The 144,179-nt window shown below is 39.3% G+C and overlaps 6 protein-coding genes across 12 annotated transcripts in view; 2 read left to right on the top strand and 4 right to left on the bottom strand.

Moving 5' to 3' along the window:
• pde3a (phosphodiesterase 3A, cGMP-inhibited) overlaps positions 1 to 40,239 on the top strand; it is a 48,853-nt gene extending 8,614 nt beyond the window's left edge. The window contains exons 1-15 of one of the 4 annotated variants that reach the window (XM_068710113.1): positions 14,082 to 14,171; positions 22,052 to 22,294; positions 25,093 to 25,238; positions 25,326 to 25,441; positions 25,696 to 25,939; positions 26,179 to 26,255; positions 26,490 to 26,686; positions 27,034 to 27,171; positions 27,564 to 27,675; positions 28,196 to 28,303; positions 29,174 to 29,376; positions 29,601 to 29,804; positions 30,032 to 30,193; positions 32,283 to 32,544; positions 33,372 to 40,239. In XM_068710113.1, the coding sequence (XP_068566214.1) occupies positions 14,124 to 14,171; positions 22,052 to 22,294; positions 25,093 to 25,238; positions 25,326 to 25,441; positions 25,696 to 25,939; positions 26,179 to 26,255; positions 26,490 to 26,686; positions 27,034 to 27,171; positions 27,564 to 27,675; positions 28,196 to 28,303; positions 29,174 to 29,376; positions 29,601 to 29,804; positions 30,032 to 30,193; positions 32,283 to 32,544; positions 33,372 to 33,688 (2,577 nt within the window). In that variant the 5' untranslated portion in view covers positions 14,082 to 14,123 and the 3' untranslated portion in view covers positions 33,689 to 40,239. Of the gene's footprint in view, positions 1 to 14,081; positions 14,172 to 22,051; positions 22,295 to 25,092; positions 25,239 to 25,325; positions 25,442 to 25,695; positions 25,940 to 26,178; positions 26,256 to 26,489; positions 26,687 to 27,033; positions 27,172 to 27,563; positions 27,676 to 28,195; positions 28,304 to 29,173; positions 29,377 to 29,600; positions 29,805 to 30,031; positions 30,194 to 32,282; positions 32,545 to 33,371 lie in introns of those variants that run through there. The other 3 variants (XM_068710098.1, XM_068710106.1, XM_068710089.1) reach the window with 3 other exon arrangements.
• Positions 40,240 to 44,785: 4,546 nt separating this feature from the next.
• Positions 44,786 to 69,693, top strand: LOC137871948 (solute carrier organic anion transporter family member 1C1-like). Its single transcript, XM_068710077.1, has 15 exons — positions 44,786 to 45,151; positions 49,013 to 49,183; positions 54,852 to 54,993; positions 58,056 to 58,188; positions 58,740 to 58,861; positions 58,934 to 59,080; positions 60,190 to 60,288; positions 61,688 to 61,936; positions 62,469 to 62,633; positions 63,405 to 63,600; positions 65,189 to 65,354; positions 65,597 to 65,769; positions 66,559 to 66,623; positions 66,867 to 66,984; positions 67,758 to 69,693. Exons 2-15 carry the CDS (start codon positions 49,088 to 49,090, stop codon positions 67,993 to 67,995), a joined length of 2,109 nt encoding a protein of 702 aa, XP_068566178.1. The 5' UTR covers positions 44,786 to 45,151; positions 49,013 to 49,087; the 3' UTR covers positions 67,996 to 69,693.
• A 66-nt stretch (positions 69,694 to 69,759) lies between these two features.
• Positions 69,760 to 73,919, bottom strand: bcap29 (B cell receptor associated protein 29). The gene is made up of 8 exons (XM_068710064.1): positions 73,802 to 73,919; positions 73,101 to 73,218; positions 72,806 to 72,906; positions 72,423 to 72,570; positions 72,202 to 72,337; positions 71,415 to 71,517; positions 71,151 to 71,251; positions 69,760 to 70,858 (listed from the first exon to the last, which is right to left on the bottom strand). Exons 2-8 carry the CDS (start codon positions 73,190 to 73,192, stop codon positions 70,823 to 70,825), a joined length of 717 nt encoding a protein of 238 aa, XP_068566165.1. The 5' UTR covers positions 73,193 to 73,218; positions 73,802 to 73,919; the 3' UTR covers positions 69,760 to 70,822.
• Positions 73,920 to 74,697: 778 nt separating this feature from the next.
• dus4l (dihydrouridine synthase 4-like (S. cerevisiae)) lies at positions 74,698 to 76,875 on the bottom strand. Its single transcript, XM_068710052.1, has 6 exons — positions 76,541 to 76,875; positions 76,261 to 76,382; positions 75,932 to 76,049; positions 75,620 to 75,742; positions 75,175 to 75,401; positions 74,698 to 75,054 (listed from the first exon to the last, which is right to left on the bottom strand). The coding sequence occupies exons 1-6, from the start codon at positions 76,630 to 76,632 to the stop codon at positions 74,789 to 74,791; spliced, it is 948 nt and encodes a 315-aa protein (XP_068566153.1). The 5' UTR covers positions 76,633 to 76,875; the 3' UTR covers positions 74,698 to 74,788.
• Positions 76,876 to 78,665: 1,790 nt separating this feature from the next.
• rflnb (refilin B) lies at positions 78,666 to 81,607 on the bottom strand. 2 transcript variants are annotated; one of them, XM_068718319.1, is made up of 4 exons: positions 81,178 to 81,607; positions 80,888 to 81,087; positions 80,361 to 80,455; positions 78,666 to 80,103 (listed from the first exon to the last, which is right to left on the bottom strand). In XM_068718319.1, the coding sequence occupies exons 2-4, from the start codon at positions 81,083 to 81,085 to the stop codon at positions 79,785 to 79,787; spliced, it is 612 nt and encodes a 203-aa protein (XP_068574420.1). In that variant the 5' UTR covers positions 81,086 to 81,087; positions 81,178 to 81,607; the 3' UTR covers positions 78,666 to 79,784. The 2 variants fall into 2 exon arrangements, with proteins under 2 accessions (XP_068574420.1, XP_068574334.1); XM_068718233.1 differs by having other exon boundaries at positions 80,888 to 81,607.
• Positions 81,608 to 81,725: 118 nt separating this feature from the next.
• On the bottom strand, positions 81,726 to 105,612 carry vps53 (VPS53 subunit of GARP complex). 3 transcript variants are annotated; one of them, XM_068710019.1, is made up of 22 exons: positions 105,500 to 105,612; positions 104,896 to 104,976; positions 104,276 to 104,325; positions 104,114 to 104,180; positions 99,772 to 99,858; positions 99,189 to 99,304; positions 98,408 to 98,527; positions 96,215 to 96,293; positions 95,950 to 96,093; positions 95,714 to 95,856; positions 95,062 to 95,203; positions 94,265 to 94,363; positions 93,488 to 93,582; positions 92,201 to 92,443; positions 90,230 to 90,377; positions 89,808 to 89,890; positions 89,615 to 89,693; positions 89,272 to 89,420; positions 89,083 to 89,152; positions 88,733 to 88,870; positions 84,198 to 84,302; positions 81,726 to 83,530 (listed from the first exon to the last, which is right to left on the bottom strand). In XM_068710019.1, exons 1-22 carry the CDS (start codon positions 105,584 to 105,586, stop codon positions 83,363 to 83,365), a joined length of 2,493 nt encoding a protein of 830 aa, XP_068566120.1. In that variant the 5' UTR covers positions 105,587 to 105,612; the 3' UTR covers positions 81,726 to 83,362. The 3 variants fall into 3 exon arrangements, with proteins under 3 accessions (XP_068566120.1, XP_068566130.1, XP_068566137.1); XM_068710029.1 differs by having other exon boundaries at positions 94,265 to 94,360; XM_068710036.1 differs by lacking the exons at positions 104,114 to 104,180; positions 104,276 to 104,325; positions 104,896 to 104,976; positions 105,500 to 105,612 and adding an exon at positions 103,106 to 103,183.
• Positions 105,613 to 144,179: the final 38,567 nt, after the last annotated feature.

The following is a 144,179-nucleotide window of genomic DNA, read 5'->3' as shown; positions in this document are numbered from 1 at the left end:
TGAGTTAATTTCTTTAAATAAGTTACCCTATTTTGTCTTGTGTTAGTCCTAAATAGAAAATGTGTGTAATTCTCCTATTGGCCATAGTATATATTTTATGTACTCCACTTAAAGCACCCTCTGTTGGCAAATTAAAGCTAAACCTCTTTCCTTTACTACATCCTATTTGGTGTGTATTCTGCACAGCACAAAGACATGTGCTGACAAAAACTACACACACACACACACACATACACACACACTGAGTCTGGCCTTCGCAAAGCTCCCAGATGTGCTGTGTCCTCGTAAAGCAGGACCTCTATTCAGATTGAGTTGAAGTGTCATTGTGGGTTAGATCACTGACCCAGTCAAGCGATGTCTCTGTCTCTTGCTCACACACACACACACACACACATACACGCATGCACCCAGGCACGCACGCACACAGCACATACTGTCAGCTGTCAGCCTCATATGTATGTTTGTCACAAATGTTACAATACAATCAGCAGCTCGGTTTTCTCAGCTCGCCTCCATAATACACAGCTTCCATGGAAAATCACGCATTCCCTCGGCCTTGCGCATACCTGCAATATAGAGAAGGCTCCCAAATGCAATTTTCTTTTTGGATGTATACAAATCACTGCTGCTTTCATCACAGCCTTTCAGCTTGGCATTCACTATATCTATGCATGGGCACTGCTCAAATACAGGTGTGTGTGTGTGTGTGTGTGTGTGTGTGTATGTGTGAGTGTGCGCGCGCTTCTTAGTGGTTTATGCTCGGTCAACAGTCTGCTGACAGTGTGTTTGCCTTGGACGCCTCCAGCCTGCCTGTAGATTACCCAATCAGATAATCAAGGGTATAATTGCATCACATGCATCTGGGAGTGTTTTTCCCTTCCATTATCCCTCATAATGCATGCATATACGTCACACACACACACACCCACACACACACACACACACACACACACACACACACACGCTGCAGACACAAATTGATGACGTACATACAGCATTTAATTGCCAGAGGTTGTCGTGTTGTGAGACGATAAGTCTATTTGTCGTCATCTGGACATACAAATGCAAGAGCTGCATCTTTACGTGCTGCACTGTTTCGACAGGAGAGTGTCACTAAGAGAGACTCTGGCATACCTGCTCCTTTGAAACTGGGCCCAAAGTTATTATAATGATGGGGAAGTGGACCGTGAAATGATGGATAACAGAATACAATGTTACTTTGCCTCTGATGTTTAAAATAACTCGCAACGGATATTTCAGTATATGAAATGGCCCTCTTTTCTAACGGGTGATGCGATGGACTCATTTAGTTGCGTTGTACCAATGAACAAGGTTTTAGCATTTCAACATTTGGTCCGCCACTGGAAGACATTTATTACTCACGCTATCACATGCATCATTGATTACCAACGCAATGGCATTTTGTGATGTAACGTAATTAAATTAGTAGGGTGTTTGTTTGATATAAGTTACATAAGTGTATTTCATAACTTATCATCAAAACACAGGATTGGAATCTCATTCCCAAATCCGGTCTTTTAATACTGTAACTAACACTGGGTATAGGCTAAGTACAATTGATAGATACATAGATACACATAAAACACTTGTTTGTGTCCTTGAATATTCCACACCACTGCAGTAGATATGCAGACATCACAGTCTCATCCAAAAGGGTGCCTTCATTGTCAAAGGGCAGATATGTCACTTAAAAGTTCTCGGTTCCAGATTGGAACTACGCTCCACCTGGATCTGGGTTGTTCTTATGAAATTCCAAATGAGTACATTGAGTATCAGACCTTTTCTTGTGCATTAGGTTGCTACAAAACCCCAAATGTACCTTATTCTGAGATGCAACTGATTTCGAAAACATCTGAAATTCTGAGCAAAGCTAAGCAGCTATTAGATAAGCCTACATCAGAAGTCCCTACGGTCTAAATTGGGATGCATCTGAACTCCTGTCTTAAAATTAAAAGGAATTGTTTTTCAGTTTTTAAGTCGACATGATGAAAAACTCTGATGAAACATTAATGAGGAGTCATCTTAAATTAGAAATGTGCATTTCCCAAGTCTGTAAATTAATTTCACTTCCCAAGTAGACTTTGTGTCAGAAGAATTGTACACATTTTAATATAATATAATATCCAGACCTTTATTTTCATTGTCTTATAGAGTTCAATATGCAATACTATTATTCATTAATGAAGTGGTTTTAATTTAGTCGCAAATCTATCATTCGTTCTTTATATCTGAGCCCCCTCCCCTTTGATAGACAATACACAAACCTCCCCTGACCTCACCTCAAAATGAGGTCGGGGGAGGTTTGTGTATTGTGTATTGAGTTGTTATATTTGAGTATGAACTTGCTTTAAGCAGTGAAGGGTATTGAAATAATGCATAAAATATAGTTAAGTATAAAAGTACTTTGATGCATTAATTCAAAGTCTCGAGCTGCAGAGCATAGTCAAAGGGGAAAGGCTTTAGCAACTAATGATGAAATAGAAAGCTGAGAAGACATGAAAATGACTGGACTGCAGGATTCATTTGGGTAATATTCTCCCTCAGGGCATTTTGCCTCAGGCCATAGGCATCTGTAGTAAAAAAAAAAGCCTCTCTCCCTTTCTTTGTTTGTATCTCTTTCATTCTCTCAGCATTTCTCTGACGTTCTCTCTCTCCCTCTCCCTCTCTCTCTCTCTCTCTCTCTCTCTCTCTCTCTCTCTCTCTCTCTCTCTGTCTGTTTTCTCTCCCGCTCACCCGATTTCCTCTCTGTTCAACTTTCACAGGACAAATGCCAAAGGCGGTATTATTGTGTCCTCAGCTGCCATCACTCACTGTGTTATGTAAAACACTGTTGATATGCTTGTGTGTGTGTGTGTGTGTGTGTGTGTGTGTGTGTGTGTGTGTGTGTGTGTCTGTCTGTCTGTGCATGTGTGCTTGTGTTATTGCCTGGCTTCATATCTGATATGTCTTCTCTGAATTCACAATCATTCCAGTGTATCCAAACTACGGTCGGGCTTGTTTCAGGACTGAAGACGTAGTCTCTTGTTCTATGGCTACGCTCAGTTTTACATTTATATAAGAGTGAAGGAGTGGGGTGGAGTTAGTAAAGAGATTCATGTTTATCTAAATGATGCAGGTTATAGTACTTCAACACACTGTATTTTAAAGCAGATATTCGATGTCATAAGCAAGTGATGTTTTTTCCCTTATTAGACAAGATGTGTCCAACTAAATAGTTTAGATACGAACTTTGGTATCCATCCAGAATTGCACCTGCTTCGTTAAAAAGCCTAAATATGATTTTAAATTGTTCAAGGAAAACACACAATGTGTTCAAATACAACCCACGAGAGCTGGGTAGCTGGGGAGAGCAGCTACAGTGACAAGGGGTAGCTAGAAGTAAAGCCATCATGATGGAAAGAAAGGGTACTCATTTTTTACATTTCACATCAATGCTTTTCATATTTTTTTTTACTACACTGCATGCTTTGCTATGTGACAATTGCACATGAATACAGTACACATGAAACAACTTTGTTCAGCCCCACTGTAACTGAATTTGTCAATCCAAAAAGAGAACAGGGATGTGACTTTTAAATGGATATTAAGATTGCTTTGTTTAAAGAAATACATCACCTTGTACCAAAGGCATTCAAAACCAGCAGATCATAGACCCGGGGTCATCAACTACATATGTTCAGTGGACAGAATTTTTCTAATCAGGCTAGACTTTTAAATAATAAAAAATACAAATAATATTTAGTCCTAATTAGCCCTCTCTGTTAATATTATTACTTTCTTTACTTGTACTGGCCTATATCAATGTGAACAAACTCTTGCAAAAATCCATAATAATAACTAAAGATTTTCAAATACCATTTTTTCTTCCTAAACTGATTCAGATATCTGAACACGTGTATCGACTAATACCTAGTACTGATCCCATCCAGTTATTGTTTTTAACAGCTCATAACCCTGTATGGATGTGATATGATTGCTATCATTGTTGTATGGTCTGGCTCAGGTATCACATGCACAGTATCGATCAGGGAGGTTGTCCGAATCGGGAAGCGAGTGACACGCATTGTTGTTGTTCCTGTGTAGAGTAAATGAGCTGATAAATCATATAACGTGAAATCGGATAGGTCCATAGACTCACATACTCACGGATTTCCGATCCAGCTGTTTAGGCTGTAATGGAGGCATTTCTGAAACTGGTATCAGTATCAGAAATACGCAACAGCACTTTGACCATATTATGCTTTAAATCTGTTAGACATACAGTATATAGACTATGTTGAGAGCTCAACAGTCTCATCAGCAGTGGTCATGGTGAATTCATAAATATTCTGTGGCCGGGTGGGAAACATTGGCGGGCCGTATGTGGCCAGCGGACCGTCAGTTGACAATAACTGTCATAGACCAGATCTTTCGTTTCTCTAGTGCATTGTGCTAAATTGTAATACATTTCCATGATGTCTCAAACATCTTTCAGGGTATGTTTTTAACCAGGTATGGAGCAGAGAGTCTATTTCAGTTAAATTTTCAATCTTCAGAAATAATTGGATCCCTTCTGTTTTCTCTGCGAGCTGTGGTAAAGCATTATGAAGTGAGAGCTTGGTTCTCATCTGAAGAGCAGAAGAAGGTGTTAGCCTTAAGCTGTGATGTGCATACAGGATGGTACACACGCTGCACATACAGACTCTCTCTCTTACTCTCTTTCTCACTCTGTCTCAATCAAGCCGTCACACATAGAGCTACATATGCACACGCACATTTACTGTATGTGTGAGCAATGCGTTCCCTTCGTTCATTAAGCTTATTTTCACCAACATCTTTCTCTCTCTTCATCCACCTCCCACTTTTTTTCTTTTCTGTTCAATGTCACTCAACAAGGAATTCAATGAGCAAGTCCTTATTGGATGAAGCTGCAATGGTGTGAAACAGGCTGAGTGTCTTTGGTTTAGCCTGAAGACAAGACTACCCAGAAAAGCCGCTTTCTTTCTATGGCTTTGTTCTCCTTCAAGTTTCATATTCGGTGACTTTCTTTTTGTTGTTGGTCTCTCAGACCAGTGTTTACTAAGCATTATCTTTTGTGTACACACACAACACACACACACACACACACACACACACACACACACACACACAAAAAGGTCATAGCTTTTGTATGGACTATATACCAGCCTCTGTATGCATCTCCATGAATCGATATAGAGAAATAATTATAAAAAGTGGTCTGGCTTAGAATGTATGAGCTACAGAGGACTGTAAATGTCATATGTTGTAAAAACAAAATTGCCACATAATATGACCTGGGCTGTGACTTAAACACTTACTTATTTAATTCCGACTTAAATGTGGCTAACCGACATGGCCTCTTTTGAACAATGACAATATTATAAATATGCATACTAGTGTGAATATTTATGGACTTACTTATTTACTGAACTTTTTGCCCCGCTCCCCATGGGCATACAGCCCATGGGTGTATTATAAAATAAAAACGTGATGAAGTTCTGCCAATATCTCCATTATTTCAGCCGCATACAGCTGGTAGGAAGCCGGCAGAACCGGATATGTCATATCAGAATCAGAATCAGAACCGTTTATTGCCATGGTATGTTGAACATATGATGAACTTGACATGATGGGAGGTGCATAACATTTAACAGTCAACAACAAACAACACAGTGCAAAGTAGAAACATATTAAAATGTACAGAGAAATATAAAATAAAGTGAAACATAAGATAAAGTGCAATATAAAATAAAGTGCACAAACAAACAGATAGCAGGACTATAAACAAGTGAGATGTAAGTGTAGTATAAAAGTGTCAAGTGTATTTAAATAACATCTAGAAGTGATGTGCAGGGGAGTGACTGGTAGGAAAATTGTCCTGGGGATGACAGAGTCAGTGGGGGACCCGGGCTCTGTTAATGAGCCCGACTGCAGATGGGAAGAAACTGTTCATGTGCCGTGAGGTCTGGGTCCTGATGGACCTCATCCTCCTGCCAGATGGAAGGGGCATGAACAGTTTATGTCCAGGGTGAGAGGGGTCGGCTACAATCTTTGTTGCTCGCTTCAGGGTCCTTGAGGCGAACAAGTCCTGGAGGGACAGCAGATTGCAGCCGATCACCCTCTTGGCAGAGCGAATGATGCGCTGCAGCCTGCCCTTGTCCTTGGCAGTGGCTGCAGCGTACCAGACCGTGATGGAGGAGCAGAGGATGGACTCAATGATGGCAGTGTAGAAGTGCACCATCATTGACTTTGGCAGGTTGAATTTCTTCAGCTGCCTCAGGAAGTACATCCTCTGCTGAGCCTTCTTTGTGATGGAGCTGGTGTTAAGCTTCCACTTGAGGTCCTGGGTTATGGTGGAGCCCAGGAAGTGGAAGGACTCCACAGCGTCGACGTGGGGAGTCACACCCCCACCTGCCCCCACGATGGGGGCAGGTGGGGCTACGTTCTTCCTGAAATCCACAACCATCTCCACTGTCTTTAGAGCGTTGAGCTCTAGGTTGTTCAGACTGCACCAGGTCACCAGATGGTCAATCTCCCACCTGTAGGCGGACTCATCTCCACCAGAGATGAGTCCAATGAGGGTGGTGTCATTCGCGAACTTCAGTAGCTTGACGGACTGGTGACTGGAGGTGCAGCTGTTTGTGTACAGGGAGAAGAGCAGAAGGGAAAGAACGTGCATGTCGGAAAGGTCGTTCAGTATGCCTTCGAAAATGACGCTATGTCGGCTATTTGTGAACTTTACAACTATTAAGACACGATGTTGTAAATGAGGGCTTTTTAAGTGTTTGTACTGGGAAGGGGAATTGCCTAAATAAAAGGTCCTCTGATTTACAGATATCTTGGCCACATATTCACTGGCGTTTAAAGTCCAAAATGGCAAAAGGATAGCATACAATGCAAATACAGTCAGTTTTCACATAAATCTATATTTACAAACACACATGAATGAATCCGAATGAGGTCTGTAACTACAAGTAGCCTACAGATCGTATCTAACAGGAAGTAACTGTTTCTTTGACTTCCTGTTTATTTTTTGAAGACAGCTGAAAACATTGTACTAAAAAAATTTACCGGTGATCGATTCTAACAACAAACACTCCGCTGGGTCCTAATGCTAACTCTTTATTTTATTTTGCATCATAAATCAGACAGACAAAGCACAATAATTAAGGGATTTGTAAAAGCTGACAGAAAGATGAAATCTGTGTATTGTAGAATAATGATGAAATCTGTTGCTATATGGTCTTGAAGGGTTTCAAAGTGATTATTGTTATCCCTTTTATGATTGCTTTAATGCTATTATGCTGCTACAGTAGCTCTCACACAGGTTATTACAGTACAACAATTGTCAGCATATAGCCTATGTGTTTTTTCACCTATGACTGTCCATAGAACACCTATCAAAATACATGTTCACTAGCATAAAACTGAAATGTTTGCAACACAAATCTGAATCTGAAGTATAACAGAAACAGTATTGTGGCACAAATGTCTATTATGAGTTATCTCCCTTAAAGAGTATCGTCTAGGAGATTTTGGTGAGGGAAACATTAAAAAGAAAAACTTCAAGAAGCACAGACGCAAAGTGGGATGTAAGTCATTATACATGCAGCTCCAAATGGAAGACCAATGTCTGGACGCTCACGTTGTTTTCTCATGGGACTCCTGAAATGCTAACGCCCGGCAACGTCGGTGTCAATCAGCGAGAGCAGAAAGCTGACAGAGAGAAGTAGGTAGTGGGAGCTGTGACGCACTCCCATCTCACAGTAATAGGAGTAGAGAATGACAAGCTGGCGTCAGTAGCCTAACATGGGTACAACAACACGGTGGAAAAGCACTCCACTTAGCCGTGGAGCCTTGGAGGGAGGAGGGGAGGAAGGGAAGGAGGGAGGAGGAAGATGGGAATGAAATGGTGTGTGTATTCAGATGAGTTATGTGAATTCATGAGGGCCCGTTTGCATGTGATTCAGCTTACTCAGTGAAGTAAAGATGACAAGTAGATCGTGCAAGAATATGAATGCACCCTGTTATCATTCTTACTGTTGTGTATGTTTAAATGTATTTCGTAGGCCACATTCTGTACACCATCAAGTCAAAAGATCTTCTTTTACTGCACAAATGTCTCACAAAAAATAAATGATGATTTTTTTTTATTCAACAAGGTTGTGTGATATGAATAAAATCCGTTACTATCTATATCCCTGTATATAATTTTGATACAGTGATATATCGTGAAATAAGTACTGGAAAAAAAAAATTTAATTGCAAGGATTTGAAACATTACAAAATAAAAAATTTTGTTTCAGTGTTCACTTTCTTCACCAGTCCTCAAATGTATCGTACAGTTTGCTCGAGTAAGCTCCTGTGCTAGGAATGCATGGTTTTATATAATGCAGTATTATGATGTTTTTGTTGGTCCAGAAAACCAAAACATTGAACTGAAACTGTCTGAAAGCTTAGCAGAGGTGCAGAGTTGGGTGTTGATTCTCAGTTTTATTGGTAATAGTAACATTGTCATTTGTCAAATATCATTTGATTCAATACTTATTAAAAAGAATAGCATTTAATACATCAAGTGCAGTTTCAGAGCAAGTAAGGACAAATTGGCATCTTAAGAAAAATCTTGAGTGTATTGATTACTGGTTATGCCTTTTAAAAACATACATACGTATATTTGAAGAGTCAGTCAACAAAGACAATTCCTATCTTAGTCATTTAAGGTGTTGAGATTTGGAGCATGTAGTGTAATTACTCAGGGCACAGTTATATTAAGCATTCAACACATCAGCAGATATAAGACATCATGCTAAAGGACATATGATCACACACAGTTGTTTATAAAGTGCTTAAGCATACATGAGAAGGAAATTACAAAAATCTAAATCTAAATATGCTGACAGATGCATGCCTGCATTTACTTGACAGAGCATGCAAAGGCTTAGTCATACAACTCCACTGAGAAACACACACACATACTTGCCTGAGGATGTTGGTGGCTGCTATCAGCACAATTCATTCATATAGGACAAAAGAGGGTAGAGATACAAATATATAAAGATAATATATAATAATTTGCTGTTTTACAACTGAAACACTAATATTGTATCTATATATTAACTTGTTTTCATTTAAACACATATTTGGTACAGTATATGTGCCACAAAGTGAGAGAAAGGCTTTTGAAAACTGTCTTTCCCCTAGCTCTCTAGCCTACTTTTACTTATTCATAGCTACTGTGAACAAGTCATCTTACTGTGACTTCTGGGAATGCAGCAAATTTAGGGGAACTTGCATGGATGGATTGCCATGCAATTGTATACAGACATTCATAGTGCCCAGAATATTACGCCTACTGACTTATGTAATACTTTGTCTCCAGTATAAAGCCACCATGAACATTTGTGTTTTTTAGGGAAATCCATATAGGACGGATTGACGTGAAATTTGGTAGTGACATCCATGTCTCCCAGGAATCCTTAACTTCTCTATCTAGTGCCATAATCAGGTAGATATTTCACTCAGTTCAATACTTTGCTTTTTGACCAAATGTCAACAAACCATATGGCATTCCCATCAGCCTCTATTGCACTTTATGATTAGTGCTAATTAGCATGTTAGCACTAAACTAAGTTGGTGACAATTGTGTTGTATACCCGCTAAACATCTGCATGTTGGCAATGTCATTGTGAGCATGTTAGTATTTATTATTTAAAGTACTGCCTCACATAGTTGCTAGCATGGCTGCAGACGCTTAGTCTTGTTTCAAGAAATAAAACTGTATTCACATGTTTTGTATTGATTATATGGACCTTCCATAGTTTTAAATAGTTGTAGCGTTGGGCACAGTCATCGAGCTCTGATTGATCTTTCAATCGTCTCTCTCACATGTTCTCACAGGCACACAAACGCTTGCTTGACAGAGTGACGTAAGCGTGTAATAAGATCAATAAGCAATCGCTGGTGTGGTCTGGTTCCCCAGTGCATTGACAGGACCCCTGATACGCTGATTGGAAACAATTAGCATCAGCAGCGCTAACATGGTTTTGAGTGATGACGGTGATGAGTGCATGTATGAACTCAAGTTTGTGTGTGTGTGGGTGGGTGAGTCATCATCATCCAGCCCAGGAGGCCCATCTCTCTCCCACTAACACACACACACACACGCTCATATATGAACACACACAGGCAGCTTTGCCAAATCCTTTTGGCAAAGCTAGTTGTGTTGAGTGGGCAGATAGTGACTCTTGGGGTTACTATAAACTAGACGGTATAGAAAACATTATGTGCTGTATCATCATTCAATCTTATGAATCTGCTTTTACCTCATTGTAAGGAATACAAAAAAATTGTGACAAGCCTTTGTCAGCAGCCTTAATGCAACAACACAGAGCATTGATTTAGCGTGATTGTGTTGAAGATGAGATGAGATGAAGGGAGATGTTCCTATAATGATCATTTGACATTATCTTTTCACACCAGATATGGGTAATACTAAATACTAAATATTATTGTATTATTGACTTTTTGGTGAATTGGATTGTGACAATTTAAACATATTATGTTATAATTTATTAAATTTGACTCTTTCCAAGTAAGCTGTAATGAAAAATGTTTCGTTTTGCATGTGCAACACAGCTTTGTCCTATGTAATTCATTACAGTGGAGCACAGTTCAAATGTAATATTTTACACGTTTGCCACATCACTAGATGAAAAGAGGTGGGATGAGGTAATGATACTGTATATCAGCTCAGATACATTATATGCTCTTTGACATCTTTTATTGTTTTCTCTTTAATTATTCAGATTATACAGTAGTTCATCATGGTAATGTATTTATAGAATAACTATTTCTTTATTCTACTGTGCGATCTAGTTCTCTGAATTTTTATTTGCGATTATCACTCTATGTTTCTCTCTATTTTTCTGCTTCGGCTGGGATCTAGTAAGAACAGTTGCTGACCAGTAGGGGTTTTGGTCTGGCTTGCTGGGTTCTTCAGGACTGGAGCGTCTGAGTCGTGACAAACAGAGAGCATGCGTGTGAGTGTGTGTTAATGTGTTTATTTTTGCATGTGTGTGCACTCGTGTCTGCAAGTGTGTTGGAGTGTATGCGTAAAGATAGACTCACATACATTCATCCAGGTAGATCTTTGGTCTCATTGACCCCTGCATGGCTTTGTAATAGTATGCCCTAACATCCACAGATACACACACACTGCTAGTTTAAATAAGAACCCAGGGTTTAAGGATAGTCACACAATGTGTGTCAGTCCTTTAAACAACCCAAAATGATTTCACATTGACAGAATAGATTTCATATAAAGCACATTAAGAGCAATTCAAGAAAAGAAAGTGGTAAGTATTCACAAATTCATCGTATTTCCATATGTAATAATTTTTACAATGCAAAACAAGAATGTTTTCCTTAAGCTACGTGTTATGTGGTTTAGAATGTTGTTATAATATTTAATAATGAATTAGAGATTGATGCACTTCTACATGCCATTTAAAAGAAGATTAACATATATATGATGTGAGTAATAGACCACAGTGTTTCTTGTATTATTTGTTTTCTTTAATTGAGCTTGATAAATAATGTCTCTCTAGGACAAAGCTCCAATTTGTAACAGATGACAGTTCTGTGGCTTGTAGTATGACAAAGTCTGGAACACTGGTACTCTCTGGATGGAGATATAGTGTTTGTTTTTTTTAATTCAAAATACATGCAACTCAGGTGAAAATAAAAATACTAAGGTATAAAGAGTTTTGGTGTGTTAAGATTGATGACCTCACTGTCAAGGTTGCAATACTGCTGTCCGTCCAGTGCTTGATGGAATGGGATCCAGTCCCATTGATCCTTTGAACTTGAACATCTTTTTTTTTTTTTTTTTAATGTGTTAACTTTTGTGAATTGTCAGAGGATTTGAGTTCATTCCGGTCGTTCCTTTAAAAACAAATTGACATAACTGCACAATTATATAGAATCATGGTTGTTTTTAAATGCATCTGAAGTCTTTTTTACCTCAAAGTTTTATGTTCTTGTTAAATGTATGGATTTTATCACATATACAGGAGGCTTGTCCTTGTCAACAGATTTAAGTTCAGCATGCCGCAGAAACACCCCTGAGACCAACAGTGTTCATTTAAACAAAAAGAGTTCTCCCTGCAGACTGCAGTGTGTTCATGCATGTGTTGGTTTTCCCAGCAATGTAACACTGTGTGTGAGAAGATGAACCATCCTTAGTTGCACACGATGTTGACATTTTTTTTTACCTATGCTGATATGAACTATGCATAAATTTGCATGAGAGCAATTAGAAGCAGTCTACTTAAGACTGAATGATGGAGCTGTCAAAGATTATGTGGCTCAGAAGTGCATTAGGCCTCTGTGATTTCCCAGACTAGTATAGACTTGACATGCAAAGTGTATTTGAGCCGTAATGGAGGCCTTCAAGGAACAGCAGAGCACAGAGGAGGATTTAAGAGCCTGGGTAAATGATGGAAGCTGAAATGTGTGTGCAGTTTGTGATAGACAGAAAAGGGGCTCATTTGGTTTTCTCAAGTCTGATTTCTGCTATGATGCAGCACTCTAACTGCCTCATTAATTTAATATGGTACCTTGTCAAATGGCTGGACTCTTAAATAAACATTATCAACAAAAAGGAACTGCACACACAGTATTACGAAATGAGGTATGATTATTTTACATGAGGATGGAGTTCAGTGTGATTCAGCATTACAGTGCAAACAACCTCCCTCCCATCCTGTGGGGCTCATATAAAACATGAATCCACTGTATTAGGCAGATTATCTCATCTGCCATTCAAAATGCAAAGTCATCCCCAGTGGATGACAGTTGCACTGTCAGGTCATCTCACTTTATGCCATTTTATACATAAGCCTACAAACTATGACAGCTAGGGCAGTCCACAGACACAACACACACTCACACACACACACACACACACACACACACACACACACACAGGCACGCACACTACAGTTTGCCTGGGACCAGTTTTTAAAATGATCATTATTATCAAGAATTAAGCAACATCTATCATTGAAATTACCCATTTCTTTTTGCACAACAAACATTCTGCACATTGACCTTATTCAATTAAATGTAAGCCAAAGATAGCATGTGTAAACATAGCCAAAGCTAGCCAAAGCTATGTTTACACATTAAAAGTAAATACAATGTTATGCTCTTAATGAATGACATGAATGCCATAAAGACTTCATGTTTGTTTGAATATTTAACAGTGCTTGTTGTATTTGAATGAAAAGGGTAGTCTTCATTTTATGTCCAGTTGAAATGACAAAATACACTTTTTTTTCAACTTAAAGAGAACTATAATATTGGCTTGATTCATTGTTAATTTACTTAAATATTACATAACTACAATAGCTGTATTGACCTTGTTATTTAGTTTTCTGAATTTATTATTTAAAATCTATAGTGACAGAACATTAGTAACATGTAATGTAGGTCAGAGTACACCTCATGATTTCTTCATTGTCTTGAATTTTCCAAAATCAACAACAATTCAAACAGTTACATCTTGCTGTCATATTGGGTCACTAGTTGTCTATTGCAGCTTTAAATGACCCCTCCTATATTATGGGTGCAGTGCAGAGGTTGGTCTAGGATGAGTATGTTTTAATCTAGCTATGCACAAATACTAGAAACAGGGAGGAAACGGTTAACCTAGCACTGTTAAAGGTGCCGCCCAAAAACTTCAAAGATGTCGTATTTAGGAAAAGCCAATCGGAAACTCATTGTCTGACTGTGAAATTGAATTACAGTTTCCTCTTATTGAACAAAAATGGAAAATCATTGCAGTGAGGGGACAGATAGAGGGTGGTGGGGAGCCGTATGTAGATCACCCCTCTGGCATTACGAGTGATGTGTTCTTTTCTTTTCTTCATCAGCAGCGCCTGCTCTTTTTTATTTTTAGATGGGTTGACGGAGAGAGGGATGAAGGGAGGAGGAAGTAAAGGAGAGAAGTTCTGTGCTTAGATACAGTAGTGCTGTACTGTGTCACAGAGTGGACAGGTCTCTGAAAGTAGCTTCTGTTTGTATGCTTCTAGCTCCAGATTATGTGCCAGCCAGAATGGGACTTCAAGAGAGCTCTGAACAGATCTCAGGTCAGTGCAGCCTTGAGGGACAGGGGAGGAATGGTGTGTGCGTGTGTTTGGTATAACTTTTCTAAGCTTTGTGTAATCGGATAGCACTTGACTCCTTACTTGCATGACATTTTTAAGCAACTTATTTTGATTAATTTGTGAGTTCATAGAGTTCATAGGCTGAATGCCTTGATATGCCTTGCCTTTTTAGTCTCTTTATCTCTCCTAAGGTTTTGGTCAGTATATCCTTCTACTTTCGTTAGTTGATTTGCCTGTAAAGTCTGTACCAAGAACTCTTTTAGTTAAGTAATTAAATTTAGTAATGAAGTAACTTTGCTTTCTCAAATAGATGTTGTGTTTTTAATTATATGGCATTTTTAAATCATGTAGCTTGAGATGATCTTATTTCAGTCTTCAATGTTACCTGGGTTTACGTTGGAATTAGCTGAAAGCCTGGCGCGTCTCATACAGGCACTAAAGAGTGCCTTGCGCATTGTTATCAAGTCCCTGCAGGTCACTGCCCAGTGAGTGAGACTATGCTGGAATTATAGCCAGACCTTTCTTTAGCGCTGACACAACACTTTGGAGAAAGGTCTGGCTATGTGAGACTAGCGAACGGCTTACTTCTTGCGCATCAAGAAAAAACAGAACAATGTTGGCATCCTCTTGGAATCATCTTCATGCCCATCTGTTAATTACAAGTTTGACAATAGCCTTGTTTCCATGGTTTAATTTATGTACTGATGCGGTAAATATCTGGCTCTTTTTGGCTAGCTTAATGTTTGACATTCTTCACATCACATTGTTTTATCTCTATGGCTCTTTCTAGCAGTGATATTTCATTTTTTACTAGTAGCTGGCCAAGGTTTTTTACAAAGGTTTTTTACAAAGTTTATTAATTTTACAAAATAATAAACTAAAAGCTACTGAAATTTAAAGTCAGATGTTGTTCTTCAATTGTGTCAGCAGTGCTGACAACACTTTCACATAACTGGTAGTCAGTTGATTCAATGTCAATATAAAATTACTCAATGTATCACATTAGCTTAGCTCAGCTTAGTGTTAGCTTAGCAATAAGACAACGCTTTCAAGCCAAGACCAAAACCACCCAGGTACAAGATGGACTGAATTTTGACAAAAGAAAAGTAAACCATTGATGCTCATCAAGGACACATATGAACATAAACATAATAATGGACATAATGAAGAAAAATGACTATGATGATATTTAATTTTTTGTTCATTGCTTTGACAGAGTTTGTCAAAGCAACTCATGTCGAAGTTAAAAAAAACAAGAAGTTCATCTTCATGGGATCTTTTTCAGCGTCTCCCCTCTGGCAGAAGCAGGACAGAATGCCTTAACTAGGGTCTCTTCCCAAAAGTTGTGCAGTTGATAAATAAGCTATACAGTCGGCCTAAAAGTAATTGTATGTAAAGTTGTGTACTGTATGTGGGGTTTTTTTGCACTTTAGTCACATCTGTACTAATATTAGTCCAATTCCACTGACTTAGCCGTGTGGTAATGAAAGAAACACAAACTTTCTGGGATTCAAAATGAAGTTTATCCCATTCTTTTAAAGTGTAAAAACAGGTTGTTAATAATGTTGAAACAAGATTAAACGTTGAACTGGTCACATATCTCCCTCTCCGCTAATTGGGCCAGGATACATTTTTTAACTGTCATAAGCATGCTAAGCAAGGTAAATACAGATACTTGGTTAAGAAAGAAAAGTTCATTCATAGACATTTTGCAAAAAAAGTGACATCAATGAATAGTTTTCACCATTTTGCTGGTTTGACTTTTCACACCAAGGCTCCCAGATTTTTAAAGTCAGCATGATCTTTTAGACAAACAATTGAAAACTGTCTTTATATTATACTCTCTCCACCTATTTATGAATACCTATGTATCTAAACATTGGTTTAGATTTCATATTTGAATCATCCATAATCTTCTCTCATACTGGACATGCATATCCAGCTTTAGCCAACAACAAACCTACCATCTTAATAGACTTTTAATGAATCAATATGTACCTCAGCTTCCTGATGCAGAAAGCCCTCTTCTGATAATGCACACTACTTGCTGCTCGGTTGTCATGCATCATCTGCTATCACAGGAAACACTTGACAAGTAGTGGGCGTAGTATAACTGTGGCCAACTGAGCCCCAAACAACAATTTTATGGTCCATAGTCGAGTCACTTTGATCTTTGTCCCGATGTATCCTAGCAACCAGGTATTTTCAATACAACTGATTTCAGTGTACTGCAGGTGCTCTCATCCCTGAACCACCAGTGAACATTTGCAATTGGCAGATGCAGAGGCAGGGGCGGGTGAGAGGACAGAGGGAGGTTCATGAAGCAGCAGAGAAGAGGAGAGCAGAGGAGAGGAGAGGGCGAGGAAGTGTTCGTGGACCACATTATTGAAATGTCAGAGACTCTTACGATTGTGACATTTGAATTAGGGTTTAAGGAAGCAAAGAGAGCATAACGCTTCTGTATCATATCTATAGGAATCTAGATAGCAAGATCAGGGTTGAGCAGTTGTGTTTAAACCAAACGCAAAGGATGCAGAGAAGGCACTCATCAAGTATCATGGGGCGCCATCAGGACAATACACACCTTCCCAAACAGGTGCAGTATTGGTTTAACTGGAGTCTCTCTCCTTTAGTCTGGGTGTATGTGCTCTATGTACATGTGTCTGTGTCTGTGTGTGTGTGTGTGACTGTGTGCGTGTGTGTGTGTGTGTGTGTGTGTGTGTGTGTATGTGTGTGTGTGTGTGTGTGTGTGTGTGTGTGTACACATGTGCAGGAAAAGGAGAGCCATTTAATCAGTGATGATGGGATTGTTTAAATAGGACAACTTGAAGCAATGTCTAAATTAAGCATCTTGAGTTTTTAGGTCAATTACGCATGTGAGAGACTGGTGTTCGTAGGAGAGTGAAGCCACTGTTGAGAGATTCAGTGTCACTCTTGTTCTATTTGTTGAGCAGCATGTCATAGGGGTGGATGTGGATGTGGATGTGTTTATAGATATGTGTTATCTCACACTAACACAAGGGTTTGCATAGTTTCACTATCTTCAACTTAAACTTGAGTTCAGCTCAATTCCATCGATATCTATTGATTTTGCGTTAGCACCGCCTCTGCACATCGTGAAGATGAGAGACAGGTAGATTCATTGCAAATCGACCAACAAATGGTCGTGCCTGGCGTTCATACATCTTGACCAGCTCAGAAAACACTCCTTAGCTAGCCTGTACTCCGTCCAAAACACGTACTTACCACATCATTGTTACCAAATCAATAGATATATTTGTTAATGATTAATAGCCTTGCTACTGCGAGACGCTCCTGTAATCCCGCAACTGTTTGCAATTCTGCAATCATCCTCCGGTTTCCAGAACGTGAACTTGGCCTCTGGCATGTTTTGTTGGCTGCTACTGCTTCAGCATTAATATTAAAGCAGCGAGAGGTGTGAAAGCTTAATCCTTATTTAACTTTTTTTCTGTACGGCTGGTGTAGTAGTACAGAAACAATGGGAAGCTCCCCACTGTCGTGCTGTATTTACAGTTGTTGTAGATATGTCTGTGGAGGAGCTCAGCTGGCCTGCTCGAGTGATCTGTTCTCTTTTTCACTTGACTGGCCATGGCCTGCCAGTGGACTCAGCTTTTCTCTCTCTCTCTCTCTCTCTGTCTGCCCATCACTCTCTTGCTTTATCTCTCTGTCGCTCTTTATCACTCCGTCTCTGCTCTCACCATCTGCCTTTATGCCTGATCTGCCTACATATCTCCTAACAGTTTCTCAGTAGAGAGCTGGGGGATGGGGGTAGAGAGGGAAAACTGAAATAGTGGAAAAAGGGGAAAAGGCAGATATGAGAAAAAGGGAGTGATAGTGTACATCACCATGAAAATAACATAGACAAAGGGAATAGTCCAATAGTGTGTGTGGTTCAGGCATGTTGACTGGAATCAAAACCGAATATTAAATGTGTGAGTTGTCTTCCAGTCACGTTTCCTGTTTTTTGTGCATGTGCGGACTTCTCTATTTGAGTTTCTTGTGGTAGGTTGCCTTTTAAATGATCAAATTTCAAGGTAATTTAATAGAGAAAAAAATAGTATAGTGGTGAATCATTTCATTCACTGCTACTTTCTTACTTTTCTTGGCTTAAAAACAATATAATGCAATCTATTTGGATTAAATAGTTCAGCAATCACTGTTATAAAGCTGTTTATTTAGATGTCGGACATATATTGACTCAATATTGTGGTCGTTCTGTAATGTATATAAACTTTTAAGGCTCACATTTTGTATGTATCCATCTAAATGCACAACCTCTCTCTGAATGAATGTTTGTTTACCTTTTAACATTGATGATGTATTGTGGCTTTGACTAGAGATCCAAATCAGTGGTTCTATTCTTGGCAGCTTGTTGTGCAAAGATCCTGTTTTACGTATCTGTGTTCATCATCATATACCAGTGTTTAATATTGTCTTCTGTTACAGTGCACTGCATTTGTTGAGGGATTATGACCCATCTTTCTGTGCACAGCATGTACTGTATTGCTCTGAAAGCCTGACAGAGTCCCAAGAGGCAATTCTGGTACACGCATGCCTGTGTGTGTGTGTGTGTGTGTGTGTGTGTGTGTGTGTGTGTGTGTGTGTGTGTGTGTGTGTGTGTGTGTGTGTCGACACTCATCTGTTCCCACTGTTGATTTACTCATTGACCATCGCTCCGCCTGCTGTCTCCTGTGGGCCTTTATGCTGGGAGGAATCGATAACCTTCTTCCTCGCCTTGCCTCTCCACTGTGTCTCTACCAGAACGATGCTCTGTAACACTATATCAGCTCAAATGCTTATGCATGTTGCACTGAATGAGCTTGCAAATGTACACACATGCTGTATGTAGGCTTGTTCTTTTTTAAATGCTCAAATATCAGAAATCTAACAGATTGAAGTGTCCTAAGCACACACAGACACACACACACACACACACACACACACACACACACACACACACAGACACACACACACACACACACACACACACACACACACACACACACACACACACAGTCATGCTCCCTCTATCTCACTCTCTCCCTGACATTAGCTGAACAGAGACCATTACTGCCAGGTAATAGGTAAATGTCACAATAGCAGGATGTCATAAAGCTCTGGAGTGGTCTAATGGGTTTTGTTCAGGTTGAGGTGACACATGCACACTCGCACATACAGACACGCGCTCTTCCTGGAAACTGTCTTCCTAGGTGCTTCATGCATTTACTCATCACATCACAGCTCTGAGCTGCGACATGTTTGAAGACCTAATACAATCTGTTTAAGGAAGTATATTATGAGAGTCATCTGTCATTTTGTTATAAAACAGAGGGGTGGTTCTGCTATTGTTACATTTTATGTTTTCCCCTTTACTCCTCCTGCACTTTTTATAACCTTAACCTAGTAATTGCAGAGATCCGTACAGAAAAATAATAGCGTGAGTTAAGTGAGACATAAAAAGTAAAAAGGCACAGATACAAGCAGAGAGCCAAAAGCAGAGGTTGCTGCTAGTCGCCAAGCCTAGTAGCCTGGGGAGGCAGGCAGATGGGAGAGTGAAGGCTTATGGATGGAGTGATCACGTGAGCTTATTTGCTTCATGTGTTGGCACAGTGGGGGAGAGAAGGATGCAGGAGGAGAGCAGGATTGGAAGATGATAAAATATGACGGCTAGTTTGACTGTCTTTATAAACCCACCCTATAGCAATCGGCCATTGTTCCGTGAGCTTTCCTATCATTTCCATTTCAAAACCTTTTCATTTTACATTTAGAGCATTTTATTTTTCTTTGCAATTTGCTTTCCTCAAGCTGTCAAGAGTAGAGACAGTTACATCTATATTATCCAAATACAAGTCCACCTTAAACTTGAAGCATGAAAACATCCTGATTGTTAGGTAGGGCTGGGTATTGAACCAACTCAAATTTGTTTGTAGCGCTGAGGAAAACTGCCATCGAATGTGTAGTCAAATTTGTAATCTTGTTTACATATTTTTTGATCAGATAGTTCCTGGTTTAAAGCTACTGTTGGCAACTTTAATAAGAATAACTTTTTGTCACTTTGTAAAAGACTCCTGAGCTCTCATTGGCTGTTTTTCTTCTGGTGCTGTGGAATCTTGCAAATTCCATTAAAGAGAGGCAGAGAAACATGATTTTTGTACTGTTCTTGTACTGTTGCTTGTCTTGGGACAATATTTATCTTCTGAGAAGTATATTTCTCTATTTTCTTAAATAAAAAATGTCTTAATATGTCTTAATGTAAGTTATCAAAAAAAGTTTCTGTATTGTTTCATCACTTGAATTGACAATCAATATCCACCACTAGTGTTTGGCTGAAGAAAGACGTTGCCAATCACTATAGTAAAACTTTAGCTTTCTGGTCCAGTCACTGCCAGTCATTCCCAAGATTATTTTAAACATTCACAAAGCTTTATGATTGTATCTTGAAGTGTCAACATCACAGGCATAAGTGGGAGAAACACTACTTTGAAAAAATGTTCTAAGAATGGAAAGTAAACAGAAAAACTGTGTGATCAGCCACGAGTTTGACAGTATTGTTTTATAACACAGTTCATCCAGGGTTCAGTGGGGAGCCACAGCTCAGCTGACTCTTACAAAGTTCACTATCCTCCAACTCTTTCTGCAGTGCACTGTCCTCATTGCAGGTGTCTCTTCTATCTTACCAAATGGTGTGTTTTCCTTTAATTGTTTTCACCGATTCCACAGATGTTGCAGCAGAAATGTGAAAAGATTTTTTTTTTTTGTAAATCAATTTCTGTTTTGGTACAGTGAAAGAAGTATTTTTGTTTTGTTTGGGGGCTGGGTTAGGGTTGCCTATCACCGCACCTCAAATCACTAGTTGTGTAGTTTGCTGTATCCAACCTTAATCAGTTTCCCTTTGTGACTTAAAAAAATCTGTGAAGTTGATGAAAATAGGTTGCAATGCAATGGTTTGTAATATATCTTAAAAACACAATTTAAGTCATTGCTGACAACTGTGACACATTAATGTGTCCATTCATTATTACTGATTTTAACATCATCCTTACACTATCAAATACATTAAAGTTTTCCATGATTGCATTTTTGCAAGATGTGTGAGTTACATCCAAAGTCTACAGAATCGACTACTTCTTTTTCATGCGTTCTTTAGCTTTTGCCGCATTCATATGGATTAACTTTGCTAATTACAAATGCTAAATGTTGCATGCATACACTTAAATATACTGTAAACGTATATACATTTGTGTCTGTGGATACATGCGTTTCACAGTGTCTGAAAATTGATTATAAGCTAAAGAGGAGCTGATTAGCAAATTGTGACATTAATGGTGGAATCCATTACTGAAACCTAACATGGTTGACCTTTGACATAGATGAACCTTTGGGCTTATCAGTCAATATGATGAATCAGTGACAGCTAAATGTAGGCAGTGGGGGGTTGGCGTGGGACTGTGTGTTATTCTTTAATGGAATATTGTAGGATGTCTATTATATGATATGTTTAAAACTGTCACTAACCTCTACAACACATGAAGCCATCATGCCACTAGCTTTATTTTCTATCACATTTTAAGACTTTCACATCACGTGACCAAGCAATAGACAAGATGCCATAGTGTGTTCCTTCTGGGACCATAAAATGTTTAATTTATTATAAAGACAGATGCACACACACACACACACACACACACACACAAACACATCCTCTTTCTCGCTCAGGTATGAAGATAAAGACGCTGTGTGCGTCAGTGTAGTGTGACGTGTGTTCATCGTCATTGCATTACACTAGAGAAGATGAACAAAGAATGATTATCTCATTCTCTATCTCTTCCTCTCTTTTCCAGTCGAGCACGAGCGTGGTAGTGGACATCGCGGTGATGGGCGAGGCCCACGGTCTGATCTCAGACCTGCTGGCAGACCCCTCGCTGCCCCCTAACACCTGCAGCTCTCTGAAGGCCGTCAGCAACCTCCTCAGCACCCAGATCAGCCTCCAGCCGCTCCACCGGCTTCGCATCTCTCCAGACACACACACCTGCTCTGACTCTGAAGAGGGGCCAGATAAAGCAGAGAGACTGGCCATTCCAAAGGTAAATGTTTGTCTTCCTTTAAATTTTTTTTTTTTTTCATTTCTGTGTCTTTGGTTAGGTGTTGGAGATAATTTCCAATGGCTGAACCCCAATTTCAAATTTCAATGATGTAAGGATTTTAATTGGAAGTTTACTCACCAGCTAATAAGAATCATTGATTGGCCACCCAGAATGACTAATCGCCCCAAGACTGATTGTAGGAATTACTGTAATTGTGCTCAATCACATCTTGGTCTGTTGTATAAAGCTGATTAATACAGGTTTGAAAATCAACCTGAGGATCAGGACCCCCCAAATGATCCCCAAAGAAATCTGAGGTGTCACAATATGAATAAAAAGATTAGAAAGAAACAAGAAATTATTTAATCTTTTATCTTCTTGTGCAATAACAAATATGCTCTTACCTCCCCAAGCCTCTCTACTATATTTTCTGAGAAGTAGTAATCGGTTTTTAGTTGAGCTGCTTACAATTCATCACAATTAGATATCACTTAATTTGAAAAGAGTACTCCACAGATTTAGTATTGCACCTCAAGGAGATGGTGAGACTCACATTTGGCAAGAAAAATATAAAAATCAATGCAGCACAACCAGAGGTATCTCTTTTTTATTTTACGTATTCTCCTTCCTTGTCAATACCTTGCGCCTACATTACGTGTATAATGCATCTTAGCCGCCGATAGTTCCATTGAAAATTCGGTCTGTTATGCTTGTAGCAGCTAAAGAAGAAATGAGGAGCGAGCTGCAGAGGTCTGGTATGCTCATATCTTTTTAACTCAACACCCCCGGACTCTTGTAGTGTTCAAACCCTTGATCAGATTTCATGCAGCTCCTCCTGGAGCCACAAAAGGCAACCATGTTTCCATATGTTGTAGTACTCCCAATGAATTATAAACAGACCTTGATCTGTAAAATCGTTGGAGTTCCCCTTTAGACTAAAAGAATTTTAACCATCATAAAATATTACAAACAAAAATATCTCTGAATCAGTGAAGCTAGATGTATTACCAGACGTGTGTTCATAGAAACAGACACAGTTGTCTCAAAGTTAAGTTTTGTTGTATGCTGCAGAACAATACATTTGTGCGTATGGTCTGATGTAGCTCTTCCTGCAGTCATCACCTCCATTTCCTCCATCACTGCTGGCGTAGTGTGTGCCTCTAATGTAGCTAACAATGACGCACAGGCTTCCAGAGGGCTTTTTAATGTTTTACAAGGCCAGTGCTTCAAAATGTGTGCGTTCACTTAAGGAGGCAAGGAAACTAAATAAAGCGTGTGATGCAATGCAGGATAGCCCACCAGGAAAGTGACAAGCAGCTTTAAAACTGCCTGGTTGCACTCAAATGCTCGAGCCATGTAGTGAAACTCAATGAGATACTGTCTTGTTTTAGCTCATTGGAGAGTCTGCATAAAGCAATGGTTAAAGTCGGTGATTCAGCTTACTTGTGCTGCCCTGTTGTATAGATCTGAAGGACAGAAATTTTGGAAATGTTGACTGAGGTGCATTTGTTTCTCTCGTTTTGACGTAGCTTAACGGGGCAGCAAAACACACCCCGTTTAAACAAGTTTCATTTCTTATTAAATCCAGGGAACAATTTGGCTTTCACCTAATTTAACTCCAACAGTTCTGGCTATTTGTCAAGTTTATTGCATCTCCTAAAAATGTAACCACACTTCTGGTGCACAGATTTGTCTTTAAAACATCTCATATTACAGCCACACATTTCCCGAAGCACACCATAGTGATTTATATTTGTTTTGCTATAGTACGAAAATTAAGAGGCTTCATGTAAAAATGTACAAGATGACACGCAGCAATCCATCACAGCCAACAACAAGTCTTCTGATTGTCAGCTACATTATTGCATGATAATGCAGAGCAGATGTTTCAGATCTGCACTTAAAGCTTTATTCCCTCAGTTATAAAATTCACAATGGCAAAAGCAGAGATGATGTTCACAGTAATTAAACAACAATTATTTCTTTGACATACTAATAGATGGCTTTGATTAGCTTTTCTTAACTACAGGAGGGAGGTTTACCACAGAGCACTATGAGGTCATGTGTGTGCATGTTTATTTGCCTAAGAAGTGAACAGACAAAGAGGGATGGACATGCTTTCCTTCAGTAGAAGAAGTTAAATCCTCTGCTGCCCTCTATAGTCCTCTGTGTGTGTGTGTGTGTGTGTGTGTGTGTGTGTGTGTGTGTGTGTGTGTGTGTGTGTGTGTGTGTGTGTGTGTGAGAGAGAGACATTGGATATATTGACACCACAGGGGAAACAAGCGCCTCTTTTTTACTTACCATTCAGTCTTCTACATACTTTTAAAAAACAGGAATGGACTAGAAGAACAAATATGGCATCCTTCTAGTTTGATGTCTTTACGTTTCTGTATGAAAATAAAGCTCTCTTTATTGGTTAAAACATGTTCCTGAGGCTGAGATGTCACTTTACGTACTTAGTAGAGCAATATTTGTGAGGTTCTGTATCTGCCTTTCTTTTCCTGATGTTCTAGTTAGTCTCTTGCTGTGCAAATTTAGGGTATTTTTGGCTTTTTTATGGTCATAGAGTAAATGTTACTCTTTGTCAGCCTTGCCTGTCATTTTTAAAACATTCTTGTTTAGAAGATGAAGCAAGATCGGACTTTAATTTATTTATAAATGTTCAACATTAGTTCCACATATCATTACATATATTTTTCATACAAACACACAGACAAGGTCATATCTTTGTAGTTTCCAAAAAGGTGCAAATATTAGTAGCTTCTGATTGCAAACATGTTTTTTTATCTGTATTACAGCGTCTAAGACGGAGTCTGCCCCCAGGGTTGCTTAGGAGAATCTCGTCAACTTGGACCACGACCACCTCAGCTACAGGGCTGCCTACCTTAGAGCCGGGCCCTGTGCGCCGAGACCGCTCAGCCAGCATCAAACACACCACAGACAGGTAATTCTCACTCACTCACGCACTACAATCAACTGGACTACAGTATTTTTTAACTGTAACAGTGCTGGTTTTCTTACATTAAATCAGTGAATCATGGAACAACTCTGTGATGATGACCATCTCAAAGAGTCGCTCCATGTCTGCCTCCTGTGCTCCCTCTGTCACCTCCAACCACCTCTACAGCAAACCACTGGGAAGACCAGGTGTGTGTGTGTGTGTGTGTGTGTGTGTGTGTGTGTGTGTGTGTGGGTGAGCTAATCTACTTAACACACTGAGACATGTTGAGTATGTTACATGGGTATAAGACATCCTTGTTTACACTAGTTTTAAATTGGAAAACATTTTTACCAAAATTCTTTTCAGCTTGACTATTCACTGAGCATACAGTAGTTCAAAGATAGATGACAACTAGTATCAAGAGCAAATTACACAAATACTGAAACGCTCTCTTTTTCAGGGTTCCCCCCCTCCAACGTATCACCTCTGGGCTCACCGTGCCCATCTCCTCCCAACCAGGGCACGCCTGCCTCAAGCCCCACCATCAAAACATGTTCAGTGCAGCTTCCTGAGCCGTCTGGGCCCCTGACAGAGCGAACCCCTGGCTCTGTGGCCCACAAGAGCCACCACAGAGCCTTAACTCACAGTCAGAGCGCCCCGAGCTCCACCACCCCTTACTGGCGGCCTCCATCACTCTGCGGCAGGTAACATACATGCGATCACACACTGGATTCATTCTCCTGTTACACTTTGATGAGCAGTTATAAATATAGACAGTTCAAGTTGTGTATGAGTATTTGCAAGAAAATGAGGGAAATTAGTCAATCATCAGTCTGTGCTGGGGGAACAGGACTTGTTTTGATTATCAGATGAGAGAGAATGATCCGGATTGACTAGCTTATCCTCTGAATGGGTTGGTGTTTCTCTGCTCTCTTTCCATCAGCTGTGGCAGGCCGTTCAACAATCGACTAAACCACAGGGTAGAATCTGTCGACAAAGGGGACAGAATACCCCATCCAGGTAAACGAGTAACAACTACAGCCTATAATAGCAGCCTATGAATGTGATATACAAGAAAATGCTTCCAGAATCTAACCTGGTTGATAAATATAGACTATTCTTCCATCTTATTTTCTGAGTTGATAATTTGATTCACTCAGACTAACATTCTCCACAACTGCTTTCATTGTATCTTTGTTTAACCGTCACATGGTTACATTAAATAGCACATCTAACAATGTAATGTCTCCCCAGATGAGCGTGCCATAGCTTCTTCAGATTATGACAGCACCTACGACAGCACCTATGAGACCAACCACAGTGACAGCAGTGACTTTGCACAGAATGAAGATGAGGGAGAGGGAGGCAAGAAGCTGCCTGAAGCAAGGGAAGGTTGCAGGGAGTATTTGGCAGAGGGCATCGTTCTTCACCCACTCCTGCCATCACCAGAGGTAGGCAATCAGAGAGGCTTAATTTGGTAACGGGGAAAAAAAAGTCTGTTATCGTTTATGTACTTTAATGTGCTTCAAATCCCTCCAGAGACAAGCAGAAATAAAGAAGATTGAGTATATCCTTTGATTAGGATTATTTTTACAATGATTTATCCAATGTTATTAGGTAGAAATACTGCTCAATTAACATCATATATTTTTGAAAATGCTTTTGCAAAATGCTAGAAAACCAAGCAGCAGTGCAGTCTAATAATGTATATCTACATATTGAATCAAGCAATGACCCAAGTCTGTTGTTTTATTTTACTGTACTTGCAAGTATCTTTCTGACCTCTCCTCCCTGATAGGACAAGCCAATCTTGGCCGCAGAGCCTTTAGCATTGCCAGCTCTGGAGCCTCTGATGAGTCAACTCAACAACTGGAACTTTCCCATTTTCAGTCTTGTGGAGAAGACTCATGGCAAGACAGGCTGCATCCTCAGTCAGGTAAACACTAATTAGTGAGGAAATGTTGAAACCCAGGTGACATTTATGTAATGAAAACACATCAATACTGTTTCTATCAAAATGATCTCATATTGATGGAAATTTCCACATGCTTTATGTGGTGATGTCAGCTGTGCAGGCGATGGAAAGACTGGATTTGCATTTGAAGCTTGCAGCCACAACAACGCTAGAAAGTGAAAGCAAAAATCAGACATGCAGTGTTCGCCAAGATGTCATCAATTCCAGAAACAATTTTGTGTTAGCAGATACTAGACCTTTCTATAAGAAAAGGTGTGCTGTGAAATGGGAAGTGACTTGACCCAGCTTTACATCTGAAGCTCTACAAAGATTAGATATGACTCACGGTGTGTTTTCCTCATGTTATGTCCCAGGTTTCCTATAAGCTCTTTGAGGATGCAGGTCTATTTGAGACCTTCAGAATTCCTGTACAAGAGTTCATGAACTACTTCCATGCTTTGGAGAACGGATACAGGGTCATTCCTTGTGAGTAGAAGATCTCCATTTTTATCAAATTCTTCAAGTAAAATATTGATACCCAGCATTACCTTTATCTGCCACAAGGGGGATGCATTGCATTGTCATAGTAATAAAACTACACCAGGCCCACTTTTTGACTTAGTATTATGTCATAATCTGATTGTTCACGGTTGGCAGAAATATCAAGTTTCCAAGAAAGAAGTTTTTGATTGCATGATCTGTACATTTTAAATAAAATATTTGAAATTGTTTATGCTGTAGTTGTATTCAGTTTTATACTTAGCACAGTTTCAGGGGGACATTGTACTTTTTGTAAAAATGTCTGGTTTGCTCTCCCTCAGACAGATGATATACCAAGTAAACAGTCTTTTGTGCTATACATTTACTGTCATTAACAGTTTGATAGTGTTACACTTCAGAATTTAAAGATAGCGGAATGTTTATTACCGCTCCAGCTGGGATTTGAATACAGAGGTCTTACTGCCCTCCACTGGTGTGAATAAATATTTTGTCTTACTCTCCCCAGATCACAACCGGATCCATGCCACTGACGTGCTACATGCTGTTTGGTACCTCACCACTCAGCCTGTACCAGGCCTACCCACCCTGCTGACTGAGAATGGGATACACACTGGTGAGTATGTTTGATACATACAGGTTAAGAAAAAGAAAAACTATGCTTTGTACCAGATTTAGCTACTAGCTAAATTCCATCTGCAGTCCTAGTCCAGTCCCCTTAGACCTACCTGCAAGAATGTTGCCTCCGGGCAGTTGAAATCTCTTTTTTTGTTTCCACTCTAGGAGTGACATTTTGATTGACTGGAGTGATGTCAATCAAGGATGTAATAGTTGTCAATCACTGTTCTCTGTCAATATCAAACAAATCCACTCTCAGTTCACCCCTGTTGTTCAGGAATTAAGATGGTGAACATGAATTACAATGTCCCGGATTTTGTCATCCCTCTCTGTTAACACTCTGATAAAGTCATAAAGTGCCCCCAAAAAGAATTAGATAAAAAGAAAAAGAAATCCAACCTCATGTTGATTTGTCAAATTTGTGCGTTTTCTCTGCCCCTTTTTGTCTTACTGTAATTGAGTGGGGAGGCTCTTGTGTCCCGATAAAACATGTCATTATATTCACACACATTCACAGAGGAAGCTTTAAAAACTAACAAAAAAGTTTAATTGTTCTCATGTTTGTGTTCATTTACAAAGTCACTAGTATAGTGTGATAGCATACCTCTCGGTCATTCTATTCCTACTTTCACTTTTAACACTGTATTTATTTGTATTATTCTCACCTGTTGTGTCATGACATTGTTCTGTCACTTGACTCATTGTATAGTCAACAACATCCTGTTGATCGATAACGTAGATGTAATGAGTCAACATGCTGAAAGTTTTTTCCTGAATAAGTCCAAGTACAGCAGTCAATAAGGTGTCAGTATTTGCGCAAAGAGCACCATCAGTGACTGGGGAGTGTGCTGTGTTTTGTTTTCGCCAGTAGAATCAGAGAATGGCATTAACCCTGGTGCCACAGGCTTCCTTGTGTCCAAGATGAACTCTGTGCAGGAGGACGGCTATGGCTCCCTGGCTAGCCTTATCCCTGGCCTGGAGCTCATGGCCCTGTATGTAGCTGCCGCCATGCACGATTATGACCATCCTGGAAGAACCAACGCCTTTCTAGTAGCTACTAGTGCACCACAGGTAAATGAGTGCAGCAGCATACATCTTTACAATAGGAGCTCAGTTTAGATGATATGAAGAAGAATATTTATATTTTGCAGTGTATGTACCAATAAGCTCCACCTCTACAAGACAGCAATTCACAACCAATACCAAAACTCCTATGGTGAAACACATAGCAGCTTACATCTTGAATGTCAAGACTGAATATTAATTTATTTTTCTCCTCTGTCCTTCCATTGTAGGCTCTTCTGTACAATGATCGTTCAGTCTTGGAAAATCACCATGCAGCTTCAGCCTGGAACCTCTTCATGTCTCGACCTGAGTATAACTTCCTGGCTAACCTTGAACATGTGGAGTTCAAGCGCTTCCGCTTCTTAGTCATTGAAGCCATTCTGGCCACCGACCTCAAAAAGCACTTTGACTTCCTTGCAGAGTTTAATGCAAAGGTAAAAATCTCTATAATAAAATGTAAAACTAAAAAGTCCTTAATCTATCTGCAGTGTTTGTCTGTTCTCAGCTTCTGTTTGTCAATTTGTTCTGTTCCTGTAACAAAATAAAGTATTTTAGATTTTAGTCCGGAAGTACAGCTGACAACCAATCAGTGGGGAATTCTAGACAATCCATAGCTGTGTTTTTCTTTTTTACACAAACTTTCCTGTGCACATCTCCCCAGGTGGGTGATGAAGGGGTGTCTGGTATTGATTGGACCAACGAAAACGACCGATTGCTGGTGTGCCAGATGTGCATCAAGCTGGCTGATGTCAACGGGCCGCTGAAGTGCAAGGAGCTGCACCTGCAGTGGACAGAGGGGATTGTCAACGAGTTCTACGAACAAGTATGCTTATAAATCTCCCTCCAAATCTTACTTTCAAGTTATTGGCATTTAGACAGACTAGTGTGGTGTCCATTGGAGGCATGGCTGCTTTCACGGCTGTCAGGGGGCAACCAATGAAAGCAACAAGCACAAGCCAAGAACAAGGCCGTTTGGAGCATGTGCTGTTCGGAATACAACGATTGCTTGGAAAATCGCATGCATGAGCTAACTTCAAATCACATTCATGAGATAATTTGCCTAACTTCAGATTAGACTTTAGAGGAAATGGTGCATAGCTACGAACTCATTTTACCTCAGGTTGATAGCAGACCACCTCAAGTTTCACTCAGAGAGAACCACGACATTCTGATGTAGCATTTCAAAATTAAGAAAAATCGTGTCTCTAGGACCATATCTTGCCATGATTACACACACACACACACACACACACACACACACACACACACACACACACACGCACACAGTCTCTCCAGCTGAAAACAATTCTAGCATTGTGGCTGGAAAAAACATCTTACGGTTTCTATATCTGCTAAATCATGACTGTGGCTTGATCAGATTTGATTTCCAGTGACCAACAACCCACAAACTGTCATCAGTTTCTGGAAATGTATGAAAATGCTCATAAGGATAGAGATGTAATTGTCATGTTCCATTGCAATTCATCTTTTTGCTCACATCCTCCACAGCGAGGTCAGGGTCAACTGCATAACAGCACCTCTGCAGATGATAGTGATTTACTTACTTTGCTCGCGGACCCCTCAGCAAGTGCTTCTGTGTGCAACTAGATGTTCCCTTTGAACAGAAATAGAATAGTCAGAAGACTTGTCTCCTGGATTGGATTATGATGATTTTGTTAGAGACTACTGCAGACGGGCACCTGCACCACTTTAACATTCAAAGTATTAGCAATTTCTGGTTATGATAAACAATTCCCTCTCTCTCCCCCTACTACTACACACACACACACACACACACGCACACACCTGAACAATTAGTGCAGTCACAATGTATATATATATATATATATATATATATATATATATATATATATATATATACACTACAACACAAACCACAGCCACATGGAGCCATCTTTATTATCAAGAAATCCTAAAATTAAAAGTGATTAAATAAAGATAAAGATACATTTAGTTAAAAAAAATGTATTCATACTAATCCATTTATCATTTATTTTCAGAAACAGTGTATTTTGCTGATGTGTTTTGACAGACTGTAGACATGGCCTCAGTTTGTGGAATGCAGGAATGCAATCAGCAGAATAAATTCAAAAATGAGTTTCCATTGCCAGATTGATAGCTCTGACTTTGACACTTAGCTCCTTATAGCTCCCTCAATACATGCAATTACAAATATCTGGTATAGTGCTTGGTGTCTGACTTGGTTGATTCACCCTGTCTATGCATATTTGGTGGTCAAAGATAATTCATCTGAATATTGATGTGAGTATTTAGATCAGCCATAGAGACTGTACCCAGAGGTTGCAACTTCTCTGAGCTGCTGAGCTGTATATATATATCTTTTTTTTTTTTTAATATACATATACATTAACATTAATTTACAAAAAATAAAGAGGAAAAACAAAATGGCCAGGATGTAACAACAAAGTTGTATCACACATATCTCAAATATATCTCACATATTTGACTAGTAATAGTTCGAAATGTTTTATTTTGTAAACAACAATTTGAATATGCTGCCCAATAACAAAGCAGACAGGAAGGATTATTTTTGTACAATTGTTTTTATGCATTTATTAGGTCTGCAGAGGGTAAAACTCCTGTTTTCTCTACTTTATTCTATTTGAAGATGGTTTGCAAAGTTTGAATTCAAATATTCTGAATTGTTAAGAAGTGATATTCAGTTGATTGAAAAGACTGCAGGATTAACTTCAAGTCTATTGCTTTTTTTGTCTTGGAGCTATAAATATATAGGGCAGTAGAGAAAAGATGTCTCTCTTGAAATCTCATGATTATAAAATATAATAAGTTTGTATGTTCCGTTTTCCAGCACATTGACAGTTTATCATTTCTGTGCTTCTCACATATTTGCCATGTTTTAACCCATCCAGGGTGATGAAGAAGCAAACCTGGGCCTTCCCATCAGCCCGTTCATGGACCGCTCCGCTCCTCAGCTTGCTAAACTACAGGAGTCGTTCATCACTCACATAGTGGGACCTCTGTGCTCATCCTACGACTCTGCTGCTCTTATGCCGGGACGCTGGGTTGACCCACCTGAGGGAGAGATGGAGCCAGAAGACGAGAAGGAGGGACATGATACAGAAGAGGAGGATATGGCAGATGAGGATGCATCTACAAGTTGTGGTACCTCCCGTATGACAACCTCTTAATAATTACTTTTGCTGAAAATATCTCACAGATCTGTCTTTGTCATTTTTAAAAAAAAATAGCAATGATTTACATTTATTGAATGGCAATTATACTACTTGAGCAACTTCATTCAATTGTGTATATACTGAAATAATGCCAACAGAGAGAGAGATTCTAACTATGAAACTGGCAATGATTGTTATACAGCTAACATACTGAATGAGCCATTTGAATGAAATGAATAATTTTACATTTTGGGGAATACACTTATTTGCTTTTTTCCTGAGATTTAGATTCAAAGATTGATACGACTCATATCTGTCTGTGATAGTATAATGCTGAAGCCAGGAGATGGTTAGCTTAGCTTAGTTTAGCATAAAGACAAGAAAACAGAGGGAAACAGCAAACCTAAACCTGTTCAAGGGTTAAAAAGAAAAGCGCAGCTAAAACTCAACAATAAAAATTAATCAAATTTCTTTAATCTGTAAAAAACAAAAACTTCTTGTAATCTTGTTGTCAGTGTGAGGTTGCCAGATAACGATCAGAACATTTAGGTTTTTGCATGTATTAGGCTAACGAGATAGAATTGTTGATTAGAGGGTCTTAATGTGCTGTTGGCTAATTTTGCAAACTTTGGACAGTCAATCAAGCTGTTTCACCTTGTTTGCACTCTTAATGATATGCTGTTAACAGACTCCTAGCTGTAGCTTCATATTTATAGTGCAGACATCAGAGTGTAGAAAATCCGGTCATATAACTCTTGGCAAGAAAGCAACGTCATGGCCATTTTTTCAGAGATTTTGTCTAACTGTTGACTTTGTGTCTGACAGAGCAAAGAGAAACCAAAAAGGTGAGCAGGAGGAAAGTGTTTTGCCAGATAACGCAGCATATTCTGGAAAACCATGAAATGTGGAAAAGAGTCATTGCTGCAGAGGACAAGGAAGAGTCTGAGAGAGGGGACCCGAACTGCATCGGCAGCCCCACCGATCCGATCACAGCCATTCATGAGGAAGAGGAGGAGCAAGCAAGCAAAGAGGAGGAGTTGATTGACGGTCTTGATGAAAGGGAAGAGGTACCGGTTATAGAGGAAGAAGAAATCCTTCCGCAATCAGAGACTTCAGGGGAAAAAGAGGAGGATCCAGAGTGATATTATGAACTTTGAACTCCTCTTATAACCAGGGATCTGAACATTGTCTAAAAATGTTTGTTTCTTTCCTAACTAAACTCTTGATATGGTAGCCAGCACATCACGTCGACACAACACTGTAGAAGATTTTTTGGGTAATACGTGCCTAACAAAAACTGGGAGGACAGGGATGATGCATGCCCAGTTCATCTGATGAGAAGAGAGAGGTGAGATGATAGAAAAAAGAAAAAAAGAGAATGATTGGGACTGTACTTGTTTTTGCTAGAGTATTTGTTTTAGTCTGGATCTGCTGCCCTGCCCTTACCCAGGCTGCCCATCCTGCACTACAGGCTAACCACGCTGATTCACAGATTCACTCCACCAGTGAGTAATACACTGTCACCCTACCTCCCCCCCTTTTCTCCTGTGTTATCAGCACACTGTAGAGCCACCCAGCTGGTTGAGGATGTGTAACAAGTCCTTTCTCCTTTAAGACAATGGGATGAAAGCCAGGGAAAAAGCTGTGTCCGCTGAGGCTCAGCTGTGTGGATTTCAGAAGGAGATGGAAAAAAGGGCCAGTTGTAGTCTATTGTGTATACAAACATACACCCACACAAGCTTCACAGACACATATACACATGCAGCGACTGTAGAAACACATTTCGTACTCATAATAGATAGGAAGCTTAACAAAGAACCCTGTTGCTCTAAAAGCTTTATTCTCGCTCAAGGAAAAACATACAAAACAAGTGTTTCTTGATGTAAAACAATGTTGGTCCACATGTTTTCTCCCTGTCTTTTGTTACTCAAAGTCAGTCCAGCACACCTACACGTTTCCAGGCCACATAACTCAGGAAGGCAGAAACCCGTAGAGAAAATTAAACAAAAGAGGACTTGCAGTTTCCTTCTCCTTTTGCTTGCCACTGGTTCAAGATTTTCTATCTCTGCTATTTGCAGCACTATTAATTCACTTATTTATTTACATGTCTACTGAGACATGCAGTTCCCTTTGCGAATCACAAAGGAACCACATGAGAAACAAGATTATTGATCACATTATACTGTATATTACAATTCATTTTGTCTGCTCTCTGTGTCAGCCTCCTATTGGTCCCTATGCCCCAACACAGCAGATCATACTGTTTATCATGTTTAAAACTAACTTACAAGACTCAACACAGCTAATAATATGGAATGTTGTTTTTCTAAGAAAACAGAATTTGTGTCCACATTTTATGCCATTTCCCAATGTGTGCTTTCTTACTTTTACAGTAACGACAATAATTCTTTCTTCTTTGCAATATCATCTACAGCCTGGTATGTAGGTCAAATGTTTCAGAAAGTAAAGTAATCCCGTAAGCCATAGTGGCCCAGGCCAGAGCTGACTCACACCTCCCAATCACTCAAGAGGATTTACATCAATAAGACATAAAAGAAAATACCCTGTGGAGCCTACTGCCATCCAGGGGGGTGCTGTGTACTCTCAAGAAACTATCTGCAGGTCTCCATCAGATCCAAATCATTCATTTGTTATAATCTCAAATGCTGTTGTCTGTAATCAGGGTTTTCTCTTCCTACACTGAGGAAATCAAAGACAGCAAATAAAAAAGCCAGGATGAGAGATGTATGAATTTTACTTGCAGATAAGGAGAGAAATGTGCTTTGACACAAGCTGTCATTGAAGATGACGTCTGCATTTTGCGTGGTTTCTTTTTAAAGAAGTGCAATAGCGTAAGAAAAAGCTCCATTGAAATCTGATCATAGGTCAGCAGACCTCCGGGGTTTTTCCTTTCATTTGTAGTCCTTACTCATGACGAAGCCGATGGGTTAACAAGTTGTGTCTGTGCTCTCTTTTGATGTCCTCAGATTCAGATTCGTGGTGATGGAGGGAAGTGTGAACAAGGACACAGTAATGAGACTTAGTAATGAAAGAGGAAGGAGGAGAGGGAGAAGCCTTTTAGCTTGACTTGTAGCTGCTTATGAAGGGTCAGGGGGGTCTTAGATCTTTTTCATGGTTCAGTAAATTCCTCGAGATGTAACTCTTTGAAGATGAGCCAGTTCGGTCGGATTCAAAATCATGTGATGATATATACATCTACAAGTCTGCAAATTGTGTTACAGGGATATGCGATGTGATGTGATTTGATTTGACATTGGAAAAGCAACAAGGGAACTCTGGGGATTCAGATCCAGAGATTTAGGAATACTTTGTGTCTTCACTTACTGATCTGTAGCAGGTACTTTGTTTCAAAATTGCAGCGTGAATAAGGGCGCATTTTAATTCAATTGAAAGACTTTCTTGGATTTTGACAGCATTTTTTGGAGCAGCTGAGGGAGTGTGTGGTTATATCTGTAGTGGCACTAGTTGTCGGAAGTTTTTAAGCAGCATTGATCTGTAAATTTAGTCTCAGCTCTGTAGCACGTAGGTTATTTGCAACATTGCAGTTGTAAATCCCTTAACGATTAGCTGAGGTGCAGAGGAGACGACACAAAATGCCAGGAAGTATTGGTATTTCTTACGTCTCTGTAAACATTCTGAAACAAAATAGCAAACGGACAATTTGAAGCCATGTAAGTTGCTGGTGGCTGGTGAGTTGCTGGGTGAGGGCTGATAACTGATCACTACCTGAGATGATGAAACGGAGAAAAAAACATTTCCAGAGAGGAAAAATGTAAACAGCTTGAGATAGAAATACAAACATCTGCTAAGGATACGATATACTTGCAAAGCAACCAGTCCATTAGACATTATTCACATAAACTTGATAAAAACAGACAAAGCAATCAATTTAACAGGCTTGTTTACAGACACAAGTTTTTACTGGCTAAACTTGCCCTACTGTGACCCAATTTCTTAACTCAATTAGAGTTAAGCTAATGTTAATACTGTCTAAATCCTCAGCTGTATCCATTGCACTGTTATCAAAGCATCCATTGTGCAAAGATGGGCTGAACTGTGCAACATAATGCCATTGACTGTTTATTCACTGTACTTACAAAAGGGTGCAGTGGTTGAGCTTGTGTTTACTGCTATGAACAAGAAAGCTTGTGCTAACCAAAGCCTGAGCTTATTGTTTGTGTAGTTGAGAGGAAAGGCAAGGCAAGTTAGCACCTTTCAATAAGGCAATTCAAAGTGCTTCACGTAAGACATGGACGACATTAAGAAAAGAGACACAAGGCAATACAAATAAACATTTAAATAGGAATTAAATTGTGAAATCAAATCAAAGTGGCTAACAGAAAACTCTTAAGTCCTGATTTATAAGAACCGAGAGTTGGAAAACTGGTTTTCTAAGAGTTTGTTCCAGATATGTGATGCAGAAAAACTGAATGCTGCTTCTTCGTATTTAGTTTTGACTTTGGCGACAGTAAGCAGACCTGTCCCAGATGATCGGAGACGTCTGGACGGTTCAGAAATGTATTTTGACCCTAAACCATTCAGTGCTTTAAAAACCAACAGTAGTATTTTAAAGTAAATGATTTGACAGACAGGAACCCAGTGCAAAGATGTGATAACTGTACCGGTCTCTTGTGGTCTTAGTGAGGACTCAGTGTTCTGAACCAGCTGCAGCTGTTTGATCAACTTTTAGAGAGCCTACTGCTGAAGATAAACGAATGGAGATGTTTTTCTAAATTCTGCTGCGACACAAGTATTTAAATTTTTTGATTGATTCTTAAGGTGATAGTTTGCTGATTTAGTAATTGTCATAATGTGGCTCTCAACGTCTGAATCCATGACTACACCAAGATTTCTGGCTTCATTTGTGGTCTAAAAGATCTTACAAACTGTAAGTGAATTTATTAAAAGAAAATTTTACCTCCAGTGTTGAAGTGAATTAGACAGGAACCTCAGACAAAAAGAAAGTCCATAATGTTGCTTGGCAAAGTGATATCTGACACCTGAATGACCTGCAAACACAAAGTGCAGCAGTGTATTTGTAGCTTATGCAGCAAGATGCAGTTGGATTTATCCAAGTCCCCACCTGGACAAAATGTCTTCCAATAGCCTTGCATTGGCTTGTCACTATAAGTCTACCTGTAGCAGTAGAAATGATCTGGAAACACCAGCTGATACTCGACTGATCTACACATCTGTGGGTCATGTGAGGCATCGACTGGGGTCTTTTACTTGAGCATTTTTTAAGCTCTGTACAGCAACATAGTTTTCAATCTTCAGTTATTCTAAAACTAACCAATACTGTAAAAAGCTCTGCAAGCATCCTGCCTCCTGTAAACAGGCACATGAGCCCACATGAATGGGCTTGTGCTCCTGCACTGTAAATAACTGATGCACCATACAGTATATTGATGCTTCACTTGCAGTCTAATGTGCATACTCTTGCTATGAATTTTTTTCTTATATCTTACATTTGTATCATCCCATGCTCCACCTCTATGTTTGGGAATTCGTAGACTTCCTTTCACTCCTTTCACTTTATTTGCTTGAACTCTATGCGTTCAGAGAATTCAAAGCTCACTAGGATTCCAGTTAGTCACAATAGAAGCCTCCCACCTCTGATCCCCCCTGTCAGCCCTGCCTCACTGTGTTCACTACAGTGCAGTAATCAAAGAGACTTAATCAAAGCTGTGGTAGAATTTGGGGGTTGCTATATTTTTCATTGATAATCCAAAGTTGTGTGTTGCCATTTAGGGTTTTTTAAATGAGACACAAGGGAGTGGTCTACTGGTTGTTTCCTTCAATTGTCTAAGAACAGGGTTCAGTTGTTTTTGCAATGAAATGAAAGGATCATACCAGTGTTTTTGCCGGTGTTTGCCACAAATGTATGCTTAACATATTTACATTTTCTAAATGTTTTGTTCCCAGGCCAAGCCATTGTTTTTCATGTATTTCTCAACAGTGTAAAATCCTTTAGCACAGTCCATAACAGTGAACATTTGTTTGAATTAATGATTATTATTATTATAACTTGATTATGCAGTTTAATTTCAAAAGTATGCACTGCATTACTTCAGAACAATAATGCAACTTGCAAAAAGTAATGCAGACTTAATCTTCGTTGGAACAGTTTATCAAATAATCTAAATTTGAACAATGTTGACAAATTGAAACACAGCGGCATTGTTTGCAAAATGGTCACTTGTAATGTCAAGTTTAAGGGATTTAGTAAAAGAGCCTAAAACATGGTCTCAGTTTATAGTAACTCATCAGCAGTCTGAATAGGAGTGTTTCACTGCGACCACACACAGCATCAGTGGTAAGGGATTGTCTTTGTTGCACCTGTAACCACACCCAGCAGTGATGTCACCGTGTACTGACACACCCTGGAGTACACTACTACATCACTGCAGCAATGTGAAAAGTTAAACCACTGGAGGTCAGCAACAACAAGATTTTCAGAGGGTGTTGCTCTTCAATTTCATTTGACTCCCCTCCTTTTGGTCCTTGGTAATATCAACTTCCTGCTGGCTCTCAACATTTGTGTCATTCGTAAATCTCGTTTTGCAACATCTTTGTGTAAAAACTGGGCCAGAAAACAACAAACGTACAGGGTCTACAACAAAATGATATTAGTTTATAAAAGCCAATGTCAGTGGTTTATTTGAAATGACTATGAGAATAAGGGGATTGCTGCACACTGGATTAACTTGTGCAAACCAAAGAAACTTTTTAAACTTTGTGTTTTTTTTGTGATTTGCACAAAATGAGCCCTAAAAGGAGCATTTGTCTTGCATCTTCTTATTTGTCAGTGTTCTCCAAAACATGGGGAGGACGTCTGGATATGCATATATATTTTTTAACAGTTCTCATGTGAAGACAGGGCAGATTAAAGCAACATAATAACCATTTTAGCATTCATAACAGACCAGAGCTATCCTTGCTGTCTGTTGTTATTTCACTGCCGTGTCAATAGGCAGCAGTAGCACTTCAGTGCAGCTGACACTCTGTTCTGACTAAAGCCCTTGTAGTTTATTTTGACGGCTTAACCAAAAACATTCCTTTTTTCTATTGTTTGTTGTTTCACTGGTTTAAAAACGGGGCTATGCTCCTGTGCCATACCATTTTCACATGCATGTATGTATGTCTACATTGTTTGAATGCTACATTCATCAGCTTTCCTTGTCTGTCTCAAGGGAAACCAAAACAAACTTTTTTTCACCACCTTGAAAGCAAGAAAAACAAGACTGGTATGTTTTTATTTTCAATGGCAGGCACTTCACAGATTAAATTCTTTTCTTCTCTCCAGTATCTTGCACTTAACACATGTAGCAATACCTACAGGATGGGGACATTGTGTGATTCACCAGTATTTGTTTAAGTGGAATATGAAATTTTATTTCTAGATATTGTTTGACTTTGTATAAAAATATATACTGTACAGATTCAAAAGTATATTATAACAAAAAACTTTTAGAAAAATATTTATTTTTACTGTTTTGTAATTTAGACACAATACTGTAGCTCCTCTATTGCCAGACTTACTGGAAGTGCCTCTCGATAATGTATTACAAAGTAACTATACAATATATTGGGATTATTAGAACCTGTCACTAGCAGAGCAGTGTTGATGTTGTAATGTGAATATTGTTGAATAATAAGATTTATAAATGCTGTACACGTGTTTGTCTGGTTCTTTAGCCATTTCTCAAAGTTTCAGTTTGACTTTACAACATGTTTCAAATTAAATTAAAAAGTTTAAATTGTAATTAGACACTGTACAATATGAGTTTGACTTCATATAAGGTGCAATTGTTGAAATAAGTGACATGTACTCCATATACTGCTTTATTATGCCTCCGCCGCAGTGACAGCCGTGGCCTTAGGCATTATGTTGTTGTCTGTCCGTCCGTCCGTCCATCCCATGAAAGCAGTATTTCAGGAACGCCTTGAGGGAACGTTTTAAAATTTGGCACAAACGTCCACTCATGGATGAACTGATTTGATTTTGATGGTCAAAGGCAACTGTGACCTCTCAAAACACATTTTAGGCCATAACTCAAGAATTCATACACTAAGATGGAGATTGTGACCATATTTCACATTTGGTCAGATACTGAATGGGTTACAAGGTCCTGTTGGTCCATACCTAATCAACTTGACACACAGTTTAGCCGAGCATAACTAACATAAAGCACAGCTCTTTGCCTTTGGCCTATTTAATTGTGGCTCCGACCGTATGTGCTGATGACTTTGTAATAAATAATGCTGTTAGACTTTAATGTATACATAATTAACCTCACAATATGTGTAGTAGAAGTGCAGCTAAGTGAAATATAGTAACACTGCTCTACACACTATCGAGACAGCAGTCAGTGTCACCGAGAACACCCACAGTATTGCGGCCACCACTGAGCCTTTGTGGTTGTGGCAAAAACAATGTTTTCACAGGTTGAGTTTGGAAAGGAAAGGCAGAGGATGATACACTAACCATCTGATTTCAAGTACATCTAATTGGTAAGTAAGTCACTTTGCAGCACGGCGTAGCCATTACAGCTGAACATTACTCTATCTATTCATTGTTGGTACAGGTATTGCTATTGTCCTTCTGTCTACCTTCAACCCCAGTTCAGTTAGCATTTATGAGTTATACGCATATCCACATTGAAAATTAAGCTGAGCTATTTATCTTTTTAAGTGTACAATTGTGTCTTGCGTCTTCATTACCCACAATGCTGTAGCAATAATATAGCCTCAATCGGAGATGAGATGTGCGATATACTGAATGTTTCTTAAAATCATGATGAAATAATGAATCAATTTAATAATATGAATGTTCTGTAATATACATTAGACCAAATATTGTTTAGAATAAATTAAATTCAAGATGTTTAAAATATGTAACACTTAACTGAGTCTGTATACTTAATTGTGTTAAGAGATTTCCTGCCTGTCAAGTTGCGAGTACAGTATGTTACCTTGTTGTATGCTACTGGTACATTGCAAGTTAAGGCTGCCTAAAAGGAAGAGAGACAAGGTTGTGGGATGTGAGGATGCCAGAAATGTTGTGATGTTCACTAAATGTTTGCATTGGCTGTCTTCTGCATGTTGTTATATATAATTTTGAGTTTTAATGTATGCACAGGCGGACTCCTGGGATTTGGAACTCTTTCTTCATTCCAAACTTACAAAGACTATATCATCAAATAAATCTTTAAGATTTTGTCTTTAGTATTTCCAGGGCAGAGGATTTCATAAATTGACTAAATGTTCTGTCTGATAGAGATTGAAAGTAATCCCTTTTGTAATCTTTTTTTCATTTAAGCTGCCTTCTCTTTGAAGCGGTCCTTGTCTGATCAATTTTCCCTCAGCTTTTGGAATTGTTTTGGGTGTGTTTAAATATCAACATCCACTGGGTACACTAATGCCGCATTTCCACTGCATGGTACAGCACGGCTCCACTCAACTTGACTCGCTGTTTTTTTGGTTTTCCATCACCAAAAGTTGTGGATAGTACCTGGTACCTGGTACCACCTCGGCTGAGGCTGCAAATGAGCTGAGTCGTTTCTAGAAGGTGATGTTAAAACGCTGCAGACCACTGTCAAAGAAAATTTCCACTTTGCACAACACGGGACATCCTGCACAGACATGCCATTTTGAAATAACCATGCTACCAGGAGCAACCACAATGTTTTTATTTGCTCAACCAAGATTTTTTTTAAATGATAGCCTGCAAAACTATGCCTTTCAATTGACAAAGTGAGCCGTTTGGTTGCCGATGAAACGATTCAGTGAGTCATGTTGAAGATGATGTCCCGGCAGTTTCATTCAATTTGGCAATCAGCTGAGAATCTGTTTTGATCCCTGCCTCCCTTTCACCATTCTGTATCCACACAATTCCTCCCCTTCGTTTGTGCTTATCTCCTGATAACCATGAAATGCCCTTCTTAGATCTAACCTTGTGACGTCTGTGGATAATGAGCATGCATAGGAATCAAGCCTTGTGAGACAGGAGGAGGGATCACCACTCACCACCAATCACATCTGCACTTAGATCAACATGACTAGACCATTCACATTACCCTTCTGAAAGGAGAATTATTTTTTGTATGGCTTTTATTGCTCAGACTAAGCATGAATAAAAATCAATGAGATCATCAAAACTTTTTCTTTTTACTTTTAGTATGTACTGCAGCTGCCCTTACACAGTATTTACTGCCACATGCAGTATGCATACAATTGGGACTTCCTACTTCAGTGAACTTTCACCCTCTTGTTCATATATCAAGCAGCCTCTGTTAATGAGCCGTCAATGAGCTGTCATTAGGCTCTGTGCTCTCTTGGCTGCTCAGTCAGCTTGCATACAGCAGATTGTGACCACATAGGAATATATTTTGGCATACTGCATTTGACATACTATGTATTGGCACATTTAAATATTTTTCTGGCATAATTGATTGTATGTTTTTATAATGTGTACCATCCGACAGTTGAGAATGCCAATGCAATCAAATGCAACTTGGCAGGACAGGTGCTACAACAACATGGTGTAAATATGCTTTTCACATGCTTACCTAACATTGATCTGTCCTCCAGCAGTAATCAGATCTGGAGGAGGAGGTTAACATGATACACTGTTGTCAAGCAGAAAAATCTCTCTCCACACAGCACATTTAGATACCCCAAATCTCCAACATTTTGGGAACATGTGCATGCATTTTGAGTTTTCATGTCCTCACTTCCCACAAACCAATAAGATCTATGTGTCAGCCCTGCCCTAGTCTGGAGACCCGTCGACCTGTCCAGGGTGTACCCTAACATTCGCCCAATGTCAGCTGGGATCGGCTATACCCCCCCTAAGGCCCTAAAAAGGATAAGCGGTTCCTTGCAGAATCAGACATAATTAGGCAGGTACACCAGAAAGTCCTTCAACTCAGACTCCAGCAGGGCCTCCAGCAGCCCACTGTAGACAGACCAAGATCCGGCTTGGTCTGTCTCTCCACCTTCGACCTGCAGCAGAGCTTCGCCTCGCTGCTCTGGTGGTTCCCGCTGGGACACCACACTGCCCAGGCCGTATTTTTGGGCCCACTGGAAGGAAGGAGGACGTGTGAGAACCAGAACCAGAAAATAGCTGGACAGACTGTCAGACAGTAAAATTTGTACAAAGGGATTCTGGTGCTCGATAACACTACCGCTTTTGTCAACAAGGATTGCAAAATTCAACACAAAGTGCAAGTTCCTAGTAGTAGCTTTACAGTATGTTTTACACTGCAGATGTTAAGAAACATTTGTCATTTAACTGCATTTAGGCGTGTCATACAAACACCCCTTAAAGAAATATGGTTCTACTGAAACTGGTATTTAGAGGGGGGGTTTTTGTTTTTGTTTGTCAGTGAATGAGAGTTAGAGATCCTACTAGTCCCAAAACGCAGCTCGGATAACTTCAGTGTTTATTGTCAAGTAATAAAATAACAATGTAATAAAGAAACAAACCTGGGAAATTCCTTTAGACTCTGAACTTTAAGATAACTTGGACCACTTCTAGCAAATGCAATTAGTAAGAAAATTGTCTGATCCAGAACTCAATGATAGGCCAATTATAAAAAGTTGAAACGGTAAACAGTAACCAGGACTTTTACAAGACTATGCTGCACAAGAGCAGATGATATTTTTATTTTTTCAGGGCAACATAGAGACAAAATTAATACTTTTTTAAACATGGACTAAGCAGTCATCTTAGAATGAATTAAATCAGGGAAATTGATTACAAAATACAGCCTGACCATGTGACCACGACACTGTTTAAGAGGTAAATACACAGCAGTGATCTAATCTCATAAACAAAATAAAAAATGAAAACACAGCTATCAGACAAATGCTATTTATTACTTTAAATCTTATTTTCCTGACAAGCATGATGCTTTCAAATTCACTGTTTTAATTACATTACAGCCACCTATTAACAAAGCGACTTAGAATTTACAGGGCACGTCACTGTAAATGCTATATAATTCTAATAAAGCTTCGTTAATTCGTTAAATTGTACAGAAATGAGAGAGAGAGAGAGAGAGAGAGAGAGAGAGAGAGAGAGAGAGAGAGAGAGAGAGAGAGAGAGAGAGAGGGGGGAGAGGGGGAGAGAGAGGGGGAGAGAGAGAGAGAGAGAGAGGGCGGGAGGGAGGGAGGCTCATAGGTGGGAGACAGAAAGAAAGAGAGGAGAACGCGAGACAGCTGTTCAACTGAAGCCCATCCATCTGCAGAATCAATTCGAGAAAAAGAGGTAGCAGCGGGGGTCACCTAGTAGCTGCGTTTCACGGATGAACACCAACCAGAAAAATGTTTCAGGAGATAAAAATCCCCATTTGATCTGCGTTAGTCTGCTTGGCAGTTACCGTGAAGTCGGCTGGAAATGAACTCTGGAGATACATGTCGGTGTAAGCGCATTCATGAGAAGAGTCGACGCTTCTCCTCCGCTCCCATCCCCATGATAAGTTTGACCGGAGCTGGTTGAAGAGAGGCTTCCCGTTTCCGATTGGCTGGTAAATCTTTGTAGCTCAAGCAACTGGAAGACTGTTTCACAGGACACTGTGGTAAGTGGTGCGCCCTTCTCATCCTGATTTGTTTGATATCCTAATTGTATGATTTAATAATTTAACTAATGAAAAATGGCAGTCTGACTTCATTGCACTTATATTGCATCCCAGAGGTAGGCTACCACTTTTTGACTTAATGTGTTTAAATAATTAATATCGAATTAAAGGCCAATGATTCCTCCACAAAAAAAACATTTTCAAAAAGAGTATTTCAATGAAAACGTAGGCTTATTTTGATTATTGTATGAACTGTGATACACGTTCATGTAGTGAACAGCATTGGTCAACAGTGAACAGGCTGTAAATGCAGAGGTACCTGCAAAGCATCCTGGTTTAGGGACCTGCAGGTTGCGAACTTTGTGTAAATTCCCTCTAGGTGTCCCTGAGATGTTACCGAGAATGGACCGGACAGTTGGACTGACGCCCCAAAAACGTTATGCCTCCTGCGAGGCAAACAAACTATAACTTTAAGTGTGCAATTGTTGCAAATACATGCCAGTTTTGAAAATGATGCTTTAATTTAACAAAACTATCAGCTTAAAAACAGGGTTTTCTAACCATAACCCTTGGTTATAGTGCCTTAACCTTTAGGCTGTAAACCCTGTGAAATATTTTCATTAAGCAAATTCAAAAGCTTTTCTTGTGCAAATTAGTGATTTGCATGTTTAGTTTTCTCTGAACGTGCATTTTAATTGATGGAATATTGTGTGCAACAACATGGATATCGGAGTTGCCATTGGCTGTTACAGTCCCGCTCTGCACCCTTTACTTCTCAGTAAATTCAGTTGGCTATTCTGACATCATGAATCTATATAACCACAGGTTTATTGCCCTTTAGCAGAATACTAATGATTCAGCAGGGAGCTCAGTCAACACCCCTTGAGATATACATAGCAGTGACATTTTGTATGGAGATGTGTAATAAGGTATATGAGAGAGAAGACATATACCATTTCATGTATATAATTATTAATAAGCAAGAGATGAAGGAGGAGGCTGGGCTGGTGGAGGGAGTCAGCAGCACAAACATCCATTTGCTGTTCATGCTTGGTATGATGATGTTGATTTTTAATTATTGCCATTGTGATATCTATGTTTATGAAGAAAGAGAAGTAATGTGGTGACCACATTTAACTCTCAGGAGGGTGGGCGTCAGTTCATGCTGGCCCCAGTGCTTGACATGGAATGAAATAAGTTACATTTACTCCTACATGTATTTTTTTAAATTTTTAAATAAAGGAAAGATCTGTGAACAACAGCAACCATTCACACATAACGCTTGCCTTATTTAGTATGTATGGCATTTTCTAGCTGCATTCTATCTTAACTGATTACAAGTGGCCTTTAAGGGGCACAACCTTGAAAAACAAAGCCTATGTTACAAGCGAACTGACTAGTGACACTAGATTTGGGTTTTATCTGAGTTTAATTTACTGCAATCAGGGGGCGCTTATATGATACTGTAAAAAAATCAATTAGTTTTTCCTTATTGGTTACATTTGTTGTTGTTGACAGGAACACTAAATGCAAAGCAAAGTGTGCTCTATCATACTAATGAACTGTTTAGTGACTTCACATGTAACAGAATGAGAGACTGACATTGCTTACTGGCTCTCTTTCTTCTTCCTTAGGTACAGTTACTATCACTCTATTTTTAAGAACTCCCTTGTCTTAATAATAACAAATGTGAGGTTGTGATTTGAGCATTTATTTGCATTCCTAACCTTTGAGAACAATATATTGCAAAGATACACTAAGCACAGGGATCCTCTTGCTGGCTACAGAGCTTGAGTTAAAGCTCTGACGCTAGTAATTCAGCTTGTGACTTATTCATATACTATATAATCTTAATATTTCATTATCTATACTGTGGATGGGATGCTCGAACAAGTCACCCTAACCTCATGGTCTAGTGGATGAAATTACCCACTTTCATCCCTGCTGCAGTGACTAAGTTTGAGTCTGAATAAAGAAGTCCAGACATTACATAACAGTGACAGAAAAATGCTGTTTAATATAATACTGTACTGAGTGAGAATGAGAGAAAGAGGTTCAAATTAGAAGAATCATTGGTGGTACACAGGACAAAGCATTGGTCTACTTAAAGCTGCTGTTCTAATTCCTTTGAAAGTAGGTCAAACCTGTTGCTGTGGTCTTCAAGACAGAAACATAATTCAGGGAGAAATCAGAGCGTGTTACATTTGGTACTAGATTCAGTATCATTGACAGAAATGGTGATGGTAATGTGGTTGTGTTCTTTGCTGCATGGCCATCACTAACCCGGTCCCCTTGAGCAATTACATTCACAGTTTCACATCACTACTGGAAATGAAGTGAGGGGGAGGAGAGGGCAATAAGTGAAATAAGAAAGATGAATGTGAAGCGTTAGAAGAAAGTATTCATTGAAAGGGAAAGATAGAGGTCAGTAAGAAAGAGGTAGAGGACGAGGTGAAAGGAGACAAAAGGTATGAAGTATAAAAGCACCACTGGAAGGCTTTTACAGTGAAGCAGCTGCTACCAGAAAGTGTTGATTTTGCATCCACAAATAGGTAAACAGCTTTGCAATGGAGTATTGAACTCTATTGTCTTTGAGGCAAATACAGTAGCGAAAGAGTGGATCAGATCAGAAAACACAGAGGCTTCTTTACAGACTTTACATGGGTTATCAGATTAGGAACCTGAATGTTGAACACAGTTCAAACAACAGCAACTCTTACTTTAGACAGGAGCTATAAACCCACTGAATGATTAGCATATGTGAGTGTTTTTTAGTAATGCCTTTTCTTTGTTCATTGGAGCCTCTCTGTTGACCATGATTCCAATACAGCTCACCTGAGGGTGGTACGATCATGCACCGGTAATACCATGCTAGTTAAATTGGTTCAAGTAAAGTACATTTACATCATTCAGCCATTGTTGCATTTTCGCCATGTACTGCCTACAATACAACCATGTGGCAAACAATGGCACTCTTTCCCTTATTTATATATTTGTTTACGTTACACCTCTAATATGTTATGCAACATACACAAGTCCAACACATGTATTCCACACATGCATACATGCTTGCCAGTTAAAAAAAGATGTTAAAAGATAGTGGCGGTTGCGAAAAAGACGAGCCAAGCTTAATTAAATGGCACTATGTTGGCTCAGCATCATAACTGCGTTTGTTGAACCTGAGCACTCATACTACGTTTTGCATTCCTATAGCATTATTAACAGATGTTGGGGAAAAAAACAAAACATGAATAGTAGCCAGTACGTAATAAGTTATATCCATTTCCCTCCTACCAACTTACATGGCATAGGCAGATCACTGACAATAGAGTGAACATGAGAGCATATATGGAACAGCAGTGCTATCGGTATTGGTGGGATTCGGACACATATTTTCACCCTGTTTACAAAACCTTTCCCCATTGATGGTTAGTAGTTCCTGTCTCAAAAGCAACGGATGTTCACCCTATCAATCTTATAGTAAATCGAATATCCTCTTAAGTTGATTTTAGGTTAATTGTATTACCACACTTCACAACCCGGGTTTTTGCTTCATAGCGTTTGGTCCCATGCTGTCAGTTACCGGACGAACAATACAACAAAGCATGTTGTTCTGATATGTAGGAATGCTATCTCAGAGTTCTGATTCTGTGGCTTAAAATAAAAATGAAAACCTTTTATTCTAAAAGAGTGCACACATCAACTGTGGCATTACAATGTTTAGTTGTGATTTAAGTCTTAAGAGCCCTAGAACACATACAGGGACTATTGTTTGTGTCTCTGTCTCCCCTCTGTTTGCGGATGGCTGTTTGTGTGCAGAGGATGAGAAGTGGGTCACATGCTTGAATTATCCATTCGCAGGGTTGCATGCATCAGTGCCAAGAAACTGCATTACGTGGGGGACTTCTGCAAAGGAGACACAGAGACGTTTGAACGATGGAGGTGGAAGCTGAGCAAGGACGCTCACAGGGGAACGGACGCAGTGACGCCACGGACAGAGAACCGCACTCCTCTCCCTGCAGAAGCCTTAAGGTACACAGGTTAACATGTCAAGGATGAAGGTGTTTCAGTTGACCCCTATTTCACTTGTAGATGCCGTGTGTGTGTGTATGTGTGTTGCGAAGGGGTCACATGCTCTCCTAGCATGTACGCGTGCATGCATCTCTGTGTGTAGAGACCTGTACTAAGTAAGTAACCAAATTACAGCTCAAACTGTCATTTCCACAAGGATGATGTGTGTGTCCCTGAGGGATGCTGTAGCTTTTAACCTGACAGTTCTTAACCTCTCTGTCTTAATAATGCACAGTCATAGGATGCCAGAGGAAATGGATTGTTATTCTATTTGTAAACTGTAGTTGTCTAATACAAGATTTTGCACTTTGCACATCTGGCAGAATGCATCTGGCAAATATACCGGTCACTATGTCTGGGTTTTCAAAGGTCTTGCTGACATTACTAACAGAATGAGTGGCCTTCTGTGCTCTTAACATATATGCTCACATTACATGCTAATGTAATACATATACATGTAATACATAGCTACATTTTGTAAATGCCACGATGAGTGCCACTTAAACATTTAACTCTAAACAGTCATTTCACCGGTTTCCAGCAAATTGCTTTATTTCTAAATAATGAAAATACCCATATACTGTATAAGTTATCATGACTTTGCAAGGAGTATTCCACCACACTGCTGCACAATAGTTTTCCAGGAAACCCGTCTATTGGCACTTATCTTGTTGCCACTTTTATGTAAAGCCTTGCCTTCTTCCAAATTAATTCTGGAAGAAGGCAAGGCTATACAGTGCTGATGCTTCCTTCCTTCCTTTCTGCTCACAAAACAAAACACTACAGATCAACTCTCCTTTTTTGTTCTTTGTGAAAGACATAATCATATCCAAGTTCATTTTTGAGCTTGGAATAGCAGTTGACAAAACAATCTCACGTCAGTCGTATCACAGGATCTTAAACAGCAGATGGAGTTTGCTCAGCTGTTCTTAGTATTTCAAGCATTTTTCATTAATATTGGCTCAAAAGCCGGCTATTGACAAAACAAGGTTCACTTAGAATCTGTTCTGGATCATATCACACGTTCTTCATAATTTTGACTGTGGAAAGTTTAAAATAATTGTTCTTTATCTATCTGTAAAGTGAAGCAGATGGAGAACGTGGCGATTAAGAGTCAGCTGTAACTTGTATGCATTACAGTAGCTTACTGTCATGAACACTTATGAACATAGTTGAACAGAATAATATTGGGCTGCTGCTGTGACAAAATTCAAACTTCAGATGTGATGGGCTGCCTTAAGTCAATGAAAGTAGTGGAAACACATCCTCAGAGTGTGCACTGTCAGGGATTCACTATTTGTTTGGTATATTCATTTATTTGAGCAAGACTATGTACAACTTTTTAAAGAAAGTTTCACTGAGCAGTAGCTTAGGGTGGCTAATGTTAGCTAATGTTTTGTATGTGACATTAGTGCACAACAAACATGGATGAGTCAATTTGCTGACCCCTAGTCCACCAGGATGCCCCATTAGTCTTCTTTTACTTTTGCTACTGATACATCATATTTACACCATTATCCAATAACTGTCACTTGTGACTACAGCAGCAGTTGATTCTGAATACCTACATAGATGATGTACTGATGTATTTTCAACCTTGAGCCTATTTTCCCATGTTTTTGTGTCTAAAGGATGAATGGGGACAACAATTTTTTAACGTGGTACTGTATTGAGCGTGAGCTCTGCAGCCGGCAGACATTACAATGTAATGCTTAAGTGCAATTCAGAGTATAGATTATAGACATTATAGAAACAACACTTGTATTCAGAAATCTTGCGAGAGGTGACTTGTTGCCAGAAGACAACGGTGGAAACGTTAGTTAGAGTTGGAGAGAGGAGTGTCGGCAAGTGTGTTCGAAATACAATTTTCAATGTCATGTCTGAATAATTGTCTGATTTTGACAATGTGGATGCCAATTAAGATTTCAGAACAATACCACTCCTTGAGTGACACTTGATTAGACACAACAACAAACAGACCACATTTTAGTGGACCTACATTAACGGTGCACAATTGCATCAAAGGATTACATTGCAACCTGTTTTGCTGCTGCCTGCTGCAGAGTACTCACTCAATACTGGACTAGTTTGAAAAAAAGCTTTCCACATTTGTCACTTAGACATAAAGCACGGACAAATAGGTCCTGGTTGAAAAAAAGAAAAAACTTTAAGTTTTCCGAATAAAGGTTAACATTTTCCTAACTTTTAAAAAGGCTCTTTCATATAACTCATATGTCTATTGCATTTAGGGAAGAAAATATCTTGCCACAGCCCTTGTATTGTGTATAACTGTGAACAATAAATCAAAAGACCCTTGAATTAAGCAAACTTAAAACTAATGGCTTTCTATTTCAGCAAGAAAATAAGCCAGAACATCAGTGAATATCATATTGTTAAAAATAGACCACCTAAGGCTTTTCTTCTTTCTCTTTTCTTTCTCCACCCTCAAACAACCTTCTCAAAAAAACCAAAAATGTATCAGACAAACTTGTTGCTTTCCCCTACATGAAAGTCATGTGAGACAATGGTGTTCAAGCAGCTTATGATAATACAGACTGCGGTGGCAGGACAAACTTGTATTTCTTCTCAGAATTGTTTGATTCCCTGTCCGGCTGGGTGGGACATGGCATCGACTCTAATCCTGTGCTCTGTTATTTTCTGCTTTTTTGTTAATTCCATCAATAAGACTAGAACTTTGGTGCAACAATGTCCCATTTTCCCCCTAATTTTCTTATCGCATCAAACACAATCTCAACTCCCTAACCACTTTCTAGTCATGTTATACATTGTATAATAAGTTATTTTCTGCTTTTTGACGTCACTCCTGCAAATAACAGAGGTGTGTGTGTGTGTGTGTGTGTGTGTGTGTGTGTGTGTGTGTGTGTGTGTGTGTGTGTGTGTGTGTCAGACTCATGATGTGAGTCTAAGCGTGGTGTGTGACATCAATGAACTAAGAACAATAGCTAATCGCAGGTCAGGAGGAGACTTTGTTTAAATTTTCAAACACACTTACTGTGAATCCGTTTTCAATGACCTTTGATCACAATGAGGCCACTGCTTATTTGGCACTTGCTAAAACCAATTAAAATAACAGATTGAAAATCTCACAATGCATACCATTGTTGCAAATCCCCAAATGAGCAAGATGTTTTTAAGAAAAGGTCATTCATTACTCATGATGTACTCAATAAGGAAAGTAATTACTTTGCCGTCTTTCTGAGAGTTAGATGAGAATATACTGTATACCTGTCCATTAAATGTAAGGCATCAACGAGCAGTCAGTTGGCTTAGCTTAGTTTAGCACAAAGACTGGAAACAGGGTGACACAGCTAGCTTGGCTCTAACAAAAAAAAAATGTTATAATTCTGTCTTTTTTTCCACTCTAAACTGGAAAATATTAAATAACAGCAAAACTATATTACAAATAATTAAAAAAAAAATCAATACAAAAAAAGAGAATAAATGTGAGGGGAATGTGTGTAAGTGACTGACATGCATCAGCCATCTGAATCAGCTTATCTCTTACTTACGTTACATGCGCGCAGAAAGTGAAGCTTCATGTCAACAACACCTCATGTCGTTCTTTAAAAAAAGAGACTCTACGACACTAACAACATGAAAACAAAGTGAAGTGCTAACAGAGCAATATAATGTCAACTTACCTCCATGACAGTAACCTCTACAGTGGAAGTAGATGCCGGGATCCAAATCGAACCCACCAATAGAAACTCCTGGCTCATTCAGCAGCGTATGCCCCGCCCACTACGTCCAAACTCAACTCGTAGCTTTACGTTTTGGTTTTGGTTTTGAAACCGTAGCTTTTCGTTTTGAAACCGTAGCTTTTCGTTTTGAAAGCAAAGGTTTTTGTTTTGCAACCAAAAATTATAGTTTCATAAGCAAAACTAACAAATAATTTATTCTCAGTTTATATATTTTCACTTACAAACTTGATTTTTGATTGCAGTGCGAGACATTTGCTTTCAAAACATATTTTTTTGTTTGCGTAATAAAGACACAAATCTACCTTCATAAAAAGGAGCAAGTACGAAGTGGAATGCGAGTCAATGAGGAGTAAGAGAAACAAGGAAGCATAAGTGAAAGAAAAAGAGTTGTGTGGCCATGTGCACACTGCAAATGCATAAACCTGTACAGGCTGAAGTAACAAATTACCAATATTATTTGTTGTTTACATAAGAGCCTTTAATACAATTCAAAACTTGAATAGTAATTTTACTTTTACAAGGTCACATTTTGTAGATTCCACATAAGCATTGTTTAGAACCCAGTTTTAGACTATAAATGATAAGAACGAGTTGCTTATCTAATATTAGCCTTCATTCACCCAACTAGTACCTAATTGGTGTTATTATTGTCCAGCTACAGTTTGTTAGCCTTGGAAAATACACTGATTAAAACATTTCAACATTTGGGATTGGCATTCCCCAATTTATTTAATGTTATGCAAGGTGGCTCCTGTGTGTCTGTGCTTGTCTGTTATCGGAGCACTTAGTATACATACATAAATGTAAATGTGCTCTTAATTAAGACTTGACTGTGAACTTTTACACATTCATAATCTAAATTATCTCTAGGGACATTTTGCTTCGTTCTTTTTGTTTTATATTTTGAAAATATATACCTAAACAGAAAATTAGCATGATGATTTGAGCTCTATGTGCGTTTGTTCTATGACACAGATGATTATGTATGCTTTACACCAAACATTATCTCTACTTCTTAGGCAAGCAGGGGCAAACGTGACTCTAGATTAAATTAAACTAGTTTATTTCTATTTCTGTGTTAAACTGTGTATTTTGTGTTCTCTTTAAGAACAGTTTTATTAATGATCTACTCACCAAATCGTAAACATCCCAAAACAAATGCAAACGCAACATGCAGCCACAAAACGTACAGAGGATAAAGAAGGAAAGCTGGGGACAATTAAGGCTTTATTCCTTCATATAAGGACTCCACTGTATTTTGTTCTCAAGTAAAGTTAGTAATGTGCATTAAAGGGACATGAATTCATACAGAGGGAGAGCGAGAAGAGGAAAGAAGAGCTCAATGTATCCTAGGATGTCCCCCGGCAGTTTAGGCCTATAGCAGCATATCTAGGGCTGGTCCAAGACAAACCTGAACCAGCCCTAACTATAAGCGTCATCAAAGAGGAAAGCCTACTCTTAAATGTGGTGAGTATGTCTGCTTTGTTGCAGAATTGTTGATCTGATCCCAGTCACTGTTGGAAGTGGCTCACAGCTTTTCAGTCTTATTATAGCACAATTTCAAAACAATCAAGATGAAAAAAATATACATCCATGGGGATTCTTTCTCTGTCTCAGCTATTGGTTGCAAAGTTTGAGCTGCCTGTCATGTGTTGTCACACATGGTTTTGACTTTTTTTATTATGAGGAACTTACATTAAGCCCCACTGCAAATCAGTCCATCCTACATGGATTACTTTCCCTTGTTTATCAATAAATTCATCCTCTTTTTTGTTTGTTCCCAGTGGACAAAACACAAGTGTGAACATCATTCAATCAAGTAGATTATTATTAGTGCATATTAATGTAAATTCCCTTTCTTTGTTTCCCTTTCTCTGTTTTTTCCTCATCTCACTCTCCTCTACCAGATGTTTCTGGTGGCTTTGTCATTTGCCTATTTTGCAAAGGCTCTGTCGGGGAGCTACATGAAGAGCACAATAACTCAGCTGGAGAGGCGCTTTGACATCCCCAGTTACCTAATAGGTGTCATTGATGGGAGCTTCGAGATAGGTGAGTAGACCTGCCAGTCACTGTTGTTATTTTGTTGTTCTGTTCGCAGCCTCTGTTTCATGGGCTCCCCTCCCTTCTCTCTTTCTGTCATTGGGACGGAAATGTGAATGGGTCACTCAGGTGTTAAAGCTGCAGATAAAGGATTCATCAGGCTTCCAAGAAGAGGACAGGGTAGTGTGTGTGTGTACGTGTGTGTATGTGTGTGTGTGTGTGTGTGTGTGTGTGTGTGTGTGTGTGTGTGTGTGTGTGTATAGTGAGTCATGGTGTCGAGCAGGGACAGAGCAGGCTCTTTGCTGTGGACAGTCGGACTCAAGAATTTTTAAGGATTTGTTATGCAATAACTTCTCTATACTATAGTAATATACATGGGAATTCAGCTGACATTTACCAGCTTTAAAAAAAAAGCTTTGTAAATGCAACACAAACTGTTCTGTGCAGATATTTACATAAAATATTGCATTCACCCTTCTCTGTCCCACTCTTTTTTTCCACACTAGTGACAAATTATCTGAGCGACAAATAATCTTTTCAATACAAAATGAGGTAGATGCAAAAAAAGACAACATCACAAAAAATGGATAAAAAGCAATTTTCCTTATCAGAGTATATTGACTGATACTATCAGCCAATTTTTACTCATCTCAGATACTCTATCTGTGTCCATGTATATGTTTGCTCATAAGTAACAAGAAATTGCTTCTCAGAAATACGAAAGATATGTGATTTTGAAACTGTGTCTCAGGGAGCTATGTCAATCCCAGTCCACCTGGAAATTCGCAAAATTATGAAGCAGCTGCTTTTAAAGGTGAACTCAACTGATTTTACACATCAAAGTCTGTTACCAGGTCTTGCGGAGTATTACTACATATGTGGAAAGAAAGTTGTATAAAGCCTTTGGTGGCTCCAGAGGGGGCTGTCTGAAGTCTGCAATGTGTTATTGTCCTCAAGTGATGTCACTGGAGTCAGTGTCAGTTGGAGCTGAAGAATACAAGAAAAAAAAATCTGGGTGTATGAAGTTAGAAAGAGGGGAGATTACCAGACCTCTGCAGCGTGCTCCTCATCTCTGCTTGAGGCTTGCAGCTCAAGGCTACATCAGTCGCTACTAGATAACACACCCAACTCTGGAATCGACTGTTTAGTTGCATTGTGGGAAATGTAGGCGTCAGGTTAAGGAAGACGAATGCGTGGATTATGATTTTTATTTTCCTGTGTCAAGCAATGTGAATTTTTTCAGGTGCCACTTATTATTTACTTGTGTTGAAATACCTGATTCTTAGCTAGTTTGACTTAAATTATTGGACCAAACCACAGGTTTACTTTGTGAATGTACAGCTAGTGAGTAGATCTGGCTTGCATCACTGCTGTATACATACCACAACTTCTTGCACATACTGTATTTACATACAGTATGTGCAAGAAGTTGTGGTTCCTTTTAACCCCGAGAAATTCTTGATAACATTCAGCAAAGTGTGTTACAATATTGTCCCCTGACCAGTTTCTAGGTCAGTTATGTAAGGCTAGTCCATTTAACTAAAGTGTCTTTTGTCGGTTATGAATAATACAAAGCTTGAAGAGCAAGATGAGACCCTGAGACATGATTCATACAACATGAAAATCATAATCCACTGTCAGCCTATTCTATTTCTGTGATTTTGCTGTCAGGGATGCGGTTTTGGCCCATGTTGACACGATAGTAGTGAAGAATAATTAACATTTTTCTTCAGTAATGATGGTGGAGTGTGCAGACTGCTGTTACTCTGATGGAGAGGGAGTGTATATGCTGGACAGAAAAGGTGCAGTCAGAGTTAAATAAACCCGGATCTCTCTCCTTCCGTATCTCTCCATCTCCTGCGAAAGCGACTTCTCTCGCGTGGCCTAGGCAACAAGCTTTTTCTATAAGACCGTTACCAGGGTAACATTGAGGCAGAGCAGCGTGAAGAGGGGAGAAAAAGGGAGGGAGAGAGAGGAAAGTGCAAGAAACAAGAGAGGAGAGGAGAGCAGAGCGGATAGAAGACAAAGAGAGAAATAAAGAATAAAAAAGAAGAGTACAGAGTGCTAACGATTGCTGATTGGCCCCAGCTAAATGTATACACATACATTCTTGTAGATACTGCACGAATAATTCTTAGCATGTACTTACATACTGTACATACAAAAGTTGAGAAATCAAATATATATTTTTTTCCCAAATTGAGTGCCTATTTAACAAAATATGCAAAAGTATTTACAAAAAAGTTTTTTATATCAAATCCAATCAAAATATGACGTGTGCTGTATAAGCTAATAATAAATGAGTCGCTCAACAAAAATACTTTTCAATGCACACACAAATAGTTATCATTATATATAAAAGTAAACAAAATCCACATATGAAATAAATAACATTCACAAGTTTATTTCTGATATATATATATATATATATATATATATATATATATATATATATATATATATACATATTATATAATATATAATATAATATTTCTTGTTTTAAATACATTTAGAAGAAATCCACAAATTATTTGAAAAGGTCATCAGAAACATATTTGGATGTTGTTACATTTATATAAAAACTGTTGAACGTTAATTTACAAACTGCTTGTCATGTATGAACTTCACTGCATGTGTGTGTGGATTTTTTGAGAATCGACAGGGGATTCTCAAAAGACCCCACACAAATGCAGTGAAGTTCACACATGACAATGCAGGTTCAGCAGTGTGTATCTAAATGTAACAACATCCAAATAATGCTATTATTTGTGGATTTCTATAACATTTACTTAAAACAAGAAGTATTTGTGTCTACATCACAAATATATTTGAGTCTTATTTTTTCATTAGTGGATTTTGTGTGTATTGACAAATATTATTTTCGGGAAAGAGTTGTTTATATATAAATCACAAAATGCATGTGTGGACCCTTAGCCACATCTGTATAACTCAAACATAATGAAGCAATGATTGTGTTCCTTCTCAAAATGTCTATTTGCTCAAACTCCTGCCCTTTCTTCATCATGTGGAGATGTACAGTAGCACTAGTTGAATCCTGATATTCCTCACAGGTAACCTGTTGGTGATAGCTTTCGTCAGTTACTTTGGGGCCAAGCTCCATCGGCCAAAGATCATTGCAGTGGGTTGTGTACTGATGTCCATTGGCACCTTCATTATCGCTCTGCCTCACTTCATCATCGGACGGTGAGTTAAAACGCCTGGTTGTTGTATGACTTCAACTAAATACTAAATCTCAGGTACTTGTTTAAGTTAACAAGTAAAGCTTGAGTTTCCAACCCATCAATAAAAGATTCTCAGGAGCTACATAGCACCTTTGTTAATCTGTGGCAATTTTGATTTGTTGTTGATGTGATTTACAGTCTTGTAAAAATCTAATAAAATTATTCTTAACAAGCTGTGCCAAATGTTATTGTACCAAATCAGATCCACAATAAGACTCTTTATACAATATGCTGTATCACTAACCAATTAGATAAAGACTCATTGACACCACATGAACATTTCCATAATATATTGCTGCACCTTGTATAGCACTGTAACTGGGTCAGACTATATCACGTCAAACATATTGCTGTTCCACTGAGTCTTGACTGTTTTCAGCAGGAACGTCCTTACTAACATTTTACTTCCAGTAAGATTCACAGATTGTTTCCTATAACAAAGTAATCGTGATTATTTTGTATTTCTTCTCCTTCCCCTGTATTTTAACAGTTCCTTTCGTGTTTTGTGTACAGCTATGAATTTGAAACATCGGTGCGGTGGGTAGTGAATTCAACACAAAACCCCTCTCCTTGTCCGGTGGGCTCACCAGTAGACCTGACTCAAGATGGTAAACTGCCTCAAGTGCCAGCTACAGGTGAGCACTTTTACACATACACTAGTGGTGACAAGTAAACAGGTCTGAGATTGCACTCGTCTTTTCCTCCAGGTTGTGAGGGGGACTCCAACCTGTCTATGTGGATCTATGTGCTCCTGGGAAACGTCTTGCGGGGGATTGGAGAGACGCCTGTTCAGCCACTTGGGATCTCTTATATCGATGATTTTGCTACTGAGGAGAATGCCGCGCTATATGTTGGTAAGGAAAATCTCACCCAGTGGTAGAGATATACTTAAAAAGTAAACACACTCTATCATTGATGATATTACATGGACATGATCCACAAAAGTAATTTCTAAAAAGTGTTTAAACCTCCACCAAAAAGTATTAGTTCACAGGGGTAGTGTAGAGACTCACCGTGATGTTAGTTAAACACTACTTCAATTTACTTCTTTTATCCAGGACTTTACAACACTGTGGATATATATTTATTCGAAATATATTTATTTGATATATATTTATTTGAAATACAAACCAGAAAAATTATCAAGCTATATACTCTCTGATTTTTTTTTAAAAGGCCTAACTTGGCGTCATAAGAAATTTTACAATAGTTTTATAGGAAAAGCATATTTTCCATGCAGTCATCACCACAGCAGACTGCGGAAACACCCAAGGCAAAATGCATGCCCAGACTAAAGGAGCCCAGAAGTGTGGTATTAGTGTCACATTAGCCGTTTATTGGTCTGAGACAAAGGTCACTATACTTGATCAAATACTACTGCTACTTATTATTATTATTATTATTATTGCCACTACTCAAGTACTAAAAAGCTTTAAAAAGGCAGAATAATGTTTGGAATGCTTGGTAGTCAATAAAACTATGAGCAAACATGCTCTTTGGTAGCAAATCCAAACAGTCAAAGGATGGTCATTCCAGAGTAAAAACCCACTAATAAAGAAATATGCATGTTTCATTCTTATTGCAGCCCTCTTGTGAAGCAGCTAGCACAGCCTTCTTCGGAGCACAATACATTATCTCACAATAATGCCATGCTTGCTGAAAGCTCTGTCATATGCTGTGGTGATTTGCTCAGATATTAGCAATCTGTAAATCCCTTTAGTGTTCTACAATAGCAGATGAGTATTACTGAAGAAGAACATGCTTACTTAGCAAGTCTCTCCAAAACAAATGAGGCATTAAAGCAGGTTTAAAACATGTATATAGTGTAAATCAGTATGTATGTACAATTTGTGGTGAATTGTTTGTGTACTATCTACTGTGTCTCAGTTGTTAATACACATAGCTTGAATCCTAAACAGCTTGTGTGTTGTGTTTCTCTGTGGCTGTGTTTACCATATCCTAGGCTGTGTGCAGACCATTTCAGTGGTTGGACCTGTGTTTGGCTACCTGTTAGGCTCCTTATGTGCCAAGATCTATGTGGACATTGGATTTGTAAAAATGGGTGAGTTTAAACATAAATACATGTCCAAATATTTTAAGGCCAGATCATTATGTGAATTGTTGTCAATAACCCCTCATCCAAGACTCTTAAAGAGCTTGTTTTTTCTTACAACAGCAACCCTTCTTAGGAAGCTTCTTAACACTTGTTTTACAAAGTAATAATTTGGAATATTCTGACAGTATGTATCATAATTACCTATGAAAGACACCGTAATATTAGTGACCACAATAAGTTGGGAAAACCCTTCGTATATTTGTGGTTTCACAAAAGCAACCCATGCCATGACAGCTGGCAATAGTTTTTTAACAGATGTATATTTGAAAAATCCGTATGTGGGTCACGAGTCAGACGTTGTAATACAATAATTTAGATAAGATTTAAGTGTTAGTAGAATTCTTTGAAGGCCAAAAATGTAAAGTAGGTCTTTTTCATGGAATACATTTGTCACAGGATGAAAAGCACAGGTATAAGTAATAAAATGAATGATGGCTGAAGTTGGTTTCAGGGTCCTGGTATATTGCATGCCGTCTCACTGTCATGATTGTCTGGGGCCGAGTCATCGGTAATGTTATTAGTAAAACCTGAACTTTTCAACCATTACAGATCAAAATGTCTGCTATGAACAAAGACCTTTTCATTCATAAAACTGAGGCATGATATTATCAGACATAATTACGGGTGGATCACAGGCAGTATATGTATGGCTCACAGACCCAGAACAGGTGTACAGGATTAGCATCAATTAGCTAATGAACAAGGTACGGTGGGGGATAAGAAGTACAAAGCCCAGTGATACGCTACAATCAAATAGAGTGCAGCAGGCGGAGGAGAACCAAGGCAGACAAATAGAAAAGTAGCAAAAGAAATTAACTTTAGAGCGAAAAGACAGAAAAGAAGATAGAGAAACACAGGACAGGGGGATGTAACCAGCAACAGAAAAAGGGACAAAATAGAAGGAAAAGAAGGAGCATCAGAGAAAAGAATGACAAAACAAGTCTTATGAGAAGACCTGTTAATAAACCAATAAAAATAAAAACATTCCCTGGTGATAAAAATAAGTTTATTAAAAAAAGCTAACCAAGGCTATAAAGGATGACAAATTTCCATGTTGGGCTTTTAATTTCAGAAATTGTAGCTATGAAAAGGCTACAGGTTGTTAGGGCTGTTCTGATGAACTCTGTTATGACTTAGGGTCGAACCTGCCCTCATTGGTCCATCTTTGCATCCTTTCATTTGGGTATCCAGTCAAGTATAGAGAGTTCAGTAAGCTTTAGCAAGTACAAAAAAAAACTGCACATCATATTATTAAATGGTCCCACTAAACGATACAGGATCTGTTTTTATCCATATGTGTATCACTGAGCATTTATTACATGTCATCATCTGTACCCCAACACAGAAACTATCACCATAACCCCAGCAGATTCTCGCTGGGTGGGGGCCTGGTGGCTGGGCTACCTCATAGCTGGGGTCATCACCCTGTTCTCTGCTATCCCATTTTGGTTTCTGCCCCGCTCCCTACCCGTTTCAGGGCCCCAGGGCCCAGAAAAATGCACACCAGAGCAGACAAGTTTCATTAAAGACCCTCCTCTTCTGAAGCACAAGTATCCTACAGACGAAAATACTACATTCATAGAGATGGCCAAAGGTAAGGATGGATATAGAGGTTTGTAGTCATTTAACAATAAGTGTGAAATGTTCCTGTTTGTCATATTTATATCTGTGTTTACTCGCTAGAAATCTTGTTCACTGCCTTTGTTGGCGCATTACCAGGTTTGTTGAAGTGTTACCGTCACCAACTGTCAATCAGCGGAATAGTGTGAAACCAACAGAAGGATGTGAATTGTGACGATCATGTGCTTGAGCGTGCACAATACAAACAAAATGCAGATCCATACGTAAAAACATTGCTCCTAGTGCCCAACAATTCCATGGGCTACCTTTAAATTTACCACATACTGTAGCATAGTGTTTTTATTGAAACTGACATTTTCAAATTCTGCATGTATTGTAATGTCACAAGGCAATACTCCTTCCTAATACGTCATGTGGACGGAAAGGCAAACTTCATATCATAGCAATAATCAGAGATTTTTACAGTCAGTAGTCACTTTTACATAGAGAAATTGCATATTTTTTTGGACAGGTGTGTTTCAACTCAGATTTGTATCCTTCTCCAGACTTTATTCCTACCCTGCGTACTCTGCTGGGACACCCTGTGTATTTGATCTACCTGTGTGTGACAATCATCCAGCTGAACTCTCTCATTGGCATGGTCACCTACAAACCCAAGTTCATTGAGCAGCACTTCAGGCAGTCTGCCTCAAAGGCCAACTTTCTCATGGGTATGGCACATGTGGTCCGTGTCACATAAATTATGTCTATTACAACCTGAAAAATCGGCACATAACAGACCCAGGAAAGGCTTTTCTGCTTGGTTCACATTGTATTTGCCTAGTTATCTCAAATCAATTTTAGTGTCAAGTACGTACTCAACATACACTGTAAAGCTTACATATTTAACATGTTTATAATTTCAAATTCATGCGGTTTTCAGTGTAACTACAAGTCAGTGTTGTGTTCCCAGTTAATTTATGGTATTTTGCATTTGCTGAATGAAGCAAAAAAAAAAACTGATGAAGGGGGGGATATCATTAAAGAAAGGAGAACTGGGTCTGGGTTGTATGTAATTCAGCCTACTAACCGCAACAGCTGCAGAGAAGTGAGCTTAGTGGAAAGTGCTTTGCATATAAAATGAAATATCTAATGAAGCTGATAACACAAGATGAAAGTCTCTGCATGTGGTCTCATCAAAGGAGATGCCTGCACTGAATAGACTGCATATGAAAGAGAATGAAATATTAGTGACCAGAGCAAATGACATGGGTGTAGATAAAAGAGCATGTCTTCAGATTGATGTTAAATGAAGGTATAAGAGGAATTTGTATAGACTTATTTTACCCCTCTCGGTTTTAGCAAGTGGGAAAAATGATAGCCGAGCATCGATAACAAAATCAGATTATATTGTCTGTCTTTTTCCTATCCAGATTAAGCTTTTGAAATAACATTTCATTTCAGATAATGTTGATCTTGTGTTTTGCTGTCGCTCTTAATAGGTGTGATCAATATCCCAGCTGTGGCACTGGGGATGTTTTCTGGAGGTCTACTGATGAAGAGGCTTAAGCTGAACATCATGGGAGCAGCCAGGTTGGCCTTTGGCACATCTCTGATCGGTTACATCCTGTCGCTGTTCTTCTTCGCAATGAGCTGCGAGAATGCCAAGGTAGCTGGTGTGACACTTTCATACAACAGGTGAGTCATAGGAAATCACATTCAGTACTTCACAGTACAATTATTGATCTAACAGACAGGTCATTACTTACTGTACCTTAAATGCACCTCATGAGTTTCTGTTTCTGGGATTGGGGCATTCAAATACATATGGTTGGATGTAACAACAAAATGCATCTTTTTGATTGTTTTCATATCATGAATTACGCCCTCTAAAGATAATGAATTGCATCAGATATTCTGCTATTATTGTACATTGAAGCATGAGCGGCGCCTGCCCCGTTTCAAGGCGGGGAAGTCGTTCGCACCTAACACGGTGGTCACTCCGTCGGCTGTCCCACCTGCTAGGATATACGTTCCTTTTTGAGGTGTTGGAACAAAACCTTCGGTCTTTTATCTCACCCCGTAGCTAAATCGTTAGGATTTCGGATTAATTGTCTTCTTAAAATGATTTTACGGCTAATGCCCTAGGCGTTCTCAATGGGATGCAACCCTAGCACCCTGTATGTAATAGTTATGTACTTTGTCTGTACTTTACTATTGCCTATTGTGAACATTCTCACTATTTTATGACTAACACTGCACAGTTTTCACCCATGGAACTTACCTCAAGCACCGTATGGTAGCTTCTGTCGTCACGTCTGGATCGCACAGTTAACGGACAGGGGAAGAGAGTTAAGACCAGAATACGTTGTTTGGTTTCAGTCTCTTACAAAATGTAAGGCTGGATTTATATTTAGGTTTTTCGCACAACAATCACATACAACAATTTCAAGTCAATGCAACAGTCACTGTGCTACAAGAAATAAGTCTAACACTCCTTCTATACGGAGTTTGCCTCTTTATTAGTTTTCACTGATTTTGCTATGAGGTGTAATACAGTCACTCTCTCTGTACTTCCTCTTCCTCCTCTCTTCTTTCTGCTCTGCTCTGCTGTTTTTATGCTGTTCTAAGGCTGGAACCTCCTTCAGGCTAATGAGTAACTCACACACGAGTCCTCCTTCTTTCAGAACTAACACAGAATGTTACTGGTTTGATTCTGTTCACAAGAGGAAGCACAAGTTTTAGAGTGACTATTCTAATAAAGGCACATATGCAGTTTATATGGTTTATCACATATATCAAAAAGTAAAACAAGTTATAGGTTTAATTACTTGAAAAAAAATTAAAAAGGTTTATAGTTATACTGATTACACATTGATTCAAAAAGGTTACAGGTTATAACGGTTATACTTTTATGCTTTCATACTTTTCTACGATCTCTCAACAACATGTACAACAGAGACAGAATCACATACCAAGTAAGGTGTGTAAAAGTTAAATTAAGAGTGAGAATTTGTGTGAGAAAACAACATTATGATTAAATGAATAATTTTCTCTCAAAGGTACATTCTCTTTTTTTCACCAAATGTATTAAAATATGTAACAGTTTCTGCTAGCTACAGCTTTGGCCATCATTGTTTATCTTAATAATGCATTATGCTAAATTTGCTTTTAAATTATAATTATGTAAAGAGTACTATAACAAATTTGATCATATTCAGGTATGTAATGGCATATTCAATGATTTCCTCTCATGTGTACTTTTCTCTTGCTCTATTCCTTCCAGCATGGATATGATATCTTATGATAAACACTCAGTGTTTGCAGCCTGCAACTCAGACTGTTTTTGTTCAGTGAGTGATTGGGACCCAGTCTGTGGAGAGAATGGCATCACATATGTTTCTCCCTGTCTTGCTGGCTGCACCACCTCTGCTGGCTCAGGGAAAAACACAGTAAGTTGCTATAAAAAAATATTACAAATGGAAAATGTATTTCTGGGATTAGATACTGTAATATTGTCTTTACTGTGCCTGGTTGGCTTTTTAAATAATTCTTATGGATCATTAGCAATTGCAGTAATTTTGTTGAACTGCAGCCACATATATGAGTGTTTGTGAATATACAGTATGTGTATATGTGTGTCTATGTCCTGTTATACATGGTCACGTGTGAGCAACTATGCATGTCTCTCCAGGTCTTCTCTAACTGTAGCTGTGTCGGTGTGGCTGGTAATTTTACGGCCAGTACAGGTCAGTGCCCTCACAAGGATGACTGTGACAGGATGTTCCCGTACTTCCTGGCTCTCTCTGTTGTCACTTCCTTTATCATCTCCCTTGGGGGCACACCAGGCTACATGTTTCTCATCAGGTCAGATTCAAATTGTAATGAAAAAGGACTTTAAAGTTACTACATTACCATGATTCACACTGCTACAAAGCTTTCATGCCATCATGCCCATTATTTCTGCTCATTCTTTCTGTTATGTGCTACTTTGATTCAGTTTCTTTGGACATAAAACAATCTTACATTAATTTACTTTATTTGTGTAGACCCTACGTCTTCTGATCTGCTTATTTCCAGAAATCGGTGGAAGGGAATAATTTTAGCAATTAAAGCATCCTGAGACAATGATTTGGGCCATTCATAGCTCACTTACTGTTATTGGCAATGGCTACATTTTGTGTGTCTGTGTGTATAACTGTAGCTTTGACAAACAAACTGTTTGTAAAATATGGTCTGTTTCATATGATTATCATATGATTTCATAAATCCTTCAAAGCCAATCTCTGATTTAATGCTCATACACACACACACACACACACACACACACACACACACACACACACACACACACACACACACACACACAAGATCTCCTAAAGCCATATCAGCTGATCCTGATCAAATGAAGTGGCCTCACTAGAATTGAATTATTTTTTGCTGTCTTATTGCACAGTACAATACAATGACGTACTCTTTCCTCATGGAATACTTGAACATGCATTGTTTACATTGATGGAGTAGATTGTTTAGAAAGGAACTTGAATTAACCTTGAATCTGTTGTTTTGAGCTGTTTAAAGAGTACAACTGACATTTTCTAACCATGTTTTAAAATGATATTTCCTGAAAAGTGTCTGCAATTTCTCTTCATGAAGGTGCATCAAACCACAGTTAAAATCTTTGGCGTTGGGGTTCCATGCTCTAGCAACACGTACCCTCGGTATGTCTTTTTCAAAACATATCCTTTATCGAGCATGTTGGAGTGGTTCAGGGTTAGGATGCAAACTCTGTAAATGTGTTATCTTGGGTTTAGTTCTATCTTTCTTCCAAACGTTCCTGTTACTTGAACTACCAGATCAAAAATGTCAGTGTTTCAGTCTTACTTGACTGTTTAAAACAGTATAATCTATTGTGTTTCAGTTTTTGGGGATGTGGTTGTGAAAATATGTTTTTGGTCTTACAGCAGGGATCCCAGCACCCATCTACTTTGGAGCAATCATTGACACCACATGCCTAAAATGGGGTCAGAAAAGGTGTGGAGGCATAGGAGCCTGTCGGATCTACAACACCACTTCATACAGGTAGTAAAAATGAGTTTTATGGATCGTTCATTTCTGTATTTGTAAAATAAAGTTAATATCACTGTTTCAAGCAGTCTACTTCAGGCTCAGGCTTTTTATATTTTATGTGGCAATGACCTGCAAAATTTTATTTCAAACTGATTTAAACAAAAATAACAACTGAGCGTCATGATATTGCCACGTTTGACATTTCTGTTAATTTCTCACTGATATATTTGATTGCAATGCAAAGGATAAGTAGTATACCATAAACATTTGGTGGTAAATTTTGAAGTAACACATTCTGTGCTGCAATTGCTGCTGCACATTGTCTGCCATATGTCTTTTGGTTACAGTAGCTTTAACTTTTGTTCACTGTCCCTGTTTGCATTAAATCATGCTCCTTATGACTCCCATAAGGAGCATGATTTAATGCAAACATGCTCCTTATGATTCCCATAAGGAGCATGATTTAATGCAAACAGGGACAGTCAATCAATCAAATCCGAACACACAAACATGATTCAAACTTACACTTAAAGATGTCATTGTCCTTGATGTCATTGTCCCCTTATAAAAAAATCCAGAAATCCACTCAGAAATTCTAGGGAAAAAAAAGAAAGTTCTCCAGAATCATCATATTTATCAACGTAATCCGTTAATAGTTGTCTGTTCATCAATGGGTACATTGTTGTTATTTACAGTTTCCTCAGTGTTTTCTCTCCCTCATTCCATTTCTCCTCCTGTATTGTCAGAAGAAACCTAATCTTTACCGAAACATCTTAACTTCTCAGGATAGCATACCTGGGTCTGACTCTGAGCCTACGGACTGTTTCGTTCATTATTTGCATCCCGGGCTTCATTCTACTCGGTCGACAGCTGAGGAAGGAGGAACGAAATGCCATCCATGGTGATCTGGCCAACGGCGGAACAGAACTGGAGGCACTCAGGAAGGAAGAGTTTGTGACTTCTAATTCTGACCAATCACAACAAACACCAGACAACAGCACAGACAGGGAGACACGGCTGTGACAGATCCAGCAGAACTGACTCACCTCGTCTCTATCTTACACACACACACACACACACACACACACACACACACACACACACACACACACACACAACAGGTGAAAAAATAACAACCATACACAGACATGAAATTTGCAGGGAATCACATGTTGTATCCGATCATCTCATATAAAGCATAAATTCTATATTTGTACTACTGAACCTGTGAAGGCTTTGTGAATTTGATATAACTGAAATATTTCTTGAATGTACAGGCTTTTATTTTTTTTTTCAATATAATATTTTTCACATTTTAATGGTTGCACAAGAGATTAGATGGGAAATGTGACTTGCGAGACTACTACCAGCACTTATAAAGCTGCCTCTTTGGATTTTTCTTTCTGAAATAACAAGAGGAAATGTGGCCTTATAAACCAGAGGTGCAGCACTAAATTTAAACAAAAAAAGTAGAATTAAGGTGAGGAAAATTAGGCCTACAACTAGACAAGAAGTAAGGATAAAACAGGTTGTTGTGGAAATATGTGTATGAATATGTATTTCAGTAACTTCTAAAAAGCTTGGCAGAGGTTGACGTATGGGCCTCATTCACTCAACAGTTACCTCTAAATCATGCGTCTCACATTTTGAACAGATATGAATGCCGTTTCATTTTGCCTTCACTCACCTCAGACTGAATGCAAGTCTTAACACTCGCTCAGAAAAATGTGTGTATTACTTTAAGCCCAAAGTCAGCTGTGATGGTATTGCAGTTTGTGTTGTGCACTTTCTGGATCTGAACTTGTTCCTTTGGTACTCATACTAAAAATGGAAATTGTATTTAAGTGAGATTTGCTTAGCTGTTTGTCTAGTGGAGGCTGCTCCATATTTATATACTTTCAACCAGCATCAGCACCAATAAACTAAAATAAATTTGATATTATTAGGGAGAAAAAAAAAAGTTATATCAAGAACACACAGCGTATTCAACTTTGTGATGACACTGACTTAAGATTGGACTACATTTGCGCAGAATATCTCAATGTACCTCAGCAGGCTCTGGTATAATACAATATTTTCTGTTGAAACAGATGGCTGAGGAGAATGCTTGCTCTTTGTTTGTGCCATATGTTGTGCCTTGGAAAAGGCAGAATTTGTACTGTTGCAACATTGATAAAAGATATCGCCACAGGAAATGTGCATTTATGTTATTGATGTATATAAGCTCTGTCGATATGTTTCACTGGTGAGTCTATTTTTAGGGTATGTTTTTTGTTTTGCTTTTCTGAGTGTGCATGAACTCCTGTGCATACACCTACAAACAGAAAGATCATGGTCTATTCTCAGGTTTTTTATTCTCAAACAGCTTCATTCCATAAACAGAACCCATTTCCTTGAAATATGTCATAACTTCTGAAGCAAAAATAATCGACTAGCTACTGTAAGTATTTCTTTTGTCTTCGTAAATGTATAGCATATCGTTTTTTAAGATTTTTCCAAAATGGATATGTACCATTTTGTTAACTTAAACTATGTCGTGATTGAATCGTCTTTTCAATTCAGGTTTAGTTTCAGGCACAGACTCAGAGGAGCAGCGAGGTGTCGAGGAAGGAAGTCATTATCTCAATAATGTAAGGCATTTACTTGCATTAACAAAATCAGAATGTAAATAATTTTCTTGGATTATTTTTGTAAAATTTCAAAAATTATCTTAAATGTAATACCAAAATAAAACTTTTAATATCCAATGAAATGATGTGTTTTGTGTTATTCATTCAAAACAAGGTATGGCATAGAGACATTCTTTATTCAACAAATTGTACCTAAAAGGATTTCTTTCTTCAACAGAATACAACTTGAAAAGGGTCTTTTTGCAATTTTATCACCTGAAAAGTTACTTTGGTAAACCCAATAACCTATTTATTTATCAATAAAAAACTTGAAGCATCCGATGATTATAATCTCATCTCCTCTTTCACAGTGATAAGGCTCTGTGTGGGTAACGGAAATACAACAAAAACCCTACAGCCCCTCTTCACTACAAATACAGTACAACACGCAGTGCAGCAAATATACGACAATCTGGAACTTAAAAGTTTGAAGTTAAGACATTTAAACCGTAAGTAAGATCTAAGTGGTTGAATCCAATTTTCTATCCCCACAGATATTCAGTTTTATCTCTATTCATCTTCAACATTTACAAGTTAAGTTAAGGAGGGAACAAAAAAGAAAAGAAAACATACAGTATGTACCAGTTGTACAGATCATCAGCTGGAATATAACAAAAACGTGTGAAGTGCAACTGTATATGCCAATTAGATTTGCACAGCCGTGCGAGCACTGGCCAAATTTACATACTGTTCAGCTCAAAGTGGGTGCAGCACTGCTACACACAGAAGTATGTATCAAAATACATTCATAGCCGTCACTGCTCCAGCTTTTGACAAATCTTGCACTCTATATACCAATGACAAACCACAAAGCAACACTCGTCCTTGCTGCATATTTCTTTTAACATATTAAGTGCTCTGTGATCAGACCTGGATCAATTACTGACTGAACTCCCTCCCACAGTTAATCTGCAAGTCTGCAAAGTCACACTGCAGCCGGCAGAAACAAGAAAGCATCCTATATTACTCCTTCAATTAAAGGCAGTCTGATGTCCTAATAAAAATCCCCCTCCATGCTTTAAAATCATTATCGATATCAGTCAGGGGAGCCAATCGTGGCTTTACGATATGCTGTGTGACACACGGTGTTATATGAAGGTAAAGCATGTGTTGCGGTGGTTCTCTCGTGATTGGGCTAATTTTCTGCGTAAACACTTCACCCTTTAAGTATCTTACAAGAACTAATCGTCTTTTTTGTTTCCACTATCCTGAAGATTCTGAAAAGACAAAAAAAAAAAAGGACAGTTAATATGTTATATAATATAGAAACTAAATATATTAAATTTATCTAATGTAAATCTAACTTTTATGTTTCTTTAGTTGAGATCCTGGAAATAAATTGGATTTGTTCTCTTCACTACAATTAATAATATGTTAAATATACCTCAACAACAAAACATAGCATTTGAGTTGATGAAGAAATGGACGGGTTTCTTAAAAACATGAATTATTGAGGGAGCAGGCGACCTAACAAGTCCTTATCCTGCTGTGTTTAGGACTAAGCATCACCTGGAGCTCCTGGTGTTCTTTCATCAGTCGTTCATACTCCCTGCCGTGGCCATCCATCTGCTTCTTCATTGCATCTGCCTCTGACTGAGAGTTCTTCAGTGCTGGAAAGGAAACACACACACACACACACACACACACACACACACACATTAGCACAGGACATCCTCATTGGCTTTAGAAGTGAATAGTTTAAAAGTTAACAGTTCTATATAAAAATAACACAAACATTACAGTGGGCGTGAGCACGTGTACGTGGATACTAACCATCTCTTGAGGTCCTCAGTTCTTCATGCAGTTTCTCCACCTCTTCTCTCAACAGCTTCATGCCCTCTGCGGTAGCCTTATCACCCTTCCCTTCCATCAGAGTCTGAAAAACATCAAATGAAATGAACCTCAAGTACACATCTCTGTCTGTGTAACTCTGATGTAAAATGTTCAGTGTGTGTGAGTTCTCATCTAGAGGTGGTTAATGAGGGGGATCAAACCCAGTGTGAGGGATTGGAAGACAACCGTTTCCAACACAAGCGGTAAAGATAGTGTCCGTCTCTAAAAGTGCACTGAAACAAGTTCACAGGCCACCTTAAGAAAACACTCCATAAAAATCTGAGATAGCAGATCCACTAAACAAAGATAACTACCGAGATAGTGAATGCACCAGTTGTACAGATCATCAGCTGGAATACAACAAAAACGTGTGAAGTGCAACTGTGTATGCCAACTAGATGTGCACAGCCGTGCGAGCACTGGCTGAATTTACATACTGTTCAGCTCAAAGTGGGTGCAGCACTGCTACACACAGAAGTATATATGTATGTATGAAGATGTGTCTTTTAACTATGTCTAATGGAATCTTTACAAACCAATGGAGTTGAAATTAAAAGCAAAAAACTGAACACCTCCACACCTAAAATTTGACACTAAACTTTTATATTTCAGGTACATAAGAATCCATTTCATCATTCAATAGTATTGTCTGATCAATGAATTGTCGAAGGTATATTTTGCAGCTGTTTGCAGCGTTGAGTCTTCGCCCAATCAATGCGAAGTCTACCTGTTTCAGCAGCTCATTGTCCTCTTTGCATTTCTTGGCAGTCTGGGTAGCATTATCAGCCTGCGCCTGAAGAGCTGCTGTAGAGCCAGACACCGAGGCTAGTTGGTTAATCAAGGTGACCACTCGCTTCATAACCCTGCAAATAGAATAAAATAACAGGGGGTTTGAGAAACACCTTTGACATGTCATCTGGGTATCAGTGTAAGAGAGCAAAGACTCACAGCCAGAGGAAGACAGCGAAGCCGGAGATGTAGAGGTTCCTCTGGGCTCTGAACAGCTTCATGTGCAGATGATCAAACATGTTCGGTTGCAGCTTGGCGTCTGTGCCGAGTTCTTTAGCTGAATATTTCCTCACCTCACGCACTGCATCTAAAGAAAAAGATGTACGAAATTACCAACATGTTACTCCTTTTCTGCTATGTACCTAGTTTATGTTACAGCATTCAGTATGCCAAGATGCCACAATTTCCCCCCAGCTGACTGTTGTTTTGAGACTAGACAGTTCACAGAATATCAAGTGGTCCAACCTGAAAGTACTACCTACAGTATCTACAAGGATGTAAGAAAAAAAACAAAAAACTGGCACACTTTATGTGTCACTTACCAAGGAAGAGGACAATGAGTATTATGATCATTGTGAGAAACACTTTGTTCCAGAACCTTGCCACACAGTTCCAGATCCTCAGCTGGAAAATACTCTGCCATCTGCAACCACCCACACCCACACACACACACACACACACACACACACACACACACACACACACACACACACACACACACTAATGTATAGACAGGTAGCATGTTCGAGTGTGTCAAGGACTCACTATGCAACACACAATCCCGATCATCTTAAGATCACTCTACAAACCTGACCCACGCATATGATTGTTACGTACCTCCTGGCTGAGATGAAGGGTAAACAGAGGATAACGAGGATGCCCATCTCCACATAGAGAAAGAGAGCCACAGCAGTCCATTGAAGCGTCATCTCAAGCGAGGGCCTCTGGCGATAACCTGACAAAGATGGACACAACACCTTACAGAAAACCAGTTAAGCACTGGGTTGCCTCTCTGACGAAACAGCGACAACAAACTAGCAAGAACTCAGTCAGTAACGTTAGTGCGGCTGCGAGGTTTAGCTAGCGTGCATTGCTTGTATTCCAACAATGCAGCCTCATTTGAAAAATATGCTAACTTAAGCTCCTTATTGACGCTGTTCAGAGTGCACATACCTTAACGTAAACTCACAAAAGCTACAGTTAACTCTGCCAAACGCACGTTATTACTTAACGTTACTTTACATCCGTGTCACAAGCAATAGGTGACGACAAACAAGTGTGTTTATATGTGCTTTAAATTATGATTTCACTCTTTTCATCCCTTATCCAAGTTGAAAATCATAAATCCAATGCTCCATTAACACGAGCTAACGACACCTTAACTAAAAGCTAACTTAACGTCAGACTATCCTGTGCGATTCAGAAACAGCTAAGTTAGGTTAACGCTAACTAACTAGCTAGCGTTACACATTTTAAAATGGCAATAAGATAGTATCCAAGATAATATCAGTATTCAGGCATGAAGATTCACAACTTACCAGCAAATCACCAAAAACACGTACTTAAAACAGAGCACGTTAAGAGAGTTAACTTTTGAAATCGATCACCAAAAAAAGTTTTATATGTCTGCGTCCCACTTCCTGTTTCTGTCGTTGGTTCCAGTCAGCTCAGCTCTAGCTTCCGGTCCTATTTTCTTTTTCAAAATAAAAAAAATAATTTCGAGATGATCTTCTTCATTATAAAATATTTTTTTCATGGACATATTGTCACAAAAAAATGAATTTGGCTGTGAAATACGTGGTCCAGTAATACCTTCTGAAATTGAAACTGTCTGTTCTGACTATTGTCTGTACTCCCATCGACCGCTCCTTTTCACATTCATTGTAATCACTTTGAAGGGAACATTTTCACTACCTCCGGTATATACCTTTCAAGTACTCTGAACAATTAAAACCTAATATACATTTAAATTATGTTGTTTCTTCAAAAACAGTATTTATATTCATTATGATGCTAAAATATCAACATCAATAAAGATTACACAGAAATTACATGAAAAATAATCATTGTACCAAGCCTTAATTTTTAGTCATTCAAAATTCTTTTTTCCAATGCAAATTTCAATAAAAAATTAAAAAGTTGTAATATCCTTTATATTTGTCTATGACTTAGAATATTGCACAATATGAAATGTTCTTGTTGATAAAACTGCTAAAAATTCTTGTGATCTTTGAGGGTGTGCAGCTACATGTTCTATGTGGTAAATATTCAGTGAGAAGCAAACAAACCTCAAGTCTCAGTGTGTAGCTTGCATGTACTCCTCACTGTTTAACACAATAATTAATAATCACTAGGTATAATAAGCTAAACGATTACTGTTGAGAGTTAATGGGAGAAAATACAGCAATAAAGAAGACGGACCGTGACAGTGATCCACCTCTGTAGCTTTGCAGTTTTATTTGGCATAAAAATAAAACAAAGTAAAAAAACTAAGTCAAATCTAAAAATATCACATTTCAATATGCTTATGCTCCCAGATCATGCACTGGCCCATATGTGTTCTCGAGGTAATCTATTACAGCTGAGGTACTGGATAGAGAATTAAACACTTTTCTCTCAGGCTGGGAGCTAACCCTCTCCAGCATGTAGATGAGATGGTGGTGGAAGCAGGTGAATTGAGTGCCTTGCTCAATAGAGATGTCCACCCAGTCCCATATACACTCCAAAGGAGTGTCCTCATAGCCACTGAACATGGCAGGGTTTGCAAGCAACCCCCGCGCTGCCATCACACCTAATGAGCAAATCCAAACAAACAAAAACACATTAAAAAAAGAATATTGTAGTTTTTTTAATCTGTAAGAAATTGAGACGTGTACATGACATGAGTGTGATTTGTTGAAAGCAAACCTACCATCGACACCAGTAAGCTGGTGAGTGGACTCCACATCACGGAGGTACTTTATGTCCCCATTGGCGATTACAGGGATGGATAGGCTGTCTTTGATTGTCTTGATGGCGTCATAATGGACTGGCTGGTGGCGTTCTTCTGCTGTGCGGCCGTGGACCGTTATCCATGACACACCTGCTGATTCAGCCTTCTGGCACAGATCCACTGTCCGCCTCAGGTCATTGTGAATTCTGTGGGTGAAGTGAATTTATCTTTATTGTTGTTATTATTACCTGATTTTAACATAGCAGGGCACAGTTACACATTCAAAATGTAGTTACATGACACCTTGGATTTATTTTTTATTATCTTGACCAAGAATATTGAGCGGACATGTCAGTGCTCTCTGGTGGACAAACTTTGTCATGTTTAATCAAATGAAATGTCAAACTGGTTCATTTTTTTTTACCTAATTTTGATGGACGCTGTATAGTTTGGATTGTCCACTTGATTTCTGACATGTCTGACCATGTCTTTCACAAGTTCAGGCTTGTTGATGAGGCATGCACCATACCCGGCTGACATAGCCCATCTGAAAACACAACACAACAATTAATCAATAATTAATCAAACAACCTAAATAAAGAGTTCTGAAAGATTTGCAAGCATGTTGAGTGGGCACAGGGTTTAATAGATCTTTGTACAGGAAAACAATACGATAACACTTCATTAGTATTCAAAATACTAGTGATGAAAACATAAACATTCTAATTAACTGTACCTCTGTGGACAGCCACAGTTGAGGTCAACCCCATCTGAGAAAGGTGCGACCACACAGGCTGCATCAGCCAGAGTCTGAGCATCAGGGGCCGCAAACTGCACGATCAAGGGCCGGTCACCTGAGGAGGAAAAAGAAAATAGAAAAAAAAGGTAAGAAAAACTAAGTCTAAATTCTCAAAGTTATAGCAGAATGGCAATATGTACAACGCTCACAATTAACAACACATTCATGTTGTGGAAGATAAGACATGTTTGTGTGAAGATGCTGTGCATTACAAGTGGTGGTTCATTGTAGTGTGTAGCACTATTACAGCTCATATTGCTACTCACTCTCATTGGTGGTGAATTCACTGTCCCTGGCTTTCACAGATCGCATGAAGTCAGAAGCAACTATCATTGGGCTGAAGCAGATATCACAGTTGTATTTCCTCACCAAGGACCTGAATGCAAGCCTACGGGGGAAAAAAAACTTTATTGAGCATAGTTTGCAGAAGACACACGACAAAGGACAGCTGTACCTGCAGAATGTTTTGCTCCTTGAATTTTCACGTGGTTGCTACAGGAATAAAAACGAATAAATGTAATCACAGAAAGAACAGACTCCACTTACTTTGAATATCGCACCATTGGCGCACATATTTTCAGGACCTTTCCCTTTTCAAACATGTCCATGACGGTGGTGTTTCCATTGGAGGTCTTCATTCTTCAGCCGGCTAACGTTAGCATAACAAGCTAACGAGCGGCAGTAGAGTTTAAGGATGGATTCCGTCGTCTGACATCTATTTCCACGTTTCAAAGACGAGAAACAACCGGATATGCGCCATGAAATCCCCCACAGTCACATAAAGATCCACACGTAAATATAATAATTTAGCTAGGTTTACTTTGTGACAATAATAAACAACGACACTTTAATCCACCATGCTGGAAAAAAATGTGGGCGTGTTGACGACCTCTGAACCCATATTACGTCATACAACGCAAAGTGTTTGTGCTCATATTTATTATTTCAATTATTAAACACCAATACACCAATTTAAACAGTTTACGCTGTAAAATGCTGTCATTTTGTGTTTTAAAATATATTTAATTAATTGAATTTGTCGATGTCACATACGTCATACGCATCAATGCAATGTTGCATTCAGGTTCTGTGGGAAAAATATAGATCTTCAGCTGTCAAATCAAAGCAGATAATATCTCATTGAGTTTGTCCAATTAGAATAACTTCCTGAAAACGGGCCCATTGGACATACGAACGATTCCAATGTCCTCAAAAAAGAGCTTTTATTTGCAGACATTTAGCCTACAGATAACTAGAAAATATGAAGACAACATACAAATAGACGAGCTGGAAAAAAAGAATAAATTCCAATGTTCAGTACAAAATTCTTTAACTTAAATAATAAAAACTGCCATTTCTAACTACTAATATAAATTATTAGAAGGTTGTAGAAAGCAGCTCCATCAGTCAACAGTGGGTCAGATGTGTAGTGAAAAGACAAAAAAGATGATGCAAGAGGTTACCCAAAACCTACCGTTCCTAAAATCTCATCGGGTCAGGACTGACAATGGTGCAGGCATCTTCTGAGGAAACTCCCAAAATGCTCATGAAACCTTGAATTTATGGAATAAGCACTAATCCTGCAGAATTTGTTTTATTTTTTTACACACACTAAAGACAATCAGTAAAAACAAACTCAGTGGTAACAAGATAGAGAGTTAACATGTTTTATGTCATGTTTAACTTTGTATGTTGTTTGTGAAATAGGTAAAAAGCCAAAAGATGCTGATATCTGATTGATAGCAGAAGGGGCTTCCTGATACGCTTTCTATTTTCAGTGACTACTAGATACATTTTCCCAGATGACACATTTCCTAAAAACCGGGGCTGCATTTTTAATTTGTTACTGTTCTGTTTTCTCCTCCTAGATACTGATATATAGTGTGATTTTGATACTTGCTCAATTATCCCCATTTTCTTTGGTGTCTCCCCTGTGTAGCGCCAAGTCAACAGAAAATCTTTATAAATTCAATATATATATATATATATAAATATATATATATATATATAAATATATATATATATAAATATATATATATATATAAATATATATATAAATATATATATATAAATATATATATATATATATATATATATATATATAAATATATATATATATATATATATATATATAAATATATATATATATATATATATATATATATAAATATATATATATATATATATATATATATATAAATATATATATATATATATATATATAAATATATATATATAAATATATATATATATAAATATATATATATATATATATATAAATATATATATAAATATATATATATATATATATATATATATAAATATATATATATATATATATATATATATAAATATATATATTTATGATGTTGAAAATATGATTTGAAGCACAGAACCAACCTCAACCTGGAATTAAAGCAAGTTCCCTGTTGTACTTTCCCTCTCTGGCCACAGGAGGGCGCTGAAGCAGCACAATTCTGAAGATGTCAAAATGGGACAATTCACCCTGAACAGATTAAGAGAACATCCATCTAGATTCTAGGACATCAGGTTTTGGCCGACGTTTCAATTGATTAGCAAGGCATTTGATTTGTGGCATTCAATGCAGCAGGAACCTCCAAATGTTTCTCCTCTGAAGTGGAATGTTAATGAATTACTTGATATCCCCAAAAACATGTGAACAGTTTATTTTTTTACACGACATTCCCGTGGTCAAATTTTGTTATTTTGCAGGCTAAATGAACACTGAATACCTCCTCTTAAAATATAAAATTGTTGAACTGATGAACATTTTATTTCAAACTTGCACTGAATAAGTGCCTATTATCAAAAAGAAGAATCAACAGCCACATCAATAAGGCACAAAGGGCATCACAAAAATAGCCCTTGCATGACTGGAGAGACCCATTAAACAGCTGATAAAACCCAAGAACTCCAACAGAATAAATACAATTTCAATCCAAGCCAAGCCAAAGAAAGTGATGGCAGTGGAATGCAGCTTGTTATTTTAAGCCAGTGAGTGATATCAAAAACAATATCCACTTTTCAGTAAACTCCACACTCATGATCCATCTATACGACCTATTTAATTAGTTTGTTTAAGCTTACACATCCCAACAAAGAAAAGCGTACTTAATTTACCAACATGTTCATAATACATTAAGAATCGCAGCCATAGACAGTGGTCAGAGAGAGAAGGCTTGGGAAGTGCTTAGCTTGTGTCTGTCGTGCAGAAACACACAATACCCTGTGAACAAACAAAACACGTGATAAGTGTTTTCACCACATCCTTTGTACAGTGTGGAATAAAGTAGTGATTTCTTAGCATGCAGCCAAACTCAAGCACATTTACACATTTCATTTTCCCTTCCTCTGCCTTACATAGGAGTAGCTTTGAACCATACACTAAGATAGCAGTTTTTAAAGAAAGCTTCTCTATGATCGCAAACAAATCACTTGAGCAGAGACAGGCCTCATCGTTTAAATTTAAAACCAATCACTCTGCAAAGCGAAGCATTTAATGAAAAATCCACTCTAACTGATAGATCATCCATAGTCAGGAATATAACCACGAAGACATGGACTGAATGGATATTTTATCCACTTTGTTCATGTCTTGTCATTTTCTGATATCCATAACAGCACAGGTGCTTCCTGTCCACAGCTTGGAATGGCACTTAAAAGAAAAACAGGCTACACAACACAAAGACAACACAGCAGGTCAAAGACAGCCAGCCTTGGGGGGAGCTACAGTATAGGGGCTGTGTGTCTCCAGCCACCTGTCCCCTGCTCACTGAGGTAGCTCTCTGCGACCGTTCGCCTCCAGCTCCACACTGGAGATGAAACGTTTGGATAGTCGGTGGCAGTCGTAGCTCAGCTCTGTGGTGTAGAGGGCACTGGTTTTCTTGGGGTAGACAATGGTGGTGGTCTTGAAGCACTGTGGCCGATGGCGAGGCTGGAAATCCAGCTGTGTCTTGTAGTGGCGCCAGGTACTGTGGGGCACGGCCATAATGGTCTGCATGCAGTGTTCAAGGCCCTGGCCCGTGGGCTGCAGGGCCACGCCCTGGATGAAGTGGCGGTCCGAGTCGTAGTGCACGGATGAGGTAAACCTGTGGAAGAGGGAAAGTGTAACGGTTTGAGAGCTAAACTAGTCTGCAGCCTCCTGCGCTAACTATCCATTACACTACAAAGCAATGTTTGTCCCAGTCCCACTTTTCTATTTATGTACACAATTTGCATTGATTTGCCGTCTTGGTGCATATTCAAATAAAAATGCTACAGCCTGCATGTCCCCATGGAGTGTCACTTTTGAGCACATCCTCCAGCAGGTCTAATGCTGCACAGAACAGGGCACAGCAAAACCCACCTTATTTCCTTTGACGGTAACGGATCAAGTGCTATGCCTTCCCCGTAGGACAATGGGTGTAGCTGCTGGAACGAACCAGAGGGTAAAACTGGAACCTGTAATGATAAAAATCAGTCCCACAGTCAACACATGAGGAGCCAATACTGCAACTCACAGGTCCAGCTCAGTGCTGGAGTCTTCTTCTTCTTACGGGATGTCACAAGTGTTATTGTCAAGAACATCCACAAACATTTGGTTTAAAACTATACAAACTGAAGAGTTAGCAACACAGTGGTGTTCAGAGGAAACAGCTATTCCAATGCAAGAAAACCTGCAATTTGTAGGAAAATCTACCACGTAACATTTATCCTGTGTAGAAACCAGCAGGCTTGCGATACTAAGTTCCTAGAACATGCAACGTTCGTACAGCAACTCATCCATATACTGACATTTAAAATAAGTGTTCATATGCATTTAGTGCTCGGTTGCCTGACTTTAAAGGGCGTACATAAACTGAAATGCGTTAGTCAGGTAGTAGTGTTACCAACCAAGGAGCCCCTTCCCTCGTCTTCAGACACCGGGCTCACGCCCCCGGGTTTGTCCGCGCACACCGGCAGCAGCCAGGCGCTGGGGCTCGGGCTCGGGGGTAACCCGGAGTCCGGGCTGTCAAGTCCTCTATCAGCCCTGCAGCTCATATCCAGTGGATCTCCTTCACATGCATTTGGCAAGTTCAACCTGCCAACCATTTCTAGTTAAAAAAAAAAAAAAAGTTGCAAAAGTCCAGCGGATGAAACGCAGATTACGACAGAGAAATACTTCCAGATTGTAACTTCCTTACGAGTTGTTTTAGTCCTCTCGGGGTTTGTTGCAATCAACGTCCAAACGGGGTGTTACTGCTAACCTCTTCCCGGGACAGGATGCACTGCCGTCCGCTGGAAATGTGATCAACTCGGCGGTAATTCAGTCCCCCGCCAGACCTTAAAAATACGACAGTTAAAAACGTTACTTTGACATTAAAAAATACCAAAGCACAACCCAACTCCGCAGTAAATGTGTATAAAGAGATGGAAAAGTTCGTCCGCTGTTGAGCTGGGCAGAGAGGATACGAGTGGGATCCTGCAGCCACCCGCGGCTCGGCTTCTAACTGATCTCCCTCAAAGGGGCCTTCAGAGATCCACGAACACACGAAAGGAAACGCCTCGTGAAGCATTTACACGCTCCCGATTGGATGGAGGATAAGTGGCAACCAGAGCCGGAGCTGCTCATGGGAACTTTTCCAGCCCCCTCATTCAAAAGTGGAATCCTGGTAAAAAAAAAACATTTTTCCTGGTATTGTGCATATTGTGCAAATTGACACAGAGTACACACACACGTGATGAAGCACAATGAGGATAATGGCGGTACTATTTTAATAATGTTCAACAATTGCATGTGTAGCATACAGTTCAGACAATACAAAGAAGCAACATCTTGTACCTGAAGGCGTGGATGTGTACACACCATGGGGCAGGCAACATTTTTGATAAGATGTGCCATTTGTAATTAATTTTCTTGTTATCAGGGTAAAATATCAACATCAAAGTTGCCTTTAAGTTTTATTATGGCACATCAAAATTTAAATATCCAATGGATTTGTAATTTAGTAATAGTTTTAAAAAAAACACACATTTTGTAATTGTAAATTTATTCGATATCACTATACAAGAAGGCTGATGAAAACAACCATATCTTAGTTGAAATCATTAATAATACCAATCTTCCACCAATCAGCAATACAATGCAGCAAAAGAAGACAACAAGTACTAGCCAATCAGAGGCAGAGTATGGTGGGTCTTCCTGCAAGGAAAACAATTAAAGCAATCAAACTACCATAAACAACTGGACACAACTGCAGATGAGACATTCAACATTTCCCAAAAACTCTCTTGCACACTTAGTGTATCATTGGTTACGCTACCGTTGCCTACCCCTTGGTGTACACTAATGCAGTTACATTTACTTAAGTTACTACAACTGAGAGGCACTGGCATTCAAATCAGTGATCAGGGCATTGACTTCAAATAAATAGCAGATTTTTGCTTTCTTCCAGACTGTGATGTATTTGATGTTGAAGAAGATTTGTGAGGGAGCAGCAGTAAACCTTGTTTACATGTCACTGCAAAGGAGACGGAGGACTAAATTATCAAAGAATATTTTTGGACTGTGAAACAAATTAGCCTGACTGCACATATGTGCACTTATGTACACTTAGTATACCAACATACTTATGTACACATACTTGGTATACTGCCCAGGCAACGGCCCAGGTGAAAAGACGGCAGCTACCTGGTTCTCATTTTCAAGTCAACCTAGATGGATTTTAAATATTAAGAGAAATCACAATCACATCGGACTGATGATGCAGGAAATCAAAAGATTATATTTATCCCAGATTTGGGGACTCTAGACCCGGAGTCAGTGATTCATTTTAGGCCACCGTTCATACAAACAATTCCAACACCTATGTCCACTTCAATGGCTGGCAGCAGTTAAAATAGTTGAGGGGAAACCATGGCTACCATTGAAAAATGTTATGTTCAGAAAACATCAAATTTAATTAAGATCAGACTTCCTGTAATCATTGTGGATTAGACATGTCCCAGAGAGGCAGCCAGAGGCTCTCTGAGCACAATCTAGTTAATAGCACTACAATAGTTCTTCTGAGTGCACTGTGCAATGATGTAGTAATGTTACAAAACTCAAGACATTGGTGTCATGAAAAGAAAGCTGGGAATTTACAGAAGTAAATTACATATGGAACAACAGCAAGTAGCATTTGAGGAAGTTTCTTCATAATCCGGCATCACCTTGGGTTCATATTACCGTCAGTCAACTTTTTGCTCTTTCTCCACAATAACTGAATGGAGCATAATGAAGTCTTTGAGATGAATTACAGTAAAAAAAAAAAAGAAAAAAAGATGTGACTACCATGCCAGCCAGCAGCCCTTTTTCATTTTCAGGATGCAATCTCAATGCGTGTCTGTTCACAGTCTCTTCTTGATGAGTTTCTCTAGTTTGCGGATGCGAGAGGACTCCTGTTCAGGGGTGGGGAAACTGAAGAGAGAGGTCCCGCCGTCGGCCCCGGAAGGAGGAGTGGGTAGCCTCTGCCTGAAGAGCTCCAGCATGCTGCTCTGTTCACTGCGCTTCAGACCCTACACAGACATCCACACACAAGTACACACAAACATCCACACACAAGTACACACAAACAGGGGAAATCACAAGATATTTAACAAATAAAATCTTAGAACACAAGAACAAGAGGTAAATGCTAAACTTGGGAGTGTGTTGGTTCACAGGAACATGTTAGAAAACATATGCTAAACAGAATTATGAGAAAAATAAAAAAAAGATGAGACAACAGTGAGAGAAAATGCAATATTACAATGTTAAAGCAAAAGCTTTACATTTTGGGAAACATGCTTGTATGCTTTTTTTTTTTTTTAGTAGTTAGATGACAAGATAAATACAAGCCTGGTTCTGTCCAGAGGTAAAACAATCCCTCTACCAGCACCTCTTAAGGTCACTAATTAATACAAAAAACAAAGTGATAAATACTACAACTTGTAGTTTTATGGATGGTTATGAGCAGATGTTAATTCGTGAGCTTTCGAGGTGTTGGTGGGCAGATTTTGTTACCTTTCAAACAGAACCGGGATCGCTAATAAGCTAAAGCAGGTCCAGGTTCATATTGAAGCTACAGATTTGAGAGTATTATCAATCTTCTCATCTAACTCTCAACAGGAAAAGCAAATAACCAGATTTCCCAAAATGTCTAACTATGTCTTAAAATAATTGGTACAGTAGAAACCTACTGACCTTCATGTCCAGAATCTTCTGGAAGGTCTCAGGATTCCCATCAGCCAGGAGCTTGATGTAGTTATCAACAAACACCACTGGTGGTTCATGTGGGGCCATCACCACCTGCGGAAAAGTAGAGTTTAATGTTGGTTCTCTCTCTCTCTCTCCCCCCCCCCCCCCCTTTTCTGTGAACCATCATGGAACGACCCAAGTGATCGTTAAATGATCCCACATGGGGCAGCTAGGGCCAAAATGAGGGAGAGGGGGGGCTACAACTGACAAACCAAGTATAGTTCTAGCAGCAAACAAAGTTGAGACTATGGTTCTGTATTTAGGAGCCCACTACTCACTCTTTTTTTTTTTTTTCCTTTTTACACGCCAATTACTCCACGCATCGGTGGGCAAGAATTGGTTTCACCGGTAATTATTTTGCGGTTATAACGAGTCTGGGCAAAAATCTGCATTAGTCAAGACCAGGCAGAAAAGGTTTAAATGGGACTCATGTCTTTCTGGATTGGATTCTATTTTTTTTTCTCTCCCTAACAATAGAGATTGGGAGGAAAAACGTGGATCGGGTAGCATTTCTTGCAGCCGCTACAAAGAAGGCAGACCAACACATGGCCGACAGACCACCACCTCCCATCTCATGCATACACATGCATGCAGGGATCATCTAAAAAAAAAAAAAGTCTCTTTTCCCTCACTTCTAAAATAATAATAATAAAAAAAAAAAAACAATCTGTCCTTTCCGTGTTTACTCTTTTCTACATAAGGTAAAATGCATAAGAAGGTGAGCTGCACAGGGAGGGAGAGAGAGGGAAGAGCAGGCATGAAAGGCTCAGGATTGTGTGGAATTCTTCCCTTTCTTACTAGCCCTGCTGACTGAGTGATTTACTTAGCAACTGTCCTGGAGCCAGGCCAAAGGAAAGGCCTGTAGGGACCTTGTAAAAAAGAGAAAGAAAGAAAGAGAGGGAGTTTAAGAATGAAAACGAGCATAAAAAAAGGGAGAGTGAGAGCAACCGAGTAAGGAGGGGGGAAGTGTGTGTGTGTGTGTGTGTGTGTGTGTGTGTGTGTGTGTGTGTGTGTGTGTGTGTGTGTGTGTGTGTGTGTGTGTGTGAACAAGCGTGGGGAAGGGGGTTTGACTTTTAAATATTTCCCAGAAGAAATCTTTAGAGGTTGGAGAGAGAGCGGGAGCTATGGTGGGCTGGGCTGGAGGAGCGTGGAAAACAGCCACGTCTCACAGGCATCGTACCGGCCAGGAGAGGCCGTCTCAGACGGGATCCCACTTCACTGAACATAACGGAGCACTAGCTCTCAAAACAGACAACACTTATATTCTTTAACACTGAAAGTACTTACTCTGACAGCTACATAAAGACTGTGGAAGGAGTGGAAACATAAAATGATTACAGTAATAATTCTCTTGAGACTGAACTGAAGCCCAAGTAGATATTCAGTTTAAACCTTCACTAATCAATATTCTGATATTAACAATTAATTAAATGACCATGGGTAATGTGAAATGGATCGCTAGTATTAATATCAGTTTCCTTCAGCTTTATGGGCCGATTTAGCACCTTTAAGCTCATTGTTTTGGATTTAGGACACAGAACTTCATTGTTTTGGTGTTGTCTGTCTCTCACTTCAGCAGCAGGCTGCTGCTTTTAGCAAACAAGCTCTGACAAACCTCAACGTGGTGCCTGCCCAGCACCAAACAGCTGAGAGACAAAGTTAGCGGCTAGCTGGTGAACATTGTGAAGCTATTGGCAGCTAAAGAGACAAACATTCCCCTCAGGAGTCAACACCACAAACTCAAAATAAATATTCATGTTAGTCCAAGTGTGCTAAATGTGTAAGATGGAGCAAATCTAAAAAGAATGGTACTATAGTTACTTCACACCTGTTGGCAACATCAACAGGAGAGTTTTGATTAGTTTGAGATCATCAAATCAGCTCTAGAACCATAACCTAAGATCAAAATGTGCAGCTGTGTACATGCCATGGCAAACAAGTCAACACTAACCAACATTTCGGGAATAAATACTAATATATGTTATGAGTTAACAAGATGACCTGCTCAAGTGTTAAGATTAAAAAAAGGCTGATTTCATGACTACGTGTGTAGAAACACAAGCTTTGCTTACACTCCAGTTTACCTCTCCGGACTATTTAAACAAGATCTCAAGGGTGTAAATCAAAACTTGCAAAAACAACACGGTTCTACTTCAAAGAATTTACATTATGCTTAATTATTTGAAATGCACAAGGAGTCCTGCAGAGGGCTATTGGCTTAAATCTCAAAGTGAGCTTTGAAAAATGTTAAAGTGCTCCTTCGAGTGGTCCCATGAATCGCAGTTTCTTGGTTCTTGGTGGGGGTAGGCCAGATTTGATTTCAAGTCACAGCATCACAGAGTGTAATTTAAAACTATTGTTGAGGCTGGACGGAGAAATTCTTGTATTGACCCTCTTTAGATGGGTTTGTCTTTCAGAAGCTTCACTCTCAGCCCAAGGTGGAAGCAATTACCTGTGAGAAACCTTGATGTTGCTCGAAGTTGATGGCTAAAATGTTGGCCACAGTACAAAAGCTTCTCTTTACTCATATGGGCTCTCTCTCTCTCTCTCTCTCTCTCTCTCTCTCTCTCTCTCTCTCTCAAAGGCCGGAAACGTTCACAGAAGACACTTGGTAGCGCTCTTTCAACAATGTTTTTTTTTTTAGAGGGATGCAACTCAGAGAATTCATCAATAAATGCCTTCTTGCTATCAGGGACAAAATGCAATGTTGGAATGTATCTTATTGGTTAGGACTGTATTATTCATCTATCATTCAAATTATATCTAAGATGTTTGCTGTTTTTACTTTTGATATTTTTTTTTTTGCAGTATCAGCTTTCTAGCCTCCAGAATGATTACTATGTCTTCCGCTGTCACAGTAATCGATGTGAATCATTGGAAGGCCTTAATGCAGTGTTAGCTATGTCTTTGAGACCTCTTCAGAAGTCATGAAGATCACATTCCAGCTGAAGGGGCCCACTGGCAGTCAAATCCAGAAAAAAGCTGGACAGTGAATGCTGATGCGAATGCATTCTATAATTCTATAATGTGAAAGCCCTTTTAATGTGTGGCAGATGAGTGGAAATTCTTTTATATACAGTGCATTCATGGGCATTTTTCCAGGGAACAAAGACAAGCCTTAAGGCCACATGGAACAGCGTGCATCCCAGAAGAAAAACATAAGACGAGGCTATCCAACCAGAAATGGGGAGAGGAGTTTGAAAAGCTAGTGTGCCTGAAGTCTCAAATCTAGGACAGGTTTTCAGAGTGGTTGCAATATTATAACTACATTAACTATAGCACAGCATAGCAGGATTAGAGCAGGTTACACTAACTGCTACAAACGTCAAGGCAGTCCAACCACCATAACTTCAGGAAGGAAAGAAGGCCTCCCGGGAGTCCAAGGTAAATCAAGGGACAGGCGCGTGTGTGTATGTGTGTGTGTGTGTGCATTTCTGTACACTCCAGAGACAGTTAATTAGGGTGTGGTTTATCTACGGCAGCCACATACCATTGTCCTCCAGGGTCTCATGAGGTAAATTATGAGGCGAGGCTAAGAATCATGTCCATCCTATATACACCATGTTTTACTGGACATGTTTTCGTGAGTAGACGCATGGTTTCATGTATTTACTCACTCACTCACACCTTTCCACTGGCTTAAGGTCAACCACATACTGTGTTTAGGAATATGTTTGTTTGTGTGTTTGTGTGTGTGTGTGTGTGTGTGTGTGTGTGTGTGTGTGTGTGTGTGTGTGTGTGTGTGTGTGTGTGTGTCTTATGTTGGCCCGTCTCTCACTCATTAAACCAGTAGTGCATGGGCTTGATTAGTATTATTTTATAGAAACATGCTCATAAAGTGCTATTGTGAGAGGGGTTAAAGACCCAATTAAAGGATTATTCCGCGCCAAAATAAACTCTAAGTAGATAATCTGCATGAGTGACTCAAAACAAACACTTTAATACTGGCTCGCCAATCAAACCACAAACACTCAAAGGACAAATGTTGTCTTTTGTTGCTTCTTAGCTTAGCTTCTTAGATGTGCCAGTCTGTTCTTGGTCAAGCGTTAGCGTCCACACAAAAGCTCATGTTTAACTGGATATGTCAGAATTTCAATATCAAATCTGAACAACGCCAAACAAGAGATAAAGAAAAGTCATTCCGACCGCACTCAGACAAAAGGGTCCATCTAAAGTTCCGAGCCTTTAAAGGTCAGAAAGTGAAGCTTTGGTTGTAAAAATGTCCAGCATGAATTTAGCCACCCAAGTTAAATGTCATGAAACCTGAAGTGTCCCATAAAGATCAAGTGGCTCTGATAATGTGTTTAAGTTCAACTACTTTGTATTTAGAGAAGAACTCAAGTTCTCATTAAAATCCATCAGTTAAAGATACGGGCTCATTCTGAGTTTATACGTGATGCGTAAACTGTTTGAAATAATCTCTCTACTGGCCTTAAGAGCAAGGTTGAGTGGTTTTCCATCTTGCATCTAAGGTCCCTCACCTTAAGGATCATCTCTGCACGGGTCATGCCTTTCACCACTATCTTGGTGTAGCTGGCAGGTGCCTTGCGGAGCACCTGGGAGCCTATGGAGGGAAGATCCAACAAGACCGTCTTCAGGGAGTGAGTGTCGAGGAGGAGCTGTTGAATTGAATACACAAGACAGAAACTCAGGCATAAGAACAGTTATTCAAGATTAAACCCGTATTCCAGTGCACATAATCATGAATTTTCTGAATTAATACACATGTAATATCGCACATGCATGTACGGTTTAAAATCTCCTTAAGATGGTGACTCACAGTGCAGCTCAAATGAAGCTTTAGGAAAGCGTTAGCATAAATTAGACTTACTTGTTCAGCGCCCACCATGCTGATGGGCTTACATCGGAACAGGTGGTTGATAAATTTGGGAATGAAAGAACTAAGGAAAGAAAGAAGTGAGAAATACATCAACTTTGGGAACACTATGGCTTATGGATAAAACAATGATGTGCATATGAATGTGTGTGTGGGTGTGTGTGTGAATATGTATCTATTTACTTTGTGAACTTGATGCAGAATTGTGTGAAGTATTTGCGCGTGGAGGCCAGATTGTCTCTGATGTTCGGCACATTTTGTTTAATGTGCATGATGATTGACGTCACATAAGGACTCTGGTCACCCACATGCTCCACACTCTGCCACGGCATCTGAGAGAGAGAGAGAGAGAGAGAGAGAGAGAGAGAGAGAGAGAGAGAGAGAGAGAGAGAGAGAGAGAGAGAGAGAGAGAGAGAGAGAGAGAAAAATATGTCATTTTAATAAATGGCAATGTATTAGATTCCAAATTCTTTATATTTTATGACCTGAATGTGTGACTATTTTTGTGTGTGTGTGTGTGTCAAACCTTGCTCATAGCAGTAAGAGCAGGGTCACAGGCAGCATCAAGATCTTGAACGAGTAGCTGGATACTGTTTGAGATCACACTGAGAGAAAACATGACAGTAAATAATTAACACCAATAAAACATACTCTTCACATTAATAGGTAGGCTGTTTTTTGATAAGAGAAACATTGCTGGTCCGGTAGTTGTCACTTACGTGCTGAATGTATCCATCTCCCCTGTCAAATTAATTCTTTCCACCAGGAGTTTATCTACCTTCTCCTTAAGTTTCTCTTCCAACTGGAACATACAAAAACACAAATATAAACACATAAAAAGCTTACTTTGAGTGCACCCTTTCAAATGTTTGTTGGTCTATTTTATTTAAATACTGAATTAAATTGCAGTATGTGTGTTGAAAAACAGCATGGATGAAACCTTTCAGGGTGTATTGTAATCAGAACTGCCACTGTGAGTTCCTTAAAAAGCTAATGAAACACGGGTCAAACATTGTGTAACTGCTACATGATGGGCATCGCTTATGTTCCTTAGTATATACAGTCACTGCAGTTCAACTTAGGGCATGGATTCATAGATTATTCAGGCCTGTGCGTCTGTATTCCTAATTTGTGTGCATGCCTGTTGTGTGGTAGCCAGGCAGTACTCTGCAGTGCTGAGGATGCTACAGATCAGGCAGAGCTCATCCATGGTGAACTTTGCAGCTTCTGAGCCTTCTTTCTCCTTCAGCAGACTGCTGATGGTCAGACCTCCGCTGCTACTGTTGGATCTGGAGAGAGAGATAGACGTAACAGGAGAGAACATCAGTAAAACAGAGATAGAGACAGAGAAAGAGTGGGATATTACTTAAGGTCCAATACAGATGCATACAGATGTTAATTCACATAAATAACTCAAGAGTTTGACACTTTTGACAGAAAATCTGTATTTGGGTTTGTCAACTGATCATGACTGTAAAGAAATAGAGTCTACGAATGATGAATAATGAATATTTAGCTGTTGTAAAAGTGTTAGTACTCGTATCAAGGTATTCATCAATGTTTGAGTGATTGCTGGTTTAGTCTTGTGTTTTTTTAAAGCTGTGTTGACATCACTTTGTTTTCATTTGGATCATAGATTACTGTGTGCCGTTAAGTTATAGGGTGAATTAGAGGGATCAGGGTTTGAGACAAACCCCAAGATGCTGTGTATTGCTTTTCCTAAAACTGGCTGATGTGGACCTCCTTGGCTACTGAGCTTTAAGAAAAACTCTTTTGACTAACCACAGGTAAAAAAGTAATAACCGAGGCACAACAGGCATAACTACCAGCAGACGCAAGTGTCCGGATGCTGCACCGACGAGGCTTCAGCAGCGACCCAGTCATTAATAAACGTCATAACAGAGACGTGGGTAAAAGCCACAACATAGTTCAAGCTCCTTTCGAGGGCCTCTCTCCAAACCTCGCAAAACCAATTCACAGCACACCACATTGGACGACCGTGCCTGCACGCGTCTGCAAGTGTACGCTCTTGCAAAGCCTTTGAGTGCATCTTTGTGTCGTGTTTGCATACAGCTCAGAGTATGGGATACATTAGTCAGCGAGCGCAAGAGTGTAATTAGCATGCATGAGAAACAGAAACAGAGCACACCTGTGTGTTTGTGTTCACCATAGCCTGTGATGATTTCTAATGTTGCCACTGCGCCAGATATGTTTTTACTCGTAGCATATTAGGCTTTGCCACAACATAACCAAATCCAGATCCCTCATAGCATGCCATTCCAATCCATCAAACACAGCCAGGACTGTAGACATTACATTTTAAACTAAAACTCCTAAACAGCCCCATCACCATACCAAAAGAATGAACAAATACGGGCATGACATACTTGTTTATGAAAAATGAATCCTAATTAAATCTCTGTTAGTGTTACTGCCCAGAAAATGTATTGATTCTCATGGATGGAAACAGTTGAAATACTAGTGAGTGTTCTTGTCAGCATGATGGTATGTGTGATTGATGAATGGTGTGTTTTTAATAGTTTTTGGAAAGTAATGGAGATCTATGCCACAGAGAAATACACAGGCAATACTTGTTAGTATGAGTAATTGGCTTTGGCCTGTTAGTGGTAATTGTTGAAAAGAAGAAAAAATGTAATATTGCCAGACTTATACTATAATATTAATATGAAACGATTTATTTTGAGAGAAAATTAGGCTTTTCTTTGTCAATTCAAATCAGTCAGACTGTCTTAGAGCCAGCGTCTACTGATAATTACAGAACATATTAACTTATTTACATATTGGCTTTAGCAACGGCCAAAGCATAGAGTGTTGAAGTCACTCTGGACGTGTCTTCATATTGAAGCTGGTTGCTTTAGGAATGTCAGTAAAAGGTACAGTTAGCGTCGTCTACTCAGCACCTTGCAACAATGTCATGCTAATGCGGACCTTCTATTGCTACATTGAATCTCTCTTTGTTTTAATTCTACTATGGGACAAAGTGTACTCACGGAAAACCACGAGTATCCCTCGCTCCGTGTTAAGACTGTAACTTCACTTACATGACAAAGGACAATTCTAATATATGACTTTTTTAAACGATCATTCTTACTTAGGCAGGTTGCCAGAGAGGATCTTCCAAGCGTACTCTCTCAAGAATTTCTGGAAGATGGTTGTGAGGGCGATCATTGGTTCTCCGGTGCTCAGTTGGGAACACTGCACCATGCACTTCTTGTAATAGACAAACAGGTCAGCACAGCTGGGCAGCACTGCTCCGCCCTCCTCTGTGCCTGCCTTGGGCGGACCTTGAGCTCTGAAGTCAGCCACAAACCGGTCAATCAGTTCGCCCAGGTTCCTGCAGATGCCCAAAAATGTACAGCCAAACCCACATAGGTTCAAAAACACATGCGCACACGGGTGGTTGGATTAGAGGCACATGAAAGGAATTACATGAATCAAATATAAACATTAAAAACATGTGATTGGTTCCTAAACCCCAAAATAAATAAAAGGATAAAATAACAAGCAGAGAGACAGAGTGCCACATGGATAAATAGGAGAGAATATTCCAAGCATATCAAAATCCTCAGTACTACAGTCAACAGGTCCACAGTCGGTTGGTGTGGTCCAATCCTACTGAATCTTGGAACTAAAGCCAAGGACAAAACAAGCAGGCCACTGTTCTCTCCGGCTATGTCCCACTGGGAACAGGCTGATCTGGCTGTTGCCTGTTTAAGGCTTTTGGATTGAAATGAGGTTGTAGCTGTGGAATAGGTCAATCCTGTCCCTTCGGAGAGACAAACAGCATTTAACGGTCCAGAGAGCCAGGAGCCAGGGGCTGCATGCAAGCACAGCCCAGCACTCCCAGAACTGTGCTCAGTTTCAGGAGCGATCACCATGACTGGGGAAGGGGACTGATGGAGGAGAAGTGAAGGATGGTGGTACAAGACAGAGGAAGGGGAGGCAGGAAGAAAACAGAAAAAGACTGTAAAAAAATAGGGAGAGAAATACAAAAAAAATATAGAGAGATGAAGAAAGAAAGAATGAAACAAAAAATTACACAGAAAAAAATAAAGAGGTGGGAAGGAAAATAGGCAGATCTGCTGTGGCAGCACTTATTCAACCTCCCTCTCTCTTTCTCCCAGCGTCTGTGGTCGTGTAGCTAATGGGAAACATTTCTGCCACAGTGGAGACAGAGGCATGTACAGGAACAAGAGATGGAAAGACAGAAGAGGCCATGAAGTAGAATGGGAGGTGGGGGATCTGATTGATGAGTGGGCTATGGAAAAAGGACGCATGTGCCAGCTTTAAAACACAACCTGCTCCTGCTCCTGGCTGTGTGTACCACGACCCAATGTGGCCCGTGTGTGTGTGTGTTGTATGAGTGTGTGTTGCTCACTTGTCTTGGGATTCTATGTAGACGTAGAGATGAGGTTCGAAGCACTTCGAGACAATGCCATGGAAAGGGTTGTCCGGAGCTTTTGGCTTCCTTGGCTAAAAGAAGAGGGGTGGGGGACAAGAAGTTAGTGAAAAAACAGGAGTGAGGTTTAGCTCCTGATCAGTGACTTTATGCTTTGCCTCCAGCTCAGCAAGAAAACGCTGAACACAGGTAAGGATAAGGTGGTTTTACATGTTAGAAACTAAAGAAATGTACTTCCTATGCTTAGCTACCACTTCATTAGCTCCACCTAACTCTAAATTAAAGCTATAATGATATTTTTTTGTTGATACTGTTTTAAAGAGGTGTGGATTCAACCTAATGATCATTTTGGAGGCTGTAGTTTGTGATTATGTTGAACGGTGTTGTGTTATAATGAGAAGTATTACTTAACCTCAGTTATACTAGAGTGGAGTAGTTTAACCTTGGTGTACCTAACATCCTTCAGCCACAATAACATGCTTATCAGATAATATTCTTTTGTTCAAACTACTGCCTCATAGGCACATGGTAGTAACTTGAGGTAGAACATGGTAGAATACTTAAATATGGCTGCTACACCACTGTTCTACTTGCCACTGCATTGCCAAGAGCAAATTAGCCAGTCATATTCCCTTTATGAGGAGCACTTTAGAAAAAGAGAAGAGAAAAGAAAAAAAAAATCATAGCTGCTTAAAGAAAGCTCCACATCAGAGAAAGCAGCAACAGGTCCGATGGGGTCCTTCCAGGCCAACTCACCTTAGCCAGATCCTCGTCCTTATCTGCGCCCACATCCTCACCTCCCTCGTCCTCCAGGAAGGGGTTAGTGGACTCGAGAGGGCTCTCTGGCTTTTTCTGCTATAAAAGCACAGATAAAACTTTAGTATTTTTTCTATTGCTCTATTATTAAGAGCAGCATTAAGGGTTTTACTGCCACTAAGGCATTCCATGCTGTGAATACTCTTAACGGACAGAACTGTTTCTGTAATTATCACAAACTCTTTTAAATACAATCCAGGTTTCATCATTTGCTTCCATGTTTACATAGAGCATTTTCATGGGAGGCTTTGGTGAAACTGTACCTCCAATTATAAAATTCCACCCAACCAAATCCCTGATTGAATTACAGAACCAAACAGGCATGGGTGTAAACTGAACTGAGGACAAAAGGGCCTCTGACTAGCCTAAATATTATCAGTTCTGAACAAGCTTGGCCTAGATGTCCCCCAACACAATAATAATAATCCGTCCATTCTCTTTGCGTCGCTTTTACCTCCACATGCCAACTTGACGTGGATTAAAAGGTTTCTTCAAGCTGTGACAAAGAGAGTACTCTTTGTGTGCGTGAGTGTAGAACACAACAAGCTACGGATTTGCAGAATCCCATAAATGTGATTTTGATACTAACAAAAACCAGCAACCTCGATGAAATATTTTGCCTTAATGGGACAAAATCTGCATGCTACCATTTTGCTGAAACAATACCAACAGTTTTCAACTGTAGTTGATTATGAATAGACCTGTATGCATTGTTTTTCTGTGTGTAATTTTCTCACTCCAGGTGTGTCCGTCAAGGTGCATCCTGTGAAACGTTTGGCCAGAAGACCCTCGAAGTTTGTAGTCCTCTGAATAGCAAACAGAAGCAGCTTCACTTCGATCTCCTTAGCGCGTGTTCGCATCACTTTGGCCAGCTCCACCCTTAGAAACACACATGGAATGAAATTGGACATATCATCAGTTTGACTTCTATGCTTTGAAATCCCAAAATTATCCTTGTTAGTACACAATCTTTTCCTCTGTCCTTTTAGCAAAAACACATCTGTTTTCTAACAAAAGAACTACAATTTTTGCCAGATGTTTTTTTATTGTCAGCTGCAGCTGGGAGTAACACACAAACAATGCCCACTCCTTCTTCCCTTGTGTAGTTGTGGGGAAAAGACTGAGAAGCATGTGCACTAGGTCACTGCTCATGTAGGCCACCTTCTTCAACTGTACTAGAAGCCAAATCACAGACTCAAGTCAGGCACGCGATACCAGTGTGGTTCATAATGCAGAGAAGTCCCACAACCCATTTCTCAATTCTTGCCTTTTTAATTTGATTTTAACTTAACTTAATTTTATTTTTTATTTTCTTGGGGACGGAGAAACTAAATTGCGACGCTTGTTCCTAGATGGGTTTTTATACTCTATGTCAGAATGTGTATTTACCTGGTGATGTGGCAGAACTCCACAGCAACACGCTCTGTCATGCACCACTCCTCAGGAAACATGCGTCCATACTTCTCCTCATAGTCCACCAGCTGCCGTTTGATCCAGGCATAGCGGCGATCAATCTTGTCTAGCCATGCAACCTGAGCAACAGGGTACGATACTTTTTCATTAATACCTAAATACCAACTTTTCTTTTCAATCATTTATATTATGAAATTTAAATTCTTACTCACATCTTGGTTTTCCTGGAATAATACCAGGTACTCTGAGAGGTGTTGCCTGATGAATTTTTTGATAATCTCCTGTTTAATGCGCGGATCCAGCACATTGGCCACCAGACAGGCATCTCTTAGCACGTTACTGGGACCACCTGGTCTCTGGATGGATGAAAGGGTTGACATAAAGTTTTGTACAGGGGGGACAAGACAAGAACATTATCTAAATGGAGATCAATGGAATTATTGTGTCCAGAAATATAATGGAAACATATTTATTTACCTTGGAGCCTTGAGAGGGAAAAGATTCTTCAAAATCTGCCAGGATCTGAGTCCCCAACTCACTCTGAGCTGCCTTTACTCTGGAATGGACAGAAAACAATGATACTAAATTATTCAGTGGTTTCTCAATCAGTCAAATGTCATATTGGAATGGTGGCAATTTCATGTGGAAGCTTCCAATATATAAAAATGTTTATGGCTAGTTTAATTATTCTCCAAAGAACTGCACTATTTACAAGTTACTTGCTGGCAAAAAGTGTCACATCACCCACATAAAATCGCTAGTTCAAAATATTTGGAAAACTACAAGAATGGTGGAGAAATGCAAATATATTGAGGGCTACTTAGACAATCTGAATCTGCCCAGTCCTCAGCGATTCTGTCTTCATCCAGGCCGGGTTAACCAAGGACAGCAATGACAATCGTCCAGAATAAACAGGGGAGATAATATCACAGATGGATGGCAACTGAACTGTTAGCCTTCATTTCAAGTGCTCGCTGTCGGCTATTTACTCAAGTACCCACATGTGTCTGGCCAGCTACTGAGTATGAGACTCTACAGCTCCTGTTTACGCTGTGTCTCACACTCTGATAAGCTGATGTCACAGAGAGCAAGCTGTCAGCAGCCGGCCTGACTGTGTCCAGTCTGTGGCTGCATTTTGTTTGTATGTGTTAACACATAGTATACAATAGTGCAACAAAGCCAGAGATCTTGTCTGCCCGTCAGCTGAACTGTGACAGTGACCATGTAGTTCAGACAGTGAGAAAAGCAACGAGCAATGAAAAGAATAAGGCTTATTAAAGAATAATCTTAGTTGATCCGGTTAAAAGGTGACAGCTGCACCGACTCCATTCAGTCACGGTTCAAAGTACTGTCGGGACAAAAGGCCAATTTCTTTCACAGAATTAATGAAGGAATATGGAAATGTCAGATCAAGGCTCTAATATGCATTTAGACCGTAACCCTGTAGAATTTTAACATTTGTTTAAAAATGAACCGTGCCTTTTTTCAGCTGGAAAATTCCTGTATAGTTTTAATTTTTTTATGTTTATTCCTGTTTTTAAATTTCTTACCTAACCCAGAAATATTCCACCTAAATGATTCTTCCCACTCAATTTTGTTTTTACATATTTTCATGAGAAATCTTACTGATTTAAAGTAAGTCTACTCTTTTGTTTCATGTATGAATTCCGAATTTAATAGAAATGTGTTGTCTTTTATTGTCTTGCTCTTATTAAATATACAAAAATGGTTTGATTATATAGGTAACAATACTCGTCGCTCTAAACATCTCGTAGTTACTTTTCCTCCTGGCTGTAATTCTGTGAACTCACCATCTGATCCAACACTCTGCCTCTATATCCAGCCCGCCCTTGTTTGTCAGAGAGGTTTTTCTACTTACTTTCTATTAACTGTTTGTGTCCAGCTGTCTGTCTGTACCCCCCCTCCCCATGTCTCTCCTATCATCTGTTTCTCCAGCAGTGTCTCTTCTCCTACACAGCTGTTGTTCGGTATGAACACAGTCTGCCACACCTCAGTCAAAACAGAACAGATGGTCATCCTTTTTTTGTTTTTGGGGATCAGCACTACTTTGAACTTGAACATCAGCTTGGACAATGTGTCCCAAATTGATTCCAATGTTCTTGGAAAGTAATATGAAAATGGAAATTGAATCAGTCAGGACTGTGGGAAACACTGTAACAATGTACTTTGTTCTGTGCATAATGTCATTTGAATGCATTTTGTACAAACGCACGCACTCACGCACATATATATGGAGACAAAAACAAATCCTCTAATTATGCCCCTAATCTCTCACAATGAAAGACATTCTGGCATAATAAGACCCTATTCAGTCTTTCCTTCCTGTGAATTCCCGTATGTGTGGGGCTGTGCATGCATGCGTGTGAATATCTGCATAAACAGGATGTAATACACAAAATACCTCCAGCCAAGTTCAGCTGACGAGCTATGGAATATTTCAGCTGTAAGCAGAGATCAAGCTTAGAACTGGCTACTGGAAATGAGCGGTTCTTACAGCTATGCTGCGGTCAAGAGCGGCTACAATGTAGCAGATACACTCGGAGAAAGTAAGCACATACAGTACATCATTGGTGAGTGTGTGTGTGTGTGTGTGTGTGTGTGTGTGTGTGTGTGTGTGTGTGTGTGTGTGTGTGTGTGTGTGTGTGTTACCTCTCAGAAAGCTGTCTGATCTGGGGTATGCCCATGTACTTGTGGAAATGTTCAAGCACGTTGACCACTCCCTGCAGCAGGTTGGCCACCTCACCATACTGTCTTTTTCTGGTCATGGCTCTGGAACAGAACCCAAAATGTGATTTATTTCTATCATTATATAAAGAAAATATCTATGTTTATATCCTCTACGCTAGAACTGTAAAGTGGTTACGACACACAGCTATGTAAATAAATAAGCCAAGCAGCAATCTAGCTGTATATCTCTCACAAGTGTAAATTCATTCATAACATCAGCTATTGGTGAGAAAAATAACATTCTGTAGGTGAGAAAAATCCAGCATAGCTTTGCATACAGAATACAGAATATGGATACTAGAGATTAAAATGATTAAGCCCCTTTGTGGGGACTGGACAGTGTGATTTTCTTTCTACCCGTCTGAAAAAAGGTGACATTTTATGGGATTTTCTTCTTGTTTTGCAGTTAAATCAGAGCATTCGTCAATTTCATCAATATACATTAGCTGCTTTAACCCCCAGGTTTTTGGAATTTGTCAACATTACTAAAAACAGATTGGACTGCAATAAAACTCATCCTTCAGCTTGTGGTTTCGGGGTTTTATGAGGTGTGATACAAGACCTGCTTTGTACTAGCAGCAACTAATCCTTTTTCCTAAAACAGAGAGGGCTTGTCACAACTACAGAGACACTGAACAACCCCAAACACTCTATTTTGGCCGAGTAAGTTTTAGGGTAAATTGTGAATTGTGATTGTACCCACTCTAAAGAGTCAACACCCCCTGCCAACATGTGCAAGTGGTTGAGGGTGGTGATGGATGTAGTTAGGTGGCGCTTGGCGTGGTCCAGCTGCTTTATGTCCCTTGTAATCTCCTTGACCTGTGCAGGAAGAAAAACAAGTCAGACAGGTTGGTCGCAAATCGCACGACGAAAGGAGAAGATAAAAGTGCAAAGATGAGAAAAGAAGAAGCAGGAGAAGGTGAACAAATGTAGGTGATTCACTGGATGGAGTGAAACAGAGCCAGATGAACGACACACCCATTAGTTTGAGAAATCATTGCTCCTACATGCCTCCTGAGGGAGGGTCTGCCTGCCAATCTCCCCCTCATCCTTTCTTTATGCACCCAGCCCGCTAGTCTTCCTCTGACACACACACACACACACACACACATGGAAGGTGCATTACCTCAACTGTAAATAACTCTTCCCACTGTCCTCTATTGTAACGGAAGGATACAGGGTGTATCTACCCTGTACTAGGCTCATGTCCCTTATACGCTTCAACAGGCCACCTTTGTGTGTGTGTGTGTGTGTGTGTGTGTGTGTGTGTGTGTGTGTGTACATACCATTTGTTCAGACTTTTCTGCCTTGTCCTTGATGTCTTTGATTTTGCCAAAGAGCTGCTGGATGGCGATCTGGGCCTCTTCCAAAGCCTGCCCAAAACAAACAGAGCAATATGAAATATACAGATAAGACCCAATTTCAACTGTTTAAAAAAAATTGTATTCTCAGGAATGGGCAACACAACAAAATAAGATTTAAGTTCGTACTTAAGTTCCAATTCTAGCACCAAAGTCCAGCTCAGTCCCTCACTAATCATGTCAGATAAACACACTAAGCAGAAATAGCAGCAGGAAGTGGAGGAAAAAAAGGAAAACCAAACAGAGCTGTTGGACCATAACCTTTAAAAAGAACAAAGGGATGAGCAACTTCTCACTACTCAGCTCAGTTTTCTATCTGTTGGCTGGTCAATCAGTTGAGCAGTGGCGAGTCAAACGGTACAGAGAAGAGAAGCTAAAACAAGTCTTCTGCTGCGTGTCTTTAAGCGGATAAAATCATTTTGTGCCAGTCAAATTTCCAAGGATATTTTCTTATCCATACGTCCATACCCCCCCCCCCCCCCCCCCCCCCCCCCCCGCTTATGCCTGATTCCAGGTCTGGTTTACAGACTAATTGGCTGACTAAATGGCGAGCTATCTAGATATCTGACATTGATAGGTCTTAGTCTAATCTCTGCTTAAAGGCCGTCGCTGTAAAGGCTAAAGAGACATTGTTAGCAGTTTTAACAGCCTGTAAAAGCCAGACTGGATCAGATAACATTAGACAGTTACAATTGTCAGATAGTTAACCTGCTATTTTAATATTTCCCCATCATCTGACATGGCAGCTGTTCTTTGATGGTCCCCCCCCCCCCCCCCCTCTCTCTCTCTATCAAAGGAATGCTAACAGCCGGCACCAACTGTGCAAGGAATTTACCGAGTTTACAAGCACCTCCACACAAACATAAATACAGCTTGCACTGGCAGCAGAGGCTTAATTCTCGCTCCTGATTGCAGCCAAAGCGCAGCACTTGGTGACAGTGTCGCGGAGACAGTCAAAGTCGAGACGACGCCGTACCACCACCAGGTCATGAAGTCACAAAAAAGACATGTTGACAGAATAATAATTAATTTAATTTATAAATCATTTAATTTCATTATTCCCTCCATGGAGAGTGTGAACCTGAATGTTCTTAAACTAAACTAAGCTAAACCTTAATTTACTCTGTGTAATATGATTTTCTGCCATGGAGGCCAGACAGAGAACTTCTCTTCAATAAAGATGAGCAGAAGCTGGCCGTAGCTTGCATGCGTCCTTTTTATGATTCAAGCCACCCTTTGGTTGTTGGGTGATTGGATAAATTAATTGGGGGGTAATAGGTAGGTTATGTGATTACGCTTTGATCTGAGAGTGAGGAGGAAGGGAGTGCCACTGAATCTTTAGAGAGGTTCCCCGGAGGACTTCTTGAGCAAACAAAGTGCATGCAGAAGAGGCCAGAGCCTCCAAGGCTGCAATTGTCGCTCATGCAAACTCAGCTGAGTCAATCTGGCTCGCTTCCTAGCGCTCATTTCCTGTATTTAGCCTTGAGGAAAGCAGAGAGAGACCACTGCCCAGCAGGCGCCTCCCTGCCCGAGATTGTTATCTGCTCTCACACAAACACACAAAGTCCAACATGCAATGAGCAGCACAGGTCCCAAGGCACATATAGGTGGTATTATAGAGTTCACATTGAGACGCTTAAACAGGCTTTGGATGCACTTCCCCTCTTATAGACATCAGTGTAAGTTCTGAATTGAGGGCCAAATACAATAAATCTGATCAACCAAACAGGTTATTTTGACAGTTGGACCATTGCCTGAGCACAACGCTTCATGTAAACATATTTAAAGAGACAGTTTAGAGAGAAGAGTGCTTCACTTAACAGAGAAAAGAATAGCACATGAAGTGCTTTTGTATAGAATCACTCCTGGTATTAAAACAATTGTTTAACCATAGCTAAGCCTGACAGTAAATAATACCCAAAGCACCACTTCTTCTAATGTACTTTGTTCTAAATATGCTGCAGCACATTTCCTTGAATGTTTTTCCATTTGTAAAGCGAAACAACATTTTGGCACAGCTGGTGTTTGCAGATGATGTTAGAGTCAGATTTAATAGGCTATACTGGAAAAACATAATTGAGGCACAGACTGATAATATATGTAGAATGTGACACTTTAAAAAAAATATATATAAATACAGAAAACAAAAAGTGATAAACATCATAAATTAGGGCAGAAGAAAGAAAGCAACTGTTTTGTTACTTGACTATTTCATGCAATTTTATACTTCCACCCCACTACTATTTGTCTGACAGCTTTAGTTACTTTTCAGATCAAACTTCATAACTGTACAACAGCATAAGGGGTATAAACTCTTGACCTGGTAGACTACAACCAGATACAGATATTTTCTGTGTATGCGTGTTAAGTTGTGTACATTTGCCAGATACAACCAGACTGGTCGGGATATTCAACAATCTGCGTTCATCTTCAACACTTTAGGAAATAACATCTGTAATATTTTGACCACATGAAATGGCTCAAATTAAAAAGGGATTAGTCTGGATTGTGCAGAAATTAGCCGCATATGAGCACTGCCATGATTTCTATTTAATGTCATCATTATAAACGGGTCTGTCTCTCTGCCACTGGACGCCATGTATTACAGTCAATCATACTGTCACCATTTGGGCTTGCGTGTATGCATCCGTCCTAATGTAATGCAATAGACATTTCAGTGTTTATTGTTGTTTTTTTACAAATGAAACACAACCATCAATAAACTAAATATCAGCTCTATTAGCTGCCCGGGTCTGACCTGCAGCATTTAAGAAAAATCACTCCCCAGCTCAGACTTCCCCTACTTCTTCTCTCCTCCTGTCTTGCTCTCTCTCCTCCTGTCTTGCTCTCTCTCTCTCCTCCTGCATAAATGTTGCCATCTAGGATTTCAACCTTGGGATTGCATTTAGCTCAGTGAGTGAGTTCAGTCAACAGCAGAAATGATTAAAATGCTGATCTTGTTGGTTTTATTCTACTGCTGTCTTTATGTTTCAATCGCCATCTTGAAATGTACACCTCTCCCGTCTTTCCGTCTGCAGAAAGGATTTTCCCTCTGGAAATGTTGGAATGGCACTGTGGGGTTGGAAAAACAAACTAAAATTATTGTGTGTGACTGTATAATGTTATTGGTCTGGAGGGGATTTGGAGCGTTTCCGCTACCAAACGGTAGCTAACTGGGAAAGACGGGGCCACCAGGCCAGACACCCTGACGACAACGCACACATAATCATGTCAACTGGTCAGAATGTACACGACTCACCCATCAGGTGTCACATTCCCTTAAAGCCACAACTCCTTGATAGAGCGAGGACTTGGATTGAATCAGCAAGGGCAGTTTTTTTTTCCGTCATGCTCCCACAAGAAAAGGCAAAGACTCAAAAGCCTGGGTTTAAAAGAAATTTAAGTATTACATACGACAATATAGTTCTCAGACATGATTTCCATGGAGAGGGGCAGTTTGAGCAGTGGGAATGGTTCTGAGTCATCTTGTCCTTTTCCATGGAAGCAATGTGGAGAGCGGAATGAGCAGACGAGCGGGTTGAGTTTGAGTTGGTAGCAACCAGTGGGCCTATTCTAAGGATACTGTTTTGAGCACCACAAGTGATGAACAGGTCTGGTGGTTTGTAAGTAAAATATGCAAAAGTAGTTTGTAATCTCCCCCATATCCCCCATCAGGGCATGCAATGTCTACATGCTTCTACAATAATGTGTGAGTAACAATACTGTATACAAACTAAGACCAACACAAATATCAATCGGCCTTTGTGAAAAACTCATAACAGATAAGCCTCTGGGGGCAAGGGGCTATATGTTTTGGGGTCAGGTACAGCCAGCATTTCTGTGTGCTGCTCAGTGTTTACATCGTCACACAATAGCCGGTGGGTTCAGAGATTGCATTTTGGCCAATTCCGCTTCATTTACTTTCCACACGGACTGTTTATCTGCATCCAACCAAACCCTGCTCACATGCAATTGGTCACCACTACTCGGTCTACAAGTGGAAACCAGAACTTTTCCAATGTCAAAATCCTGTCCCGTTGCCTACAAAATGTGCTTATGAATGCATAATCTGTTTATAGTGACCACCATAACAATATAATATAATTCAAGAACTTCTGTAAGTATGACACCTAATGAAAAATGTATCTAAAATACAAGGTGATCAACTTCATTGCAGAAAAGAAGTTTTTACATTTCATGTATGTGTGTATATGTGTATGACGACTCTAATAAAATTTCATAAAAATAAATAAATAATTAAACTCACCTGTCTGCCATCCTGGCCCACATTGGTCTGGCCTCTTACAACTGTTCTGATGTTGTCATCCAGGCGCCTATCATATGTTACACAAGATGGCAAAAGTCAGACTGAGGGTAAACTACAGACAAAAGCAAGAAATGCGTTATCAAGTCGTTAACATCGACTCACCGGATCTTCAGTCGGATCTTGTTTACCACATCATCAATGTTAGCCAAAGACTGAGGGGAAACACAAAGACAAGAAATCAGGAAAACATGAAGCAACCTGACATACAGAGGAGAATGGATGGATACACAACCAAACACCTTTCTATCAGTAATACACTTTATTATATTATACTGCTCTTTAATATGTTGTGCTGTGGATGATATATTTTACACAAAACTAAAACACATCTGTACAGAAATACATACTTCGTAGCGTTTAATGCATTAGTACTTAAACAAGCTGATTACTTAAAAAAAAATTCTATTATATCTACATGCCACATGCACGTTATGTGTAACCCCTCACCTGCTGAATAACTACACATAAAATCAAATTAGGTAAAAATGCATGCAGACAACTAGGAGCCCTTTTAAGTGTATGAGCACAAACTACAGTGACCCCTCATGGTGATAGAGTAAACACACAGACATGTATATGGATTAAGTATATTATATACCATATATACAATACAAAATAAAAGCTACAACACATTCTTTTAGGTTTCACACTAAAATTGATATCAGTTTGCATGACACCAGGGTAAGTCTGGCAGCAGATATTTCTGTGTCACTTCAGTGTACCTGCTCGGTGGGGAACAGTGTGTTGATGTATTCTACAGCATTGAAGTCTGCTCTGTCCAGTGGGTCCTGGCTGGGGAACACCTTGTTCACAAAAGCACAACTATCGGTTAGTCAGAGAGTGACAGACACAATTACACTGAATATTTAATGGTGTATTCTTTGGGATGACTTCAACATGCCTACTGGCCTAACGTCGTCGTTATTCAACGGTCATTACAGACAACCTGTACATATACGTTGTTAACGTTAAATGAGTCGTGTAGAAATAACTACAGATGCTAATGGTTTCCTAAAATTCACGACGAAAGCCTCATGCGAGTGACAGTAACAGGTAAATTCAGCTTTGTAAAGTTTTATTTTTTTATTTCTAGCTAACGTTGACGTCACTACAATATATAGTTAAACTGCCCGACAAACGTGTCTTAAGCTAAATAATTTTATATAGCGGGGGGGGGGGGGGGCAATATGTTAAAGCTTTCGTTAGCGGCCATAACTCAGTAACGTTAGTGTCACATCCAGTTAGCCTGATAACAGCTGGTCTGTTAGCAACACCGGGTTAACAGTGTTTAAAAACCCGCAAAAGGTAACGAGGTCAAACGGCTACCTGTTCAATGGCTAGTTGCACCTCTGGGGTTAGATGCAATATAGCCTCCAAATCCTCAGCAAATTCCAATTCTTCTTCCTCCATCATTGTCAAAACATAACCAGAGCTCTCCAGCATACCACTTCCTGGTGAGGAGGCTTCTGGGAAACCAGGAGACGCTAGAAAAGCGGTGCTTTCAATGCTATCGGAAATCTGAGCTACATTTTGAGCGACAGATTATTATAAACCGCACACATCTCTCGTTTCATCTTTCTCCCGCCTCCCTTTGCTGCCTATCATTGGGTGCAATTTTAATAGTGAGATCCATCTCAAATCTCCCTTTTGAAAGTGCACATGAATGCTCCAACAAAGTGGTAAATACGTCGAGTATATGGGTTTATAGCTAGGCCTTTGATAAATTATCGGTTGGCAAGATGTGACAATTAGAGGCAGGGAGTTAAAAAAAATTGATGAGTATGATTAATTGTAATCCTTTATATGTATGCAGCATATTGTTAGCTGACATTCAAAGTACATAACAACTGTTTATATTATTAGTTCTACACATTTTACAATTGAATACACCCCCAAGTAGCAAGATATGTTAAAGGTGGGCTTCAGACTCCACAGGGAGCAGCAGAAGTCTGTGTATGGTTCAGTGATATAAGGGTAGTATTTCATTTTTTATTGAAAACAATTTAAACACAACTGTATGCATTACTCAGAATAAAAGGGGAAACATGCTACCAGGGGGAAAAAAATAAAGTTTTGATTTTGATTTTATTTTGGGTCATCTTGCTTGCTTATTTTGCAAATTAACTAAAAGACTAACATAAGGCTAGTATCTCTGCTATTGCTTTTGTATGTGGATGATGCCTTCCCACTGACCTCACAGTATCATGATCTCCAATGTGCACAAGGGCTAAAAATAAAAGTAACTTATTACAACCTTGTGGATGCATCAAAATGCCACGTATTCTCCTGACTGCATCAATGGCTGTGTATATTGAAACTAACTTTCACAATCATTACAGGTAAATTAACCCACATCAAATATAGATAGAGTGCAATTAAAACATATGCACTTTTCACTTATTCCTCCTGCTTCTCTGAAGCCCTACGTGAGCCAAGGTGATGAAAATCCCTTCTCAAACTATTTTAAACATATTTTACACAGCCTTGAAATCTCTCGCCACATTGTCTCCCCACAAATCTCCTCATTGTTCTGCTCAGATCTTAATACATCATGGGGTATCCTGACCTGTAAATGTTTTCAATTAACAATGTGACCAGCAGTAACAATTTTACGTACTAAAATTGTCTCTACCACATCTACTGTATTAGGAAACCGGTCTCCTACAGTGAAATATTGCTATCATCGGTGCACACAAGTCTATTTAAGGAGCAGCAGTGCCCCCTGCTGTTAAAAGACGAAACACAAGCACACGAATCCTCCCGTAAGCCACAGCTTCTAAGCATTACACTGTTCTGTTTTATTCCAAAGAGGCATTTAAACCCATAAGAGAGCTTTTAGAAAGGTTATTTAAAGGACTAGACAGAGGAAGAGAAAAGACTTGGCAAGAAAGATGAAAAGAATGAGAGGAGGAATGACAGAAGAGTAAGGAGAATAAAGGACAAAGTATAAAAGAACAAGAATAGGGTTGAGAAAAGAGAGAAGAAGAGAAAAATGACAGTATCAGGTTTAACAGCATATTATTTATAGGGATGAAAATCAATAGGTTATGGGTGAAAAGGAGACGTAGAACAAGACATGAGGTGATCAGGTGTAACATGTCCTCATCTTACACATCTTGCAAAGACATTAAAGTAGCAGCGAAAGGATTTCATGACTCGTAGGACAAAGACTTTTGATCAAATTGATACAATCCATTAGCAAATAAGCATTGTTTGCTTATTGACATTTTAAAGGGTCCTGGAATGTGAAAGAGAATGAAATTGGATCACAGAAGAGGTTAAAGAAAATAATGAGCGAAAGAGGGCAGGAAGAGTGAAGAGACAGCTGTTGTGTATTTTGTAAGTGTGGAACAGCTGTGAGACGGACGATATCTCTCCCACAGTCAAAATACATAATGTTGCACAACTCACAAGGGGCCACAGCTAACAACATAGACAAGCAGTGTGTGTGTGTGTGTGTGTATGTGTGTGTATATGTGTGTGTATATATGTGTGTATATATGAGTGTGGTAGGGATAAGGCAATACATAACTGTGATATGCAAATGAGTGTAACATTGAGTCATGGTTAGGTTAAGAGTGCATATGATAGGCCTATAAGCTACAAAAGAAAAATGGCGTCATCATTTTGCTGTATTTACATCTGCAGTGGTTAAAATGTATACAAATTTGTTCGTCAGCTACAGTATGAACACATTCACAACCAGATTGGAAAAAGCTTGGTCGACAGAATGAGTTGATAACTACAGTCATGACAGCATTTAATTAGCCAGACAATTTCTGATAGCGTGTGGAAAGCCATTTACTGCTAATGTTTGAGCTGACTATGCTGAACTGTTGTCACTAACAGCTTCTTTTTTTCTTGTTGACTGGCAGAGTTCAAGACACAAGAGACTTAAGGTCAAAAGCAAGTGGTTCAGCATGGCGAGGCATACTTGAGTTTCTGAAGAGAAAAAGAAAGATAGATGAGATTAGTGCATGTCAGGATGAAGTCATCAAGGTCTTTGCTGTGGATATGATGTCTTTCAGGGTCGGTAAGAGGTTAAGATTCAGAGCATTTAGGAGAACAGCTGTTTCAAAGCCCTGAGAAGGAGACCCTACCCTTGATATGTATCATAATGAATGTGTTTTGAACTACTCTACAAGCATCACTGTACAGCCACACAGTTCATTTCAACATACCAATATGTAAAACTCCACTTACCACCACCTCCAAAGTTGTGTTGAAAGTCTTTCCCCCAAAATCAGCAGGTTTTGGCATGATTTTCAATTGGAAAAGCACTGAAGATTTGCAAAGTGGATGCAGCAGTCATGGAGTGTGGTCCAGGGGTTTAACAATTCCTGGAAGAAAATAAAGGAACGATGTGAGCAGAACCAAATTTCCCTCCACATCCAGTCCAAAATGTTCTGCTTGACGAGAAAAAGTTCAGTTAATTCAACAACTTCTTCAAAAAGCTTGAGAACGAATTGGTTAAGATCTCTGACTGGCTCAGGATTTGTACTCCTGTGACATTGAGGTAACATCACATACATAAAAACATTTATTGCATCTTCTCTTGTTCTGTGCTCTCACTTGGCCAGGGACTAACCTAGTGAGTGACATGAAACATGCCATCTGCACAGACCTGTAAGATGCAAACATAGATTAATAAACATAAATTATTTTTTATTGCAAAGGTGTTCATAGTTAATTGGAATGGTTTGGATCAGGACTGATGAAAGTCAGATGAGATCATTTTAACAGCTTGTCTGGCCTCTTCAAGGTAATAACAAATGCATAAATCACAAGGCCTACAGAAGTGGAAAACAGCATGACACAAACAATCTGCACAAACAATCCACTACCAATATCACAGTAGGTGAAGAGCTAGCTGCTAACAAGATTCAAGGCTGGCAGAACTAGATGCTTGTGCTCCAGCCAGCCTCCAAGCAGCATCCAGACAGCTTTCTGATCAAGCTTGAAAACTGATGAAACTAAACATTCATGTCTTGCCATTTGAGCTCTTACTTTTTTACTTTTTTTTTCTTGGGCTCTACCAATCATCTAGAAATGCTACCCATGCTACCTTTACAGAAACAGTTAACTAAATAAAGGGTAAAGTGAGTAGAAAACATGATATTCTGTCTTGTATATGGATTACCATGAGAATATAAGAATATATATAAGAAAATGAAAGATACATTTTCTGTACTGTATGACTTATGATAGTCTAATAGCGAACATTTTAGATATCACGACAGACCTGTTATGCTTCCTGCTTAGGTAAGATTATGTGAAGCTAAATGTCATATTGAAATAGAATACCCCATCATTAGTCCTTTGTGGTACAGTGCCTACATTTTCTTTGTGCCACTAAGCATAAAAGCAGCATACAGTTTTAACCATCCCTTAATCAGTAAAAATTAACATGCAGATTTAAATGCCAGGGTTAGGTTTAATATCAAGCTTTTAAGAGCACAAAATCATCTTATTTTGCCAAGGTTATCTGTCATGGTGGATTTAGAGCCCTGTTTGTAGCTGATGAGGAAAGAGAGACAGAGTGATGGTTAATTTTAACTCTTAAATTAATCCAGCCACAAGGATTTGAATTTTGTAATTGTCACAAAAAAAAATCTAAATGATTGGTATAACAAATTGTAGCCTACTATAGCATGTCTGTGTGTGTGTGTGTGTGTGTATGTGTGTGTGTGTGTGTGTGTGTGTGTGTGTGTGTGTGTGTGTGTGTGTGTGTGTGCGCACGCACTGATTGAAGGGCAATACCATACTTGGCCTAAAACCTTGCATATTTCGTAGCATATGCTACATGAGTGTCCACATGTCTTTCTGCAATGCAGGAGGAAAAAAGAGATACAACTGAAAATCTATTGAAGCCTAAAGACCCAAGCGAACACCTTCAACCTTGTGGGCATGCGTGCATTGATTTCTGTGTGTGTACTGTTTCTTTCATGCACACGCACATGTCTTCAAACACATGCGTGTTTATGCATAAGGCACACGTGAGTGTGGTTTGTGTGTGTGTGTGTGTGCAGTGACAGATGGTCCATTTAATAACCTTGCTTGCATGGTCGCCTGTGGAGTTGGCATGCCCAAGATGTGGGGAGTGACCTTGCTTTTTTCATGACCACAAAGAGAACAACCTGTTACAACAGGAAGGGTTTATTGTGTCTGTGTGTGTGTGTGTGTGTGTGTGTGTGTGAAGCATGACCATCACTTAAATTAAGGTCAATGTTCAATACCTCTAATGACTTTTTAAAAGCTTTTTTTTTTCAAGCAGATACCCACTTGGGATACTTAATCAGGAAAAAGGTTAATGAAATAAAGCAAATATAGAAATCCTACAATACTATATTATAAAAAAATATAAAAGAAACAGTAGTAAAATGTCCTTGAAACAGTGGTAAATGCAATTAAAAGACTAATGAAAAAATGTGCATATAATGTATTTATTTACTTTCTTGCAAAGATCAATACCACTATTTAGACTACAGCTAGCAGCCGGCAAAGCATTTTTGCTTTGAATAAAGACTGGAAAAAGATGGAAACTAGCTGGCTTTGTCAGAAAGTAAAAAAAAATATTCTACAGCGCATTAACTAAAACTTTATATCTCGTTTGTTTAATCCCTACAAAATCCAAAGTGTAGAAATGATGTGCCGTACTCCTGAAAGTCACTGCGCTAGGCCAGGAAGAGTAAGTTGTTGTAAGTATCAAACATATATATATATAAAGTGTAAGTCAGTGAGCTGTAGAGGTGCTGGTGGGTGGAATTTGTTACCTTCTGACGGAGCCAGGAGCTGTTTCCCAGCTGTATAGTCTTTATGCTAAAAGCTAACCATTGCTTCATATTTACCGTACGGAGGACAACTATCAATCTTCTCAGTCTTGGAAAGAAACCAAATAAGCCCATTTTCCAAAATGTCAAATAACTCCTTTAAGATTTATCATTTGTGTTACACAAGCAAAACAACAGTTCTGAACTTCTCTCAATGTCTCTTTTAAAATGTTAGCTGACAAAATCATATAAAAAGAGAAAAAACATTAACATAATAAATCAACACAAAGCAATAAAAAAAGAACAAATGTAAGAACAAGACCCAGAGGTACTTGAACTCCTTCACTTGGGGTAAGGACTCATTCCCTACCCGGAGTGGGCAATCCACCGGTTTCCTGCTGAGAACCATGGCCTCAGATTTAGAGGTGCTGATCCTCATCCCAACCGCTTCACACTCGGCTGCGAACCGATCCAGTGAGTGCTGGAGGTCACAGCCCGATGAAGACATCAGGACCACATCATCTGCAAACAGCAGCGATGCAATCCTCAGCCCACCGAACTGTAAACACTCCTCCCCACGACTACGCCTCAATATCCTGTCCATGAATACCACAAACAGGATTGGTGACAAAGCGCAGCCCAATTCAATCCAAGGTTCGACTATCGGCCGAACCCTCCTTTCCAGCACCTTGGAGTTTACCAGGGAGGCTGAGTAGTGTGATACCGCGGTAATTGGCACACACCCTCTGATCCCCCTTTTTGAACAGGGGAACCACCACCCCGGTCTGCCACTCCCTAGGCACCGTCCCAGACCTTCACACAATGTTGAAGAGACGTGTCATCCAAGACAGCCCCTCCACACCCAGTGCCTTCAGCATTTCTGGACGGATCTCATCAATCCCTGGGGCTTTGCCACTGTGGAGTTGTTTGACTACCTCAGTGACTTCCACCAGGGAAATTGATGATGCTCCCCCATCAGCATCCAGCTCTGCCTCTACAATAGAGGGCGTATTAGTCGGATTCAGGAGTTCCTCAAAGTGCTCCTTCCACCGCCCGATTACCCCCTCAGTTGAAGTCAACAGAGTCCCATCCTTACTGTATACAGCTTGGATGTTTCCCCGTTTCCCCCTCCTGAGGTTCCGGATGGTTTTCCAGAAACACCTTGGTGCCGACCGAAAGTCCTTCTCCATGGCTACTCCGAACTCCTCCCACACCCGCTGCTTTGACTCCTTCACGGCAGCGGCTGTAGCTCTTCGGGTCTGTCGGTACCTTGCAACTGCCTCAGGAGTCCTCCGGGATAACATATCCCGGAAGGCCTCTTTCTTCAGTCGGACGGCTTCCCTACACTTACAATACATCTCTTACACTGCATCTCACTTACACAATGGACAATAATTATTATTAATTAGGACAGACCCAAATCCTCCTTCTAACAAAAGAAAAACTATTGCTATGTCATTGAAATTACTCTTTTTTCTTTTCCAATGTCACTTGTCTGTCTGTATTTTTCAGCAAATTTAGATGTCTCCCTTTATTTGTTTCATCTATATTCATTCATCTGTTTTTCTATTTTTTATATGACTGTGTTTAAGAAGTGCTATGACAAACCAGAAGATTACCGTGTGTAGGCGTGTTGGCGTGCTTCCATGCAGGTGGGGATGCAAATGACTGTGAAGGGGCGTGTGTATGATCTAGTGTGGGTTGCACGCTTGCGTGTTCCCAGGAGCATGTGTGCATGAGAGTGTCTGTGTTAGTATCTGTGTCCCTCTTGTGCTAGGAAGCGTTGGACTAATCAGAGCACGTAAGACCCTATAGTGGCTATAATAGTAGCAGAACACATGATGTTAGAGTACAGTAATGACTATTTCCATAACAATGTCTCTCTCTCTATATATATATCTGTCTTTTTCTCTCTCTCTCTCTCTCTCTCTCTCTCAATCTTGATTTCAATGTCTGTCAGAGAAATCAACAGGGTAATTACATGCATGACTCCGTGGCTCACTGTCCCACTGGGTGTTTCTTCCTGTTCTTGTTTTCTTTTTTTATGTTCCAATGGTTTTTCACTCCTGCCTCTCCCAGGGTATTTTTAAGTGAGAGTGATGGCTTTGTGTGGATGTTCCTTTCGTAGCATCGAGGCGGAGAACGTGGAAAAATATGGAGATGATGTTGAGGAGAGACAATGAATCACATGTGGAGGAAGGGAGACCAGATAAGGAGGAAACAAGAAAGGAATCAAAGAGAGAGAGAGAGAGAGAGAGAGAGAGAGAGAGAGAGAGAGAGAGAGCGAGAGAGAGAGAGAGAGAGAGAAAACAGATGTCATAAGAAATCTTTGCACAGATTTTCCACCTGAACTTTCAAAACGCTTTGCATTGAGAGATTGACTGCATCTAATTTCTTGCTCTTGTCTGCTACTCAGAACTCTATCTTTCTAAATGCAACCTACTCTATGTGCACATTGTACTCAGAGTAGATTCCAGATTTAGCTCTCATTAGTTAGATTGTTCTTGACCCTGAAAAAAAATATTTTTCTTCATGCTTCTAGAGACCAATAGGAGACAGTTTATAGCTCACTGTGTGCTCCTCCAAGGCCATATTGTTATACTGTTCATGCCGACATTGTCCATAAGCTTTGTTTGAAATACATATGGATGATACAGGGTCATGCTTCTCTTCTTGGGTGCAATTAGTACCTGTTAAGACTGTGATTAACCTTAAATATTGATGAGTATATTACAGCTGTGTAATTAGTTCACTGGACTCATCCATTTCCTTTGTCAGATAAATGTGCCCTCAAGCTGTTGCATTGACACACAGGCACACGGGCGCACAGGTAAACACACACTTCATTAGACCAGATTTCTTGGGTCTTAAAGAAAATCCACTGCTGGAAGTAACAGCAAATGAGCTGAAGAGGAGTTTTGGTGTGTTTTAACCACTTACAGCATGTGTTTCAAATAGTACTAGAATTAATTTTTGAACTGTGCCCTACACAGTACCTTGCTCTGCTCATTTCACTGTACTCTGCTGGTCAAAACATACATTTATGAAAGCCATAATAGGTTGTCTTTCATTCAGTTTGCCTTTGCTATACACATAATGTCCTCATGATTTACTAAGGCAACAGTTCGTTATACAATCAGTTCCTAACCTCCGATATCATCATTGAGTATGGGTAGATGCATGCAGGCTACAGGTAAAATAAACAGAACAAAGGAAAACAAAAAGCTAAATCCAGCCTTGTGTCCAGTGTTGCCATCTTTTTTTGCCAATCTTTGCCAGCATTATGTTAGCAATCTTAGCAAGTCTTGCTAAAAATGGTCAGCTAATAAAGTTAAATGGTCGGCCGACATTCTCTCTGTTTAATCTTTATGGTGTGCTTTTTTGATTGAGATGCAACAAACGTCCCTTGATGCAAACAATTAACTTTTCATCAGAGTGTCCCCTTTTCTATTCAATTGTAATTTATTTTTGTCCTCTTAATATTCCATCTACTCTGTTCTACTCATTTAAAATCAATGAGCATGCTGTAGTTCTACGGCGCAGCAGCAGCGTGTATGCATTTGGATTCTCAAGACTACCCTTTATGATTTTAGAGCCTAACCTTGATAAACACTTTCCTATTGTACAGTCCTGTTATGCTAATGCATGAATTTCAATTCCTTGAGATCCACCTGTAGATCCTAACATTCAGCACGCTGACATGACATTATTTCTTCAAATCCAACTCGTGTGTTGTTCCCTCACCAACACTTTTTCTTTGCATCTTCCTCTTTCCAACCTCTTCTTTTTTTTCCAACTCGGCTTTTGTCTCTATTGCAAAGTAAAAATACCTACAACATAATGTAAACCTAACAGAGAAAGACACTATTGTTTTATTGTGTGTTGTTGCAGCTTTTGAGGGAATGTATCTTTTGCTAGTTGGTGTTAATCTTGCCTTCATAAAATGTGTTAATGCCCAGTGTTAATCAGGGCTTCTGTTGAATGTGTCTGTGCGAACAACAGGCTGCTAAATGTCAACTGTTACTGGATTATCTGCTGCCTGGAACCCCGTGATAATGATAAAGAGAAGAATGGTTTTCTGTGTGGGTGCTTCTGAAACCACGCATGCGTGTGTGTGATTGCGAATGTGCATGTGGTGATTAAGACAGGCTATTTCTATTTTTCTGGCTCCCTGAATGATTTCCTTTTGAGTGTAAATCCTTTAGCTGCCACTTTTATTAAATCAGAGGGAGACAGAGAGAAATCGCGACAGAGGAAGAAAGAGAGGGTGAAAGGAAGAAGGATACCGAGCCAGAGAAAAATAAAAAATGAAAAAGAAGGACCAAAGGAGAGTGAGACAGAGAGACATGAAGGCAGAGTTTTAAAGGGGTGTATAATCCCTGTAGTGTTTGTTGTGGTTTCTGTCTGCAGGGTGGTAGAATTTGAACGCTCCATAAAAGCCAGGCTTGTGCTCAGCTATTCCAACTCACACAGTAGTCTTCACCATAAGTGTTTCATTCATTGTTCTGTCAAACTGACAACAAAACCAAGAAAAATGCATGAAATGAGAAGCAACACTAAACACTGAAAAACCAGATACCATTTATCATTGCCTGTATCAAACTCTTGCTCTTGTATCACACACGTACACATCACGCAACATTACTTATGTAGATACACATCAACGTGCATACTAATTATCAGTGTGTCTCATTAAGTCAGGTTGTAAGACCTCAGAGTTAATTGAGTCATTTTGCTGGATAATAAGGTCGCCCTAATTTCCACTCCCTTCTGCTTTCATTCATAAACTCCCCTTGATCTTTTGTATCTTTTTTTCTGAACTCCTCTTATGGAGCCTCTCCATTCCTCACCCATGGCCCTATGTCTTCTCTCATTCAATCTAATCATCTTCCTCTTCTTCCACTCACCCCGGCCCCAATCAGTCTACCTGCCCAACTCTTTCTGTTTTTTACTCTCTCCCCTTCATTTACATCCAACAAGCCTTTCCCTCCTTGATTTTAAAAAAGGGTTATGGTATAGTGTTTGTAGAGGCAGCAAAGATAAAAGAGTGACCTGTATGCAGATGAGGTATCTGCTGGTTCAGGTATTTGTATAACTCTTACTATTAAGCATGATGACGTCAACACACACCTGCTGTTTCATGTAGCATTGTGTCACGTGCCACCTGTAACACACGCTGAATGTACCATACTGTACAGACAGAAGAACAAGTCAAGGCACAATATTTCGGATGCACAAATCCCTGCAGCCAGAGGGACAACTTAAAACACATCGTAAAACACATCTAGATGCTGGTCTGTGTTACCCTGTAGCTTCATGGGCAACCCCATTTCTCTATATGATCTCTGTAACACCATCTGTTGTACTCAGGTGTCCACCTTATTAATTAATCAGTGTATGATATATTATTGATGGAAAAACATAGGAAAACACATCCCCAAGGACCGCAACAAAATGCAAATGAGGTTCACGGTAATGTATTCATCTACTGCCAAAATAATCTCCCATAATGCAGTATAATTGTGATAAAGGGTATTCATATTTATTCATGCTTGTCTTCAATAAGATTGACGATCACCATTTCTTTTATATTTCAGAACACTCTTAGAAACATTTCCAGGAACCCAGGAACTATTTTAGAAACATAGGAACATTTTACTTGCTTTTTAACTGGAAGAACCAGCGTCTAAATGTTGAGCTTCCATTAGCACAGAACTACAATTAACTAAGTGTTTGTCCATGCCCTCAAGAACGACACATAGAAGCGTTTTCTAGTCTGATGCTGTCATGTTTGGTTAGTTTTCGGCACAAAATGACTTGGTTAAGTTTAGGGAAATACGATTGTTTAGGTCAAAAGTTTGGGGGCGCTTCGTTGTCATGTTTGACAATAAACACATGGTTGAGGTTCAGGAATTTTAATGACCCATCCATCCACCCCAACCTCCTCCCAATTGTGGACTTTGTTGGTCTATAGATTGTCATTTGACTTACTCCTTTCAGGGCTGAATGTGCTTCACTGTTCCTGGGAATCGATGGAGATCTATGAGAGGATGCCCACACTAGTCTGAGGAAAATGCAAAGGTGCGCAGGTGAAGTCATCAGGAACAAGGGCACTGCAGAAGCACACTGTAAAGCAGCCTATTGAAACTGCCTGCAAGTACTTTATAGGTACTCCATTGGCTACCTTTGAGGAGCCACATTGCCCTTTCAGATCTACTCTATTTGATCTTTGGACGGCATCGAAACTTTTCTGTTTAGTAAAGCAATACAAAGTGGTCACATCTGTGGATGGCAGGAAGCAGTAGCAGTGCCTTCTAAGGGATATGTTTAATTTGTGTCTTGAAAAGCTTTGAATCTCACCTTGCTTTGAGTTGAATACAAGCCTGTTTCAAAGTGTTTTTTATTTAATAATAAAATAACCAAACATAAATGATCAAGCTGTGTCTTTCTAGTATATAATTAACACATTTCCTTGCCATCAAATTTAATTTACAATTGTACCCATATTGCTGCTTCACCATACCACCAAAGCACAAAGCTTCACACTCACAAATTCCAGGTGTCTCCATATCTGACAAATCATCTTTTTTCATACATTCAACAAATCAAACGGCCTGTGGATGTTGAACTTTAAATGTCATTGCTGAATCTTTGATTCTGTCTTTCAGGCCAACTGCTGCTCAACCCACCTTCCCCCCTATAAAGGTATTTGTATTATCCTCTGAGAATCACCCAGGAAGAAGTTTCCATCACTGTCTTCAGTCTCTTCAGCACCACAAGTATCTTGAGTCTAAGGACACAATCTACTGTTGTTTTACCCACAATTTGAATGCGTATGGATATCAGTTGGTAAAAAAATAGTAACAGGCAGACACCTTAACAACTTTTGGTTACACATAAGTTGTTTTTCCACTATGGTGCCATGAGCGTGTGCATCTCATGGCCAGTATTGTTTCCATCGGACAACAACCGAGAGTATTGGTCAAACCCCGGCAATGGGGAACTGCCCACTGTCTGGGCAGAGGATAAATAATTCAGCAGTTATTAAAAAAACACATTGTTATGGAAGGCATTATCATGGCTAAATTGTATACTGTAATATGTTAAATCATGTTCGTCAAATAAATTAGTCTCTGTTTATTACTCATAACAAATCCTAAGAAATCCTAAATGATCTGACTCAAAGATGCCCTGGCACAATGCCATAATGATGGAAAAGCAGCTACTTATTTACAAATCTGTATACAAACCTGTGGTGTATGGACTTTGGAAAGCTATCTGGTAAGAGGGAGAGAGACTGTTTAAGCAAAAGTAGTATAATGTTTTTGCAAACATGCATTTGTTTGGGAAGTACTGAGGAAAAGACTGGATAAAAGAGACTTGGATTATACTGCCGAAGTTGTGTGATGGTTTGTAAACAGATGTTTTCTTATATAGTATTGCTGTTGTTAAATGCAGCCCCCATGTACTTGAATTCATCTAGGTTTTTTTATTCTCCATTCACCGCTGAGGTATGAGAGAAAAAAAAGTGCTTTATTCAACAATTCAAGGTGTTTGCAGGTCTAGCCGCATATTTCCTGTGCTGAGTGTGCTGAGAAAGTAGTTCTCTGGCACTTTTCAGTGCAGCATATTTTTTCCATAGTCTGTCTCTCAATTTCTCTCTCTCCCACACACTTGCTCAAACGCAGATCTGCAAGCACTGATACATAAGTAAGTAACATATTTGTTATATACCAAAGATAATCTTAATCTTAATCTAGTACAAATGCAATTGAAGTAAACAGTAAAGAATCTAACACACACATACACACTGAGATTCAGGAGTGTGGTTCAATCAAACACACACACACACACACACACACACACACACACACACACACACACACACACACACACAAACACACACACATACACACACACACACACACACACACACACACACACACACACAGAGCTGTTATTGACAATAGTTCCCTGGTGTGATTTACCCTCCAGCTCTGCATCAGATAAAACACGTTGCCCTTCTCTCACATGCTCTGTCCTTTCCTGTTTTATTCTGGTCTGCCATGGTCATTCCTCTGTTTGTTCTGCACTTTTTTCTTCTCTTTCTTGTATTTTGTTATTTTGTTGTGGTGTGCTCTGTTTTGTTTTAGTTTTGTTTGGCTCTTATATGTGTTCTGTTTTGTTCTTCAAACAAAAGAACACATGGCTGGTTTTGGATGATGACATTGAATAGAATTATTTTGAGGATGATTTGTTTTCTCTAGTGAATGTAAAAATGAGTAACACAGGTTTCTAAAGAGTGCTTCATTCATATGGTCAAACAACACACACTTATGTTTGCATTTGAAACTACTACCAAAGAGTCTCAAACAGATAACTAAGACCTGCAGCTGTGCTTTCAGTAGATGTGGTAGAGCAGGCCCTTCAAATAGAATGCACTTGCGTGTCTGTAATAAGAAGTCCTTTGTAAAAACTCAAGAGACCAAAATTATGGTAATGGTTTCTGTACATGGTGAGATAGTTCTTTAAATTGAGTTTCACAAAGTTAGTTCGGGAACATGGACCACGTCCCGAACACAAGCTAATTTCCTCTGCACAAAGTATTTAAGCACAACGAAGCTGTTCACTTCCTCTTCGACTCTGCTTTCACATCCCTCCCCCCAACCCCGTTTTTGTCTCTTTCTGCCTCTCTATATTGTGCATCCAAGAGGTAATTAATATACCATATATAGATAAAAGGGAAATGTAGTGACATATGTCCACCTAACCTCGCTGTTAACTCTGTTGACTTCAGTTTTGGAATAAATCTATGAATATATCTGTGAAACCCTCCCATATGCCAGGTTGTAAATGTCAAATATGTTCAATGTGATCATAACAGCTCAGACTAGTCTAGAGGTCAATCATGGAGTCCGTCAAATCTGGACACTATCTGGCATTTCATTATGATCACTTCAACACAATTTTTAGGAGACAGATTTAAAATACTGTTTCACACCAATCCCCTTTCCCTCTTCCTTCTGATTCTCTTTTACCTCATTTAACCATCTTTCTATCAGCGTCTCCTGATCTCTCTCTCTCTCTCTCTCTCTCTCTCTCTCTCTCTCTCTCTCTCTCTCTCTCTCTCTCGCTCTCTCTCTCTCTCTACCCCTATCCCTACCTCCACCTACCCCTTCATCCCACTACCTTGACCCCTTCATCCCTCTACCCCTATCCCTACCCTTCATCCCTCTACCTTGACCCCTTCATCCCTCTACCCCTATCCCTACCCTTCATCCCTCTACCTCGACCCCTTCATCCCTCTACCCCTATCCCTACCCTTCATCCCTCTACCTCGACCCCTTCATCCCTCTACCCCTATCCCTACCTCCCCCTACCCCTCTATCCCTCTACCTCGACCCCTTCATCCCTCTACCCCTATCCCTACCCTTCATCCCTCTACCTCGACCCCTTACGCTTCCTAAATCTAACAATCATTCCATCACGCAATAAACCTCTCGAAACTCATATTGTTATTGGCGTGGTCCTTGTTAGTGAACGAGAAACATATGACTCCCTTCCACAGAATAATCATATAAGTATTCAATTGACTTAGATCGTCATCTACTGGAAAAGAATATCAGTACACAAAGTACAGTAGGGGATTGAGTTGCACTATGGGAAAGGATCAATTTTCCCATATGTTACGGGTCCCAGGAATGGTACCACAGCAACAAAATGAATATCCTGTAGGACACAGGTAACGTTCGGCAGAAATGAGGACAAGAGGCAGTCAGTTCTTTCTCCAGAGTACGTCTGAGGAATGCGCGGGAGTCACACCCAAAAGTAACCTGGGCGCAACTGCTCCGGTGTCAACAGTTCCTCCTGAGGCGCTGCAATTGTCCCTCTGTACGGTTCATATGTTCTAATTACATTTACTAATTCAATAACATGTTAACATATCAAATCATTAAAAATAAACTGACAAATTAAATCATAAATGAACATCAATGTGGTCACATTTTTGGGTGTGCCACACATAACTATCTCATATTTTCAAATCCCTGATTAGCATTTAGGCTTACACTAATGAAGTTCTGCTGGCTGCAATAGTTACTCAGGGAAAAGAGGTGCTGGGTGGTGTATTCATCAATTATTGGCATGCATCATTCAAACCTAATATACCTAAATATTCCCGTGTCAGTACCACTTAACTTAAAGTGTTAAACTGTGTTTTGAGTGTTGTCTTATTGAATATAATTGGATTTTAGAAATATAATGAAAAACATCACACATAAATCTCTCTCCTCTCCCTTCATCTCCTGTCATTCTCCCTGCCCCCTTCCTTTTTTTTCTATCACTACGTTTCACTGTTCTCCTTCTCACTCCATCTCCTTTCTTCACATCCTTCGTTCTGTCAATGTTGATTTCTCCCTCTTCTTTTCTTGTCAGTCATCCCCTTCACCTCTCCCTGTCTTCCTGCCTTGCCTCAATTGGTCCTTTCCCTGGAGGCACAGGTCTGAAACAATTTCAGGAGAGAGAGAGAGAGAGAGAGAGAGAGAGAGAGAGAGAGAGAGAAAAGGAAGATAAAGATCAGGAGATGCTGATAGAAAGATGGTTAAATGACGTAAAAGAGGATCAGAAGGAAGAGGGAAAGGGGACATAATGAAGAGGTGAATGAGGTAAGTAAATAAGAGACACACTGGTGCAGTCAGGAAATAAACTGCCAGACAAATCAAACTGGTAACCAACAGCAAAAAGATGCTATTGATCGGTGTGAAACAGAGTATTTTAAATGTCTCCTAAAAATTGTGTTGAAGCGATCATAATGAAATACCAAAATACAGTGTCTAGATTCGACAGACTCCATGATTGACCTCTAGACTAGTCTGAGCTGTTATGATCACATTGAACATATTTGACATTTACAACCTGGCATATGAAAGGGGTTAACAGATTTATTCATAGATTTATTCCAAAACTGAAGTCAACAGAGTGAACAGCGAGGTTAGGTGGAGATATGTCACTACATTTCCCTTTTATCTATATATGGTATACCTCTTGGATGCACAATATAGTGAGTGGCAGATGTAAGTGATTTTTACAGAGTCAGTTGATAATCTTCATGAATGTGTGATAACCGTTACTTTGTTTTAAATGATCTAATTTATGCTTAACAGGTACTATATAAAATTAATCTGATTTCCTCTATGAAATAGTTCAATAGTTCACAGCAGATAATATATTTCATTATCATAATTAATAATTCACAAAATGTGTGTTTAGAATTTAAAGCGTTATCTAAACTACACTAGCTTATAACTTCAAATGGTTGGCAAGTCACTGCTATCAGTTTTGTATTAAATACTTCTTTTTTTGCATAAGCCTATTACTGGGAAACATTTTTCACTTTCAACCTTCTTTTCTCATTTACTTAAAAATAAACTGTTTTAGGTTGAAACCCTGAAATTTACTAGCTGTAACCATAGTAAATACTACAAAAAAGTTTGGACACTCATTGTTCCCTGGTTTTGGACTATGCTGTGAAAATGCACAGTTCCTGCAAAGACAAAACTCTCAACAGACAAACATTCATCCCCAAAAAAGCGGTGGCTCCCTGTATCTGTTATCATGCGGCTATTGTTATCATGATAACATTCTAAAAAAACTAAATATCAGACCATAAGAGAGTCTTGTATAATGGATGGTTTCTTCCTGTCTGACTGTAGTGATCCTGCGATGAACCCAAAACTTACACTCACTTTAACCTTTAGGACTTTTCTGCTGGCTTATGTTACAAAGAGAGAAAAAAACCTCCAGAGGACCGGAAAAACATCTCTACTGCAGAAATGGAACATAGCGTTCTGCCAAGCAGCCGAGAAATATTGTGTTATGGGATGTCTTGTTGAGGGTGAGACAGTATTAAAAATTGTTACTGTCAGAGAAAATCTTTCCTTGGTCCCAAAATGACCCACGTCAAAGAGCTTGACAAGTAACTGTGTGAGCATGACTGAAAAACACATAGAAGGAATACCTATCATGATCAGGAATGATTCTATTATTTCTCTTCTGACACCAATTCTGAGACCTAAACTAGAATATCAGAATAAGAATTATGAATTACCAATGCAATACCAGTGCTAATTTAAAAACTATACACAATGCTGTCTTAAAATGATGAGGAAGGTTCTTCTATGTGTAAGGGAGGCAGTAACTCAACTGGATTTTTGCTTGTGTGAGTTTTGTTGTCTTATAGTGAGTAAAAGGCTATTAGTGTCAATGTGTTGAAGCGCTGTACCTCATGATGTAAATTTGCTACTCACTAATCCAAGCAAAACTGAATAAGCCATGTAATGAGGTTTATGTGTATTCAGAAACCTAATGAAAATGTCATAAAATTCACTTTTTATGGTCAAGATTATTAACACTTTAAAGTGTGTGTTTGTGTGTTCTTGTCTATGCGCATGCCTACAACTGTTTTTTGTTTGTCAGTGTGTGTGTGTGTGTGTGTGTGTGTGAAAACGTATTTGAGTGCAGGCCTTACAGCTGAAGGTCACTCTGAATGGAGGCAGATAAATGAACTGGATACACCAACAAGCGTATTACTGTAGAGCACGTGCACACATACCACACACACTGACATGCACAGTAGCACACACTGGCACACACTGCAGAGACTTATTACTGCTACAGTAGTGACATGAATTGCTCCCCCTCTGATTCTCTCTGTAATAACCTCAGTTGCTGAGACTTAAAGCCACTGATACAGAGGGGCAAGAAAAGATAGTGGGAACACATTTACAAAATAATTTAATCCAGTTTAAAAGGCTTGCAAAAAATATTACTTGTGTGAAGCTGATAATGTTGTCACCTTTGTATTTTGGACTCCATAGTCTAAGTACCTCGCAAAAATGTTATAATTTGACAAAATGTCCTCAGTATTCCAATTTTTGGATGAAAAATACATAGCCAACTAGTTTATATGGATGTGATGCATGCGACAGCAATATTGGCATGACATAATGGCATGACATAATGGCAGGATCCTGTAAGAAATGGCTCTATTTGACACAAAATGGTCAGCATATACAAAACAATGTCAATATCTGGCATTGATTTTGACATTAACCAAGATGTGACTACACATTATGAAGCATGGACTCTAAACATGGCAATGTGCAAGATTGAATTTCTGGATAACCTGCGAAAGTCCTCTCTCAAGATTTGAGTGAGTGCTGCACTACAAGCAATTGAAATTGACTTATGTAACCCCATATACCTTGTCCTTTCACAGAGAGAATATGTGTCAGGTCTTTGTGGTCAATTCAACAGTTTTGAAGGGTGCAGGTGCAAGGAAGATGTCTCAAATAGTTTATGATTTCTCTGAAGGAGACACAGTGATTGACATGACAAAAAGCCATTGTTTGGATTTAGAGTGTAAATCGTCTGGCCCACTTGAAGGTTCCCCCATATGTGTTCACACCATATGTGTATACATTTAATATTAAAATGTCCAGGCGTTGTTTAGTTCTTTAAAACACACCTCACCTCTACCTCCACTAAAACCTCCACGTTGGCACTGAGGCTGCAGAGGAAACACCTCAAGGATTCATGGAAAGGGTGTATGCCCAAACAAGGTGCGCAGATGGAGTGATTGAACTGTATCTCTCCTGTGTTGTTTTTGCTTTGATTTACCCATTTCACATTTACCCAATCAGCTGGCTAGGCAACTGGGAGTTCTAGTGGTGCTCCAGATGGAAAGTCTGGGCCTGCATTAATGGCTGAAAAGCTGGCTGTCAGAGGCAGGTGCAACATACAATAATCATTTAAAGATGAGGATATTGGGTCACACATTCTGATTCTCCAGGAAGGTATTTATCGTTTTGCTGTTTCTTTTACAAATTAAAAGTGACAGAAGTTGTGTCAAGAATGACAGAAAGAGAGCTTGAGAGATAAGTTTAAACCATGCTCACTTTCTTGTGTGCACACACCAGGCCAATTGCTGCTTGAAGTGGGTGTACATATATATCCAATTGTTGGTTTTGGAAAGTTACAGAAATTATCTGATGCGGTCCTTTTGGAATATACTGGCACCTTACAATTCAATGCTCAGATTCCTTTGGTTTTTCTTGATTTTAATCCTTGACAACTTTTTACTGCTAACTTAAAATTCTTCAAAATCTTACACTGTATCTCAATTGACTGTTCACTAAAGCTGCTCTCTAACAACAATAATTCAATCATAGCTTCACAACTATAGGCATGGGCAGAGTGTGATTGCAATGACAATCTCCAGGGCGTAAAAGGAACTCTGAAGGTGAACTAACTTGTATTAAACTAGCTAGAGATACTAGCTACTTACATTAACCTATAGTGTCTCTATGCGCAATTCAAGTGAGCATAGACAGAGGAGTCGGTAAACTAATGTCAAGGTTAAGAATTGGTATGGTCCACTTTAACTGAAAAAATATTACAAGCTTCTTCCAGGCATGAATATTGGAAATATATTGTAACATTTGATCACAATTATGTGGGGGTCCAAGTCCTAATTAGAGGGGGTTAGAGCACCTCAACTCAACCCGTATTTCAAACCTTGATGGTAGGCCTGTCAAGCTTTGAATTTGTCCACATGATAAAGTGGCATCCATGGGGCATTAGCAAGAGCGATGCTCTGTATGTAAAGTTTAGAGAATGGTGATTTTTTCGAGCATTGTAAAAGAAATTTCAGCTTTTTTGGTTTTATTTTAGTTTTGCCAAGTTTATTTTCTGTTTGCTGAAACATGGTGATTGGATTGTCAAGTGTTTGTAAAATACTCCTGAATAAAAACCTGTATTCTGCTGAATACAGGTTTTCAAATATGTTTCTAAAAGAATATTTATTTTTCAGGAGATTGTTTAGGCTGTGATCATAATTTTTTCTTGGTTTCTTTTCATTTCATTTGCCAGATATTTATGAGATGTAATACTGCCCTCAAACATTTCATGTCTAAGCCTATGTATCAAAAATTCTGTATTCTTATTTCTTATTAAATTTAATTAGAATTTTTATTTTCTTGGGTCATTTTGTATTTCTTCTGATTCACCGGTTAGTTGATTTTCTGTATTATATATAATCTTTTTATTGGAATTTAACAGAAAACAATTACACAAAAAAACAAATATCCACCCAACCTACAACCAACCCGTCCCAACATGCTCTTTGAAAAAAAAAAAAAAAAAAATTAAATTACTTTAATAATTAAAGTAGCAATCATTATACAGGACACCTTATTCAAAGAGAGCTACAAAACAGACGAAGAAGACAAAGAAGATTGTTATTGTTATTGTTATTCAGAAGTGTAACTTATTTTAGAAATGGTCATCCCACTCCTTTACATCCTTCAAATTATCTGTTAGAAAAATTCAACTCGACACCAAGTTTGAAATCAATGATCAGGACCTTTATTCTTACAAAAAGGAGCAGATTTGTATCACATACAGTTATGCGTCAAGTTGCTGCTCAGAGATCTGTCTCTGAGTCTCTGTCCTTTATACACAGTGATAAACAAGCTTCATAACAAAGTATGGTGAGGGTTGATACCAGGTTGAACCAGTCCTCCTTTATCTTCCTTTGAAACAAACTTCAATGACATCCTGTGGACTGCAAGGTCATGGCTATAATGAGACAGTTTCTGTTTTTCAGTTACCAAGCATCATCGAAAAAAGTACAAGCATTATGTACATATTCTGTATTTTTCCAACATTATCCAAATGATTTAAAATAGGTCCCCAAACCTTGTTGAATTTGGACATACTTCCCTGCAGATTATATTGTATTTGAATCAACTGTAAGTGAAACAGTATACATTTCATCCATCTGCCATGACAGGGAGGTCTAGACCCCTTTTAGTTTAACACAATAAGGCAGCAAGCCAGAAGTGTTGTGAACGCACATTAACAACAACAACATTATGCATATAAGGTGACAAATTTGAATTGACACAAAAGCAGTAATGGGTTGTACATCAACAGTGATACCATATGCCTCACTTTGAGATCCAAACACTGCCTCCCAGAAAGCATGAAGGCTGGGGCATGACCAAAACATATGAAACAAAGTTGCCTTTTGCCAATTTAGTTTAAGAAAGGTAGAAGCGCTAGACAACTTTAAATTGGATTAGACCGTGTCTACAGAATGGGGATGATTTATGCACTTGTTTTAGTATTGTCTCCCACTGTCAAAGTCTTCTTCCCATGGGTTCTTAAATTATCCAAAGGTTATGTGTTAAAGTATTTATTAAAAAGTATATCTAAGAAATAGATCCTGTCAGGTTAGTTTTCAAGTACAGAAGTTAATCTACAATGGTAGATGGTGGTGGTGTTTTATTGGGAATAGGAGTGTGGCCTTTCCTCACAAAGGCCTTGATCTGTAGATAGCAAAAAGGTTACTTGGGCTTAGTGCAATTTTTTTCTGATTATTGGTTATATTAAGCAAACATACTTTCAATATATACTTACTTACTTAGGTCTTTATATTGCTTGTGGAAAGTAGGCCATTGATGATAAGTTTCCACTGTGTCTGTCTTAGGGCTTTTCGATAAACGTATAAATCCTTAATAAAACAAATTTCATTCCATTACCACATTTGGAAAGCCAGAACAAGTTTAGCTGGAGTAAAGAGGTGGTTGGATAGAATGGGTGTCATCAAGGATGGACCCTACAGGCAAAATTTATTTAGAAACTGTGACCATTTTCTTATAGACTGCAGAATTACTGGGTGATCAGCCCGCGAGCTGAATATAAGGGGAAAGAGGGGAAGTAGCCAGAGAATGTACAGGCCATCTGAGACACCATCCTTATCCAGATATGAGCTTTAAGGTTAGAATGATTCTGAAACCACTCAATAACCCCTCTGAATATTACTGGCTAGTAGTGGAGTAGGTTGGGTAGGGCCAATCCCCTGCAATTTTTGAGCCTTTGCATGAATGTTTTACGAGTAAGAGGTTGCTTGCCAAATGATTAAAAATTATTTTATCGAGTTGTGAGAATATTCTCAAGGGAATGAAAATGGGTATTTGTTCTAAAAGTGATACAAAAAGCAAGGCCTATTATAAATATTGTTTATACGACCAGCCACTGATAAAGGCAGGTTAAGATTAAGAAAGATCAAGATGGCGCCGCAGATGGCAGCCTACTGCGCTCTCTCGTACTTGGAAACCGGAATCGAATTCCATGTATGCGTACACATACTTGGCCAATAAAGCTGATTCTGATTAAACCAACGTTCAAGATTTGAGCTGCATTTCTCAATTAGACTAGAATTAAGCATACAAGTAGCAGATTTTATTTACCAGGCCTGGGAGAGATGGCAGAATGTTTTGTTTAAAATCGAGCGGTGAAGTAACCTGTAATTTTGTAATTGAATGAAACCTAATGAAATGTGGGTCCACTGCAGCTGTATTTTTGCTGTTTTATAAACCCATGAGGGTTGGGCACATTATGTGCATGACATGAGACAAATTGTCTCATGCATGTGATTTGAAGTTAGCTCAAGCAAGCGATTTTGAAGGGCTTTAACTTAAAAATGCTACATCAAAATGTTCTGGTTCTCTCTGACTGAAACCTTGAGATGGTCTGCTATCAACTTGAGATGAAATGATTTTGTAACTATGCACCATTTCCTCTAAAATCTAATCTGAAATTAGACAAATTGTCTCGTGAATGTGATTTGAAGTTAGCTCATGCATGCAAATTTGAAGGGCTTTGATTTTGAAATGCTACATCAGAATATCCTGGTTCTCTCTGAGTGAAACCTTGACATGGTCTGCTATCAACCTAAGGTGAAATGATTTCGTAACTATGCATGATTTCCTCTAAAATCGAATCTGAAATTAAAAAAATTGTCTCATGAATGTGATTTGAAGTTAGCTCATGCATGCGGTTTTGAAGGGCTTTAATTTTGAAATGCTACATCAGAATGTGGTGTTGTAATGGTCAACAATTGCAAAGTCACTTCTGACCTGAATTATGTGAGTTGCCAGGATGTGCAATAGTGTTACGGACAAATAGGATATTCTTGTTGAATCAGATCGATACACCTCTTCTTTTGTGTTGTAATAGGCAGAGGGAAAAGTTCCATATGATGTATGACGCATGAAGTTATTGACGGTTCTCTATTTTCGTTCTCTTCTGGGTCACAAGTTTGTTTTTCTAGAAAGTCAGAAAAGACTTGCGTTCCTCATGCTGCGCAGTTGAAGGTCAAGAATAGTCAGTTCATTAACTTGGTCTCTTCTCTTTCAAGTCGGAGGTGAGTTGGGTTGTGATAGTTTTGTTATAGAATGTTAAAGTGTTTTATTTTCCCTAGTGAGTGATTCTGTTTGTTCTTGATGGAATTCCAGGCTGTCATGTAAGGCCTGGAATTCTCTGTGCAGTACTGCCATCAGATAAATCTGTCATTGAGTCCTGACAGCTAGTCCTGAAAGTTAATTATCGATGTATTTGAGAATGTCCCTCACTTCTGTGCAACATGATGTTTTCTGTGTGGTGAAAGGAGATGTTCCAAAGCTGCTGAGTGAGTTTGAACAGTCTTTTGGAGTTTGGAGTGGAGATAGTCTTTGCTTTGTTTTTGTCATCCTCTATTATCCATTTCATTGTGCAAAGATGGTTATGACACTCTTCGAAATAGTTTTCTATGTGGTCAGGGTCGCTTGGTTGTTTAGGCCGAATTCAATCAAATTAAAAAAGAGGAGGTTGCCATTTTGAATTCCACACCCAGTCTCTTGGGAGTTGCGTACAAAATGAGTGCATGCCAAAAAGGTGCAAAGACCAAACAGTAGGGGCCACTATGACAGCAACACATACATGAGCCCTCACTGGCTTCCCACCAATTGTGCAGAGTCAACTCAGATAACCTGGAGGTGGCGGTTGAGGTGTTTACCACTGCATCATTTGTGTAAGATATTTTGAATAGTTAACCCAACAATTATAAATTATAAATATGAACTATAATTAATGATGAATATCATGTGAACTCCTACAATAGACACATCTGCATGTATTCAGTTTATTTACGTAGACATGAGTTTGCCTTGTCCTGAGCCTCTCTTTGAAGAACCCAAAACTTTTTGAACTACTATGTGCCCGTCATGTCTGCAAGGTGATCTTGCTGAGCTAAAAGTAAGAGAAAGAGACAGCCAGGGAGTGTTTGTACGTCAGAGAGCAAGAACAAATATCAAACTCTCACTTGAAAATACCACATCTGGTTCAAAGGATCTAAAAAAAGGGCCCTTAGTTTTTGGGAACATGATGATCTGGATTCTCTTGTCTTGTCGTTCAGCCTCATTGTGTTGTATCTTGGCTTTCACACAACCCTTCATGGCCATGTCCCAACAACCAGATTATGGAAAAGATTAAGCACCATTTTGACAGTTCTAATGAAATCTGATAAGTGGATATGTTATGCTTATTTTCTGTTTGGGGAATGGAAACGGAAATGGAAACAAATAAAACATTTTATTAAAAAAATGTGATGACAGATTAAACATGTTGTACTAAATTCACAGAAAACGAAACAACTTTTGCCTGCATTTGCAAATGTTGTGGACACAGTAGGCCTACATGTACCTTTACAACATGAAATGGGTTTAAATAAACAGCCTGGCGGGAGTTGATTGAAGTTAGTTTTTTGAAGTGACAGAAGATGGATGTGTTTTGATTTCTGTGTACTCGTGTGTGTGTCTCTGTGTGTGTGGTGTGTGTCAGAAAACAAGTAGCCAGATATGCGTCACTCCATCCTGAGAGCCTGGAGGGTCGTTTTTAGAAATAACAGACTGGTGAGTGTAGGAGGGTTCTCTCACTTTTCCTTTCTTTTCCCCTCTCACATCTTTTCTTTCTTACTTTCTCTGTCTTTCTTTCTGACCACAGGCCCTCCTCTCACTTCTTCCCACATACATTTAAGAGGAAAAGCATCTTAAGTGAAGCTGTCTTCCTTTTCAGACCCCTAATCTCTTGTCTATTCATCTTCTTTTCTTCCATCCTCCCTCTTTCACCAGACACTAAAATGTCAAACACATGATTATCTGCATTTCTCTCCCTTACCCCTCCCAGCTGCCCTTCTCTTCCATCTTCCTCTTCTCTCCACCCTCTTCTGTGCTCTGGTTAATATGTCTCAGATGGTCTCTTAATCAAAACCATAAAAAGCAACTTTGTCTTGGTTTCCTAATATTAATTATGTGCTGATGGCTTATTAATTGGAATTTGTCCAATTATACAGCAGATCTAGTTTTGAAGTGGGTGTTGAAAACTAGGTCAGACAAATATAAACATTGGCGATCAACACAGTTTTTACACCCTTGAAGTTAAACTATATTGATTTTGCTCTATGCAAATAAAGGAAAGTGGTCTAAACGATTAACTCTCTGCAATTACCTCTCATGGGCAAAGCCAAGACAAATCACAAATATGTGATTAGTAGTGCCATACCTACGCCGCTTTAGATTATATCTCTGCATAGGCTTCCAGACACATCCATCACTCAGTCTGCTCCAATCCTATTATTTACAGACTGGTCAAACAATTGTGTCAAACTGTTTTCTGTTGGTGGCATTAGAGAGAGGGGTTTAATAATCTGTATGCCTAATTTACAAGGTGGTGACAGTGAGTAAGATAAGCAGGTTTGGGCAAGATATTGCACAAGAAGAATATCTGTTTTGTATTGTTGTTTCTGGCTAGCAGAGTTTGGTGGACATGCTGTTTTTGTTGTAATGTGAAGCAATAAAGTCACTTCTCAAGATAAATTTCCCCCTCATGTCTGTTTATGTCTCCTCTAGTAACATATTTTTGCGAAACCACACTAGGAGACCTGGATGAATTTGAAGTCAGCACTGACAGAAGGCAGTGATTTTACTTCAAACTCAGAATTGTATTTTCATGATGGATCTTCTGAGCAACAACCACACTCTAGTGCTGCATTGGGATCAGATAGTGAAGATCTCTAAACTTGTATCTGGTGCACAAATAAAGTAGAACAGCCATTAAACTGACATAAAAGAAGTTGGATGAGAATCAACAAACATGCCTAGAGGAACCAATTTAAATGGTTCGAGATGATCTGTTCCTCATGGTAGGCGACGCAGTGGGAATCTGTTAGGGAGCAAAGCAAGAATGTCTACATCAAAATAAATTAAAGTATTCTGCAGAGCTGCAGCAGTCACACAAAGCTTTGGAGAAGGAGATAAAAGCTCTTGGCAGCAAACTGAATGAATCTGATACTGCCACAGTAAATCCTACCAAGAACCTTTCACTAGCCAAGGTGTCTAAAGTGACTATTCTAAGGAAGATCGACATCTGCACCCATATAGTTGGCAAGCTCTCATACAGCAATCTGATGCAACAGGAAGTGGGTCATAGGCCATCAAGGCTTTGATAAAGGTATGCCCTGCTTGAAACAAAAATTTATTTCACCTAGCTTTAGCCATAGAGAACACATTAAAAGGACTTATAACAGACTAACAAACCTGAGCAAAAGTAAAAAGCTTACCAACAATTCTATTTTAATTAAAAGAAAAGATCTATTTGAGTCCGTCCACACAGTGACATGACAGAGTCAGAGAAACAAGCAATCTCCACTACTGATTTCAGTCTAACTCAGTGCTCATCAAGCACACAGGATATGCTCACCACAGTTCAGCCATTTTCCAAAGATGCTGCAAGCAGAAAAACAAGATCCTGTGACTGGAATAATATTTGAATACTGAATGAGAAATAGAAGACCTGCTGCACACAAACCAATAGGTGAGAGTTGTGAAGCTGTAGTCAAAGAAGTTGAGCATGCACAGAATGATTAGCACAGATGGGACCACACACTTGAAGAATCAAACCAAATGGCAGCCTGTGCTTCTGGAAGTGTACTGCTCTCTCATTCTAAATGAGCTGAATAAATTAAATGGGTCACTTGGGCACAGAAAGGCCATTAAAGTTGATTGGGGTCTGTTTCTTGTGGCCCGAAATGAAAAGAGATATAAACCACTTTGTCACAAATGTGTGCAAGTGCCTTAAGAACAGAAAGCAAACAGACAGGCCTGTGCACCTGTGATAAGTATCTAGACCATTCAACCATTCTAGTTGTTTTCACCTGCTGTGCATCTTAAAAAAGAAGACACTTGTGATAATGAACCATTGTATTGGTTTATTTCAGCAAATGCAATAACCAGCTAATGAGGAAAACATTTTTTTCAGAAATGCTGCACCACAACTCAGGGTGGGACTTATAAAGTTTGTCTTTTCAGAGCATTAATTTAGCATCAAACAACTATTTGTAATGCAAAGATATTGTGGAGTAATGTCTATCTATCTGAGCAGAGAATGAAGTAACTGTTGTAATCTGAGCTCGTCTGTGCTTTGTTTACAAAGCCAGCGGTTTAGTGTATGCCCACACTCCAATTCCCCCCAGTGGAACCCCACTGTTAGCTCTGTCAGTGCTGTTGCCATTGTTTGCACTGTTAGTGCTGTTAGCACTGTTTGCTGCAAGCCACCGCCTCAGCCGTCGCTATGTTGAGAGCCATGTGGAGAAACTAGATATACTCAGAATTTAGAATTCAGCAGTCTTTACTATCTGCAGGTCTCAGACCAGCCCGGATTACTCTCAGGGAAATGGACAAAAAGAGAGGTTTAATGGCATTGTTCTCTTTATGTTAAGAACACTTCCCGATGAGCAGTAATGGGATTTAAAAATTCACCCCCCCAAGGTCATGGGTGTAATTGCACAGCTAATGCCTATTACGTTGGCAGACAACCCACACTCCCAATAGACCTTCTGTTCAGAATTAACTAGTGAGACTGTCCAGGCTCCTACAGCAGGACTATGGAGGGAGCAGATGAGTTCTGCACTTCAAGCGGGAAGCCACGTCCTGGGGCCTGTACTATAAAGTGAGTTCAACATCCTGTGTATCCTTTCGATATTTGGCTTAACTAACCCTAACAACCACAATAACACTAAGCCTTCCTGCGACGGTGGTTAACAAATTGGGTGAGTCAATTGAGGGTTTCTCAATCTGGCTATGAGCATGGTTACATGAAAGGGCTAGTGTTTTCATCATATGACCAATCGCAAACATGGACAAGTCGATTATCAGACGAAAAGCAAACTATATCAGACAAATACAAATAAGTTAAACACATAATCCACGCTCAAAGTAACACAGTTAAAGCTGCCACACAGAAAGCACAGCTGACAAAGATATCGCAAACTGTGTGAATGTATAAATTAACTGACTTATATCCATCAAGTTAATGTGTTGGTTAGATGTATTCGTATAGAAAAGAGTAGAAGATAGGTCTACATTATTCATCCCCTTGGGGAAATTATGGCATGTTTGCCAATCTCAGCCTTATCTTTCAGCCGCAACCCCGGCAATTGGAACAAATAAAAAATAGCATGAATATAAAAACATAATTCAACATCTGCAACATACAGCTCAAAAAGGTGAGAAACATAGTGAATATATGATAATATATATTGATGAGAGAGTATTTACTAATTTTATGTTATTATTATTATATGCTGCTAGATTGCTGCTAGAGTGTGCGGTTAATTCCATGTGAGTGTTGCATGCAGGAGACCAAACAGTTATTTTTCTTATTTTACATCAGTAAAAATTTTGTTTTTGAAAGGCTAAATACCAAGAAATATGTATTAAAGACTATTTTGTTCATGTTCTGGGTTTTAGAAATGATTATATCTATCTTTGTTAAATAAATCTTGACTTTTGGACTTTACAATGCTCAGGAGTTTTTTTTTTAATGTTTAACGGCTCTCACTCCTTCAGAGGCAGATAATTTAACAAGCAAAATTCAATGACAAATCGCCCCAAAATCTCCCTGCTGATCTTGATTATCTCTTTCAGGTGATCTTTGGGATCCTGAAGGAGGTATCAAGCAAACCTCTATCTGAGTGAGGAAGAAAACTTTCATGCATAGTAACGCATACACGGCTCGCTCTCTCAGGAGTGTCATCGGTGACATTCAACAAAAACTGCCCACACTGACATTTATTATTGCAGAATGGTTGAGTTGCTGTTGGCATCTGAGGACAATTTGAGGAAAGGCTCCTCTCTCGGCAGGTCAGGTTCTGGAAGCCACATCCGTGGGCCATATCCTCCCCGTGGTAGCAGCAGCAGCCTCAAGCAGTCTCTCATTTTAGGGGTCTCAACTCTCTTGCAGACAAAGGGAGGCCGCATGTATCCTACAGCTGCATCTTTTGTCAGCAGAGCAGGGCCAAAAAATCAGCTGATCCAAGTTAAAATCAAATCAAAAGATATTTAATAAGAACAGAAGCAATACAATTACAAACTGAAGTACACTATCGATAGAATATGTTCGCGGATCAGAGTTAACGTGCCCCCACCCTACAGCCCACCTCTCTGGTTATCTGTAAGGTGGGCAACGACGAGAACTGAAGAGAAATCCTCGGCAACAATGTCTTATACTTTAAAGTCCCCGCCTGAAACTTTAAAAGTCCATTATCAGCTTTGTGATTGGCTGAAATCCAATTGTCCCCTCCTGGTTTCGGACAGTGTCCACTCTCGGCTGACCTCCTTGGCCTGGTCCGCCCCTCCTCATCTGGAGCGAACCCCCCTCGTTCCATAGGGCTGTATTCACCAACATCTCTGCTTGTCCAATACGTCTCCTTCCCCCGCTGTTCACACCTTCTCACATTCCTGAAGCCGCCCTCTCCAAACTCATCACCATATGGTCGCTTTCGAATCTCAAAAGCTTATCTCAAAGGTCCCTGTCTCTCCCTCACGGCTCAACACTATACCTTTAGTTTAATATATTCAATGGTTATGCTTTTATGGTTTAACACTTCTACTATTAAACATGTTATGACATTTTATATAATAATATCTTTGGCTTAAAACTTATAAATAAACATTGACATAAGATATCCACCACTAGGGGTGCTATTAAACATACTAGGAATGCTTTCTAAACTTAAATTCTTCACACTCTCCAGCTGAAAATGGCTGAATATCCAAGTCAGCCATAACACTGTAAAATCTAAAATGCAATATCTACACTGTAAAAGAAATCCCCTCATTAATATCCTCTGCACTCATATTTTGGGACGCTTTTCTGGCTGTTGGAAATGTAACAAAAGCAAAGAAACGTTTTTGAGTGGCATTGTGCCCCACAGCTACCAAAGCTGAAGGAGTAGTCTGTAGACCAAATGAGTCACTGTCAAGTCACTGGTATAAGTAAAACAGATTTTGCAGCTGTGCCCCAGAGACACAGGATACATCAGTTACAACTGCAGGCATTTTACACACTTTATATCTAACTTGGATAAGTAGAGATAAGGTTAAAAAGCAGCAAATTTTCCCTTTAATATTTTTTCATTTTAATTGTGTAAACATGGGCATGTGCTCTTATTGGGTTGTATACGAGAGATAAAATGAAACAGAGTGCATCTGGAAAACTTTGTGTTGTACAGAATTGACAAAAGTCTGCATAGACTAATCATAAAGCTTAAGGCATGCAGGTGACATTATACTAAAAATACAGTTGAAGCTACAGGTCGACGTAATGTATGTATTTTTCTCTCTTTTTTTTAACCAAGAGCCAATGGTGAAGACTGCTGTCACAGCTATTACACTTCTCTGTGGCAAAGTACAGATGCTTGGTGCTGAAAACCTTGACTGCCTTTTTGTGTGTGTTCTTGAGAAACCAGGACATTTGGTGTTCACAATGTGGGCCAAGTTACCTGCTTTAAAGAAACTTCTTGGTGGCAGTGCCAAAGTATTACTGGCTAGTGAGTGAATTTCTGTGTCCAAATTAGCCAATACACAACCTTGTGGTCTATTGTATAGTCTACGTGATTGTTATGCCAAACCCTCTTTCTTAACTCTAGTCTTTGGCAATGACTAATAGAGGGCACTTATAATGTGAAATTTTTCCAGCATGAAAATAAAGATTGTAGAATGTGATTCATGACATGCACATGAACCAGAGATTTGTGCAAGCACGGTTTCTTAAAATCAATGTAATGATGAAACTCAAGCACATGCTTGTTAATAAGGGCCCAAATGAATAGACCTGACTTGGGTTTTATGATAGACCATAGGGACTGATGGTAGGTTCAGGTCTATAGGTAGGGCTTTCAGACAGCTAACTTAATCCTGCTGTCAGTTTTTTGATAAGTAGTAGTACCTTGAGTTATTTTTTGCCTTATTCTGCGTCCCTTTTCCTCTCCTTCTCTCTCTCCAATGCCAGACACCATTTTCTCTCCACACCTTTGATGTTTCTCTCTTCCACTCTTCACTTCTGTCCTTTATTCTAATCCACTTAGTCTCCCTTTTTTGTGTCTCTCTTTCCTCCCTGGCCTTCGCTGTAAAATTCAGATGAAACTTCCCAAGTTAAGAAACTGCTCTTCTCAGCTCCTGTCCTCCTGTCATCCTTCCCTCCCATGCTAGATGATTAGCAGCTGCTCTGCTCCTTACCTCAACCCTCTGCTGCCGTGCTGAGAAAATTATTCTGACTTAGAAGGAAGCATGAGATTTCAAATAACCACTGAGCGGAGAGAATGAGTGAGACAGGCAGGAAAGATAGAAATAGAAAAAAGAGAGGAAAGTGGTTACTGATGATGGAAAGAGGGAAGACACCAAAATCACACCGTGGAAAGGAAATTGACAGGATAACCAGGATCAACAAAGTTCAGTGCGGAAAATAGTTAAACCGACAGAAAAAAAAACTGAGAGGAAGACAGTTACAAGCAGATACAGAAACATAATAGACATAATGACAGAGGCTGATAGAGAAGAGACATGGAATTGGCAGAAGGACATTTTCAATTTAAAGTTTTACATTAGAGACACATAGCTGAGGGACTTTTTCTACTGCAACAGTAGACAAGCAAGCAGACATAATGTATTCTAATTGGCAAATTAGCAGATGCTCAAGAAGACGGTCAGGAAATGCACACAATGAGAAAAGAGAGATGGGAATGCAGAATATGCGAACAGTCAGACTGGTAGATTGATTTGGCAGACAGGCTCAGAGGTGTGCAAATATGCAGGCCTCTGGGCAGACACACAAACAAACAGAAAGACGAGCAAACTTTGAAATGAAAAGGCAGGTACACAAACAAGTAAGCAAGCAGGCCCAATGAAAGACACACAGGCAGACACGAATATTCACTCAGCATCTTATGGCGGTATTGCTCTACTTTATTTTTCTCTCTATCATCAGACACACTCTCTCATGCACGCATACACATGCTTACAGACACAGACATACAGCCAAGCAATCCAGTGCTTACCCAGGCATGCCAGGCTGAGTGCCATCAGGAGCCAGGGAGAAGCAGCATGCAGGTTTTGAGTGCTTACACAGAGACACGCACGCACACCGAATGAAAAAGTGAGAGAGAGCATTGACATCTGTTACTGCCTCTAGTTCAAGCAAATCTACTTATGCCATGCTAGAACAGATTCACATATGTTCCAATGATGTGAGTCTGCATTCAGTATTTCTCAACAACACCAATCTTCCTCAACTAAGAAACATGGGGCAAATGCCTGTTCAAGGCTCCAATCAACATAAACAGAAATGTAAAAAAACAACTATTTGGTTAGGATTCATTCCTTACTTCCTGGCAGCATCTCCAACTGTAGCAGTTAACATGGTTAGTTAACCACTAACATGGTTAGTGGTTGGTGTTTTTAAACATACCAAATTGAAACTTGGCTCCTCCTCGGAGATAGAAAGAACATTACATTACAGTCATTTAGCAGACGCTTTTATCCAAAGCGACTTACAATTCAGTATCTATCTACACACCATAGACGCAGTTACGGGAGACATTTTGGGGTTAAGTGTCTTGCTCAAGGACACATTGACATGAGACTAGTAGAACAGGAGCCGGGGATCAAACCGCTGATCTTCTGATTGAAAGGCAGCCCTGCTCTCCACTTAGCCACGGTCACCCCTAGAACAGTGGTGGTCAGGCCAGCTACACAGTAGAGTGAATGAAGAGAGGGAGTGGCATCAGTGAGAACAAAGCACAATAAATAATAAGATATATATACAAAAATTCTGAGAAATAAAATATTTCTATCCAATTTTTACGTTCAAAAGCACAAAACACAATTACACCTTCGCACAACCCTGTGGGAATGCAGCCGAAGGACAGGCTTTATCCTGTCCTATCTTGTGGCGTACCGCAGGCCTCGGTTCTGGGGCCTTTGTTATTTTCCCGATATTTGTTACCTTTGGGACCGATTATAAAAAAAATATAACGTGTCCTATCATTTATATGCAGATGATATACAACTCCATCTGCCATTCAAACCCAGTGAGGCTTTCGCATTAACTAGGCTCCTGGACCTTGTAAATGCTATTGGAGACTGGACGGCAGAAAACTGCTTACAACTTACTTACTATCTGCTTGTGTGTGTGCCTCGGTCAAATTGAAGCACCGATAGCAGCACACATCAGCTACTCTGTACACATCAGAGGAGACAGACTGACTGGGAAAACACAGAGCTGTAACGACCCATTCTTATGCTTCAATTATGGCCGCTTTGTATCTGACAGAGCTAAAGGAGGACTTGTGCCTTGATTTAAGATGTGGAGCGTGACAAAGTAGTGGTATTTGCCGACCATATATGGTTGATTACACCGCCACGTGGGACCCAAAGACCCCCAGAAATGTCCTGAACACAGCAAAATAAGAAGAAAACAGAAAATACAGGCAGAGGGTGGAGTCTCTGTTGATACAGACACCACCACAAACTTAAGAGGGTCATAAATGATGATTGTAACAGAGTGTATATTGTTTTTTTAGGATGTTTATGCATGTTTACCTTCTGTTTAGACTTTATCCTGAGCAGTGAAGGTTTGCTGTATCTCTCATACTCTTAGAGACAATATTGTGAATCTCATTTTGTTGCTGCTGAAATGACCCAATTTCCCCGCAGGGATAATTAAAGTTTTATGTTAAGAAGAAAAAGTAGCTTATTAATTCTTCTTGGGGAATCTTTTCACTCTATTGTCTATTGTTATTTAATTACACATACACATCGGAAGAGCACACATTTACACAAGCAGTAGTTGTAAAGAGATGCCAAGGGTTCAGTGCCTTGCTCAAGGGCACCTCGACAGTGCTGAGCTACTATAAGTAAATGTAACTAAATTTAGGGATGCTGGCATGTTTAGAAAAGAAAAAAAGACACCTGCTAAACTGCAACTGTCATTATGCTCCATGCTCCAATACATACATATTTTTAATCATTCATGCTGGACTTCCACTGAACAACTATCCTACTTTGCAGTGTTTGTCAGGTTCAGCTTTAACATTAAGATAAGGGAAGATGGCAAGGTTTCTCAAGTCATGCCTTCTTCTCTAGTATTTCCCACTTACAGCATCAAATATCTCCCTCTTTAGTTCTCCTCTCTGTGATTTAGGTGTGAACTCATACATTTGCAGCTGCTATGTTCTGCCTCGCCTTCTCATTTATGTGCTTCTCCCTCTTCCTCCTCTTCTCTTTCTTACCCCCTCTGGGAGAAAAAAATTATCCAACTTAAAATAAAAGTGTAAGATTTAAAGGAGCAAGAGCAAACAGGAGGAGAAAAAGAGAGAGAGGGGTGACAGAGGTAGAGAGAGACTGAGGGAAGAGACTGAGTCGGTAGAGGAAAAGACAAGACCAGGAAAAGTCAAAAGAGTCAGTACAGGGAATAGGGGTTAAAAGATAGGAGGGTTAGCAAAGGAAACTAAAAGGAAGGTTGAGTCTATTGTGGGTAATAAAGTGACTGAAAAAGTCAAAAACGTAAATAAAAAAGTCAGTTAAGATGAGGAACAATATTAACAATATTATCTTATGTCTCACTGGGCCATACATCAGAAAAGCACACATTATTTGCCACACCGCTGTTGATAACATGGCTTAAACAGTCTGTTTTTGGTGGTAGTATGTGATTAATAGCTCTAGGAAAAGTTAATGAAGTGAAAGTAGACTTTCTGGCTTCAGTAATGACCATCCATCACAAAAAACAAATACAACTTCTAAAATGAAAAAAAGAAAACTAAACTACTCTTTAGCATGCCAAAACTGGATGACCCTTCTCTCCATCAATTGATGATTCCTGTTCTGGCCCAGCAAAGTTGAAAGAGAGAGAGAACACTCAGAGTCAGAGAGCTCTTTAGATCATTTCAAATTATTCTGTCTCAGGTCTACTACACTTGCATAACCCATATGGATGTTTCCTTATGATTTGTACTTTACTCAGCCCACCGTGACTAAGCCTAAGGGTGGTTATCTTGAGCATCCCTCCTTTCATCTGACATTAAGATATCTTTCCTTTTTACGACTTCCGGATTGAAAAATAAAGTCTTTAATTCCCCACACTGTTCCACCTCTTCTGCCCATATCAGCGAGATGGCGCTACTTTTAAGTCACATGTGAAATAGTAGAGTAGAGCTTTAATGTCACTGAGGGGCAATATTGCTTGCAAACAGCAGTCAAAAGAAGTGAATATTAAGTACAACAATGAATAAAATGGCAATCCATACAATATATACATACAACACAATATAGATATATGTACACACAGAGACACAAATACAAGGGTTAGCACCAACATCCCTGTTGTCATAGTCACGTCATAAAAAAAACCTTCAAAAAAGCAGCGAGGGAAAAAAACAAAACACAACACAGAAACCTGGTACAGCAAATCAATCCCATTTTGTTTCTAACAAAAATAGCTGATAGAGTAAAATATCTCATACATCTATTCGTGTTACTTAGAGGAGGCAAAAACCTCCGCCGTGAGGGAAGCTAATAACTCACTATGTAGAAGGTGCTGGGAGTCTAATAAGATGACCTGAGATTTCTGTGTGGGTCTTATGTGATACAGGTGGCATAGAGTACATCTTAAAGACATTTTGCTTTTTATATGTTCTTGTTGAAACATGATTTTAAGGGTTTAATGCAGGGGTGTCCAAACTTTTTTCACTGAGGGCCACATACAGAAAAATATACGAAGGGCTGGGCCACTCACTAGAGGTGTGGTATATTGCCTCACCTCTAGTGTATTAAAGTTAGCAAAATTAATCAAATGTAGGTAAATAGGGTTGGCAGCTCATTCTCAAAACAGCAGGCTCTGATTGCTTCTTGGTCATGATGGTGATCCCCTTCACAGCACTGTATAAAGGGGGAAAAATAAGGGGAAAAGGGGATGGGTATATTTCAAGTTTGTCATGTAAATAAATTATTGGGCGTTTGTTATAAAATGTTATCAACTTTAATTAGACACATATTTCCCCTTTTTAGCAGAAAGGTTGGCCTTTGGAAAAGTAAATTTGACTTCGGGCAGCGTTGGGAAGTGCGCAACATTAAAGTTGCGTAGTTGTGTCTCAAAGAGACGGAGCTTCACACAGAATGCTTTCATGTCACCGACTTGAGAGCTAAATTAGCTCAATAATGGCTTCCAATGAAATTCAAAGTCATATATCGTAGTCACACATGAGCCATGCGAGTATGGAAAGCTTGAAAGGCGTAGCAACAGTAACTTAGGGGGTGGAGCTAAGTGAAAGGTCAATTTATCCGTCGCTAAGTCCCACCCCTCAAATGCAGACCAGCCAATCATAGCGTAGCATTGGCCAGCTCCAACCAGGGTTTAACAAGTATCTGGCTCTGCTCCAAAGGCTCTCTTGCAATCCTTTCAGATTGCAAGCCAGTGAAAGTGAAAGAATTTATTCACATGGTGCTTTTGTTTATGAATGATTGTAAAAGTGAATAAAATACTAATAATAATAGGTTCCCAACTGAGAAAGACCCATTTGTTGATAAGAAAAATCCTTTTTGTTTAACAAGAAACAGCAACTACATTGCCCTTGTGTTGGAGAAAAATAACTTTTAGAATGATTAGTTCTTATTGTTCATTGTCCATGAAGTCTGGGGCTCCTGTGTGAATTCTCTTCACACTTGTTATCCTCAGATGTTCCTTGTTTAGCAGTCACTGTGACCTTCTGTAGGGGACGATTGTATATCTTACTAAACGTCATGAGGTTTGCTTGTGCGGAAGGGGCGAGTTCAAGACATGCCACGTGGCTTTATGCAAATGATTATGTGCAAACGCACTTGTGTGTTATCCGAAGTATAACAGAGTATAACAGAGACTCAGAGACAGACCTCTGAGCAGACTTGATACATGACTTGTATGTGTTTTAACTCTGTCTCCTTGCAAGAATAAATGTCCTGTGATAATTACTTTTACATCGGCTTCGAGTGAATTTCTCTAACACCTTGCCTAATACAACAGACTTAATTAACAACAAAAGTAATTGTACCGTTTTTATAAAACACACATAATTTAAACTTGATAGGAACAAAATAAAACTCACCAAAACTCAACTGCCTGGTTCACTCCTTTTTAGCAACAGTGTGGGCTCCATGCTAGCTCGGACGGCCAACAATAAAAGGGCGAGGCTTAACGAGAGGTTAATTAAAGATGTAGTTGACCAAATCTCTTAGTGACAAAACTGTTCTGCCCAAGTTGTTTCAGTTGTGAAATATTACAGCCTTCACCAATTCTATGGCTGCAGGGTACACAAAGTCTACATTACATACAAAACATTAATTTAGATCATTAGTGTGTCATAGGGAATAGGCTAATTTGGCAAGTGCAAGAGGAAATAATTTAGCTAGGAAATCTTTAAAGCACAAGTTTCTTTTTCTGAATATGTATTTTAATGCCTCTTACATGATGTCTTGTTCCTCAAGCTAAGGGCCTTACTCACAACTGTGGCCAGACATTAGACTTAGTGTTTACTCTGGGGCTAAAAGTTAATAATCTCTCTGTTAGAGACCTTTTGGTGTCCATATGTCATATGTGCATTGTGTGGTTCAGACTGTGGTTCAGACTGTGTGGACAAATTACAAAGAAAGGTTTTTTTTGTGTTACTTGTTTGATTAAAGACCCTGAAAAACTGCACAACTGACTCAGCCTTTGATTGCTATGCTGCCACTATTTTCTGTGTCCTCTGTACAATCCTGTTACAGTAGTTTTTATGCAAGTTTTAGAAGCACTGGAGAATAACATCTTCGAAAGCTATGCAGTACAGAAATGTCTCTCTTTCGTGTGACAAATGACTTTACTGGCTGCAGACTGCTCTGTCCTGGTGCTGCTGGACTTAAGTGCAGCCTTCGACACCATAGAGCACAGCATTCTGATTGAAAGACTGAGGGAATGAGCAGAAGTCACTGAAGTTGCACTGGAGTGGT

This window comes from Cebidichthys violaceus, unplaced genomic scaffold (genome assembly GCF_023349555.1).
Source record: "Cebidichthys violaceus isolate CVI_PGR_0920_01 unplaced genomic scaffold, fCebVio1.0.p SCAF_1, whole genome shotgun sequence".
Lineage (NCBI taxonomy): Eukaryota > Metazoa > Chordata > Actinopteri > Perciformes > Stichaeidae > Cebidichthys > Cebidichthys violaceus.
Note: the sequence above shows the minus strand (reverse complement) of the source record. Positions and strands in the feature narration are given on the sequence as shown.

Coding starts and splice junctions, on each gene's coding strand:
- LOC137871948 (XM_068710077.1), top strand. CDS start 49,088: ATGGAGGTGGAAGCTGAGCAAGGACGCTCACAGGGGAACGGACGCAGT. Junction 49,184..54,851: donor CTCCCTGCAGAAGCCTTAAG/GTACACAGGTTA, acceptor CTCCTCTACCAG/ATGTTTCTGGTGGCTTTGTC. Junction 54,994..58,055: donor TGATGGGAGCTTCGAGATAG/GTGAGTAGACCT, acceptor TATTCCTCACAG/GTAACCTGTTGGTGATAGCT.
- bcap29 (XM_068710064.1), bottom strand. CDS start 73,192: ATGACGCTTCAATGGACTGCTGTGGCTCTCTTTCTCTATGTGGAGATG. Junction 72,907..73,100: donor CCCTTCATCTCAGCCAGGAG/GTACGTAACAAT, acceptor GGGTGGTTGCAG/ATGGCAGAGTATTTTCCAGC. Junction 72,571..72,805: donor ACTCATTGTCCTCTTCCTTG/GTAAGTGACACA, acceptor CTTTTTCTTTAG/ATGCAGTGCGTGAGGTGAGG.
- dus4l (XM_068710052.1), bottom strand. CDS start 76,632: ATGAAGACCTCCAATGGAAACACCACCGTCATGGACATGTTTGAAAAG. Junction 75,743..75,931: donor AACTGTGGCTGTCCACAGAG/GTACAGTTAATT, acceptor TTGTGTTTTCAG/ATGGGCTATGTCAGCCGGGT. Junction 75,055..75,174: donor CCAGCTTACTGGTGTCGATG/GTAGGTTTGCTT, acceptor TTTGCTCATTAG/GTGTGATGGCAGCGCGGGGG.
- rflnb (XM_068718233.1), bottom strand. CDS start 81,085: ATGGTTGGCAGGTTGAACTTGCCAAATGCATGTGAAGGAGATCCACTG. Junction 80,456..80,887: donor ACGAGGGAAGGGGCTCCTTG/GTTGGTAACACT, acceptor TTATCATTACAG/GTTCCAGTTTTACCCTCTGG. Junction 80,104..80,360: donor TTACCGTCAAAGGAAATAAG/GTGGGTTTTGCT, acceptor CCTCTTCCACAG/GTTTACCTCATCCGTGCACT.
- vps53 (XM_068710019.1), bottom strand. CDS start 105,586: ATGATGGAGGAAGAAGAATTGGAATTTGCTGAGGATTTGGAGGCTATA. Junction 104,181..104,275: donor AAGATCCGACTGAAGATCCG/GTGAGTCGATGT, acceptor AACATATGATAG/GCGCCTGGATGACAACATCA. Junction 89,694..89,807: donor GAGATGGATACATTCAGCAC/GTAAGTGACAAC, acceptor GTTTTCTCTCAG/TGTGATCTCAAACAGTATCC.